Genomic DNA, 144,179 nt, shown 5'->3' with positions numbered 1-144,179 from the left:
CGCGACACAGAGGGAGACAGAGAAAGATGAGTAGATGGATAAATAGATGGATCGATGAATAGGCAAATGGATAGACAGAGGGACAGATGGATTGTCTTAGGCTGCAATGATGGCCGGAGTGGCCAGTCTCTTAGTAATATTGTGCGAAGCTCTCGCACGACTGTCTCACTCACGAAGAAAACATCATTACTTGCCAGCCTGCAGACCCATCACAAGAGCAACAACCTCCAGTGGTGAATTCTACTGAACTGGCAATTTCCAGCTGAGGTTGTAAAAGTTTTGCAGCCGCTGCTGTCGAGGAGACGGTATAAAGCATGCCTTGATGAGCTGTGTTTCTTGGCTGTCGTGTCTGGTTACACACACACACGCGGTTCTTCGTGGTCAGGAAAGACTCAATTGTTCTTCCTTGCAGTAGAGCCAGACGTCTTTGCAACAGAGGTAATCTGTCATCGACTGCTTGACACAGGCACTGATAGAGGGGTTACTGAAGTACTGTTACCATTCCGTATCTCTTTTGTCACTTCTACTGCTTCTCCTCTTCCTTCCCATCCATGCCTTATTCTCTCATCCTTCCCACTGCCCTTCCCACCGTCCTGCCCTGTCCCCGGGCCCGCTACTCCGCCCTTCACCTCTTGACATATAGGCTGACTTCTGCACAATGCAATTACTGTGTGGTAATGGCTGGTGGGTTCAGTCCCTGCTCCTCCACCCTCCTGACTGCCTTCCAGTCTGTCTTCTACTCAGTCTAGCTGCCCTCCTTCCTTCTCTCCTCAATCTACCTGCCATTTTTTTTCATCACAGTCTATCTGTGTTCCAGTTTACCTTCCTACCTTCCAGTTACCTGTGTCTCAGCTTACCTTTCTACCTTACATGCTACCTTCCTTTCTTCCTTGTAGGAAGTAAACATCAGCATGATGAGTTATCTTCAGACACAGTAAACATTAGGTTGATGAGTTATCATCAGACACAGTAAACATCAGCATGATGAGTTATCTTCAGACACAGTAAACATTAGGTTGATGAGTTATCATCAGACACAGTAAACATCAGCTTGATGAGTTATCATCAGACAAAGTAAACATCAGCTTGATGAGTTATCTTCAGACACAGTAAACATCAGCTTGATGAGTTATCATCAGACACAGTAAACATCAGCATGATGAGTTATCATCAGACACAGTAAACATCAGCATGATGAGTTATCTTCAGACACAGTAAACATCAGCATGATGAGTTATCTTCAGACACAGTAAACATCAGCTTGATGAGTTATCATCAGACACAGTTTGACTTACAGAAACCAGAAGACAAAAGTTCAAGTGAAGCTTTTAAAGGAATTACCGCTAGCATGAACAGCAGCCAAACTGCTGTCAACAGCAACAGCAGTAGCAGTAGCAGTAGCAGCAGCAACAGCAGTAGCAGTAGCAACAGCAGTAGCAGTAGCAGCAACAACAGCAGCAACCACGGGATACATACTCGCTGCTGAAACAGCAGAAATGCAACGAAAGCGGGAACAGCAGGAGCTGCACCGGTCTCTGCCCTGCTAACAGCAATACCATAGTGGGAAATACACGATGCGATGTGGCCCAGAGCTCCACAAGCAGCAGTGGTATCGTCAACAGTGTGACGAGAGCCCAACTTATAAGGTCTGGTGTTCGAAATGCTTGCAAGAGTTAATACAGGAATTAACAAAAGTACCCACAGACGGTAGTAAGAGCAACAACAGTTGGAACAAAAGTACCCCACAAACAGTAGAAAGAGCAACAACAGCTGGAACAAAAGTACCCCACAAACAAAGGCAGCCTTGCCCTTACCTGGGCTAGTGGTCTACAAGCCCAGAGGCGATGCTCTGCTCACTCTCACTTATGAACGGCACTTTCTCTCCCTCACTCTCACTGTCTCTCTCTCTCTCTCTCTCTCTCTCTCTGTCTCTCTCTCTCTCTCTCTCTCTCTCTCTCTCTCTCTCTCTCTCTCTCTCTCTCTCTCTCTCTCTCTCTCTCTCTCTCTCTCTCTCTCCCCCCCACATGTATGCAGTGTGTCATGTGTGTTCCAAGCATGTGTGTTCCAAGCATGAATCCGGTGTGTATTCACCTAGGTGTATTCATCTAGTTGTGCTTGCGAGGGTTGAGCTCTGCTCTTTCGGCCCGCCTCTCAACTTTCAATCAACTGTTACTAACTACTAACTATTTTTTTCCACACACACACGCAGGAAGCAACCCATGATAGCTGGATAACTTCCAGGCACTTGTTTACTGCTAGGTAACAGAGGCATCAGGGTGAAAGAAACTTTGCCCCATTTGTTTCTGCCTGGTCCGGGAATCGAACCCTGGCCAGGCTGCTTCCTGTGTGTGTGTGTGTGTGTGTGTGTGTGTGTGTGTGTGTGTGTGTGTGTGTGTGTGTGTGTGTGTGTGGAAAAAAATAGTTAGTAGTTAGTAACAGTTGATTGAGAGTTGAGAGGCGGGCCGATAGAGCAGAGCTCAACCAAATGGGGGGGAATACATTTATACAATTGTTTAATTATCCAGATTATTGTGTATGCTTAATGCATCATGTATGACAGGGAATAAAATGCTGTATAATTGAATACATCAACATTGTATTCGTGTTGTTTGTGTTTGAGAGCAAATGGTAATATTTTCTATGGCCACAACAATCAGGTCAGCCTCAGGGAAGGGAATTATCAGGGGATAACGCCAAGCCGTTACGACTATATAGCACTGGGAAGGGGTCAGGATAAGGATTTGGGATGGGACGGGGAAAAGGAATGGTGCCCCAGAGAGTGCTAACCACCCACACCTCCCTCCCAGGCTGATGAAACAGTGCTGATCGAACAGTGCCGCCCTCGTTACATGCCCGAACTGGCCAATTGGCAGAGGCGCGAGATACATCACCCAGCATGCCCCCCCCCCCCCCCCCTAACTACCTCCTGGCTGATAATTGCCTCGTCTCTTAATCATTAGACAGATATAGTTTCACACCCAGATTAAGACACAGTCAGAGGGGACGGAAACAAGTTTAAGAAGGAGATAGAAATGGCACTTTAGTCGTATCTAAGGGCCATTATCCTAAACAACCAGAGGACCCCACGAACAGAAAACGGGACAGTATGTCAATTTCACGAGCCGCTACCATTTTCTAGTACGACAATTTTTGGCCTTAGGTAAAGTATACGTCAAAATGTAACGTTGTATTACAGGGATGAACTGTCAATGCACAGGAAAGGGGAAACGTAGACGCAGGAATATTGATCCGAAAGTGACAGAAAAACATATATAAGGGAATGATGAAAAATAATATTAAACAGGAGTTAAGAGAGGCAGGAGAATGGAGAACAAACCAAATAAAAACAAAACAGAAATAGAAAGAGACAACAAATGAGAGGGAGAAGAAAGAGTACGAACGTATATGATAACCTAACCTATTCAAAACGACGGTAACGAATGGAAAACAAGGTGAAAACTATTATGCTCTTCGGGAACCGTTGCGAGATAGGGAATCCACTAATTCCTGACTAACAGCAAGAGTCACAATAATTGAGAGCAGACCCAAAATGAAAGCTTGCGTGTGAGCGTACTTTGTAAGATTGTGAGTGCGTCTGAGGTACTCTGAAGACTATTCTGTGTGTGTGTGTGTGTGTGTGTGTGTGTGTGTGTGTGTGTGTGTGTGTGTGTGTGTGTGCGCGCGCGCGCGTGTGTGTGTGTGTGTGTCCCAGAGTATTTGTTGCCTTCTGTAACTTTGTAACTCAAGGGCTGTGTTTATATATTCTAGTATTGGACTTTCTCTTAACACAACAGAAGGCACAATCCCCACACACACAACAACAGCCACCAGCCACACACACACACACACACACACACACACACACACACACACACACACACACACACACACACACGCAACAAAAGCCACCACCCACACACAACAGAAGCCACCACCCACACTCCAAGCGAGCCCTCGATTGCTCTGCCCACGGAGATATTTGTGTACTTTGTCTTGATCGTCTAAATTAAAAGTTGGAACAAGCTGGTCTGAGAACACTATATATGAGAAAATATAATGGTTGAAGCAAGCTTCTAAACCGGGGTTTATATATATAGTATAGCTCTCGAAAGGTAATCTTCACTGCTTCCTTAACGGCCTTCGTGCATCTAACCTTCGGAGTTTTTATTTAAACAGCTGAAGATCCTAGTCACGAGCGTGTAGAATCAATTGCAAGGTTCAAGCTGATGAGGGTTCCCCTGGTGGCGCTCGCTCCTCCCGCTGCGTGGGTCGCGGCTGGGGGCCCCTGGGGCTAGGACTATGGCTGGGATAGGGAGGAGAGGTCTGGCTGGGGAGGGGCTAGGACAGGTGTTCTCACGACGCGGGCTACTGAGGCCACCGGGTTAATTCTGGTTATAAGCCGGCTACTACAAGGGAAAAGGTTAGACGCAAGTACAGGGTGGAGGATCCCGGAGGCTATGGCTACTGGTGGACCTGGAAAGTTATCCTGGAGGCTATGGCTACTTGTGACCCTGGAAAGTTATCCTGGAGGCTATGGCTACTGGTGGACCTGGAAAGTTATCCTCGAGGCTATGGCTACTGGTGGACCTGGAAAGTTATCCTGGAAGTTATAACTTCTGGTGGACCTGGAAAGTTATCCTGGAAGTTATAACTTCTGGCGGACCTGGAAAGTTATCCTGGAAGTTATAACTTCTGGTGGACCTGGAAAGTTATCCTGGCGGCTATGGCTACTGGTGGACCTGGAAAGTTATCCTGGAAGTTATAACTACTGGTGGACCTGGAAAGTTATCCTGGAGGCTATAACTACTGGTGGACCCTGGAACGTTATCCTGGAAGATATAACTACTGATGGACTCTGGAAAGTTATCCTAGAGGCTATAACTACTGGTGGACCCTGGAAAGTTATCCTGGAGGCTATAACTACTGGTGGACCTGGAAAGTTATCCTGGAAACTATAAGTACTGGTGGACCTGGAAAGTTATCCTGGAAGTTATAAATGCTGATAGACAAAAAAGGTAATCCTAGAGACCCTAGTTACTACTGCGAGACCTACCTAGGAAAGAGGCGGAACTAGTGAGGGATTATGGAGGCTATTAACTAAGAACACTTCGAAAAGAATCCATCATCCTTCCCTAAAAAAGACTTCTTGTTAGTCTGTAGTCGGATTTAGGGTTCATTCTGAACGCACACACTGTATACATACATTCTTGACCTCTACGTGATAATGGAGGCAGAGAGGAAGCATACTGTAGTTGAATGACTATAAAGTTAACAGCGTGGTCGCTAACTACCACTATACAATCTAGGTCGCTGGTACAGGCAGTCACCACCTTCACGTAATGACGATCTACAGGGCGTGTTTGCGAGGCCCAGCAAGTACTCCCAAGTTTGGGTCACTCTTGGACTCCTGCTTTGGAATTATAAGGGTTTGTTTTAGGGTCTTTGTAAACAGATCTTCCTCTGGGCCCCCTTGTAAACAGATCTTCCTCTGGGCCCCCTTGTAAACAGATCTTCCTCTGGGCCCCCTTGTAAACAGATCTTCCTCTGGGTCCCCCCTGTAAACACGCTCTGATGTACTAGGTTATCCCAGTGGTACAGTTTTGTTCGTGTTCTGTGTTACCAAAATGTGTTTTTGACTAAATATAGGAAACAGGAGTCACAGACGAGGAGACACAATAACGTGGCTGATGATATGGAGACCAAAGCACAAACTTATTAGTTATGAAGAAACGACGACGTTTCGGTCCATCCTGGACCATAATCAGGTTGTGAGAAACTGTCCATAAGAGAGAAACTGTCCATAAGAGAGAGAAACTGTCCAAGAGAGAGAAACTGTCCAAGAGAGAGAAACTGTCCAAGAGAGAGAAACTGTCCATAAGAGAGAAACTGTCCAAGAGAGAGAAACTGTCCATAAGAGAGACAAACTGTCCAAGGAATGTGTGTTTTCAAGAATACGTCCAGTAAGAATATTATTATTAGTAAGGGATTGTTTAATGTAATTATCTTTATCTGAAGGATTCTATATTATTATTGTTAATATATTTTAAAAATCGTTGTTGTTACAAACATTATTATTATTATTATTCCTGTTATCATTTTAATTATTTGCATTTTAATTATGTTATTATTATTAAAATTTAAGATAACTATCAGAAGAAAGAACTGGTCAGCATAACTATATAACACATGGAAGGTATATGAGGACAGAATTATCAGTAAATTAATTCTCATTGTTTTAATATTCTAATTATTATTTTTATAAAAATGTGTATAATTATTATTATTCGTATATATATGATAATAGTTAGAATGATTAATATTAGTGTTATTCAGTGGACTTTCTCACAGTATTATAATTAATCTTAGAATCATCATTAGAGTGTTTGTTGAAGCTGCAGTCAAAAACGTCTAAATTAAAGGTGTTTCGCAAAGATTATGGCACCTGTAGTGCCGTGTAGGGTGCCAGGCGGCCTCGGTGGACCGCGGCACTATTTCGAAGGATCAATAGAAATTGATCTTCAAAGGCCTAGGTAACCCCCTCGTCTTAGCCAGGTAATTAGAGCTGTTGAGGCCTCTGGAGCTCTATACAACGTCCTTTGTCGAGTCCTTGAATTGGTTCCTGCTCTAAGGGGAAGGAATAATTCGTAATGTAAAATCCAGTATAAATAGGTTTCAAACTTTATTTATCTAACATTTGGGGTTGAATGTCTTTTGTATAGCGCATATACTTGCTAGAACAGGTTCTTAACACTATCTTTGGCTTAGGTAGACTGGAGGGCTTAAGAGTTAATACTTTGTAATTGATTCCATAAGGTGAAGAATGAAGCGCGGTGGTGTTGGATCGCTGTCTGCCGCAGCCGCAGCGGTCGTCTGCCACGAGCACTGGTGCTGCCACTCCTGCAGTAGGCACGGCTATTCTCTGACACTCCTGCGGCAGACACGGCTATCGTCTGACACTCCAGAGGCAGACACGGCTACCGTCTGCTACTCCTGCGGCAGACATGACCAGTGCCACAGACGTCACTCTCAAAAGTGCCACAGACGTCACTCTCACCAGTGCCACAGACGTCATTCTCACCAGTGCCACAGACGTCACTCTAACCAGTGCCCTAGACGTCACTCTCACCAGTACCACAGACGTCACTCTCACCAGTGCCACAGACGTCACTCTCACCAGTGCCACAGACGTCACTCTCACCAGTACCACAGACGTCACTCTCACCAGTGCCACAGACGTCACTCTCACCAGTGCCACAGACGTCACTCTCACCAGTGCCACTACTACTACTGCACGCATCCCGCTCGTCCAACTCCACCACAGCTTCGGGGAGCTTGTTATCCCAGATAGCGTATGACACAGAATGACACAGACGGAGAGTTGTGATCGTGGCACTTGACACTTACACTCAGCGTTGGGCACGACGAGTCAACAGGGTGCCTGGCCGGGCACTCGGCTTTGAATATTTGATTGCTATGGAGATTCTTATTTTTTCAGGTGAGTAGATCTCTGCAATTGCGAAACAATGCATATTAGTTATAATTTTTAACATTTTAATATATATATATATGTCGTACCTAGTAGCCAGAACGCACTTCTCTGCCTACTATTCAAGGCCCGATTTGCCTAATAAGCCAAGTTTTCATGAATTAATTGTTTTTCGACTACCTAACCTACCTAACCTAACCTAACTTTTTCGGGCACCTAACCTAACCTAACCTATTAAGATAGGTTAGGTTAGGTTAGGTAGGGTTGGTTAGGTTCGGTCATATATCTACGTTAATTTTAACTCCAATAAAAAAAAATTGACTTCATACACAATGAAATGGGTAGCTTTATCATTTCATAAGAAAAAAAATAGAGAAAATATATTAATTCATGAAAACTTGGCTTATTAGGCAAATCGGGCCTTCCATAGTAGGCTGAGAAGTGAGTTCTGGCTACTAGGTACGACATATATATATATATATATATATATATATATATATATATATATATATATATATATATAAAATGTATAATATATATTGCAAAGTGTGTGTGAATTATTTCAATATATTTAGCGATTAGTATTTACTGTACTGTTGAAGTCACTCAAAGGTTGAGTTGTCAACTCACCTGACTAGATAATTAAGACGTGGCTGTTCGGCGCCGACACCTGAAGCACGAGCTCGGCCAAGGCACCTAGTGGAGGAGCTCGGCCAGGGCACCTAGTGGAGGAGCTCGGCCAAGGCACCTAGTGGAGGTGCTCGGCCAGGACACCTAGTGGAAGAGCTCGGCCAAGGCACCTAGTGGAGGAGCTCGGCCAGGGCACCTAGTGGAGGAGCTCGGCCAAGGCACCTAGTGGAGGAGCTCGGCCAAGGCACCTAATGGAAGAGCTCGGCCAAGGCACCTAGTGGAGGAGCTCGGCCAAGGCACCTAGTGGAGGAGCTCGGCCAAGGCACCTAGTGGAGGAGCTCGGCCAAGGCACCTAGTGGAGGAGCTCGGCCAAGGCAGCAATATATGTCTGAGCCATCTGTAAGGTCTCGAACTTGGACAGTTTCTGGTCACCACTGAGAGCCGGGATCACTTCGCGTAAACGGTCGAAGGCGTCGTTTAATCCATTCATGCGGCGCCGCTCGCGCGCATTAGCCGCGAGTCGTCGCTTCTTCAGCACGTCCCGACCAACGGACTTCGGCGGCTTCCTTCTGCACTTGGCTTGGCGGCACGCTGACGGCACCGATGATTCTGACGAGGTGCTGACTACTGCCGCGGCGGCGGCGGCCAGTAGCGGGTGGGTAGTGCCAGGGGCGCCCCACGACCATGACGCGGGGCCGCTAACTGTCCAGGAACGAGGTGATCCGACTTCGAGACTCCCACAGCTGCTCATGGGAGAGCAGGACGGACTCGGACGGCCTTCGGAGTATGAGGTGGTGAGTGAGGATGACCATCCGGGCGAGGCTGTGAGGGCCGGCTGGCACTGGGGGCTGGGCGTGGCAGCCGGGCTCAGGTGCCCAGGAGCAGTGAAGGGTGCCGGGTAGTGCGGGTAGGTGCCCGGATGGGCCGCTGGGTACAGCCACTCCGACACTGACATGTTTGTGTTGTAAACTGTTACACACACCTCGGCCCGCCTGCTTATATGTGCTCGGTGTTGGTCACGTGATCGCCGCAGCCAATCAGGGTACTGGTGGGCATGAGGGGGCGGGGCTGGCGGGTGCCCGAGGTCATTCTTGGGCTGATACCCCAATATCCCTCCCTCCCCCCTCTCAACCTTTGCCCACTTCCTATCCTCCCTCCATCTTCCTCTCCACACCTCTCCCTCAGCCCTTCCATACCTCTCCCTCATTCCCTATATACCAACGGCGTTTATCTTTGGTTCTACTACCCCGAATCCGACCTCAGGCCAGACTCGAACTTGAATTGATTTGTGATAACTTGGTCCAACAGGCTGTTACTTGGAGCGGCCCGCAGGCCCACATATCCACCACAGCCTGGTTGGTCCAGCACTTCTTGCAAGAACTTAATTGTTTCAAGGAGGAAGCCACGTTCATTCCAGCAATATTTCTTTCGCTCAAGTATGCTGTTATTTTACTTTGTAAATTTGGGACCTGGCCTTCCAGGTATTATATGATACCTCTCTCGTCTCCTTTCCAGAGAGTACATCCTGAGAGCTTTGAGACGATCCCAATAGTTTAGGTGCTTTATCGCGTCTATGCTGTGTGTGTGTTCTCTGTATTCCCTCTATTTTAGCAATCTCTCCTGCTCTGAAGGGGGAAGTGAGTAGCGAACAATACTCAAGACGGAACGGCACCAGTGATTTGAATAGCATTAACATTAAATTGGGATCCCTGGAGTTGAAGGTTCTCGTAATCCATCTTATCATTTTCCTAGTTGATGCTTGGTTTCCTTAGTTATGTTCACTAAACGTCAGGTCGTCAGACATCATTATTCTCAGATATGTTACATCTTGTTTTCCTTCTGTGAGTGGATATGATTGTGTCTTGAGCCATGTATTTCGCGTAGGTTCTTTCTTTCTAATATTCCTTAGTACCTGGAAATTATTACTGTTGAAGTCATATTATTTTCCGTTGTTCAATTGAAGACTTTGTTAAACCAGCTTGTAGTTTATCAATATCTTCTACTGAAGTAATTTTCATTCTAATTGTTGTAATTTTCATTCTAATTGTTGTAATTATCATTCTAATTGTTGTAATTTTCATTCTAATTGTTGTAATTATCATTCTAATTGTTGTAATTTTCATTCTAATTGTTGTAATTATCATTCTAATTGTTGTATCACCTGCAGTGGATAACACGAAGCTGTGACTTGTATCTGTGTGTGTATTTAATACGAGAATGATAAATATCAGTGTTGCAAGGACTATGCCCTGATGTACACAGCTTTTCACTGCGCTCGGACTTGATTTTAATTGATTATTTATTACTGTTTGTTTTTTGTTTGAAAGGAAATTCTAAATTTACCGGTACACTTTGCCCGTTATTCCTACTGATCTCATTTTATGGGCTATCACTTCATGGTCTCACTTATCAAACACCATTCCAAAGTCAGTGTAAACAACATCTGCATTTTGTTTTCTTCTAATGCTTCCGTGACTTAGTCATATGCGTTGAATAGCAGTTTTACAGACAGAAACTTTCCCCTCTAAATCTATATTGACCTTTGTTGAGAAGTTCACCATAAAACTGGAGATTTGACTCCAAAATCACTCTTTTTCAAAAGTTATATTTATGCGTGTGATGTTAATGCGAGCGGTCTGTAGTTTTTAGCCTAGGCTTCGCTGTCACCCTAGTGCAGGGAAGCTGTATCTGCTGACTTTAAGTGCTTCTGGAATCCCAGATTACATTCACTCCAAACATATACCACTTTCGGGCTATTCGTGCCCATAGATGGCTTAATCAATCTTCATCAATCAATCAATCTTCTCGTATCTCCATATTACACTGATCTTGCTACCGGAACTTTATGTTTCTTTATCAGAGTTGACTTCCAGAAGTCAAGATCTGGATTGAGTGCATGCGCATGCTGTCAATTTATCTTTTAAAGTCCGCTGTTCTTATCCCCTACATATCCCTCACTCATCACCACCACACACCCCTCACTCATCACCTCCACACACCCCTCACTCATCACCACCACATATCCCTCACTCATCACCACCACACACCCCCTTACTCATCACCACCACACACCCCTCACTCATCACCACCACACACCCCCTTACTCATCACCACCACACACCCCTCACTCATCACCTCCACACACCCCTCACTCATCACCACCACATATCCCTCACTCATCACCACCACACACCCCCTTACTCATCACCACCACACACCCCTTACTCATCACCACCACACACCCCTCACTCATCACCACCACACACCCCTCACTCATCACCACCACATATCCCTCACTCATCACCACCACACACCCCCTTACTCATCACCACCACACACCCCTCACTCATCACCACCACATATCCCTCACTCATCACCACCACACACCCCCCTTACTCATCCTCTCCACACCCCTCACACCCCCAACATCCGGCACTTGAAGACAATGAGTCCCGTTGTTCAACATATCATTTGACGTCGATCCTCACTTGTTCATCTCCATGGCCCGGTCATCACATTGGTCCGGTCACCTCATTCGTCCGGTCCCTTTGTTCTTATATACACGTTTTCAGGCGATGTCCAGTGACATCGTGTCTAATGTTATGGGCCTAGCTCATCCCTTCCCGGTCATGTGGGCGGGTCTCTCTCTCTGGGGTCTTAGGAGCGGGTCTCTCTCTGGGGTCTTAGGAGCGGGTCCCTCTCTGGGGTCTTAGGAGCGGGTCTCTCTCTGGGGTCTTATGAGCAGGTCTCTCTCTGGGGTCTTATGAGCAGGTCTCTCTCTGGGGTCTTATAAGCCCCCTCTCTGGGGTCTTATAAGCCCCCTCTCTGGGGTCTTATAAGCCCCCTCTCTGGGGTCTTATAAGCCCCCTCTCTGGGGTCTTATAAGCCCCCTCTCTGGGGTCTTATAAGCCCCCTCTCTGGGGTCTTATAAGCCCCCTCTCTGGGGTCTTATGAGTGGGTCCCTCTCTGGGGTCTTGCGGGCACTCAGCCCCTCTTAGCGAGAGACACTGGCCGTCGCTCCCGCTACTGGCTATTAATTACTTTTTTGGTTCATTATCATGGGAGGGGGGGAGGGAGGGAAGGGTCGCAGGAAGACCATCCCCCCTTCCACCACTATCTCCTTCTCTGTCCTTATTTTCTTCCCTTCCCTCTGTCCCATCTTCCTTCGCCCTTCTTCAGCCCCAAGTTCAATACCCTGCTCCGACAGATTGAACTTCTCCTCGTCTCTCAGCTCCTGTTCAAGCTCCCAGGTTTCCTCCTCCTCCTTCTCGTGAGGCTTGATTCTCCTCTCCCGTCATCTCCAGCAGCCTCTTCTTCCTCCTGCTCCTGCAGACTCTCTCACGCTAATCTTCCCTACCCCCTAATTCCCTACCCCATGTAGCAGATGCTGCTCTGGGGCGTCCAGCTCCCATTTGCCAGCCACGGTGCCTTACGCCAGTGGGAGAGCTGCGTCTCGCGTACGTGAAGTTCAACTTGGTTTCCAGTTACGTGAAGCTGAACTTGGTTTCCAGTTACGTGAAGCTGAACTTGGTTTCCAGTTACGTGAAGCTGAACTTGGTTTCCAGTTACGTGAAGCTGAACTTGGTTTCCAGTTACGTGAAGCTGAACTTGGTTTCCAGTTACGTGAAGCTGAACTTGGTTTCCAGTTACGTGAAGCTGAACTTGGTTTCCAGTTACGTGAAGCTGAACTTGGTTTTCAGTTACGTGAAGCTGAACTTAGCTTCATATACTCTTTTGTTATTCCTAAGTTTAATTATTAAAATTGGTTCCGCCGCCTCGTTAACTAATTTTCAAAGGGGATTTTTATTTTTTACTAATCTTCTCTGTAATGTGTACTTTCATCGCGGGCTCCTGCACGGGGGCTGTGCTTACCAGCTTTCAGTCTCTAAGCTTATAAGTTCTCGCTGCCTGTGCTTGCCAGCCTTCACTGCCTGTGCTTGCCAGCCTTCACTGCCTGTGCTTGCCAGCCTTCACTGCCTGTGCTTGCCAGCCTTCACTGCCTGTGCTTGCCAGCCTTCACTGCCAGTGCTTGCCAGCCTTCACTGCCTCTGCTTGCCAGCCTTCACTGCCTGTGCTTGCCAGCCTTCACTGCCTGTGCTTGCCAGCCTTCACTGCCTCTGCTTGCCAGCCTTCACTGCCTGTGCTTGCCAGCCTTCACTGCCTGTGCTTGCCAGCTAAGCTTATAATAATAAGTATATACGAGCAGAGTTCTCCTCTTTGAACGATACAGTAGATAGCCAGCCGTAATGTCCATATTATCAGTCATATGCTATCTATCAGTTATACCTTTAGCCAAGTCCGTATATATATATATATATATATATATATATATATATATATATATATATATATATATATATATATATATATATATATTTCTTCTTCGAGGATGTGGGTCCCTTTAATTAAACCAGTATTGGTACCCCTATATATATATATATATATATATATATATATATATATATATATATATATATATATATATATATATATATATATATATATATATTATAATTATATATATATATATATATATATATATTATATTTATATTAAGGAATTTCCTTAAGAACTTTTGTATTTAATAATACATCTTCAGATGGGTGAGTTACAAATACAAAGATTTGAACATATATTAGACAGGAGTGAAGTGAAGTGAGGTACAATGATAAAAATATGACTGGGATTGGGTGGGTATAAATAGGAGCTGCATCCTATGGGCCAATAGACCCATATATGGATTTTAATAGCTTAAGATAGAGAATATTGACAATGAATTAGTGAGACAAATGTGTATCAATGATCCTACTCAAATCGCCTTTAAACTGATCTATCAAAAATGAATCTAAATGATATAAACCACTGTTAAATGTTCCAGTTACATGATTTTGTAATCTGTATTAAAGCAGATTTAATTATGTTCCTATTGAAAGTGTTTTTTACAATTCGTTATTGAAGAAGCCATCTCTCAATTAATTTGGTGAGAATTTTCTGACAAATGAACAAACAAAGCATTAGACAATTGGCCAAGTCTTACAGAGTATTTATGTTGCGAAATTCTACATTTCAAATCTTTAGATGTTTGCCCAACATAGAACTTATTACAGTCTTTACAAGGTATTTTATAAATGACACAATTATCACTACGAGGGCTGTTCTTAACTAATAGTTTTCCAACAGTATTTTCGTAATTAAACAATACATGTATATCAAAAAGTTTCAAGGCCTTGTCCATATTTTCAAACCAAGAAAAATATGGAAAACATAATACATTCTTTGGGCGAATTTTCTCTCTGCATATATTATTATAATATGTACGACGTGCTTTGCTACGGCAAACTTCCAAAAAACTCAGAGGATAACAAAGCTTGAGACCAATAGAATCAATATTCTTGAACTCTTCATCTAAGAATTCTGGACTAACAGAATTTGTTAGTCCAGAATTCTTAGTTCTTAGATGTATAATTTGTTTTCCTATTTTCCTGTGAATGTAAATAACTGTATCTTCGTTGTATTCTTGAGTGTTCTGAAGTCTCTAAATATATTGTAGCTTGATTGTCTGTATACTGTTTACAATATCTAGTTACTGCTTTTTTCTAAGAAAAATCAACAGCTTTCATGCAATGTGTTACAAATGTACAAAGTAAACCACACGTAAACAGAATAGTTAACTTGAACACTCAGGAAACCCCCACAAGAAAGGAGAAAAGTTTACATCAACACATAGTAAACCTCCACAAGTTACCAGATTATCATCTATTCTGTGACAAGTGACCACCTCCATATATGAGAATACATTGCATGTCATAAATTATACAATAATTGAGCAATGCGATGTGTTGCTATACAAGAGATATTTACTATACAATATACGTAGGAGCCGTAATGGGGAAGGTTCGAATCTATGTATACAACTTTGTGTATAGTGAACTCTATGCAATACAACATGATTGTATATATTTGTGCTATTTTATTAAAAAAAAACAACCTGTGTGTAGTTCCAAATTATTTCTGGTTATGTTTGTAATTATTATTTTCATATGTATATTTTTTGAGATATATACAAGAGTTGTTACATTCTTGTATAGCCACTAGTACGCGTAGCGTTTCGGGCAGGTCCCTGGAATACGACCCCCGCGAAGAATCGTTGTTACAACCAAGTACACATTTTACTGTTGAGTTAAACAGAGGCTACAGTTAAGGATTTGCGCCCAGGAAATCCTCTCCGGGCCAGGATACGAACCCATGACAAAGCGCTCGCGGAACGCCAGGCGAGTGTCTTACCACTACACCACGGTGACTGGAGATATATTTAAATAACTTGTCTATCAGTTCAAAAATATTAAACTTGAATTCCACACTACCAGCCTACACTACCAACCCAAACTACCAGACCCCCACCAGTAGACCAATCCACCAACCCACACCACCACCAACCCACACCACCACCAACCCACACCACCACCAACCCACACCACCAACCCACACCACCAACCCACACCACCAACCCACACCACCACCAACCCACACCACCAACCCACACCACCAACCCACACCAGTAAATGATTTATCCAATAGACAAGTGGTAATTTGCTGCTCTAACGGATACATAAATATGTCTAATAAATATTTAATCTTTTTCATTAAAATTAATTGGAAGACAGTTAATTTATTAAACAAATATAACAACATTATGCACGAAACTTAAAATGACTTGAACAAATATGCGCGTGTAGAGATAACAATGAAGTCTCTTTTGACTTAAATACTTATAAATTAATTGAATTACACGAAATAGACAGTGAATGTTAGTTGTCTATTCATAGATATAGAATATTAAACATTTATTTTGAAGCAAATTCTAATCAAAAGAATTGGAAGTAATCACATAATTCTCAGGATTTCTGGGGTGAATTCTATAGTATTTTATTTGCATTCTAAATCGTTTAAAACCAAAGAAGATTTTGAGATATTAATTAGTTTATGAAGAAGTGTGTTTCTCCAGCTGGGATAAAATGGTCCTTCGTCTCTAGTCTTGTCAGCTGTTCCCCTGACATGAATTTCTTGAGTGGTCGCTCAAATGCTCCTCTGACATATATATATATATATATGTCGTACCTAGTAGCCAGAACGCACTTCTCAGCCTACTATGCAAGGCCAAATTTGCCTATTAAGCCAAGTTTTCCTGAATTAATATATTTTCTATAATTTTTTTCTTATGAAATGATAAAGCTACCCATTTCATTATGTATGAGGTCAATTTTTTTTTATTGGAGTTAAAATTAACGTAGATATATGACCGGACCTAACCAACCCTACCTAACCTAACCTAACCTATCTTTATAGGTTAGGTTTGGTTAGGTAGCCGAAAAAGTTAGGTTAGGTTAGGTTAGGTAGGTTAGGTAGTCGAAAAACAATTCATGAAAACTTGGCTTATGAGGCAAATTTGGCCTTGCATAGTAGGCTGAGAAGTGCGTTCTGGCTACTAGGTACGACATATATATATATATATATATATATATATATATATATATATATATATATATATATATATATATATATATATATATATCACTACCACCACCATCACTATATATATATATATATATATATATATATATATATATATATATATATATATATATATATATATATATATGTCGTACCTAGTAGCCAGAACGCACTTCTATGCCTACTATGCAAGGCCCGATTTGCCTAATAAGCCAAGTTTTCATGAATTAATGTTTTTTCGACTACCTAACCTACCTAACCTAACCTAACCTAACATTTTCGGCTACCTAACCTAACCTAACGTATAAAGATAGGTTAGGTTAGGTTAGGTAGGGTTGGTTAGGTTCGGTCATATATCTACGTTAATTTTAACCCCAATAAAAAAAGTGACCTGATACATAATGAAATGGGTAGCTTTATCATTTCATAAGAAAAAAATTTGAGAAAATATAATGATTCTGGAAAACTTGGCTTATTAGGCAAATCTGGCCTTGCATAGTAGGCAGAGAAGTGCGTTCTGGCTACTAAGTACGACATATATATATATATGAATTTTTAATTAACAAAGACTTAATAAATAAATTCGTTGCATTCCTGTAATTGCAGCAGAATTACATACTTATGGTAAACTTAAATACAACAAAAATGTCAATATCTCCCCGTCTACGGCACTAGATTTATCGCCCGTGTTGTACTGTAATTATTAACCTCACAAACTTAACCCCAAGAATAGTAGTCTGCTCAACAGCTAATCCACTTGGGAAAAGACGTAAAAATAAAGCCTTTATCCAGGCGTTTTATATTTACCTTAATTCGGGGTGTCACGGTACGCCAGAGGTGTTATAGAACCCCATAGGTGTTATGGAACGCCAGAAGTGGCATAGAATACCATAAATGTCCCGGAACACTAGTAATTTCCAAGTTGTCATAGAATGCAAGAAATTCGTTTTGTTGGTATGGGACCAACATTGGTCCAGACACTTTTATTTTTTATTATTAATATATTAGGTACATCTGCATTTGTGCAGCTACCCTAGACTATTTGATGGGGAGTACAGTGTGTCAAAAAGCTAGCTACGTATTGCTAAATAAATTCCATCACACAAGATGGTTAGTCATACAGAGGCATGTGATCAGTAGTCTGCACTGGCAGACTCTGGGTGCATTATGAGGATATCATCAACACAAGAGTGAATAAGGCAGCAGTGATACTGAAAGTCCCCATCTCGCAGGATGGTTAGTCATACAGGGCCATATGTTCAGTAGCCTGCACTGGCAAATTTTGAGTGCACTATGAGGATATCTTCAAGAACACGAGAGTGAATAAAGTAATTGCAAAGCTCCAGATACCTCATGCCAACTGGTCTGAAAGGTCTAATAACTGGTAATAAGTGCGACTTGTGTGAAAATCCAGGGGGTCGCCACACACGATTTGGCAGTCGGCCGCAGGCGCTCCCCGGCCTGGGTAATCACCGGACACACGGACCTCTTTATTGCGTCCCTTTTGTTCTCTCCTGTACGATAACTTTGACCCTGCTGCCGCAACTCCACAAAAGCGGGATAGTTGCCTTTTCGGCCATATCTTAGATTTGAAGAAGAGCTTCATTTCTGCATTACAATATACGAGTTTCTTATAGAATGAGCGATATAATTGGAAGCCCTAGTTACCAAGCGCTGCCCGAGGATATGTCTGATGGCTTCGTTTAGTGCACCAGAAAGCTGATTGTATAGATAGTCTATTAGAAAGAGAACATAAGAACACATTTCAAAAGGGGGCAGCATCAAAGTAACTTTGAGAAGAGTGTGAGAGGTGGAGAGGAGGTCATGTGAGACAAGACAAGGAGCTGGCGTCTGCCCAAACGATTACTCTGAGGCCAAGGGTCAGCCTGTGAGTGGCTTAACCAGTTCCTCATTGTCTCCTTGGCCACTCTATACTGTCTCCTGGTTAGTGTGTTCACTCTACACTGTCTCCTGGTTAGTGTGGCCACTCTACACTGTCTCCTGGTTAGTGTGGCCACTCTACACTGTCTCCTGGTTAGTGTGGCCACTCTACACTGTCTCCTGGTTAGTGTGGCCACTCTACACTGTCTCCTGGTTAGTGTGGCCACTCTACACTGTCTCCTGGTTAGTGTGTCCACCCTACACTGTCTCCTGGTTAGTGTGGCCACTCTACACTGTCTCCTGGTTAGTGTGTCCACTCTACACTGTCTCCTGGTTAGTGTGGCCACTCTACACTGTCTCCTGGTTAGTGTGGCCACTCTACACTGTCTCCTGGTTAGTGTGTCCACCCTACACTGTCTCCTGGTTAGTGTGGCCGCTCTACACTGTCTCTTGGTTAGTGTGTCCACCCTACACTGTCTCCTAGTTAGTGTGTCCACACTACACTGCCAAAGTAGTTATTGTGACTATATTGAGGAAAAAAATAATTACAGTTATTAATACTTATTGTAAAACAATTATTATTTTTAATGGTTTTGCATTGAATATTATCATCATCAGTATCAAATTAGGCACAAAAAGTGATAAGTTATCAATAATTTGATTGACATTGTGTTCACTCCATTGGACGAGGAGTTAAGACTGACTGTTGTTGTTGTTTAAGATTCGCTGCCTGGAACAAAAGGTTCCAAGCAGCACGGGCTATGGCGAGCCCGTAGATAAAGACTGACTCTCTCCGTGTTAATCATGTGTGTTCGCACTGAGGTTATTATTATATGTGTATAATGAATTATCATGGCTACACTGAAGCCTAGTCATGCAGACTAACTCCTCAGCAAGTCATGGAGACAGACTCATCACTAGGTCAAGCAGACTAACTCATCACTAGGTTAATATTTCATTGTGCATAAATAGCGTGATGATTGATGATTGATTGATGAAGATTAAGCCACCCAAAAGGTGGCACGGGCATGAATAGCCCGTAAGTGGTGGCCCTTTTGAGCCATTACCAGTATTAGTGCGATGCTCTCTCTAGTACTTATATACTCTTAGTTCAGTCGACCTGACGCGAACAAACGAACGTTCTCTGTGGTGTTTCTCTGTGATAGAAAACGGTGCACTGACAACGTCTTGAGAGAGGACTCTTTTATTTATGAAGGAACTGAATGAGTTTCGTACAATGCTATACTTTACAAGAAGTCGGGTCCAACTCTAGGGCCCTGCCTCATAGCGGGTGTTACGAGACCTCTGCTCCTAATTCATTCCGGCCGGGAACATTTGAAACATACACAGTTTCAAATGTAAATATGACAGAGCCCAGTAGGCTCAGGCATCTGTACACCAGATGATTGGTAGTTGAGAGTCGGGACCAAAGAGCCAGAGCTCAACCCCCGCAAGCACAACTAGGTGAATACTTACACAGGGTGATAGTGGGCGAACTTCCCTGCCTCACCGTGACACTACGGGGACCTTCCCTCCCTCACCGTGACAGTACGGGGACCTTCCCTCCCTCCCTCCCTCACCGTGACACTACGGGGACCTTCCCTCCCTCACCGTGACAGTACGGGGACCTTCCCTGTCTCACCGTGACAGTACGGGGACCTTCCCTCCCTCACTGTGACAGTACGGGGACCTTCCCTCCCTCACTGTGACAGTACGGGGACCTTCCCTCCCTCACCGTGACAGTACGGGGACCTTCCCTCCCTCACCGTGACAGTACGGGAACCTTCCCTCCCTCACCGTGACAGTACGGGGACCTTCCCTCCCTCACTGTGACAGTACGGGGACCTTCCCTCCCTCACCGTGACAGTACGAGGACCTTCCCTCCCTCACCGTGACAGTACGGGGACCTTCCCTCCCTCACCGTGACAGTACGAGGACCTTCCCTCCCTCACCGTGACAGTACGGGGACCTTCCCTCCCTCACTGTGACAGTACGGGGACCTTCCCTCCCTCACCGTGACAGTACGGGGACCTTCCCTCCCTCACTGTGACAGTACGGGGACCTTCCCTCCCTCACCGTGACAGTACGGGGACCTTCCCTCCCTCACTGTGACAGTACGGGGACCTTCCCTCCCTCACCGTGACAGTACGGGGACCTTCCCTCCCTCACTGTGACAGTACGGGGACCTTCCCTCCCTCACTGTGACAGTACGGGGACCTTCCCTCCCTCACCGTGACAGTACGGGGACCTTCCCTCCCTCACCGTGACAGTACGGGGACCTTCCCTCCCTCACCGTGACAGTACGAGGACCTTCCCTCCCTCACCGTGACAGTACGGGGACCTTCCCTCCCTCACCGTGACAGTACGAGGACCTTCCCTCCCTCACCGTGACAGTACGGGGACCTTCCCTCCCTCACTGTGACAGTACGGGGACCTTCCCTCCCTCACCGTGACAGTACGGGGACCTTCCCTCCCTCCCTCACCGTGACAGTACGGGGACCTTCCCTCCCTCACCGTGACAGTACGGGAACCTTCCCTCCCTCACCGTGACAGTACGGGGACCTTCCCTCCCTCACTGTGACAGTACGGGGACCTTCCCTCCCTCACCGTGACAGTACGGGGACCTTCCCTCCCTCACCGTGACAGTACGGGGACCTTCCCTCCCTCCCTCACCGTGACAGTACGAGGACCTTCCCTGCCTCACCGTGACAGTACGGGGACCTACCCCCCCCCCTCACCGTGACAGTACGGGGACCTTCCCTCCCTCACCGTGACAGTACGGGGACCTTCCCTCCCTCCCTCACCGTGACAGTACGAGGACCTTCCCTGCCTCACCGTGACAGTACGGGGACCTCCCCCCCCCCCTCACCGTGACAGTACGGGGACCTTCCCTCCCTCAGCGGTCCCCCCAGCCAGGCCATAGAAGGGGTCCTCCTATTTCCATATGAAAGACCGGGTCTCAAAATTATCGGGTGGCCCCCAACCGGTGATTATATGCCCAGCAACCGACCGAGATTAAATTATTTATACGGACCGCCATTCAGGGCCTTTTTTTGTATCAAGTTCTTAAGTCTTTGATACTCGTTTTATTATGGTCATGGGGGTAATTAATGCGGGTCGTGCGTTCGTTTTTTTGTGGCGAGTTAATGAAGAAGTGCGGGGGTAAAGCTGTTATTACGTCTGTCTTATATGGGAGGCGCATGCTTTACTGCGCAGGCCGGTGACCGCGCAATACGCGACTAATGAATTCAGATATTAATTAAGAGAAGAGATGGGGATAAAAAGTAAAACGGTGGAGGTGGCCCGCGTTCGTTCACCGCCCCTCACCCTTAGCGCCCCTGTGGAGGTAACGGCTGTACTGACGCCCCTGTGGAGGTAACGGCTGCCCTCAACGCCTCTGTGAACGCAACGGCTGCCCTCAACACCCCTGTGAACGCAACGGCTGCCCTCAACGCCTCTGTGAACGCAACGGCTGCCCTCAACACCCCTGTGAACGTAACGGCTGCCCTCAACGCCCCTGTGAACGCAACGGCTGCCCTCAACACCCCTGTGAACGCAACGGCTGCCCTCAACGCCTCTGTGAACGCAACGGCTGCCCTCAACGCCTCTGTGGACGCAACGGCTGCCCTCAACACCTCTGTGGACGCAACGGCTGCCCTCAACACCCCTGTGAACGCAACGGCTGCCCTCAACGCCTCTGTGAACGCAACGGCTGCCCTCAACACCCCTGTGAACGTAACGGCTGCCCTCAACGCCCCTGTGAACGCAACGGCTGCCCTCAACACCCCTGTGAACGCAACGGCTGCCCTCAACGCCTCTGTGAACGCAACGGCTGCCCTCAACACCTCTGTGGACGCAACGGCTGCCCTCAACACCCCTGTGAACGCAACGGCTGCCCTCAACGCCCCTGTAGACGCAACGGTTGCCCTCAACACCACTGTGGAAGCAACGGCTGCCCTCAACGCCCCTGTAGACGCAACGGCTGCCCTCAACACCACTGTGGAAGCAACGGCTGCCCTCAACGCCCCTGTGGAAGCAACGGCTGCCCTCAACGCCCCTGTGGACGCAATGGCTGTCCTGACGCCCCTGTGGACGCTTTGGCCGCTCTAAACTCCCCGGTGGACGCTATGGCTGCTCTCGACGCCAGGTACGGGAGGTGGAAGGGGGGACGAATGCCCCCCCTCGACGCCTGTGGTAGGCGAGGACTGCCGGGCTCACCGCCCCACCACCCTTCAGCGCTCCCACAACAATCATGACCAGCTCAGGAAAGGCGCACGGCGCACATTCTCCTAAATTCAATTGTATTGAAAAGCCAATTAGAAGCTCTGCGCACTAAGCTTCCATTCTGCGCTTGTTACTTCTCGACCTCGAAAAGTTAAACAGTTAAAGACACAATTAGCTAACTGTCCAGTCCTTGTCCAGTCCCTTGTCCAGTCCCTTGTCCAGTCACACCCACACTGTGTAAGTCAGCACCACACTGTGTAAGTCAGCACCACGCTGTGTAAGTCAGCACCACGCTGTGTAAGTCAGCACCACACTGTGTAAGTCAGCACCACACTGTGTAAGTCAGAAAAACACACTGTGTAAGTCAGCACCACACTGTGTAAGTCAGCACTACACTGTGTAAGTCAGCACCACGCTGTGTAAGTCAGCACCACACTGTGCAAGTCAGCGCCACACTGTGTAAGTCAGCACCACACTGTGTAAGTCAGCACCACACTGTGTAAGTCAGCACCACACTGTGTAAGTCAGCACCACACTGTGTAAGTCAGCACCACACTGTGTAAGTCAGCACCACACTGTGTAAGTCAGCACCACACTGTGTAAGTCAGCACCACACTGTGTAAGTCAGCACTACACTGTGTAAGTCAGCACCACGCTGTGCAAGTCAGCACCACACTGTGTAAGTCAGCACCACACTGTGTAAGTCAGCACCACACTGTGTAAGTCAGCACCACACTGTGTAAGTCAGCACCACACTGCGTAAGTCAGCACCACACTGCGTAAGTCAGCACCACACTGTGTAAGTCAGTACCACACTGTGTAAGTCAGCACCACACTATGTAAGTCAGCACCACACTGCGTAAGTCAGCACCACACTGCGTAAGTCAGCACCACACTGCGTAAGTCAGCACCACACTGCGTAAGTCAGCACCACACTGTGTAAGTCAGTACCACACTGTGTAAGTCAGCACCACACTATGTAAGTCAGCACCACACTATGTAAGTCAGCACCACACTGTGTAAGTCAGCACCACACTGTGCAAGTCAGCACCACGCTGTGCAAGTCAGCACCACACTGTGCAAGTCAGCACCACACTATGTAAGTCAGCACCACACTGTGTAAGTCAGCACCACACTGTGCAAGTCAGCACCACGCTGTGCAAGTCAGCACCACACTGTGCAAGTCAGCGCCACACTGTGTTAGTCAGCACCACACTGTGTAAGTCAGCACCACACTATGTAAGTCAGCACCACATTGTGTAAGTCAGCACCATAATGTAAACTTGTTGTATTCTCTATATTTCAGCTGCAGTCGAAGTAAATTCCCCTTCACTTTACATAAACAAATTGTAAACAAATTGTATTCGATATAAACTATCTTTATTCGCACTGAAACCCATTCCAGTTAGTATAAACCGACTCCACTCGGTGTGAACTCGCTCCACTTGTTAAGAACTAGCTCCATTATATTTATATAATTGGTTTAATTATTTAATTGTAGCTCCTGTGGTATTTATCTGATGGTTAGTGTGTGGAGTCTGCGTGGGGGAGGGAGGGAGCGGTAGCCTATTGGTGGTGGAGGGTTACCCGAGGCTTCCAGACGGGTTCTTCTGTCAGTGGAGGGGATGTGGACGGTTACCTCAGGCTTCCTGAGTGATTCGTCAGTGGTTCAGGTCATCCTCAGGCTTCCTGAGTGATTCGTCAGTGGTTCAGGTCATCCTCAGGCTTCCTGAGTGATTCGTCAGTGGTGGAGGTTGACCTCCACCACTGAGCCGGTCGGCCGAGCGGACAGCACGCTGGGCTTGTGATCCTGTGGTCCTGGGTTCGATCCCAGGCGCCGGCGAGAACCATTGGGCAGAGTTTCTTTCACCCTATGCCCCTGTTACCTAGCAGTAAAATAGGTACCTAGGTGTTAGTCAGCTGTCACGGGCTGCTTCATGGGGGTAGAGGCCTGGTCGAGGACCGGGCAGCGGGGACACTAAAAAGCCCCGAAATCATCTCAAGATAACCTCAAGATAACCTCAGGCTTCCAGAGGGGGTTTTCCCGTAAGTATACAGTATTAGTTTACCGTCTTGGCCACCGTCAGCTTTGATGAATATGTTCTTCAAGTTTGTTTACCTTTGAGCAATCATATAATTCCTTTTGCCTTGTCAACATTAGGGATTGAAGGGTTACAATTGCTCCACACTCTTTATTACTCTTATTTTAATTGCTATCGTTCGATATCGTTGCGCTTATTTCTCTTTGTTTACGTATATTTATTTCTTATTTCTCCATCGTCCCATTTTCTATCTCTATTTCTACCTTTATGCAACGAAGGATAAATATGAAATAAGGAAATAGTGTCCCCATTTTGAAGCTGTTTCCTATTACCATTATTAAAAATGTTAGCCTCGTAGAGACGGCAGGTTGAAGAGTAAACTTGATCTTGTAGAAGCTGATCCACCGAGGTACAGACGTTCTTATGATTTGCCACTCCGTAAAAGATGCAACTGTTTCGCTTAACGAGAATGGAACCGGTTATGGCAGGTCTTGTGGGGGTGAGGAACCGGTTATGGCGGGCCACAGGTGTGGCCAGGTGCCGAGGGCCACAGGTGTGGCCAGGTGCCGAGGGCCACAGGTGTGGCCAGGTGCCGAGGGCCACAGGTGTGGCCAGGTGCCGAGGGCCACAGGTGTGGCCAGGTGCCGAGGGCCACAGGTGTGGCCAGGTGCCGAGGGCCACAGGTGTGGCCAGGTGCCGAAGGCCACAGGTGAGACAGAGTGACAAACCACCTCGATATTCCCCTCAATCTATCAAGCAGATATTATTTTCCAGCACAACAAACACACCTGTGAATAAACACCTATCATAGTTTAATCCCTCACCTCTCTCACCACCTCTCTCACCTCCCCTCTCACCTCTCTCACCACCTCTCTCACCACCTCCCCTAAGGAGGTAGTAGACTCAGCCAGCATAACAGGAACATCTGCGACTTAGCATCCCCCACTATCTAACCATCATGTATGCAGTGGGACACAATTTCTTGATGTTATCTCTTGTTGGCTTCAGCTTAGGGGTGTGTGTGAGGGGGGGAGCGTGGGTGTGGGCGTGGGAGGGGGGGTGTGGGTGTGGGCGTGGGTGGGGGTGGGGTGTTAATGAGGGGTGTTAGCAAGGCGGCGGGAGTAATGGGGGTGGTTTCCTTAGAGGTGATGAGGTGCTGTGTGATCATTTGGCTCCGTAGTAATGGGTGTTTTGTTTGTCGGCTTCAGTCAGGGGTGGTTGAGGGGAGAATTGGTTGTTCCAGGCGCTGGTACAACCAATTTCAAGTTGTACCGGGGTGATAGTGGCAGTTTGTGGTAGTTGGTGAAGTGAGCTGCTGGTAATGGCTGCTGACAGCTGCTATGATGACTGGTGTAATGAGCTGACAATAATTGGCAGAGGCCGCTACAGGGTAACAAGGACCGGTTGAGGGGGGGGGTGAGGTTGTCAGATTGGAGAGCTCCTCCAGGTCACCTCTAGCACTGATGTACCAGGTCAGGTCAAGATGTACCGGGTTAGGTCAAGATGTACCGGGTTAGGTCAAGATGTACCGGGTCAGGTCAAGATGTACCGGGTCAGGTCAAGATGTACCGGGGTCAGGTCAAAATGTACCGGGTCAGGTCAAGATGTACCGGGGTCAGGTCAAGATGTACCGGGTCAGGTCAAGATGTACCGGGTCAGGTCAAGATGTACCGGGTCAGGTCAAGATGTACCAGGTCAGGTCACGAGGCACCAGGTCAGGTCACGAGGCACCAGGTCAGGTCACGAGGCACCAGGTCAGGTCACGAGGCACCAGGTCAGGTCACGAGGCACAAGGTCAGGCCAAGAAAACATACAACACATAAACCAATGTTCCTCTGACTCAAATAAGCAGGTGAAACCGGAGGAGACTTTGAGACCTCAAATCAACTCAGGAATTCATTAATTCCTTAATCATTGACGCCGTAGAAAACTGTCGTCAATTTTACTAAATGGTAGCTACAAATTATTCTGCGCACATCAATTGTCCTTGCTTCACCCGTCACATCAATGTCGCTTTGTGTACTCAATGTGACTTGGTCTTAAGCACATAAAGAACCTGTTTACATTTTTCTCCTATTAAGAAAAAAACGTTTCTTGGTCTCAGTACTGGAACCTCAATATTACTCTTCAATAAATATAACTCACACCTCTTAGCTCTTCTAAAATCTGTCACAGTCGACAGCTTTTACGTGTTGTGAACGTACCATCAGCATATAAAAACGCTATCTTGGTATTGGCATTAATATTCATGATGGGGCTTTTTTATGACCGGGAGTTGATCGCCCAAAGTCAAACTCATTCGGTATAAAAGGATTTATTACTGTGAATTAATTGCCACATGAAAGGTTAGGTGATTGGATCAGTTTTGGCGCGTGCAACGACCTTGTTAATGTGTTAATTCGTCACCAGCCTAGCCTAGCCCCGCTCCTCCCAGCCTAGCCATCTACAGCCTAACCCTGACCGGCTTAGATAATCTAAGCCAAGCCCAGATAATCCAAACCCAACTCATCCAAGCAAACGCAAGCCCAACACATCCCCAAAAGTTCCGCCCAACTGAGATTAACCCAATTCAGTCCAATTTAGCCCAGCCTAGCCCAGTCTAACTCAGCTACGCCCAGCCCAGATCCGCCCAGATCCACCCAGATCCACCCAGCTCAATTAAGCGAACTCCGACCAGCTCAACCTTGGCGTATATTTTCCAGAAAGAAATCTTATATTGCTTCCTAACTCGTTAATTTTCTACTGTCTACCAGTCAGCAGTTTACCTCTCAATCTACTTGCATATTCATCTATCTACATTTTTGCCTACCAATAACTGGCATGTTCATCTACTTAGACTTTTGTCATCTCGCATGTTCATCTACCTACTCTTATCTACCTTTTCAGAGTAGATATATAATAGAGTATATCTTCATCGTACGGGTAGATAATAATTGGAATATACTCGGCCGGGGAAGACGAAGTAGATGAGTCTATTCTTTATATTAAGTCAGAGATTCGGAAACGGTAGACCATTTAACCGACAGCTAAAAGGTGGGTCCTGGGGACTGGAGTCCAACTTTCGCAAAGATAAGTAGGAAAGTGCAACTAGATAACGTGGACACACACACACACACACACACACACACACACACACACACACACACACACACACACACACACACACACACACACATACACACACACACACACACACACACACACACACACACACACACACACACATACACACACACACACACCTATGTGTGTGTGTACTCACACGAGCTCTGACCAAAGAGCCAGAGCTCAACCCCCACAAGCACAATTAGGTGAGTAGGTGAGGTGAGTACACACACACACACACACACACACACACACACACACACACACACACACACACACACACACACACACACACACACACACATACACATACACACACGCACAGACGAATACAAGCCTACACACACATACATCACTAGGAGGTGATGTGGTGGAGGCTGCATGACTCCACACACAGTTTCAAATGTAGATATGATAGAGCCCAATAGGCTAAGGAATCTGTACACCAGTAGATTGACGGTTGAGAGGCGGGACCAAAGAGCCAAAGCTCAACCCCCGCAAGCACAACTAGGTGAATACACACGCACGCCAAGAAGCTACCACACGCACACAAACGCTTAATGGCTCAGATTTCTGATTATCACAAGCGATCAGAGGCAGCAGCAACTATTATTCTCTGGCCCATAGCGTCTCCTGCGGCTATTGGTATTTGTCCTTATTTGACCAAGGTGAGCTGGTGGGCCTGAGCCCACAGGTGTAATTACTTTGGCCTAGACGAATTTTTAATATATAACTCTTCCGACCACTTTGTAACACTTAATGAGTATGAATAATGGTTGCAGTATTGTCATATATTTAAGGGCTTGAGAATGGTCCAGGACGGACCGATAAGTCGTCGTCCCTTCAACTTCTAGTGTGTGGTGTGGTCAACATATATTTAAGGGGTTTAAGTGTTTTTTTTTATTTCGTACCTTGAGGGGAAACAATGTCTCACGTACAGGTTAAGTCTTAGATGTTTGCCCGGAAGTTGAGGTTTAGTTCACTGTCAAATACAACATAAATCTTCTCTATAATGCTCACGTTCAAGATAAGAAAAAGCCCCTTTTTTGTTCCTTCTTAAGAACATTCTAAAGGGCTAATTTAACTCGTTAAAATAAATACCACTTTTCTGTTGGATATATACGTGCTTGTCACTCTGGTACCGCTTCCAATTTTATTTTTTTGTTTTTTTATCTCTGCATTAAACTAATCATCTGGTATTGGCTGGGTATTTTTCAGTTAGGAAGACGTTTCCAGATGTTCATTCATTGCTAGCCATGGCCCAAAAAAATAACGAAGCACTTTCGAATTTCGAGTTGTCACTATCTTGGTAGCTGCTCAAGTTTAGGACCCATCAATGATGCTTCTTAATGCTAAAAAAAAACGTTACTGTAAGTATTATTTCGACACAAACGCAATAGCTGTCCTGAAATTATGCTTATAATTACTTCTATTATATATTTTTTTCACAAACATGATTGTGTATTAAATATAAATTAGCGGTCACTATCCACACATACTCCCTTGGCACATAGCTGCACAGCATAGCGCAGGGCAAGGCCGCTAGGCATCACATTCATACCACAAAATATACAAAATATATGATATAAAAATTGCTTCAACTCGATCTCTCTCTCTCTACCTTGTCCAAAAAAAACAAGCAATTTGTTGTTGATCAAAATGAAGTGATCATCATAGGTTATACTTAAGTGTTGGTAATTGTGTTTGTGTTGGCAAGTGTGTGTGTGTTTAGGGGAGGAGGGAGGGGGGAGTAGAGGGTAATTGAGTGTACTTACCTTCGGGTCTTTTTCCCTTTGGGTCTGATTAGATTTACTTTAGAGTTAGGTGTTCCAAGTCTGCCTCCATGACTCTCTTCCCTAGTTCACTCTATCATCTGTTTACACTTAGGGTGAAGTTTGTCTTAATATCCCAGTAGCTTTATACACAATATGTCATGTTGTTTTCTAGTTCACTTTCAAATCTTAATCATATCTGTGTACAACATGGTTGATGCAAATAAAAATCTTGTACGTCATGAACATGCCTTCTTCTTTTTTAATCTCCAGTGCTATGAGACCCAACAGGTTCTTACAGCTTACCCCTTGTAGCTCATGTCTTTTAACTCTAGAACCGGTTTGATAGCGAACCTCTCAACTTTCTGCATGTATCCCTTCATGTTCATATATATTTGCTTGAGTGCGTGTTTACGTGGCCTTTTGAGTGCGTGTGTGGGCACGTAATCACGTTTCTTCTAAAAAAAAATCCAGTTTCTGTTTTTACATAGAGACGCCAATACAATACAAAATAATAATTTTCCGAAAAGATGTGTTATATATATTCCAATAATATTGTGCTGACATCATTAATAACTAGCGAGGTTTCCGTAGAGCAAACATTATACAAGCAAACTGATAACGATTAATAGCAGCAAATATTGTGAGGAAATGAATTAATTGCTGGCAAAGTTATGCTCAGTATCAGCATCGTTATGTTGTTTAAGATTCGCTACTCAGAACAATAAGTTCCAGTAGCACGGGCTATGGTGAGCCCGTAATAGCATCGTTAACTCAACACCAGGTGAAGTACTTTGACCAGACCGTCTGTAAGCGTATGATTATTAATTTTAGGCAGAAGTACAGTCTCGCCTCCAATAAGCATTTTTGAGCAAAGGGGAAAACATTTTATCCATTATCATCTCATTCGTCATTAACAAGTCTTTTTTTTATTTAAGGTTTATTTAAGGTATGTTTGTATATTTTTTTTCGCAGGTGTTAGTCAGCTGTCACGGGCTGCTTCCTGGGGGTGGAGACTTGGTCGAGGACCGGGCCGCGGGGACACTAAAAAGTCCCGAAATCATCTCAAGATAACCTCAAGAGATGTCCGTGGAACTGTTATCTCTTGAGGGTCGAATTTCAATAGCCAGAGTCTCAGTGGTTGTTTTTCAAATATTAATTTTAATATTCTATCTAATGACTACATTCTGATCACGTTGTCCAACATCCCATCACGCGTTATCTTGATGAGTATTAAGCAGCTCCCCACTCACTGGTTGTACCATTCCCTACTAGCGCAAGTTAGGTAACGCCTCGTTACTTGGTTCACAGTGAACCTCCACCTCAGTCCCATGCTCAGTTTGTCACTGTCCTTCATACGTTTCAGATCAATGGGCAGTGTTAGTTTCTTATAAATTTTGTAAGGATTAAGCGCGATTTATGTGTTCTCAACTAAGTCACCGTCACTGTTCAGTGTCTCCTGCACTCACACCGGGAGCCACTGCCCGAGTCTTTTCACTCTCAGAGTTGCGTGTTGCGTCACGCACTCCACTGTGTAGTCCAGCACTTGAGTGTTGACCAGACCACACACTGGAAGGTGAAGGGACGACGACGTTTCGGTCCGTCCTGGACCATTCTCAAGTCGACTTTCATCGCCTGGTTGCTTCAGTGTGTGTGCCGGGTCAGATACACTGCCACGAAAATTTGTCCTGGGTAATGAGTGTTATTTCCCGATTGCTTATGCTTTCAATGTAGGAAACGGTCGTCATTCCACTCAAACACTGCTGTGACCCTTGTCTCAAGCAACTTAGGGAAGACGTATTGAAGGTGCTTAAAGACTGCCGACTCCTTACATAGAGCTGTGACACATTGTTTCTTAAGTTGGCAACCTTGAGGTACCCTTAAGGCATCTTCCCAAAGCTGAGGTAATGGGGGGCTTCCAATTAGACTTCCTTTGTGTCAGACTCGTTCAGAGTGAATATCAGGTCATATCTAGCTGGTTCATCATTATTTTTCATTCTTGTAGGTCACCTGACATGTTGGCTTACCCGGTTGATACCTGGTTGATGGGGTTCTGGGAGTTCTTGTACTTCCCAAGCCCGGCCCGAGGCCAGGCTTGACTTGTGAGAGTTTGGTCCACTAGGCTGTTGCTTGTAGCGGCCCGCAGGCCCACATACCCACCACAGCCCGGTTGGTCCGGCACTCTTTGGCTTAGAAGGTTTCTTGTTGTCATGTTCAATAGTTTAGCTCTTGGCGTATCTGTACCCTCGTGTGGTTCTCTGTTCTCCTAGTCTGTCCTTCTATGCTTGAAATTCCCAATGAGTAACAGTCTGGTCCATCCCTGCAGGCGACGGAAGGTGCCCTTTTTATTATATTAATGGTGGCCATGTTGTTTCTATCATCCTCCACCTCCTGTCTGGGTCTTCTGCCATTTGGTGTCGTGTGGGGGGGGGGGGGGTATGTATTACATTAATCTTATCTTTTGTTTCTGCCACTGTCCCTTACCCGGGACAGCCCGGGACAGCTCGGTACAACTAGCATTATGAAGCTGGGTCACTTCTCGTCCTCCCCTCCCTTCCCTTGCTATATTAAACCCTTTGAACCCTACGGAAATATTGCATTTGTTATGTGCGCGTGTGCAATTTTTTTATTAATATACCTGTTTGTGCCTGTTGGGGCGAGGTGGTAGCTCTTGGACCCCGCCTTTTTAACAGTTGGTTATTTAACGAAATGACATACGACTTATGTTTCTCTGTCATATCTACTGTGTATTTCTGTTCCTCACACACACAGACAAACACAAACATATTCGCGGGATGGCGGCCGCAATAGCTGTCTGACTCCCCGGTTCTTACTTTACTGCTAAGTAAACAGAGGCACCAGATGAAAGAAACTCTGCCCGATTGTTTCTGTCTCGTCCGGGACTCGAACTTGGGTCGATGGATTGCAAGTGTGTGTTTATTCACCTAGTTGTGCTTGCGGGGGTTGAGATTCGGCTCTTTGGTCCCGCCTCTCAACTGTCAATCAACTGGTGTACAGGTTCCTGAGCCTGATGTGTGTGTATTTACTATTTGTATTTACCATTTGTCTCTGTAGAATATAACTATTAGCTCTTGGACCCCACCTTTCTAACCAACCAATTTTTACTCTATTATATCTACTACATATATATTTCTCTCTAACACATACACACATCCCCAGGAAGCAGCCTGTTGCAGCTGTCTATCTCCCAGGTACGTATTTACTGCTAGTTGAACAGGATATCAGGGTGAAAGAAACTTTGCCCATTTGTTTCAGCCTCCGCCGGGAATCGAACCCGGGCCATTAGGACTACGACTTCCGAGCGCTATCCACTCAGCCGCGAGGCCCCCCTTGTGTGTGTGTGTGTGTGTGTGTGTGTGTGTGTGTGTGTGTGTGTGTGTGTGTGTGTGTGTGTGTGTGTGTGAGTGTGTGTGTGTTATGAGTGTGTGTGTGTGTGTGAGTGTATGTGTGTTCACTTAGTTGACCTAGTTGTATTCACAGGCTACCAGGTGTGTGCGTGCGTGTGTGTGCTCGTCGGTGGTGGCGTCACACAAGGAACAGACAGAATAAAAGGCTGTCAACCAATGATTGATCTCCCGGGCATGCAGCCTGGCCACCACACACCTTACAGAGGTCTCATTCTTCACTTTGCTAGCGATGAGTTCTCGTATTACCATTATGATGATTAGCCCTAAGTAGCCTAATTTACACAATAACCCCCCGTAATCATCACACAGTCGGCTTTTTCCATGGATGATTAATGGCTGCAGTAGGGATGGCTAATAGGCGCTCGAGTTGGCCACCCATACAGAGAAAAACATAGTCGGAGACTTGCGGTGCTTCTTGCTGGTTCCCGGTCGCTCCCAGAGTAGCTAAGGGGCTCCTCGTCACTTCTCTTCCCTCTTCACGATCTCATAAAAACACACTGTGGGTCTCGGGGTCTGCGTAAGCGCCGACTGGTTAGACAAGGTGTTCCGCTTGACGGCTTCTGTGGCATCGCCTCAAACCTCTGCATCAAACTCAACAGGGTGTTTAAACAAGGGATGGGGAGAGGGGGGGAGGTGGGACTGATCACGCGGTCGGAGCTGTCTCCTTAGTGTCGCACTCTGTTATGGGTGTTGCTCTGACCCACTCATCCGAATGGTCTTCGGAGCTCCGGTTATTAGGTTCTTCTGGCCACTAACCGGACTGAAGTGCCACTCACCAGGCTTGTACAACCACATGGTGATTAATATGGGTAATCAGCTAGTTTTATTCACCTAGTTGTGTTTGCGGGGGTTGAAACTACTGTAAATTACTGAACTCTGTAAATATTATCTGGAACACTGGAACACTTGATGATATATTGGACTTGTACTAAAGATTAACTATGTAATGCATCAGTTATGTAAAATATGTGATGTAGCTATAATTTGAGCTTGTAAAAGTACTTTAATCACCATCTGTGGTTAAGTAGTTAGTAACACAGCAGGTTTTATAGCAGCTATAGAAACTATAGTAGTTTATATTTCTTAACCTGTCAAAGTATGGGAGACATAAATATATATATGATATGTGTATGTGTGTATATATATATATATATATATATATATATATATATATATATATATATATATATATATATAATATAATATATAATATATATATATATATAATATGTGTGTGTGTGTGTGTGTGTGTGCATATATGTTAGCCTGTTAGAATTGTATTTCACTTTTGTAATCACACATTAATCCCATTATGTGTAAAAATGATTCCCCATCACTGTGACTCACCATCCCCAGACTATGTTATAATCATGGTAGGACGGTAACTATTTTAATAACACCGGTTCCCAATATTATTAAATTGAATGTTATGATAATTTTGAAATAATATGTGATTAAGAGTACGATATTATAAATGCTCGTTCTCGTTATCTACGCATAGAGAGATGCGTTATCTCTCGTTATCTACGCACAGAGAGATGCGTTATCTACGACCCAGGGGTCAGGACACAGTACCTGGGGGCTGTAACGGGGGCTTAAACTAGTGGTTCCTAGGATCAGGGGGCACAGACCCCTAGGAGTGGTAGATGAGGCTTATTAAGCAAGTCGTGCAATAGTAGTATCCATGATATATTCCATTCTGCAATGATGCTTTATTTCTTTGCAGTTCCGCTAATAGTTTTTACTGCCTCTCTAGTTATCTCTTCAAGTACTGTTTCCTGAAGGTTTCAAGAGGGTTATGTAGTGTTAAAAAGTATTTTTCTCTTCGAACTTAATTGGAAATGTGGGCCTTATAGTACTTGCACACCTCTTTTATCTCAGCTGTACAACCAGTCTATTTAATCCTTGTACAGTATTTAGTTTTATCACATTGAGCAAGCGATCCCAAGTTGTTGCTCGGTCCTGTTGGTGTTAGGTTCATATCTTCTCTTACTTTTTGGGGGGATAAAGAGCAGATATGAAATTGATGGATCGTTGTTCTCTCTCTCTCTCTCTCTCTCTCTCTCTCTCTCTCTCTCTCTCTCTCTCTCTCTCTCTCTCTCTCTCTCTCTCTCTCTCTCTCTCTCTCTCTCTCTCTCGAGGCCTGGGTTGTACGCTGATGCATTAATTATTCCACAAACAGGTTTATAAATTGGATGGTTCTTCTCTCCTTTGTCCAAGTTGCTATGCCTCCCAATCAATAGCTTTTGTTTAATTCCCCTTAAAATTGTTAGTTTTTGCCCTGGGGGAGAATTGTAATATTGTTTATCCAAATGTGGTTAATGCAGCCCTTCAACTATGTTATTGAACTCTTACCTCTTCTACCTTGAAGATGTTAGATTTGTATAGAAAGACAAGAGATGTTTTTAAAGAAAATGAGACACCAGGAGTTTGCGATCTGACTCTGTGTGTGTGTCTCCCTCTCTCTCTCTCTCTCTCTCTCTCTCTCTCTCTCTCTCTCTCTCTCTCTCTCTCTCTCTCTCTCTCTCTCTCTCTCTCTCTCTCTCTCTCTCTCTCTCCCTCTCTCTCCCTCTCTCTCCCTCCACCCGTCTTCCCTAGCATTCTGCCCCTCCCCCTCCCTCACCCACACAAAAACTACTCAGCAGGAAACCCTGACATGTAAGTTCCAGATTGCGTGAACAGCCGGGACAAGGGCTGGGCACAGGAGCTGGTCTGGACACATTGGCAGTATGTGAGGTGGAACTAAGACCTCCGGAGCCTGCCTCTACCCCTCTCTCTCTCTCTCTCTCTGTCTCTCTCTCTCTTTCTCTCCACCTACCCCCGTTCATGACAGCAACACCCGGGAGGGAGGGAAGTGAGCACGAAACCCAGGGTCATCACTTGGTTATAATGAGCCACCGGGTTATAATGAATATATTCTTTCCTTACCGTTTTGCAGCAATGACTTTCATCATATTTTGCCATTTTTTTGCACTTGTTGAAACATGGGGACACTATCCAAAAACACATTTCAAATCTAGAATTCTCAAAGCGGGACTCAGATGCTGATTTTTTTTTAGGTAAATGGCCCAGCTGGATCAGCTGTCATATTTCTACATCCGTCATCCGTCTTTTATCTAGAATTTGGAAGTGACGTTGCAAAACATTTTTACTATGTCCGCGTGGGTCAACCCGGCGGCTCTCCTCATCTCTGTACAGCTCCTCCTGTTGGCAGGACACCAGATGGGCCGAACCAATCCTTCCTCACTGTCTGGTAGTCCCTACACTGTTCCAACGCTGTCTGGTAGTCCCTACACTGTTCCAACGCTGTCTGGTAGTCTCTACACTGTTCCAACGCTCTCTGGTAGTCCCTACACTGTTCCAACGCTGTCTGGTAGTCCCTACACTGTTCCAACGCTCTCTGGTAGTCCTTAGGGTTTGCATAAGAACCTACTAGTCTGGTGAATGACTAGTTCATATCCTTGAGAAAGACATGTGTCACATGTCTTCTGTCTCCTATAGAGACATGTGTCACATGTCTCCTGTCTCCTATTGAGACATGTGTCACTTCATTTGCAACATGAAACGAGACGCTATGCGTGTTAATGGCTTGGCCAGAATGTAAGAACAATGCTATGTACTCCCACGAACCCAATGTATCTTCTTGTATATAAGTAAATAAATAAATAAATGAAGAGAAGTGCCCATAGTGTCCAAGACGACACCATCCTTCTTCTCTCCGTCAATCATTATTTATTTTAAGGAAATAGAATTCTTTTGTCCGAGATCAAAATATATCTTAATATAAAGACCTGTAGCCAGGGCGGGTGTGGATAAGGTGTCGGGTCGCGGAGGGGACTCGCTAGGAGAGGAGTCGACTAACTCACTCGCTGGGTATCGACTTCTCGGGTTGCCTTGCTTTGCGGGTGCCCACAACCCGGGTGGAGAGGAGTACCCGCGGGTCCTCCACCACCCGTGTTGTCCATTACCGACAGCGACAATTACCGGGGAAAGGCTACTGACTCTGCACTTCACTGACAGTCTTAGATTAGCTATCAAGATTAGATCTGTTTCATGTCTCGTCCCCACGCTCTGTCTCTGTCTCTCTCTGTCTCTCTCTGTCTCTCTCTGTCTCTCTCTCTCTCTCTCTGTCTCTCTCTGTCTCTCTCTCTCTCTCTCTGTCTCTCTCTGTCTCTCTCTGTCTCTCTCTGTCTCTCTCTCTCTCTGTCTCTCTCTGTCTCTCTCTGTCTCTGTCTCTGTCTCTCTCTGTCTCTCTCTGTCTCTGTCTCTCTCTGTCTCTCTCTCTCTCTCTCTCTCTCTCTCTCTCTCTCTCTCTCTCTCTCTCTCTCTCTCTCTCTCTCTCTCTCTCTCTCTCTCTCTCTCTCTCTCTCTCTGTCTCTCTCTCTCTGCCTCTCTCTCTCTCTCTCTCTCTCTCTCTCTCTCTCTCTCTCTCTCTCTCTCTCTCTCTCTCTGTCTGTCTGTCTCTCTCTCTCTCTCTCTCTCTCTCTCTCTCTCTCTCTCTCTCTCTCTCTCTCTCTCTCTCTCTCTCTCTCTCTCTCTCTCTCTCTCTCTCTCTCTCTCTCTCAGACACATACATGTACATACGGCCGAAGGGGGAGGGAACTATCAGGTGGAAAGCGCCAAGCCATTACGACTGTATAGCACTTAGAAGAGATCAGGATATGGATTTGGGATGGGACGGGGGGGAAGGAATGGTGCCCAACCACTTGGACGGTCGGAGATTGAACGCCGATCTGCATGAAGCGAGACCGACGCTCTACCGCCCACTCCAAGTGGTTGGGCATACACACGGCCGAGAGAACAGTGTTCGGGATTCACAGTCCGTGAACTCTGATTCGATTTTCGATCGACGCAGAAACAAATGAGCAGAGTTCCTTTCACCTGATGCCTCTATTCACCAAGCAGGAAATAGGAAACCTAGGAGTTATTCAGCTGTTTCAGGCTGCATCTAGGAATTTGTGTCTGTACTCACGTATTTTTACTCACGTATTTTTACTCACGTATTTTTACTCACGTATTTGTGCCTGCAGGATCGAGTATTGGCTCTTAAACCCCGCCCCCCCCCCTTCTAGCCGTCGATGGCTTAAAGCAGTGACTCTTGTCCTATTGCCCAATCACATCCACTTTTAAAATGATGAATATAGTTTATTTCCACAACCTGCTCCTTTTTTTTGAGGTATATACAAGAGTTGTTACATTCTTGTACAGCCACTAGTACGCGTAGCGTTTCGGGCAGGTCCCTGGAATACGATCCCCTGCCGCGAAGAATCGTTGTTACAACCAAGTACACATTTTACTGTTGCATTAAACAGAGGCTACAGTTAAGGATTTGCGCCAAGTAAATCCTCCCCGGCCAGGATACGAACCCATGACAAAGCGCTCGCGGAACGCCAGGCGAGTGTCTTACCACTACACCACGGAGACTTTATTTGTTGTATTCCCCCACTACTTTCACGCTAAATTAAAACTTTCTAACATCAATATAACTCAGTTCAGTTTCAAGCTTCCACCAATGTCCCTGTGTGCTGCTGATATTCAATGTGAACATCTATGTTGCCATCATGTCAAACCTTCCTAAGTATTTTATATATCTCCATCATGTTTCCCCTTTCCTTTCTCTTAGCGTCACTTCTGAAACTTTTCATTATGTGTGTGTGTGTGTGTTAGAGATAAGTATATATAGTAGATACGATAGAGGGAAAAACTGTTTGGGGTTCAATATATTAGACAACCAATGGTTAGAAATGCGGGATCCAAAAGCTAACAGCTCGATTTTGCAGACACAAATAGTAAATACAAGTAGTAAATACACACACACACACACACACACACACACACACACACACACACACACACACACACACACACACACACACACACACACACACACACAGGATCGGGATCCAAGAGTCAATGCTCGATCCTGCAGACACAACTAGGTGAGTACAACTAGGTGAGTACACACACACACACACACACACACACACACACACACACACACACACTTCGCTGGAAGACAGAAGAGTTAGGGGGGACATGATCACCACATTCAAGATTCTGAAGGGGATTGATAGGGTAGATAAAGACAGTCTATTTAACACAAGGGGAACACGCACAAGGGGACACAGGTGGAAACTGAGTGCCCAAATGAGCCACAGAGATATTAGAAAGAACTTTTTTAGTGTCAGAGTGGTTGACAAATGGAATGCATTAGGAAGTGATGTGGTGGAGGCTGACTCCATACACAGTTTCAAGTGTAGATATGACAGAGCCCGATAGGCTCATGAATCTGTACACCTGTTGATTGACGGTTGAGAGGCGGGACCAAAGAGCCAGAGCTCAACCCCCGCAAACACAACTAGGTGAGTACTAGGTGAGTACACACACACACACACACACACACACAGAGGATCGGGATCCAAGAGTCAGTGCTCGATCCTGCAGACACAACTAGGTGAGTACAACTAGGTGAGTACACACACACACACACACACAGGTGAGAAGGTGGTGGAGGCCAAGACCGTCAGTAGTTTCAAAGCGTTATATGACAAAGAGTGCTGGGAAGACGGGACACCACGAGCGTAGCTCTCATCCTGTAACTACACTAAGGTAATTACACTTAGGTAATTACACACACACACACACACACACACACACACACACACACACACACACACACACACACACACACACACACACACACACACCAGCGCACGCTCACGTTGGTGTGAAGGATTAAAGTGTTAATCACTAATGTAACCAACATAGAACGATAAAGATGAGCAAGTGGCGACAGTCTTGAGGGATGACACCGCCGATGTGACCGCCACTCAGCAGGACCTGCTGATACAATCTCCCTTGCAACCTGTCCTCTTAATACATCGTCACATTCTAGCGTATACAGGCGACGAGTCACAATAACGTGGTTAAAGTATAATGACCAGACCACACACTAGAATGTGAAAGGGACGACGACGTTTCGGTCCGTCCTGGACCATTCTCAAGTCGATCAAGTCACAATCGACTTGAGAATGGTCCAGGACGGACCAAAACGTCGTCGTCCCTTCACATTCTAGTGTGCGATCTGGTCATTCTAACGTATACTCCACATAAGATAAAAAAAATCCTCGTACTGAAAAGTAGCAGCGTCTTGCGAAATTGACGCACTGTCTCATTGTCTGTTTTGGGTTCTCTGGTAGCATAGGAATACGGGCATTTTAGTACGACAGTTTCTTGACGTTCGGGGAGAGACCATAGGAGGACGAGCTGCCCCAGAGGCGTCCGGTAGACAGACTCCAGGTCTGGCCAGCACCCCGACAGGAGCCTCGCTAATATCTCAAACGAGGCGCTCGAGACAATTTGGACGCTTCTCTCCCGGCTTGTCATTGCCAACGCCTTCTTCCTCCCTGGTATGCGATTTTCCGATGCGATAACTGATAAGGGAGATCACAGCGCAAGATGGTGGCACAGGGTGTGGGTCTGGCCCCTGAGGCGCTGTGACGCAGCGCCGGTAAGTAGGGAGTGTAGGAACATTGAAGAGATTGAAGTATGTTGTTCACGGAAATAGGTAAATAAGTGTATTGTAAATATTTCTTGTTTAGCGTGAATGGCTTTATATTAAATGTGAAATGTTGAGTTGTATTGTCTTAGGGTGAGGCGGTGTTGTAAGTAATTCCTCCACCTTCATAAGGCGATGATCAACAGGGTGATGAATTGTGAATACTCGAGTCATCACAAGCGGAGCTAACGTTGATGACTCGTTCATGAGTCGGGTACAGCGGAGGTCGGACTTTTTGCAGGTCGGCGCTCAATCCTCGATGGTCCTAGGTAGATGGGGCACTATTCCTTCCCTATGCTCAGAGAAGGAATAGAGCGTGGCCGTCGCTCTTACGAGGTATCGAAATTATCGGGTCTGACCAGAGAGATTTTCCGCCCAAGATGGCCGCGTGTTCCGCTGGGGTGAGAACAGACGCCTTCATTTGAGATGATTCCCCAGATAAACAAACAAAGATAATAGATAAGAAGATCTTGAGAATCGATTATTCTGTCGTTCATTTAAGAGGCGGATAATGACGCCTTAACTATTGCAATTTAGAGGGTCGTTAGGGCCGGGATAACGACCACCTTGTCGAGATAAGAGTGTCTCTGGCCCCTGGAATATAGACGTGGCGACACGTACAGTAATTTGCTCCAAGTTTATATCTACGGCGGTCGAAAAGTGTGAAGAGGGGTACCCAGGGCCAAAGGGTACGGAGGGCCTGCTGATGAACGAAGAGTGTCAGGTACAAGCCAAGAGACGAAGACTGTCAGGGTCATGCCAAGGGACGAAGACTGTCAGGGTCATGCCAGGGGACGAAGACTGTCAGGGTCATGCCAAGGGACGAAGACTGTCAGGGTCATGCCAGGGGACGAAGACTGTCAGGGTCATGCCAAGGGACGAAGACTGTCAGGGTCATGCCAAGGGACGAAGACTGTCAGGGTCATGCCAAGGGACGAAGACTGTCAGGGTCATGCCAAGGGACGAAGACTGTCAGGGTCATGCCAGGGGACGAAGACTGTCAGGGTCATGCCAAGGGACGAAGACTGTCAGGGTCATACCAGGGGACAAAGACTGTCAGGGTCATGCCAAGGGACGAAGACTGTCAGGGCCATGCCAAGGGACGAAGACTGTCAGGGTCATGCCAAGGGACGAAGACTGTCAGGGTCATGCCAGGGGACGAAGACTGTCAGGGTCATGCCAAGGGACGAAGACTGTCAGGGTCATGCCAAGGGACGAAGACTGTCAGGGTCATGCCAAGGGACGAAGACTGTCAGGGTCATGCCAAGGGACGAAGACTGTCAGGGTCATGCCAAGGGACGAAGACTCCTTGTCATGCCAGGAAGGAAGAGTGTCAGGGTCATGCCAAGGGACGAAGACTGTCAGGGTCATGCCAAGGGACGAAGACTGTCAGGGTCATGCCAAGGAACGAAGACTCATTGTCATGCCAGGAAGGAAGAGTGTCAGGGTCATGCCAGGGACGAAGACTGTCAGGGGTCATGCCAGGGACGTCGAGGGACAGAGGCAGGGGGTCATAACTGCCCCCACCTCCGAGGCTGACGGTCATCACCACTCAACAGAATGACTCGGAAACCGGATCACTTCGTCACCGCATAAAAGTGACATGAAGCAGACTCTTATTTGTCCCTCGGAAGTCTTATTACTGATATGAGAGTGATAACTGTCCATCATGATGACAGGGTGGAGGTCCCTGCACAGGGGTAGAGGTCCCAACACAGGGTGGAGGTCCCAACACAGGGTGGAGGTTCCAGCACAGGGTGGAGGTCCCAGCACAGGGGTGGAGGTCCCAACACAGGGTGGAGGTCCCAACACAGGGTGGAGGTTCCAGCACAGGGTGGAGGTCCCAGCACAGGGTGGAGGTCCCAGACCCGGACGCAGCTGGGTATCCAACCCCCCTCTAGTATCTATGAAATAGAATGTCTATCTGTGTCTATCTGTGTAAGGGTGGAGGTCAGACTCTTGAGGCTACCTTCTCCCAACGTTGAAGGGTGAATGGTCTGGGGTGGGGGACGGTCACAGAGTGGCTGGGGTAGGTCGTATTGGCCCTATTAAGTTGGGGTCGGGCCCAGTAGAACCTCTTTTCCCCCAAGCACTTCGTAATCGGTAAAAGGTGACTAGCTGAGTCGCTAACTATTGGACTAGACAATGACGAAGGTGAATTCAGCATTACATTTTCTTAGATAAAGGTAAAAGGGGGGCAGAGGGAACGAGAGAGCCATGTTAGGGGAGGAGAGGGGAAGAGAGGAGGAAAATGGGAGGGGGGGAATGGGGGAAGAAAAGGGGGGAAGGGAGAGAGAGAGAGAGAAGATAAGGAGAATGGAGAGTGGGGAAGAAATAGACTACTTCGGGCACCGCCGGGACCCCTATTAGTACATTTATAAAGGAGAATGTCTGTCCACCCACAGTTGGAGACCAGGCGCTAGAGGCTAGCCTCGCCCAGGACTCACACATGAAACATTGGGGGGGGGGGTAGGTGGATTGTTATATTATTGTTAACGAAAAATATAAGCAACCTCAGCAGCAGTGCAGATATTTAGAGCAAGTTTTCCTTGTAAATTAAACAATACAAGAATACATAGATTTTCCGTTTGAATTAAGTTGGAGACGTGAGAGATTATAGTCTAAATATTTGATGACACCAGGCGGAGGTGGACGGGTCGAGAGGCTGGTGGCATCTGCCTCTCTGGGGACCCAAAAAAAGGACAGATGCCTCTCTTAAGAGCACCAGCCCACAGACACACACACACACACACACAAACACACACACACACACACACACAAACACACACACACACACACACACACACACACACACACACACACTCTGACAGGTAACCAAAGGTAATACGAACCACGGGAAGGTAGCCCAAGCAGGCGTGTGATTGCGTCATCAAGAACCAAATCTGGGCAGGTGGTATAGAGCCCCGGGAGCGACTCGGGGCTCTGCTAAGTATCTGTGTCCACGACTTACGTCAACTGCTATAATTTTTTTACTTTTTTATTTTTTTGTAGTATCGATCAGATCTCTCTATCATCAGATATAAGAGATACAGCCACCTAATCCTGTCATTGACGGCATTTTTCTACGTCCTGGCTGCCCTTGCTTTATTGAGCTGTAATTCCGAGAGTTATTTCTCGAATATCAATTGAGCAAATGGCTCCAAGCGCCGGAGAAGGACACGGCAAAGTGTAAAAAGTGTGGGAACCATAATATTACAGACGAGAGGTTGCCGGAGCGGGCGGGGCCAGCCAACCTCTCCAGAAGAGAGAGAAAGAGAGAGAGAGAGATTTACCTTCATATTAACCTAAGAATCACGACACATTCGAAAATCTTCGTCAATATGCAGCACTATCTCAGGAAAATCTGGCACTGTGTGTGTGTGTTTGTTTTCCAAGCGCCATGGCGGCCACGAGCCTTATGAAAGACAAGAATCATCAGAAATGTTCGCAAATTCACGCTAAAAACTGGTTAATATATAGTTGATGTGGAAGGCGTATAAGGGCATAAGAGGGAGCATGATTGGAAGCATATTTGATGCCTGTGTTTAAGGGCAGGGTGAGCTGGCAAGAAGGAATTAGATCATGCACGACCTGGCGGATGGTATTAAAGTGTGAAATTGAGAAAAAGGGTTTTCAAATACCAAAGAACGCCCCAGTGGACGCAGAGCACAGATCTTGCTCTATATTATGTATAGCGTGTGGAGACTGGGCCGTGTGGAGACTGGGCCACGTGGAGATTGGGCCATGTGGAGTTAGCTGTGTCAGGATCGAGTTAAATAAATCTGTTGGTTCTTTTATTAACGACAATACGAACATAATTATTGTTTGCTTAGTTAAAATATTATACACCCCATACCCGTCCTGTGAGTGGTAGTGGACCCCATACCCGTCCTGTGAGTGGTAGTGAGCCCCATACCTGTCCTGTGAGTGGTAGTGAGCCCCATACCCGTCCTGTGAGTGGTAGTGAGCCCCATACCCGTCCTGTGAGTGGTAGTGAACCCCATACCCATCCTGTGAGTGGTAGTGAACCCCATACCCGTCCTGTGAGTGGTAAGTGAACCCCATACCCGTCCTGTGAGTGGTAGTGAACCCCATACCCGTCCTGTGAGTGGTAGTGAGCCCCATACCCGTCCTGTGAGTGGTAGTGAACCCCATACCCGTCCTGTGAGTGGTAGTGAACCCCATACCCATCCTGTGAGTGGTAAGTGAACCCCATACCCGTCCTGTGAGTGGTAGTGAACCCCATACCCGTCCTGTGAGTGGTAGTGAACCCCCATACCCATCCTGTGAGTGGTAAGTGAACCCCATACCCGTCCTGTGAGTGGTAGTGAACCCCATACCCGTCCTGTGAGGGGTAGTGAACCCCATACCCGTCCTGTGAGTGGTAGTGAGCCCCATACCCGTCCTGTGAGTGGTAGTGAACCCCATACCCGTCCTGTGAGTGGTAGTGAACCCCATACCCGTCCTGTGAGTGGTAGTGAACCCCATACCCGTCCTGTGAGTGGTAGTGAACCCCCATACCCATCCTGTGAGTGGTAGTGAACCCCATACCCATCCTGTGAGTGGTAAGTGAACCCCATACCCGTCCTGTGAGTGGTAGTGAACCCCATACCCATCCTGTGAGTGGTAGTGAAACCCCATACCCGTCCTGTGAGTGGTAGTGAAACCCCATACCCATCCTGTGAGTGGTAAGTGAACCCCATACCCGTCCTGTGAGTGGTAGTGAACCCACATACCCGTCCTGTGAGTGGTAGTGAACCCCCATACCCCATACCATTGAACATTTGTGACGGAATAATATCTAAACGTTTTAACTTGTTCACATTCAATTACGGTCCGTTAATAATTTTTCACTCTGTATTTTGTATATTGGCGGATAAGTTCAAAAGTTTTCAATTAGATTACCTATTATCAAGTTTTGCGTCACTCGTTAGATAATTTTCAGACTAAGCCCAGGAAATAGGGGTCGTGAGGGGATAGGGGATATTACTGAACAGAGGCGTGGGATTGAGGGATGGAATTATCAGGGAAAGCGCCAAGCTATTACGACTATATAGCACTTGGAAGGGATCAGGATAAGGCTTTGGGATGGGACGGGGGGAAGGAATGGTGCCCAACCATTTGGATGGTCGGGGATTGAACGCCGACCTGCATGAAGCGAGTCCGTCGCTCTACCGTCCAGCCCAAGTGGTTGGGCAAGAGAGAGAGGGAGAGAGAGAGAGAGAGAGAGAGAGGGAGGGAGGGAGAAAGAGACAGAGTAAGATAGATTGCAGGTCAATGTGTAAAAGTGTTTCCTTGTAAGAAAGATAAAGATATCATGTGATGAACACCTCCTGCAAGAGCCTCGACGATGTTTAGCCAAGGGTTGCTAATAGCAATCTTCCGTTTCATTATTCTTTGGCATGATAACTTAAGGAGTAGAACAGCAATTCACAGAGTGATCAATAAGAGTCATTAAGATAGTCGGAGTGTAAACGACCTGACTCTCCCGGTACATATGACATTTACTTCCAAGATGGCTAGTTATGGACCAACAACTAGATAAAGAGAGAGAGAGAGAGAGAGAGAGAGAGAGAGAGAGAGAGAGAGAGAGAGAGAGAGAGAGAGAGAGAGAGAGAGGGAGGGAGGGGTACCACCTCTAGTTGTGTTTGAAGGGACACTCGACGAAGAGAATATATAGCATCCGGGGGAGCCTTGTGGGCACCAATACACTCACATATTGTCTTCTACCACCCCCTATATATAGTTATAATTTGTTATTTTGTTTAAAACTTCATTACACAAAACGAGTTGCAACTTTGGTTACATGCAAGGTGCAAGGTTAGTTGTCACAGGTTGTCGAGTTCCTCCAGCTACTCAGATGATGGGCAGGCGGGTATTCACCTAGATGTGTTTGCGGGGGTTGAGCTTTGCTCTTTCGGCACGCCTCTCAACTGTCAATCAACTGTTTACTAACTACTTTTTTTTCCCACACCACACACACACACACACCAGGAAGCAGCCCGTGAGAGCTGGCTAACTCCCAGGTACCTATTTACTGCTAGGTAACAGGGGCATTCAGGGTGAAAGAAACTTCGTGTGTGTGTGTGGGAGGGGGCGGAGGGGGGTAGAAACAATGGTCCCAGGAGTCCTATGGTACTCCATTTACAACAAATTCCCATTCGGACTTGACTCAGTTATTGCTGCCCATCTTGTTCATCTAAGATATGCTTATCCTAATCCAAGAGGAAGAATTAGAACAGAATAAAAGATACAGTTGGCAATAAAGTAGGAGAGGAAGAAAAAGAAAAAGATGACAGTAAGGATGTGAGGGGGATTAACATTCACGTAATGAGGTCGTAAGGATAAACCTCGCTTGTTTTCTCATTGTTCCCGTACAGTAATACTCAGCAGCAATTGGCTGAGGCAATGTGGATACCAGGAGAATGTCGGCCAATAACAATGTCCTTCCAAAATGATTACGGGACGCCCCCCTTGTCAATCATTGGCTGTCATATGATGGCGACAGACGCTGTTCTGATCCAATGGGCCAATCACAAGTCAGAAGCTACTCTGAATTGGGAGTGGGTTGGACTAACTCATCACAACCATTCTCAAATTGACATGATGTATTACCTCCTGTCAGGTGGGGTCGTGGTTGAAGGGTGGGGGGGGTAATGGAGAATTCAAATAAACAAGGAGACAGACGGAGCCCAGATGGGGCTAAATGCTCTATTAGCAGCGTGACTAATTCTAGGAAGTTGGAGGCGTGTGCCTCATTCATCGCTTCACCAGCAGGCCGGGTACTGCAAGTGGTACGTACCTGGTTGATGGGGTTCTGGGAGTTCTTCTACTCCCCAAGCCCGACCCGAGGCCAGGCTTGACTTGTGAGAGTTTGGTCCACCAGGCTGTTGCTTGGAGCGGTCCGCAGGCCCACATATACCTGGTTGATGGGGTTCTGGGAGTTCTTCTACTGCCCAAGCCCGGCCCGAGGCCAGGCTTGACTTGTGAGAGTTTGGTCCACCAGGCTGTTGCTTGGAGCGGTCCGCAGGCCCACATATACCTGCTTGATGGGGTTCTGGGAGTTCTTCTACTCCCCAAGCCCGGCCCGAGGCCAGGCTTGACTTGTGAGAGTTTGGTCCACCAGGCTGTTGCTTGGAGCGGTCCGCAGGCCCACATATACCTGCTTGATGGGGTTCTGGGAGTTCTTCTACTCCCCAAGCCCGGCCCGAGGCCAGGCTTGACTTGTGAGAGTTTGGTCCACCAGGCTGCTGCTTGGAGCGGTCCGCAGGGCCACATATACCTGGTTGATGGGGTTCTGGGAGTTCTTCTACTCCCCAAGCCCGGCCCGAGGCCAGGCGCGACTTGTGACGAAGGTACTCTGGAGCTTCACACCAAGCTCTCTCTCTCTCGTCCGTGACACACGCAGCCAGATGGTCGTAAATTACCGTGTGTGGGTGAGATGAACACGATGGCGAACATCTGATGGTGCGATTGAGCCATTATATGCTTCCTGATATTCGCCGGTCCCCCGCCCCCCCCTGCGTTAATATCCGACATCTTCACCAATTGCAATATTATTGCTTGAGTTTAGGAGGGTGCCAGTTGGCCGCGCTGCCAGCAACTGTCGGAATGCAAGTTACTATTACCGTTGAAACCTATTACAGGAGCGGAATTAGTTTCATGTCAGAAAAAAATTGATATATTTCCTTCCATATTAAAGTCACATCTGCCTTGTACACAACGCAATGTTATCCCAGCGTCATTATTGGTACTATTAGTCGAGCACGTTATCGAGTCCTCGTGTGTACTGAGACATCTGTCACGCTGGTCCCTCTACGAGCCTTAGGGGCGCCATCTACTGGCGCCCCATGATTGGTGTTTGGCTTCAGCTGGTCCCTCTAGGAGCCTTAGGGGCGCCATCTACTAGCGCCCCATGATTGGTGTTTGGCTTCAGCTGGTCCCTCTAGGAGCCTTAGGGGCGCCATCTACTAGCGACCCATGATTGGTGTTTGGCTTCAGCTGACAAAATCGCGATTTTGGCATATTTGTGTCCACCTAATTCCATTCATTTGTTATTGTACCTCACCTCACTCCACCATTCTCGCCTGCCTATATATGTCCAATACTTACCTGTAAAACTGAACGGGAGACATCTCCCGTCCACGAGGCTAACCATAGCCCGTGCTTCTTGCCCCGCTCCTGTGCCAGGTAAGTTACGGGCTCACCATAGCCCGTGCTTCTTGCCCCGCTCCTGTGCCAGGTAAGTTACGGGCTCACCATAGCCCGTGCTTCTTGCCCCGCTCCTGTGCCAGGTAAGTTACGGGCTCACCATAGCCCGTGCTTCTTGCCCCGCTCCTGTGCCAGGTAAGTTACGGGCTCACCATAGCCCGTGCTACTTGGAACTTGTTCCGAGTAGCTGAATCTATAACAACAACAACTGTAAAACTCCTTCTGAAGATGTATTAATATACGAAAGTACTTAAGGAAATGCCTGTTTCAATTTTCCTCCGTGGTCTGACACTTCTCTAGCTTTCTATCTCTCTTGATTACGGTAATTAATCAACTGTCTACTTTCCAGAGGGACTTACTTACATTCTAAATTACAGTTTACAAAACTTTATCGACTAATCCCAACTCTTATTTCTAAATCAATATTTGCCAAATATTGTTGTGTTTTTTTAATGCTAATAATTTTGTATCCATTGCTTTGGGTTTGAGGACGGAATAAAGAAACAGTAACCCTCGCTTGTTTTGTAAACGCACATTAATGACACTATGTAAAAGACACATCGAACACTTTATGTAGGGCATACGTAAATCTGTGTATCTATGTATTTACGTATGTAGGTTAGCTTAGCATTTTAAAAGCACCGAATCACCTTCTGTGGTTGAGTGTTCAATAAACCCTTGAACTATATGTTTAACACATCTCTAACCCTGTCCATGGAGGACAGAAGAAAATGTATATATGCTGGTTAGCATTGTAAATGTCTGGCCACGTTTGTGGTAGAAAATAATAATAAAAAAAAACTTGGGATTGAACCCCGCCCTTGCATCATTTGGGATCGAACCCTGTCCTTGCAACACTTGGGATGGAACCCCGCCCCTACAACACAGCCAGCCACTTTTAAGACAAGTTCGAGTTGACAAACAGGGACCATTTGGTCACCACTTGGTCCGGGAGACATCTCCCGTCACGCAGGGTGCAGTTGCGCCTCCACAGATCTCCAGTATCATCTTTTGATACTGGTAATGGCTCGAAAGGGCCACCACTTACGGGCTATTCATGCCCGTGCCACCTCTTGGGTGGCTTAATCTTCATCAGTCAATCAATCAATCAATCGACAAACAGGAAGGAGCAAAGAATTCACCAAATGTAACCATTTGTATAATTAGGCGTGTAGTAACGATTGGGAATATTTATAAGAACTAATAACAATAGTAATTATTCTTATTATTCATTATGACTAACGAAGGCAGCGGTGGTCCAGTGGTAATGTGTGAGACTTGGCAATGCCGAGGTCCTGGGTTCGCGACCCACCTCATAACCCAAGTGGATTTTTCTCAATAATATTAATTAAGAATAATGAGGAACTTGAGCAATGCGGGGGGATACGAACCCACGACCTGGGTATATTCCCAGGTCGGGTCTGGGTATTGATCTGGGAGACCTGGGAATAACCTGGGTATATTCCCAGGTCGGGAAATGTAACCCGGAAGAGGGAAGAAGAGGGGAAGTGAGAGAAGAAGAGAGGTGAGGGCAGAAGAGGGGAGGTGAGTGGCGAAGAGAGGAGGTGAGGGAAGAAGAGTGAGGGAGTGTGAGAGAGAGTGAGGGGTGCTGGAGGGAGTGAGGGAGAGGGCAGGTCACCCTGGGAGCAGCAGAAGCAACTCTCACATAATATATCTAACATCTGGTGTAATTGTCACTACCTGATGATTGATGTGCAGGTGTTTCTCACCCTTTCCTCTCACCCCTTCCTCCCTCCCCTTCCTCTTACCCCTTCCTCTCACTCCTCCCTCTCACAAGTTAAGCCTGGCCTGGCCCAGGCTTAACTTTTGAGAGTTTGGTCCAACAGGTTGTTGCTTGGAGCGGCCCGCAGGCCCACATATCCACCACAGCCCAGTTGGTCCGGCACTTCATGAAGAAAATGATCTAGTTTTCTCTTGAAGATGTCCACGGTTGTTCCGGCAATATTTCTTATGCTCGCTGGGAGGACGTTGAACAACTGTGGATCTCTGATGTTTATACAGTGTTCTCTGATTGTTCCTATGGCACCTCTGCTCTTCACTTGTTCTATTCTGCATTTTCTTCCATATCGTTCACTCCAGTACGTTGTTATTTTACTGTGTAGATTTGGTACTTGGCCCTCCAGTACTTTCCAGGTGTATATTATTTGATATCTCTCTCGTCTTCTTTCTAGTGACTACATTTGGAGAGCTTTGAGGCGATCCAAATAATTTAGGTGCTTTATCGCGTCTATGTATGCCGTTTATGTTCTCTGTATTCCCTCTATTTCAGCAATCTCTCCTGCTCTGAAGGGGAAAGTGAGTACTGAGCAGTACTCAAGACGGGACAGCACAAATGATTTGAATAGTACAACCATTGTGATGGGATCCCTGGATTTGAAGGTTCTCGTAATCTATCCTAAAAAATTTCTAGCTGGTTCTGTATTTGCTTAGTTATGCTCCCTAAATGTTAGGTCGTCATGCATCATTATTCCCAGAGCCTTTACATGCTCGTTTTCCCGATATGGTCAGATTTGATTATGTTTTGTAACCTGTATTTTGTTTAAGGTCCTCATTTTTACCGTACCCTTTTTCCTCCCGGGGGTACCTAGAATTTATTACTGTTAAACATCATGTTATTTTTTGCTGCCCAGTCGAAAACTTTATTAATATCTGCTGGTAGTTTTTCAGTGTCTTGAACATAAGTAATTTTCCTGCTGATTTTTATGTCATCTGTAAAAGATGATACGAAGCTGTAACTTGTATTTTTGTCTATACTTCACCAAGATAACCTCAAGATAAGATAAGATCCTCCTTTCTCTGGTGCTCCACACCCCACACCTTCTCCTTTATTTGTATAATACATCAAAGAAAATTATTCACTTTACCTTAGACCGCGCTCAAGCATTTCTGTCTCTCCGGGGCAGGCTAAGTTCTGCCCGCTAAGTTGCGTTTATCTTTAGGCAAAGCCACTTCAGATTAGACGTTTGTTAAGTTGTTTAGAATAGACTTCTCGAAGGGCCTCATTCAACTTGTATCACGGTAATGGACTCCATGTCCTTGTTATTTATAGCTCTTGGGAAAAATGTGTATTGCGTATGTGACTCTTGCAGAAGGTGTGCGCAATGCATGTGACCCTTGCAAGATGTGTGCACAGTACACATGTGTCTCTTGCAAGATGTGTGCACAGTACACATGTGTCTCTTGCAAGATGTGTGCACAGTACACATGTATCTCTTGCAAGATGTGTGCACAGTACAAGTGTCTCTTGCAAGATGTGTGCACAGTACACATGTGTCTCTTGCAAGATGTGTGCACAGTACACATGACACCCTGAGCCTGTGTTGGTGAGGAGCGGGGCGGCCGGTGGTGGAAGAGAAAGGGTGACATCGCCAGGGGGGTAGACGCCCCTTGTCCTCAGCGGTAGGTAGTGTAAATGACACGGAGGTCTTGGCCTGAGGGGAGCCGCATTATATGGTGGACGCCATAAACATTGGTAAGGAGGATGAGAGGCAGCGAGAGCGCAGGTAGCTTGCACCAAGCCTCGCCAACTCTTCACTGGAACAGTTTGCAAGTTTTCAATGATCACTTCCATTCAGTTTGAGGACTGTAATGTATGTTGTCACAGCTGGAAAACAAAGCTGTGGCCTTTAGCTTTATCTTGTATGAGCTTTATAAATTAAGCTCACTAAGTAGTTAAACAAATATTGCGCAATATGTGTTAGGGTAAGAGATGTGATTTTATAATATATTAATTTTTCAGGCTAGGCTACACTTCTGTGTAGCCTAGCTTCTGCTTCCTAGATACACTTCTGTGTATCATTATCACTTCTGTGTTCAACATTGCATGATACTGATAGACTTCAGGTGTAGTCATGAGATTAATGCAGTTCATTCAGGGCGCTAAATCTGCCTGAAGAGCAGTTCGTATTATTGTTTAGGCTCGTGTCTAACACAATCAACTTAGCTCAATGACGTTAACTGAACCCATCACACGCCTCTGTAACCGCTTCTACTACCGCTCACAGGATGGGGACAGCGCGCTGCATAATATATGTTGCATTATCATATTTCCTCCTGAGCGTCCGGTGCACTGCTCCACAGCTCTGCAGGTTAGCCCACACAGTTCCCACTCCTCATCTGTGGTACACACACACACACACACACACACACACACACACACACACACACACACACACACACACACACACACACACACACACACACACACACACACACGCGCACACGCACACACCGCCGACCTCCACACACCGCCATCCATTCCCTTACTCTTTCTGGTGGTCGCTCAACGACTCTAATGCTGTTGGATAAATGAATTTGCCGATAACATCTACAAAATTAGGATATATGCAATAGCGATATTATCAGTTGCGCCATCAGGGCGACCCCTTGTCACCCGGGAGTCAGGCTAGGGTGGGGATGGCCGGTCCCTGAGGGCTAGGGTGGGGATTGGCTAGTCACCGAGGGCTAGGCAGGGCGCCCACCGCCCACATACAGGACCAAATTGGAGAGCGTAGGATTTAACTCGGCTACCACTCCATGCAAGATTAGATTTTTGCCCTTGCTTGCCCTCACATGTAAATAACAAACTAAATGTTTATACATTGTTCGTGATAAGTAAGAACAGTGTTTTGGGGGGGTTAGTAATATACTTCTTAACAAGACAATATATCAGGTATTAGGGATAGAGGGAAGAAAGGGGTTATATATCAGTGGCGATGTGTTGCAGTTGTTGGGGTTGAATTGAAATTGAAATTGAAATAAGTTTATTGATGTAAAATACACACAAAGGGATGAGGTAGCTCAAGCTATTCTCACCCCGTTCAGTACATCGTGTTAATACATACATATACACACATCACAAACAATAAACATATTACCAAACATTTTGAGAGTTGTTGGGGGGTGACCATAGCTGTTGTGACCCTAATTCCTATGGGTCCTTGGTCGGTGCTTCATCAAATTTATTTTAGCCCCATACTGGAAGGGCCTTAATGATTATTTACCCTAAAATGTATTTGTAAGTGATCACTGCATTGGTGATCACCAGTACCTGGCTCGACACACTTCAAGTGGGATCACTTCTTGTCTGCTGAGTTATGGTGACTTTAAGTCATACGACAATCGACTTGAGAATGGTCCAGGACGGACCGAAACGTCATCGTCCCTTTACCTTGTAAAGTTTATCATTGTAAAGTGAAATGGTACACGGGATCGTACAGAGAAAGGGAAAGTCTTGGGCTCTTAATGTCCAAGTGGTTGGGCATCATTCCTTCCCCCCGTACCATTCCAAATTCTTATCTTGATCCATTTCAAGTGCCGTATAGTCGTAATGGCTTGACGCTTTCCCCTTGATAACTCCCTTCCCTTAAAGCTATATTTTGAATTGCAGTATCATCTTGGCACTTATGGCTTCGGCGAGTAGGCGGTTCCATGGGTTTATAACCCTGTGGGTGGAAAAGCATCTCCTGTTTTCAGTCCTTTACTGTGGCTTGTTGAGTTTAATTAAAGCCGTCACTCCTTGTATATGTGACTTCTTAGGGTCAACACTGGCTTAATTTCATAGTCCAACATTCTCAGACTTCCACAGGCGACGGCAGATGCCTTCGTGTATAATATTTACTTATACCCCGCCATAAGACACCTGAACTAGAACGCCTCTAGCTTCTTCAATACACCCTTACTACTTCAATACGCCTCACATTATAGAGCCCAGTAGGCTCAGGAATCTGTACACCAGTTGATTGACGGTTGAGAGGCGGGACCAAAGAGTCAAAGCTCAACCCCCCGCAAGCACAATTAGGTGAGTAAAAAAAAAAACATGCAATCATTTTGGGAGACGATCCTATGTTCCACCAGCTACCATAGCTATCAGTGGGGAATAAACACATATTTTAAAATTAAATACAACACCAATCTCTATCAATGACTATCCAATATGTAGATGCTCTCACTAACTATTCCACACCTCAAGCTTCCAGCCAGATTATTGCTTCAGTCAGTGAGGAAAACGGGAAATTCATGTCGCTAAGTCAAACGACTGCCACCCCACCGGGCCGTCGTTACGGGCCAACAGCAGGTGATGCTAAGTAGCTCTAAGCAAGAGATAAATTGGAATTTTTAATTTAGTTAGTCATGAAACATTCTCTTTTAGTCAAAGAAAACGTACATCTACATTATAATTTGGGGGATACTATTATAGTTGTGTACTTCGGTCCAAGAAATCTATAATATTAGCCGATTTAAATTATAAATACATAATTTGGAATAATTTAATATATAGTAAATCTATATAATCCTTTGTCAAAACAATGTATCAGTGCTTATTATATTATTATAAACTAATTATTATTATAGACTATATGTTTAATACGCATTTGGCTTTGGACGTAATGCAGAAGAAGTTTTGCGTGTCACTCAGACAGTTAGATCAAGCACAGTTGGGTCTGGCAGTTGGCATTTCCTCTTTGTATTTGTAAATGTTATAGAGCACTCATCAGCATAGACTATAGACTCGGTGATGGCGAGTAGTAGATCATTTAAGCTGTCCACGTCACCCTGGAGCAAGGCATTCCATTCAGCTACTTCTAATTCTAAGTGAAGATCTGGTCAGCCCTCGTCCCTAAGCTAGGCTGTGGGAGTTGATGCTTCACACCACTCAGCTTGGGGTAGTTAGAAGTTAGATTGATGGTCTGATGTGTCAGTATAATCCAGGATTCGGGAAAGAACCTGAAAGTATAAATATTATGTTAGTAAAGCATGGTTTAGAGTTCATCAAAATTTTCCCTCTATATGAGGCACCGGCTGAGGTCTCCACAGTTACATGCTGACCATTATTTTGCGAAAGTATGGAGACAAGATTGTCCACTCGGAAGGTGACTGAGTAAATACCGTGTCATTGAGGCCACTTCTATCTTGAGGTTATCTTGAGATGATTAGGTTATCTTGAGATGATTTCGGGGCTTTTAGTGTCCCCGCGGCCCGGTCCTCTACCAGGCCTCCACCCCCAGGAAGCAGCCCGTGACAGCTGACTAACACCCAGGTACCTATTTTACTGATAGGTAACAGGGGCATAGGGTGAAAAAACTCTGCCCATTGTTTCTCTCCGGCGCCCGGGACCGAACCCGGGACCACAGAATCATAAGTCCAGCGTGCTGTCCGCTGGGCCGACCGGCTCCCAATTCAAAGGCCTGCACATTCCGCACAACGGAATGGACATCTCTGGGATTTATGTATAGCATGAAGAACATAATTTCCGCGTGTACGAGGATGACATCAAGAGGAAGGGTGTGTAAAGGTTCATTGAAACCAGCGGGAACTCCTTCCTCTCTGACCCCGCCTGTCACGACGCATCCATGAGGTATAATTAAGGCAATCTTAACAAAGTTCTCAGGATTCTTGTCGTCCAAAAATGTTTCCAGCACAAAAAGCGACGACAGGACGACGAGTGTTCGTGAAACTATGTGTGTGAGCTTGCCAACATTAGTAATGCATCTCCCTGATGTTGGCAGACATTACTCCTAATGTTTGAAAGATGTTTAGGCACCTGTTTATGATGGCTGCCCTCGTAGCTGGTAGACTTGAACTGTATATTAATGCCGTCCTGGATAACGCGCTTTCACAAAGTCACTTGTGTATTGATAGCCAGGTAGCCAATGTGGGGTTGACCAAACCACACGCTAGAAAGTGAAGGGACGACGACATTTCGGCCCGTCCTGGACCATTCTCAAGTCGATTGTCTGGGGGGTTAGATTTACACCATATCTGAGCATTTCATGGCTTTTTCATTAGATAATATCTCTAAACAGTTGATCTTGTCTATACAAATTTATCTGGCTTCGACAGGAGTCTTCCTGATGCCTTCTCCTGTGCCCGTGGCTGACTTGAGATATCAAATACTGTGGTACTGAGAGAGTTGTGAGATATCAAGTTCAGGACAGTTTCTTGAGGTTTGGAACGCTCGAGAGAACGGGCTGTGGGTTCACTGTGTGCCTGTCTGTTTGTCTGTCTGTCTGTCTTTCCCTTTTTGCTCTGTCTCAGTCCTCTCTCTTGGATAACACACACAACACTAACTATAGCCAATGTTAAGACCGAGACATGAACAGTTATCGCACACAGAGATCACATTAACGTGATGCATCAAATGAACAAATCCACAAGGGCCGATTAAGGCAGTGTCTGGGATGCTCCCGGACGCATGTTCGAATCCTCGTCACGGCCTTTGTGGATTTGTTCATGAACCGTTATATTGGACTATGAGATAATCACCTTAGCTACCACCATGACTATGACTCTGTAACCACTATTTTGACAAATCATAAATGTAACCATTGTTTACGGGAAGGACCGTGATTAAGGCCTCTGACTATGGACCATCACTACTCTGCTACTCTCGCGGACACAGTCGCAGGATAGAGGTGACCGGGCCGCCTCACTACCGCTCCTGACTAGCACGACCGCAAGGGAATAGCGAGAGTGAGAAGCGTGACGCAGACTGTCACCACTGTGTCACTAGCGAGAGTGAGAAGCGTGACTCCGTACACTGGCAACTGCCACGTGCGGGAATCTCGCAGTAAGTTCTCAAGGTCCAAGTTCGCACCTTAAAATTCTTAAAAGAAAATCTACAACCGAGGTATTTATCGATTGCTAACTTTATCTGTATTACTATCGCTTTATTATTGATTTAATTTTGACTATATCTATAGTCATTACGCCTGTTTAGCAAGGTAGGGAAGACATCTGATGTCTGTCCTGAGAGCCGGTCGGCCGAGTGGATAGCACGCAGGACTTGTGATCCTGTGGTCCTGGGTTCGATCCCACGCGCCGGCGAGAAACAATGGGCAGAGTTTCTTTCACTCTATGCCCTTGTTACCTAGCAGTAAAATAGGTACCTGGGTGTTAGTCAGCTGTCACGGGCTACTTCCTGGGGGTGGAGGCCTGGTCGAGGACCGGGCCGCGGGGACACTAAAAAGCCCCGAAATCATCTCAAGATAACCTCTCAAGATAACCTCTCAAGATAACCTCTCAAGATAACCTCTCAAGATAACCTCTCAAGATAACCTCTCAAGATAACCTCTCAAGATAACCTCTCAAGATAACCTCTCAAGATAACCTCTCAAGATAACCTCTCAAGATAACCTCTCAAGATAACATCTCAAGATAACCTGTCCTTGTTTATTATGCCTCGCTACGTTTTGCTGCTCATTGATCGACCTGATATTTGTGTCTTGAGATTCCTGTTATCATTCAGTTCATTTTTTTCATATGGTATATTAACATTTTTATTTCGTTTCGATGGGTTATCTTGAGATGATTTCGGGGCTTTAGTGTCCCCGCGGCCCGGTCCTCGACCAGGCCTCCACCCCCAGGAAGCCAGCTGACTAACTCCCAGGTACCTATTTACTGCTAGGTAACAGGGGCATTCAGGGTGAAAGAAACTTTTGCCCATTTGTTTCTGCCTCGTGCGGGAATCGAACCCGCGGCACAGAATTACGAATCCTGCGCGCTATCCACCAGGCTACGAGGCTACGAGGGTTGGTGTTCTTCTTTTAGCGATGCCAGACTCTGGACTTCTCATCGGCTGCAAAGCAACACTGATGCCCAATCTGATCTGGTTTACATTTGTAGACTCTCTTTGAGAATTTGCACATTTTTGTGATTAAAATATAAACGTTTCAGCCTGGCTCTTAACATCTCTTAGGATAAGATTCTAGTTTCCTTCCTGTGGTCTGAAGAGCCAGCATGGCCGCGAGGACACGTGGTAAGGTTTCCTGCCTGGTCTGTGATCACTAGGTCAAGTGATGACCCCGGCAAGTGATGACCCCGGCAAGTGATGACCCCGGCAAGTGATGACCCCGGCAAGTGATGACCCCGGCAAGTGATGACCCCGGCAAGTGATGATCCCGTCAAGTGATGACCCCGGCAAGTGATGACCCCGGCAAGTGATGACCCCGGCAAGTGATGACCCCGTCAAGTGATGACCCCGTCAAGTGATGACCCGGGCAAGTGATGACCCCGGCAAGTGATGACCTCGTCAAGTGGGTTGAAAAGCTTATTTAGTTCGAAGCTGGCTAAGAAATCGTCAGATGTTTGTGTGTGTCTCCAACAAGGATTCAGTGTTGACATTGGTTCTGATGCAAAAGTTTATCTAGACGCTCAGTCAGTTATGTGGTATTGCATACCTTCCCACCGAGGACGATAACATGTACAAGAGAGAACAGTTACCAATGAGCATCAGTTTCTAAGTAGCTGGAAAGGTTCAGTTCCAGACGTCCTCAGTGTCCTGGAAGCACTCAGCAACACTTTGCCACCTTTGTCAGATTGTCTGTCTTTCCTCTATCATGTAGAGTATCTCCTGATTCTTCCAGATATGTTTGGGACAGAGTCGTGAAGGAAGGCCCCGACAGCCGCCACAATATGAGCTTTGCTAGGACTTTGCAAAATCGACTTGGGAATGGTCCAGGACGGACCGAAACGTCGTCGTCCTTTCACCTTCTAGTGTGAAGTCTGGTCAACACAGCTTTGCTAGGTACTACGCGACTGTATCGAAGTCTCCAGTGCTTGCTGTGAACCCCCTGATGTTGGCAGAGGCAGCAGACAAGCTGCTAGTTAGTTTTCTGCTCTTTGGTATTATTATTCTGCTGATACTATTCTGCTTGGGTTCCAAAATGATAGAGGAGCTGGATAAGCGTGACTGTGACCGACATATGACTGAACCGTCCTGGGGTCTGGTTGAGTTTGTCTTGGATAACTCTGAACATTTTGCAGAAATCCTTGAGCTAGGTGGATGGATTTTAGATGTTGATAAATGTTGCCTAATGAGGCTTCCAATGAGTTTTGATTATCTCTGCTCTGTACAGCATGCTCGGTTAGTGGTGGAGGGGGGGAGGGGGAAGGGGTTGTGTGGTGGAGGGGTGGAGGGAGGGGGGGTTGGGGTGCCTCGGACTAGTGCCTGTGTAGGTCACCAGCAGTGTACGGCAGCCTGGCACTCTGTCACGCCTCCCTCATCATGCTGCACTTATGTGACGTTATGCAACCTGCCAGCACCAATGGCTTTGTTGAACACATCAACAACAACAGGTCCAGGTGAAGTTGTTAATACGGAAGTACAGTGTTATGAGGGGATCTCTCTCTCTCTCTCTCTCTCTCTCTCTCTCTCTCTCTCTCTCTCTCTCTCTCTCTCTCTCTCTCTCTCTCTCTCTCTCTCTCTCTCTCTTTCTCTCTCTCTCACTAGTCTTACAGCTGGTGAAAGACATCAGTGGTAAGAAGACTACTCTTCTTAGAAAGTCACTGTTGAACTCCCACAAGGATCACTGCTCGCCCCCTTAAGAAGGCCTACACAGTGAAATACTCCCTGGTAAAGACCAGTTGTAACACCGTACAGGACAAATTACATTTCGGAAGAGGAAATATTGTGAAACAAAAAGGAGTTCTTAAATAGGAAAGTATTGATGAAGGATCTGGAAAGAGCAATACAAAGGGCAATTAGCAGTTCACCTCATCACACGGGAGAGGATAAACGTCTTGGTTCATTATAAGGCGGGCTGGGGTGGTCAGGGAAGGACCTTAAAGGCACTGAACTACAAAATAAGACCCACTCTGAGACCAGAGCGGGTCCAAGGACCAGACCAGAAGCCCAAGGACTCCAAGACCTTGGGTCCGAGACCAGACCAGAGGCCCAAGGACTCCAAGACCTCGGGTCCAAGACCAGACCAGAGGCCCAAGGACTCCAAGACCTCGGGTCCAAGACCTGATCAGAGGCCCAAGGACTCCAAGACCTCGGGTCCAAGACCAGATTAAAGGTCCAAGGCAGCCCATAATGTGTACGCCAATATCTGAGTAGAAGGCGATAATATAATTATTATCGCCTTGGCAAATAATATAATATAATTATTATTGCAAGTAATTGTTATACTTAAATTATAATTGAAAAGACCAAGGCAAAATTCAACTTCCGTACTCAAGAATCCAAGCCGTTCATAAAGAATAAATCTCAATAAACTGCCTTAAAGCAAAGGCAATTTCTAATTATCCCAATAAATACCCGTCAATCAAAAACTATTTCTAGTTTTTTTCCAATAAATAACCTTAATTCGAAAGCTATTTCTAATTATCTCAGTAAATGATCTTAAATCAAATGCTATTCATAAATCCAGAAACTTGCTGGGGACACCAAAGATATACGGCAATGTTCCAGGCGAAGAAAACGGGACTTCAGTAACCAGTTCGTACACTCAGATACAAATGGTCAGAGGACGGCCAATTACTGTCGACTGCAGCAAAGTAAAAGGTTCAACAAATGGAGCCCAATGTTCGTCGGACCCCGAGACTAGAACTCGCCAAACGAACTTAAGAATTTATGACCAAGAACATTATAATCCAGCTTGCACTCAAGGATACTTCCAGGCTCGGAGCTTCTAGGTACAGAGCTTCCAGGCTCGGACCTTCCAGGCTCGGACCTTCCAGGCTCGGAGATCAGAAATATATCACCAAGAATAGCGGGACAGACTGAAGGCCATAGCACTAACGGGAGGCCTTCAAACCAGGCATGAAAGTATAGATATTATTGAAATTTGTGATTTTCTGAACATGACACAAGTTTAAGTCCTGATATATATATATATATATATATATATATATATTTATATATATATATATATATATATATATATATATATATATATATATATATATATATATATATATATATAATATAACATGCACACTCGATGTGCATGTTATATGCTGTGGTACCCAGCTGTGCCCGGGTCTCTTTTCCCTGTCAATCTCACCCCTCCCCTCCCCCCCAGGAAGCAGCCCGGGGGTGGAGGCCTGGTCAAGGACCGGGCCGCGGGGACACTAAAGCCCCGAAATCATCTCAATATAACCTCAAGATAACCTCCCCTCCCCCTCTCTTTTACCTCATCCCGTATTCCAACTCCTTTCCATATCGCTCACTTTTCTAGCCCTCACCCCCACCCCCCTCTAACATTCTCTCTCTCTCTCTCTCTCTCTCTCTGTCTCTCTCTCTCTCTCTCTCTCTCTCTCTCTCTCTCTCTCTCTCTCTCTCTCTCTCTCTCTCTCTCTCTCTCTCTCTCTCTCTCTCTCTCTCTCCTTCTGCCCCCACTTCTTCCTCCTTCCCATTCTTTCTCCATCCCTCCCTTTCCTTCTGCTTCTCTTCCGTTCTCTTTGCCTTAAATTATAAACATTGCCCTAGAAGTTGTGCAAAGCTCAACTGTCGTTTCCATCCCAAATCACCAGGGGGGGGGGGTACTTGTTCCCAAGACCACTTGATGCGAGTACAGCTTCCTTCGGTCACCTCCTCGTTCTGGCCTATAATGACTGAGGTTGTCGGCTATGATTAATTGTTGGGATATCCTCCAATATACCAGATTCAATTGCATCGTATTACCTGGTTCTGTACCAGGCAATACGCAGAACCAGCTATATATACCAGCTATGTGTCGCTATATATACCCACCTATGGGTGGGTATATATAGCGACACTGTATACACTGTAGGGGTGACAGTGAAGCCTAGGTGGCGACCTGTAGCGGGGAGCATGACCAGTGGTGACACTGCAGGGGGGCGGCCATGACAATGGTAGAGTCATGTGGGAACAAAGGACTCGTGTCTCAGCCCAGTGGCGTCACAACTACTACAGGTGACAGTGAGAGTGACGGCCACCAGCACACGCCACTGGTCGCGGGAGGCGGGAAATATACTCGCCTCCCTCGCCGTCCTTAGCGCCGGACTCCTGAAGGAAGAAGTCGTCAGCGCGTCCGCCTGAAGGTCAGTACGTCTCCCGCCCCACCAGCGTCGAAGGAAGAAATTCCTCTCCGTCAGTCACTTGCAATGACAGATGATAATTTTGGGTAAAGCTGCGGTACACTTGAGGTCCTTTCTGACGGCGGTCGCTGAATTATCCCAAGCAGAGGGCGTGGTCAGTGTGCGCGTGTGTGTGTGTGTGTGTGTGTGGGTTTTGTGTGTGTGTGTGTTTTGTGTGTGTATGTGTGTGTGTGTGTTTTGTGTGTGTGTGTGTGTGTGTGTGTGTGTGTGTGTGTGTGTGTGTGTGTGTGTGTTTTGTGTGTGTATGTGTGTGTGTGTGTTTTGTGTGTGTATGTGTGTGTGTGTGTGTGTGTGTGTGTGTGTGTATGTGTGTTTTGTGTGTGTGTGTGTGTGTATATGTGTGTGCGTGTGCGTGTGTGTGTGTGTGTGTGTGTGTGTGTGTGTGTGTGTGCACTAGGGTCTTTGTTACCCCACAAGGGCCTGTGTGACCTCTAAGATACCAGAGAAGGATGTGAAGGGATATGATCACTACATACACAATACTGATGTCATATACAAGAGGGACACAGACAACATTTTGAAATTGAGCAAAAAATAAAGGAATGGGAAATAATTTAAATTTACAAACGCAAATGAGTCCGCCCTGAAAAAATCTTTCGGATTATGTAATTAGTCAATAAGTGACATTCTCTGCAAGCAGCAGGTCTTCAAGTCCCAGCGTTCAGCAGATACAAATACGAATTAAAGACTAGGAATAATAAAGAGGGTCAGGTTATCTTGAGGTTATCTTGAGTTGATTTCGGGGCTTTAGTGTCCCCGCGGCCCGGTCCTTGACCAGGCCTCCACCCCCAGGAAGCAGCCCGTGACAGCTGACTAACACCCAGGTACCTATTTACTGCTAGGTAACAGGGGCATTCAGGGTGAAAGAAACTTTGCCCATTTGTTTCTGCCTCGTGCGGGAATCGAACCCGCGCCACAGAATTACGAGTCCTGCGCGCTATCCACCAGGCTACGAGGTCCTGGGGTCGGCCCAGAGTACCTCCTGATTGATATGGTCACTGACACACTCTCACTCACTCTCACTCACTCTCACTCACTCTCACACAGGCACACAGGGTCACAGTGAGAGGAGAGAGGTCAGAGTGCCTTCCCACCAAACACACACCGAAGCTACGACGTTGGTACAACGTTCGAACAAGTTTTAACACCTAACCAGTTATAACAACCAATATAACAAGTTGTAACAACGTTCTAATACGTCATAAACACGTTAAGTAAAGATGTAACATCTTTATTATACGTTGTAACAAGCGGAAAATAGAGACATTTTCGGTTTGTGTTTCCAGGGTTATGGTCACGAGCGAGGGGCTAAAAGGGTTATAGGACCTGTCTTGTTTCTCATATGATCTGACAGAAGAGGTACACTCGTTCATATACCCTGACCATGTCTGCGGACCATGTGTGCGGACCATGTCTGCGGACCATGTCTGCGGACCATGTCTGCGGACCATGTCTGCGGACCATGTGTGCGGACCATGTCTGCGGACCATGTCTGCGGACCATGTCTGCCGGCCATGTAAAGTTAATGAGGAGCAACGAAATATTTTCGTGTCTCTAAAAGGAGTCGAAGAGCATTTTTATTATTATTATTATTATTATTTTCTACCACAGACGTGGCCACACATTTACAATGCTAACCAGCATATATACATTTTCATCTGTCCTCCATGGACAGGGTTAGAGATCTATTAAACATACAGTTCAGGGATTTATTAAACAATAAACTACAGAAGGTGATTGTGTTTTTAAAAATGCTAAGCTAACCTACATACGTAAATACATAGATACACAGAGTTACGTCTGCCCTACATGAAGTGTTCGATGATTCGAGGAATCGAACCAGTGTTCAGTGTTCGAATAGCGTTGTCAGGAGAGCGGGTGGTAGACCTCTTGCTTGAGGAGCTCGTCATTTTCATATTGGTTCATATTCGGGTTGAGTTATGGTTCAATCACGCTATTGTGAGTGGTTCTCCGCACCCTTAACTCTTCGTCTCTGTCCACTCAGCAGTAATTGGGGGACCTGGTTGTAAATTGATTAGCGGGTCGTGTTCCAGGGGGAAGAAAAACTAGTATTTTAAGGCTTAAAATAAGGTACGAAATGGAAAGGTCAAAGTTTATTAATAAGTCAGAACCCCCTCTGAGCTGGAAGAATGAGAGGGAGACCCGGGTACCGCCGGTTACCCCCACCCCAGTACATGTGTGTGTGTGTGTGTGTGTGTGTGTGTGTGTGTGTGTGTGTGTGTGTGAGTGTGTGTGTATCACGAAAATAAACACGTGATTAAAAGTGTGACAGTGTCAGACCACGGAGGAAAATCGAAACAGGAATTTCCTTAAGTACTTTCGTATATTAATACATCTTCAGAAGGAATGAATACATCTTCACTCCTTCTGAAGATGTATTAATATACGAAAGTACTTAAGGAAATTCCTGTTTCAATTTTCCTCCGTGGTCTGACACTGGCATATATATATATATATATATGTCGTACCTAGTAGCCAGAACGCACTTCTCAGCCTACTATGCATGGCCCGATTTGCCTAATAAGTCAAGTTTTCATGAATTAATTGTTTTTCGACTACCTAACCTACCTAACCTAACCTAACCTAACTTTTTCAGCTACCTAACCTAACCTAACTTATAAAGATAGGTTAGGTTAGGTTAGGTAGGGTTGGTTAGGTTCGGTCATATATCTACGTTAATTTTAACTCCAATAAAAAAAAATTCACCTCATACATAATGAAATGGGTAGCTTTATCATTTCATAAGAAAAAAAATAGAGAAAATATATTAATGCAGGAAAACTTGTCTTATTAGGCAAATCGGGCCTTGCATAGTAGGCTGAGAAGTGCATTCTGGCTACTAGGTACGACATATATATATATATATATATATATATATATATATATATATATATATATATATATATATATATATATATATATATATATATATATATATACACACTCTAGGAGGCGTACCCGGCGCTACCCGGGTCTGTCTCCCCCTCTCTATCTCTACCTATCTTTATTTCTGCCTGTCTCTATATGTACTTCCTATCTCTCCACATCTCTATTTCTTTATCTAGTTATCTTTCTACATAACAATCTCTCTAATCATCTCTTCACCCTCCCACCACCTTTACCTCCTCAAGAAACACTGAGACAAGTGTATTTGTGTCTTAGATGCTTTACTTTTTCTTAGCCCTTCCTTTATCCATTCTCTCGTTTATTTTCAGTAACAACTCCACGATAACTACATGTTAATTCTCGCCTGACTCCATGAAAATGGTTCGGGGGTTGTGGATAATTACTAATATTTCTGAATTCATTTAACTTATGCCTACCTCGACCAGCTTATGTCAGTCCCATACCCCAGATCATTCCCCCTTGCAAATTTGAGTGAGGCTAGCCACCAGCGTCTGGCCTCCATCTATGGTCAGAGAGAAATTCTCTCTCTCTCTCTCTTTTCAGAGGTTACTTAATGCATTTCTAACTCTGAGATGATAAAGATAAACCGCGAGATCTGTTATGAAGATAGTGATCATGAAGATAGTGAGAGATGAAGGTGATGTACATAAGTGGGCCAGGAGAGTATGAGGCTCACGTGAAGGTGAGTGAGGGTGAGAGGGGGGGGGGCGGCACCAATGATCATGAGGAAGTATGTAAGATGGTGTCACCTACCGTTAAGGTATGTTTTAACTCACACGTTCAAGTCACTCTCCCAAAGACATCTTGCATAACAGTGACAGTCATATATATATATATATGTATATATATCTAACTTTATTTGAAAATTTCATTACAGGAAATACATATTATATATATATATATATATATATATATATATATATATATATATATATATATATATATATATATAATATGTATTTCCTGTAATGAAATTTTCAAATAAAGTTAGATATATATACATACATACCAAAAGAATAGGGTAGGAGAAGAAAATATCAAAGTGTTCAGTGAGGATCCACAAGGTCTTCTCTGAGTACTCTTTATTTTCTTCTCCAAGGCTATGGGTTCCTACACGTGTACCAAAGGTGGTACCCCTTCTATGTTAAAATATATATGTATTTATTTATTTATTTATTTATTTATACATACATACATATGCAGAATAATCCCAGAAAAACACGTGATTCGGTTATGCATAAGTATCCACTAGAAAAATGAAACGAGAGTTCCGGAGTTTATCGCGTTTCAGCACATTAACAATTAAATACGGGTTGTTCAACACTATTCATTGTTGAACATGCCAACATTACCTGTCGAACTAGACAGGTAATGATGGTAACTACCATCATTAACTGTCTAGATCGTCTTCGTGCGATTTTGAGTACTGTATTCTGTATTTTTTGCCCGCTGTATTGTTTGTATTTTTGCTCTGTCCTTCCGATGGGATTGCAAGATACGTGGGAGATGGAGTAGATGCTGGTGAGTGTGGGAGATGAAGGAGAAAAGAGATATGTGATACATGCAGGAAATGCTGGAAATTTTGCACATATGAAAGATACAGATGTTGGAGAAACGGGAGATGGGTGAAATGTAGAAGATACGGGAGGCAAAGATGCTGAAGATGCAAGAGATGTAGGACTTGCAGATGCTGGAGAGGCGGGAGATGAGGTGGGAGGAGCCAGATGAGCAGCAGAGATGATGGTATATAAGCCGGAGATGAGAACCTCACAGCATCACTCCCGCCACCCCTCACCGCCATGATTGCTGCCAAGGTAAGGCCACCGCTACCTGCTGTCTCTGCTGGACCACACTACGTCACCTCGTGGCGGGGTAGAAATAGCCTAAGCTACTCTGCCTCTTTGAGATGTATTTTCTTGTCTCAATAAACATACTTGAACTTGCTTAACCCCTGCACTGCGCAAAGCGCCTTTAGGCGCTCTGAGAGTAGTGCTATTTTTTGTAAATAGGCTATATTTTAATGTTTTTTAATGTTTTCATTACTCTGTGTTTTTAAATGAAAATAGTTGAGTTTGGAAACATTTTGACATTAAATTTACCTGAATATTTATAAAAACAACAAGAATATGTCCTTGACAATTGCCCCAAGAAGTTTTTGCCGAAACCAGGTGTGCAGTGCAGGGATTAATCTTCATCAATCAATCAATTAATCACTCAGCGTACCTGTGCTCTCCTCACCAGCTGACCTTCCTACTGACCCTCCTCACTACTGGCCTCGGTGGCACCTCTCTGGGCCTCCACGGTGGCATCTTTCACGCTGGCATCCAACATGGCGGCGCATATGGTGGGATTCCTGGCGGCGGCATCCACCACGGTGGAGTCCATCACGGTGAAATCCACCATGGCGGTGTTATCCACGGCGGCCCAGTCTACCATGACGTCTATCACAACGTGAGTGGTTCCCTGTCACATGGTAATGCCTTAATGACCTGAAGGGCCTCTTGTAATGAGGCATAATAGTTTATCTTTAATGTTATTTTCTTGGGGCTTAGAGACATCGTCAACTGTCTGAAAGTGACAGCTTTTACATTGATGGATTGAAGGTTACCGGATGATATATCACCGGTTATATACACATATTATACATATACATATGACTGTATTCACATACAGTGATGTGTGAAGAGAAAAAGGGGGAATTTTAGACACAAAATTTTATGTGTGACTTTAAGGTTATGGTCCTATTGAACAGCTAAATTGTACTGAAATATTTTATCAGGACTTGTGTACATTCGTGGCTAGTAACTACACATGTACCATTATATAAATGTTCGCTAATTGTTTGCTGTCCGGACTCTATTCCAGACTCCTGTAAGCAGGAGGTTACATATGGGAGCGATAACAGTTCAAAGTCGCTGTACTGTGTGTGTTACATGAGTTTAAAAATACATAAAAAAAGGCATTTGTCAATAAGGTTAGCAATCGTTGCAGGCTCCAGCTCACTATAACTTCGCTTACGGTGTCCAAGACGACTTCTCCGGCACCAACTTCGGTCACAGTGAGTCCCGGGACGGCTACAAGACAGAAGGGAAGTACTTCGTCAATCTTCCCGACGGTCGCATCCAGACGGTCAAGTACTACGCGGACGAGCACGGCTACCACCCGGAGGTCTCCTACGAGGGCGTCGCCCGCTACCACCTCCCTGGACCCGGCTACGGTGGCTACCACTAGACGTCTCGTGGGCCACTAGACGTCTCGTGGGACACTAGACGTCTCGTGGGACACTAGACGTCTCGTGGGACACTAGACGTCTCGTGGGACACTAGACGTCTCGTGGGACACTAGACGTCTCGTGGGACACTAGACGTCTCGTGGGCCACTTAGGCGTCTGTGGTGTTCTGTATACTTATATTACAACATTTAATTTATCGACCTCTCTCGAAAATTGGAGAGCATTCTGCGATCTCATAAAATATTTATGTTTAATTCTGTTCTCCGATAAAGAAAAATTACCGTATTTGATGTTTGTTTAAAAAAAAAAATCCTTCACAAATTAATGTTTTTCTAAGATTTATTGATCGTTAAAGACATGATGCTTACACACACTTATTTAGTAAACACCAAATTAGAAATAAACTTGTGTTCTCAACAAAAAGATACCTGAACACTGCCAAGGACTCTTGGGAATGAGTTGTTGTTGTTGTTGTTAAAGATTCGCTACCTGGAACATAAAGTTCCAAGTAGCACGGGCTATGGTGAGCCCGCAGTGCTTGTGGGGTGTCCCAACAGAAACAGCGCTGAGAAACCCATTGTCACAAATAATGCCATCAATTGTGACCCCAGATCATCTTACACGTTCATCGGGTTCACTTTACTCTTGATGAATGATGATCAAAAGGACCTGGGGAAACATGTATGACACATGAAGACTCCAACGCAACAGATCCTGCCCCCCAACCAATAAAACTTGACTGCAGGAACTTCTGTTCAACGCATTGAACAGAGTGTACGCTGCGTTGTACACTGATAACTCTTTCGGCCGTGTTGATAGATATGATGTACCTGGGTATGAGCTGGTTATCTGCCGATATATTTCGGCGTTGTTCTGTCTGGATATCTCTGGTGGTGGTCTGGTTGTGTGTACAAATGGTGTGATCTTATATGGACCCCTTGTTTTCGTGGGCATTGTCGCGCACTTTAAAAAGAGATGATATCATTCGGTATATATACCATGACCACCAAACTACTGACCACATGACCACCAAACTATTCAAAAGTCATTGGTAGCCGAGGCTATTTCCCCCCAACGACCCGGTAACACTCGGTGGCCATAGATCAGAATTCCTTTTCATTAAATCAATTCACTATAAAGGAGATCTTGAGCCTCAATTGTAAAGTGGCTTTAGTGCCAACGCAGAGCGGCCTATGACAACCCCGTACCCCCCTGTGTCATCTTAAAAACTTGGGTGAAGTTAACCCCAAACATTTCGTTTTCATTTTTACTAGGAAAATGAAGTGAAATTTCCGAATGTTTTCGTTTTACAACACATTATTATGAAGGAATGCAGGAATATCCTGTATTCCTTTGCCCTAGTGGATACTTACGCATAGCCGAATTACGTGTTTTTTGTGATTATATATATATATATATATATATATATATATATATATATATATATATATATATATATATATATATATATATATATATATATATATATATATATAATAAACTTTTCCACGGACCACTAAACGGAAGAGAGTGCTGAAGGACGTTGTTGAGAGAAACGTGACCCCTACCAATACCATTGAACTAGTGCTATAAGAGCGAGAAGACTGCCAGTTACCTACTGAAAACCCCTCGTGTCGTCAAACAAAACCCCCTTGAAAGAGTATGGAGTTCTATGGAGTATGGAGTTGAAGTATGGAATGTCGTCTGTGGCTCCACATGCCCACTTGGAGACTGTCAACCCCCCCCCCCCCCCCCCCCAATGATCTCAATATATAGGCATTTTTTTCCCCACAGTCAGCTATTCTTAGGATTGGAATTTAACTGGCGATTGTAAACTCTAAATATGACTCATCTAGTGGTTCATTAATAAAGCATCTGGAATTGTCTAAGAATTATTAATACCAATATCAGGAGTCACTTGAGGGCACTGGGTAAAATATTTAGTAGATTGATATATCCTGTCTCAATTATTTGGGTCAGTAAACTACTGTTTGATGCTCAGGTGTTGAGCAAGTATTGCTCATGTATTAGGCAAGTATTTCTCAGGTATTGCTCATGTATTAGGCAGGTATTGCTCAGGTATTAGGCAGGGATTCTCCAGGTATTAGGCAGGTATTAGGAAGGTATTGCTCAGGAATTAGACAGGTATTGGCTGAATTATTGCATAAATCACAGAACTGATGGTGTGGATCAGGCTGGCTGTGGTGTCATACTGGGGGCGTGTCCTCCTCCTCCTCCTCTTCATGAAAACAACTCTGATTGATGAGGGTGGTGGTGGCATTTGAAGGTCAGGAAAGAGAAGTACTCGTTTCAGTCAATGAAGCCTCCCATGATTTATTCCGCCACGTGTCGAAAGTCGTCAGGGTTGGCGACCTGTGACTGACATGTTTGTTGCTACCTGTAGGTTGCATAATGTTGCATATGTGAATAAATAGTGTACACTTGCTATGTACACACACTCACTCACACACACACACACACACACACACACACACACACACACACACACACACACACACACACACACACACACACACATTTCTTGGATTGTCGGAAAGCCTTTGACACAGTACCGCATAAGAGGCTGGTACATAAGCTGGAGAGACAGGCAGGTGTAGCTGGTAAGGTGCTCCAGTGGATAAGGGAGTATCTAAGCAATAGGAAGCAGAGAGTTACGGTGAGGGGTGAGACCTCCGATTGGCGTGAAGTCACCAGTGGAGTCCCACAGGGCTCTGTACTCGGTCCTATCTTGTTTCTGATATATGTAAATGATCTCCCGGAGGGTATCGATTCATTTCTCTCAATGTTTGCGGACGATGCTAAAATTATGAGAAGGATTAAAACAGAAGAGGACTGTTTGAGGCTTCAAGAAGACCTAGACAAGCTGAAGGAATGGTCGAACAAATGGTTGTTAGAGTTTAACCCAACCAAATGTAATGTAATGAAGATAGGTGTAGGGAGCAGGAGGCCAGATACAAGGTATCATCTGGGAGAGGAAATTCTTCAGGAGTCAGAGAAGGAAAAAGACTTAGGGGTTGATATCACGCCAGACCTGTCTCCTGCAGCACATATCAAGCGGATAACATCAGCGGCATATGCCAGGCTGGCCAACATACGAACGGCATTCAGAAACTTGTGTAAAGAATCATTCAGAACTTTGTATACCACATATGTCAGGCCAATCCTGGAGTATGCAGCCCCAGCATGGAGTCCATATCTAGTCAAGGATAAGACTAAACTGGAAAAGGTTCAAAGGTTTGCCACCAGACTAGTACCCGAGCTGAGAGGTATGAGCTACGAGGAGAGACTACGGGAATTAAACCTCACTTCGCTGGAAGACAGAAGAGTTAGGGGGGACATGATCACCACATTCAAGATTTTGAAGGGGATTGATAGGGTAGATAAAGACAGTCTATTTAACACAAGGGGAACACGCACAAGGGGACACAGGTGGAAACTGAGTTCCCAAATGAGCCACAGAGATATTAGAAAGAACTTTTTTAGTGTCAGAGTGGTTGACAAATGGAATGCATTAGGGGGTGATGTGGTGGAGGCTGACTCCATACACAGTTTCAAGTGTAGATATGACAGAGCCCGATAGGCTCAGGAATCTGTACACCTGTTGATTGACGGTTGAGAGGCGGTACCAAAGAGCCAGAGCTCAACCCCCGCAAACACAACTAGGTGAGTACAACTAGGTGAGTACAACTAGGTGAGTACACACACACACACACACACATCTCTCTCTCTCTCTATATATATATATATATATATATATATATATATATATATATATATATATATATATATATATATATGTATGTGTGTGTGTGTGTGTGTGTGTATTGCATACATTTTGCGCTCATGATACATATTGTATACATATGTTGTATTCAAGCTGTAAGCATCTCCTGTACTCATCCTGATGGGTTATATACCAACTCATCCTCTTAAAATGATAGTACTTATCGCAACTGTTTTATCAAACGTACAAAAATAGACTGTTGCTGCCAACAATGCTCACTTTTGTACTATACATTTTGCAGAAGGCACGAATCGAATAGAATAAGCAAACTCTAACATTCCAAGGTCTAGTATAGCACATATGATGATGGCGTCCGTCATAATAACGTAATGATAACGTCATAATAACGTAATGATAACGTCCTAATAACGTAATGACCAACAATGTCTTGAAAACAGGTCACCAAACCCCTAAGGAATCCTTAACCTACGGGCAGTGCAAATGTAAACACTTCTTCATTTCATCTACATGGAAGGAAGGTGTGTGTAACTGTGCCCCGTCTAGTCATGTAGAGATCTATGGAAACGAACTTTGCGAACAAACTATCCGAATTGGGAGCACCTGAAGAGAATGTATATGTTAATACCCCCCCACCAAGCACCAGAGAACTGCTAAAAAAGTGCTTTTTTGACACTGTACACTGTGACACTGTATCCGAGACAGATAACACTGTATCCGAGACAGATAACACTGTATCCGAGACAGATAACACTGTATCCGAGACAGATAACACTGTATCCGAGACAGATAACACTGTATCCGAGACAGATAACACTGTATCCGAGACAGATAACACTGTATCCGAGACAGATAACACTGTATCCGAGACAGATAACACTGTATCCGGGACAGATAACACTGTATCCGAGACAGATAACACTGTATCCGAGACAGATAATACTGTATCCGAGACAGATAACACTGTATCCGGGACAGATAACACTGTATCCGAGACAGATAACACTGTATCCGAGACAGATAACACTGTATCCGAGACAGATAACACTGTATCCGAGACAGATAACACTGTATCCGGGACAGATAACACTGTATCCGAGACAGATAACACTGTATCCGAGACAGATAACACTGTATCCGGGACAGATAACACTGTATCCGAGACAGATAACACTGTATCCGAGACAGATAACACTGTATCCGGGACAGATAACACTGTATCCGAGACAGATAACACTGTATCCGAGACAGATAACACTGTATCCGAGACAGATAACACTGTATCCGGGACAGATAACACTGTATCCGGGACAGATAACACTGTATCCGAGACAGATAACACTGTATCCGAGACAGATAACACTGTATCCGAGACAGATAACACTGTATCCGAGACAGATAACACTGTATCCGGGACAGATGTCGACCAACACCTGCGTCAAGGATTGGCAAAACACCAGTGATCCCAATTAAATATAGACAAATAAGTAATCACAGGGAGAACTTTGAAACTAACAATGCTGCTGTACTTTTAAAAGCTCATGGTAAAAAATAAGCATTGAAATGCTTAAAGGAGTCCAGAGCAACTCTATAAACTCCCTCGTGTGTGAACGGCATTAATTTGAGACCATGTTGGGCCTGTCATCACGCTATCTATATTACCTGTTATCTTGGCCTAGTTTGGTTCCCTGTGACTGGTGGTCGTGTCTGTAGCCTGTTATCTTGGCCCAGTCTGGTTCCCTGTGACTGGTGGTCGTGTCTGTAGCCTGTTATCTTGGCCCAGTCTGGTTCCCCTGTGACCGGTGGCCGTGTCTGTAGCCTGTTATCTTGGCCTAGTTTGGTCCCCTGTGACCGGTGGCCGTGTCTGTAGCCTGTTATCTTGGCCTAGTTTGGTTCCCTGTGACTGGTGGTCGTGTCTGTAGCCTATTATCTTGGCCCAGTCTGGTTCCCCTGTGACTGGTGGTCGTGTCTGTAGCTTGTTATCTTGGCCCAGTCTGGTTCCCTGTGACTGGTGATCGTGTCTGTAGCTTGTTATCTTGGCCCAGTCTGGTTCCCTGTGACTGGTGGTCGTGTCTGTAGCCTGTTATCTTAGGCCAGTCTGGTCCCCTGTGACTGGTGATCGTGCCTGTAGCCTGTTATCTTGGCTCAGTCTGGTTCCCCTGTGACTGGTGATCGTGCCTGTAGCATGTTATCTTGGCCCAGTCTGGTTCCCTGTGACTGGTGATCGTGTCTGTAGCCTGTTATCTTGGTCTAGTCAAATTCCCGCGATGAGAGAGCAACAAGCTTATCGTCAGTACTCTTGAGTCGGTTTCCTCAAAGGGTTGTCATCTTTTCAAAGTGCAAATGCATCTTCACACGTAAAGTTCAGCGTAAAATAAAGCAGTAACCAACCACACACACAAATGGGGATATTTATTGGAAACAGTTATGCCAAAATGATGACAGACTTGGTCATTTGTGTCCGATTCTTCAGACACATGAGACGGAGCAGCTAATTGTCCTGTTCAGGTGTTGGTCTCAGCCCTTTACGTTTAGAGTTGGGGGGGGGCGTCTCAAAAACTTCTTTTATTCAGTTTCTTCAGATACTTTTCATCAGAGAGAGAAAACAATTATTACAATTTAAAAGACAAATCAGATGTAACTATACAGGTCTTTTTATTGTTTTCAAACAACTTGATGTACTTTGCATATATATATATATATATATATATATATATATATATATATATATATATATATATATATATATATATATATGTATATATATATATATAAAATATACACTGAAGTCATCACGTGACTATAGTACTCTGAAGACGTATATGAGAACAGGAACACTGAGGAATGACAGGTGACAATCCAGTTTAAATATAATAAAGCACTGAGAAAGCCCTTCAGCCTGGCAGCCTTCAGTGATAATGGCTCAGGTAGTGAGAGTGAGGCGAGGGAAGGACCCGGGGCTCGTGGAATGAAGGTGTGAGAAGGAGAGAGAGAGAACCCATGTATAGCGTTGATATAGTATAGAGTTATATCAACGCTATACATGGTAGAGGGGGTCAGCTGCGATCGTTATAGAGCCTTGGCAGTGATCAGGGATAGGACTTAGCTGTGACTGGGAATAGGACTTAGCTGTAATTGGGATAGGACTTAGCTGTGATCGGGATAGGACCTAGCTGTGATCAAGAATAGGACTTAGCTGTAATTGGGATAGGACTTAGCTGTGATCGGGATAGGACTTAGCTGTGCTCAGGGATAGGACTTAGCTGTGATCGGGATAGGATCTAGTTGTGAACAAGATACGATCTTGATCTTAATTGCGTTGATTAGCTACCCCTGAGACGGGAAGGCTAAGCAAACATTAGCTGACACTGTAGTGGTGGTGTAGATTAGCTGCTGCTCTAATTGTCATTGGTGTAAGGCGTAACCTAACGGTGACTCTGGAAAGGACGTGGTTAATCGGCAATCAAGGAGGAGGTGGCGTAGCCTCACTGTGACCACAGAGGAGTGGGCGTAGCCTAGCTGTAACCTCGCAGGAGGTGGCGTAGCCTAACTGTGACCAAGGAGGAGGGGGCGTAGCCTAACTGTGACCACGGAGGTGGGGGCGTAGCCTAGCTGTGATCGTGGAAGGAGAAGTGTGGGGTCTCTGAGAGATAGATGGCCCTGGAAGGGATCGAATCCCCAGCAGTGACCATGGAGGAGAGTATATAACACAGTGAGAAGCAGCATTCAGCATCACATCTCCACCAACCAACACCATGACCGTAGCGAAGGTAAGACTCGCTCCGTCTCTTGACATGTGCAACCCTCTATACTGATACACAAAAATTGCTCCGTTAATTATTCAACAACTTTCGTTTGCATCATAATTTCTAGAGTGATTGACGAACAGCAACTAATGCGGTTATCAGATTAATAATGCGGTTATCACCTTACTAATGCGGTATTGTTGTGTATATCGACTTCTGTTTTCATTAAGAGTGTTGATATAATCATTTACTTCAAAGTCAAATGTTGTGGAAAGACTTGACTGTGCCGAGAACATGTTTAATAACATTAAGGTTACTGCTATCTACGCTGTAGTGAGTGTTGTATATCTTCCTGGCCTGGTATTGCAACGTGCAATAGTCCTTCATATGGACTCCTGCAACGCGTGTGTCAATATGCTTCCTTATAGAAACCAAAATTAATGGGTCTCTTCAAGCTTCCACTGTTGCAATGGCATGTAAAGTACGTTAATAAATTAGTGAAATAAATATGCAGTGCTCACTACAGGTGCTCACAATTTAACAGATATCAGAAAGAAAAGTTATATAAATCACGGAAATGTTCACCATTCAGTCACAGACAGACGTAAACTGATTTCTCAAATGACACTAATGTCTTCTTTCTGTTCGTCTGATTACTCTCCTGGAACTAGTTCTGTTTGGTTACTCTCTCTGATCGTCTGCCTACTCAGTTTAACTGTCTGCCGGCCCCCCACCCTCTCTCTCTCTCTCTCTCTCTTTCTCTCTCTCTCTCTCTCTCTCTCTCTCTCTCTCTCTCTCTCTCTCTCTCTCTCTCTCTTACACTCCAGCAGTGATAAAGTTCAACTCTTGCACTCCAGGTTGCAGTCCTCATGAGCATGGTGGCTCTTGTCATGAGTGAGACATCCTACCTCCACTCTGCTCCTGTCCACCATGGGACTACAGTCATCCATGAGGGTCCAGTTCATCACTCGTCTTCAGGTTATCATGGTGGCTCTGTTGTTCACGGTGGCTCAGTTATCCATGGTGGGCCAGTTGTTCACGGTGGCTCAGTTGTTCACGGTGGTTCAATTGGCCATGGTGGGTCAGTTGTCCATGGTGGTGCAGTTGTCCATGGTGGCCCAGTTGGCCATGGTGGTGCAGTTCATAAGTCAGTGAGTAAAACATTTCATTTATATCGTTGTATATTATATTTGTAATGAATTTGTTACAGAAACATTAATTTATATATGAAACACCTTTCCTCTAAATAGTAAGGAATAAGCTATTAATTCATGTGTGTAATATGTATATAGATATTACATTTGTACATACATATTACATGTATGCAAGCATTGTCGTATTTAGAACATGACGTTACTTCTCACACCAAAAATATTTGAGTGGTTATATATCTTTTATAATAATTCCAGTTTGAATAACATTTAGTGGCATTTTAGTAGATACGTGTAGTGGAGGAAAGCTTAACACACAATACATATATAATGAGACAATTACGCTGTACATCAGGCCTCGCCACACTACAACTTCGCTTACGGTGTCCACGACGACTACTCCGGCACCAACTTCGGTCACAGTGAGTCCCGGGACGGCTACAAGACAGAAGGGAAGTACTTCGTCAATCTTCCCGACGGTCGCATCCAGACGGTCAAGTACTACGCGGACGAGCACGGCTACCACCCGGAGGTCTCCTACGAGGGCGTCGCCCACTACGACACCAACACCCACCACAAGTCCGGCCCTGTCCACGGGGGAAGCTACCATAAATAGGCTCCCGTGTGTCGAAATAAATGATATGTATATTCTTGACAAGGCGTTATAAACGTTTATCATGGTGTCAAACAATTGTTTCCATTGAAATTGTAAATTCCAATTTAACTTCTCAATTTGTAAATAAAGAAATCCAGATTTTATAGAGTTGTCTTCCTTAAATATTCACTATAAAATGCACACTCTTGCAGAGTTCTCATATATACACTCTTGCATTATTTCTAAATGGGCCATTAGTAAAGGTGTTCAAAATGTTAACAAGTTCTTATGTGCGATGATTGGTATACGTCTCAGGGATTTTATATTGAATTTTATTGAATACTTAAAACAGTAAGGATAAAATCAAAGGAAGGTAAGGCAAGGTAATTATGTTAGAAAGTGCCAAGCCAATTTGGTAACAGGACAAGGCGCTGGGATATGATGCCTAATTACTTGAAATCAAAGTAATGCTGTGTCTGTGTGGGGCCACGTGTTCCTCTCGTGGCGCCACAAAGTGAGGTGTTCGATGAAATATCTATGCCCAAGCTTACCACCAAGTGCTGTCGGGATGTTGGGGAAATAGCCTTGGCTACCAACGTCTTTTTTACAGTTACGGTTGGTCGAGTGGTTAAAGCACCGGGTACGCCGTGGTGCATTTAACTCCTGGCTTCGAATCCCTCTGCATGCATGCACTATAGATAGAAGTCGGCAAAACTCTAAAACTTATGTCAATTATTTCTTCCAATTGACTACAGAAAACAACATGTTAAATAGAAATAACTTCCAGCTCTCCTTCGTTATACCTTGAGGTGCTTCCGGGGCTTAGTGTCCCCGCGGCCCGGTCGTCGACCAGGTCTCCTGTTATGGTAAAAACTAATTTATCAAAACGGAAACCACATATAAAACGCCGTCAAATCACGCAATAAAAGGACAAAAATCCCCATAAAAGATTTGAAAGTAAGTTGACACACCTGACTTTTAAAGAATACGGTAAAGTAGCCGTCACACCTGCAGGAAAAATGACTGGCTGGATAATAACAACATAGTAACACATTTTCAAGAAGGAAACTGCACATAGTTTACTTCCTACTGTAGTTTACATGGGGTAAGGGTAATGATATATATACAGACACCCCCACGTAAGTGGACCATAAACAGATAGCTGTAAGAGGTGGTATGACTTCTACAGCTGGTGAGATACCTATTTACACAACTACACATGGATCACATATCTCATCAATTATGAAGTTATCTAACGTATATCATCTCTAGCTTATAATAATGTTACTAAATTAACTACTTTTAATAAAAGAAGATTCCATTATATTTCATTCAACAACAGATTTACATTAAACAATTTTCAATAAATGTTGTCCAATCAGATAGTCTGAAGCCCTCAAAAGAACAACTGGTCCATTGAAATATTGACTATTGAACACACACAAATCACAATAATGTGATGTATCAAATGAACAAATATGCTCCTGGACGCAGGTTCGAATCCTCGTCACGGCCCTTGTGGATTTGTTCAAAAGACTATCGAAATTCCAACAACTGACCTATGCTATATATGTGTTCTTTATCCTCTAGTCAATGTGTTCCCAGGTTCGACCCTCAAATAAATTATGGCAACTTTTGCAGTATATTTTATAAACAATACCATTATAGATGCTAGAGCTCTTTGAATACGATATTTTTTTTATATCAACGATATAAACAAATAACAAAAATTTGAAAAAATTCCGGTGATATTAATTTATTTAATAATTTAGGAATTACAAATTTTCATGAAAAGGTAGAATTAGTGTCGCCTTCATTTTGTATTCTCCTTTCTTGTTGAAACTGAAGAAACCATTTAATATTCCAAAAAAGTTTTGGAATATTGTAGGGGTGAAAGCTATATGATATATAGCACCGCTTTCATATATTGCTCTGGACATGACATGACGTATCATTGAGTCTCTTTAAGAACATTGTCAAGTGAAAATCGACGATAAAACCAGTGCCATGTAATGTCACCGTAAATATATCAAGAACATGAAAACGGTAGCCTACTCCCTGTCTGGAACCCGTCGGTGCGGGACCGGGACGTCCACCTCCTGGGGCTCGTGCGGCCTCCAGGCTCTACTTCAGGAGGCTGGGGTCGTTCATACCCTGGGGGTGGTTCTTCTCCGGCCCCGACCACGGCGGTCTCCGGGTTTGGAGTCCCTGTGCCTTCTTTCGCCAACCTCGAGGTCAACTCCGGAGCTCACAGTTCCTGCAACAGCGCTGGAACCAATCGTATTGGCGTTTGCCTTTCTATTGGAGAGTTTCGGCGCCGTGGGGAGAGGGGGAACCTGCTGCATAGGTAACAGCTTCTCCTCCATATCAACCTACACTGGCTTTGCGCCCTGGAGAGGCCACTCCAGACCGACAACCAGAGCGCAGCTCCATAGTCTCCTGAGAGTGATAGATGCCTACTTCTCCCTGTGAAGACCGGCCAACAGTCCAGTTTATATCGTTAACAACTGGCCAACCGTCCAACCGATTGCAGCTTAACCAGGAAGGCTGTAGTCTGTATGCAGTTTTTAGTGCTGGGATTTCAATGTAATACATTTGATAGCATTTATTTCTTAATCTGAATGTATAATTTTCTGTTGATTATCTTCCGCTTTGACGGTTCATCGTTAGTGATCATCGTTGGAAAGGTTGTTAGAGACACAGTGTTACTTTGATTTCAAGTAATTGGGCAGCATATCCCGGCTCCTTGTCCTGTTACCAAATTAGCTTGGCACTTTCTCGTGATAATTACCTTGCCTTACCGTCCTTTGAATTCATCCTTCCTGTATGAAGCATTCAATAAAATTCAATATAAAATCCTTGAGATTTACACCAATCATCGCACATAAGAACTTGTTAACATTTTGAATACCTTTACTAATGGCGTATTAAGAAATAATGCAAGAGTGTATATATCAGAACTCTCTGCATGAGTGTATATTTAATTAAAACAATTCGTTAAATCTGCGCTTCTTTATTTACAAATTGGGAAGTTAAATTTTAATTTACAAATTCAATGGGAAACAATTTTTTTACACCATGATAAATATTTTTAACGCCTTGTCAAGAATATACATATCATTTATTTCGACACACGGGAGCCTATTTATGGTAGCTTCCCCCGTGGACAGGGCCGGACTTGTGGTGGGTGTTGGTGTCGTAGTGGGCGACGCCCTCGTAGGAGACCTCCGGGTGGTAGCCGTGCTCGTCCGCGTAGTACTTGACCGTCTGGATGCGACCGTCGGGAAGATTGACGAAGTACTTCCCTTCTGTCTTGTAGCCGTCCCGGGACTCACTGTGACCGAAGTTGGTGCCGGAGTAGTCGTCGTGGACACCGTAAGCGAAGTTGTAGTGTGGCGAGGCCTGATGTACAGCGTAATTGTCTCATTATATATGTATTGTGTGTTAAGCTTTCCTCCACTACACGTATCTACTAAAATGCCACTAAATGTTATTCAAATTGGAATTATTATAAAAAATATATAACCACTCAAATATTTTTGATGTGAGAAGTAACGTCATGTTCTAAATACGACAATGCTTGCATACATATATCTATATACATATTACACACATGAATTAATAGCTTATTCCTTACTATTTAGAGGAAAGGTATTTCATATATAAATTAATGTTTCTGTAACAAATTCGTTACAAATATAATTGACGACGATATAAATGAAATGTTTTACTCACTGACTTATGAACCGCACCACCATGGCCAACTGGGCCACCATGGACAACTGCACCACCATGGCCAACTGACCCACCGTGAACAACTGAGCCACCGTGAACAACTGAGCCACCGTGAACAACTGGCCCACCGTGAATAACTGAGCCACCGTGAACAACAGAGCCACCATGATAACCTGAAGACGAGTGATGGACTGGACCCTCATGGATGACTGTAGTCCCATGGTGGACAGGAGCAGAGTGGAGGTAGGATGTCTCACTCATGACAAGAGCCACCATGCTCATGAGGACTGCAACCTGGAGTGCAAGAGTAGAATTTAATCACAGGAAGATATACAACACTCACTACAGCGTGGATAGCAGTAATCTTGATGTTATTAAACATGTTCTCGGCACAGTCAAGTCTTTCCACAACATTTGACTTTGAAGTAAATGATTATATCAACACTCTTCATGAAAACAAAAGTTGATATACACAACAATACCGCATTAATAAGCTGATAACCACATTAGTTGCTGTTCGTCAATCACTCTAGAAATTATGATGCAAACGAAAGTTGTTGAATAATTAACGGAGCAATTTTTGTGTATCAGTATAGAGGGTTGCACATGTCAAGAGACGGAGCGAGTCTTACCTTCGCTACGGTCATGGTGTTGGTTGGTGGAGATGTGATGCTGAATGCTGCTTCTCACTGTGTTATATACTCTCCTCCATGGTCACTGCTGGGGATTCGATCCCTTCCAGGGCCATCTATCTCTCAGAGACCCCATACTTCTCCTTCCACGATCACAGCTAGGCTACGCCCCCTCCTCCTTGGTCACAGTGAGGCTACGCCACCTCCTCCGAGGTTACAGCTAGGCTACGCTCTCTCCTCCGAGGTTTCAGCTAGGCTACGCCCTCTCCTCCTTGGTTACAGCTAAGCTACGCTCATTTTATAATTTTCCATTAAAATATCTTGAAGTCCCACGTATTGTTGTTGTTTATTTTAAGTCTATGACTACTCTCGTCCCGGATGTGCCCCGGCAAAGCCTTACAACTATATAGTCGTTGCCTGTCGGCGGAAAACATATGTCTAGCGGCAGATAAACACATTGTTAGGTACATGGGTGAGGCCCTGGAGCAGCCCGTCATCCTAAGGTTTCCCAACCTCAAGAAAACTGTCAATTTAAAGTGTTCTCTCGTAACCTACCAGAGGAGAAAAAAGCGGGACAGTACGTTACTTTCGCGAGCTGCTCCCATTTTCTAGCACGACAATTTTTGGCCTTATGTAACACATACTAGCGAAATGCGACGTTCTTTGGAAGAGGACAGGTTGAGGGTGGAAGAGGACAGGTTGAGGGTGGAAGAGGACAGGTTGAGGGTGGAAGAGGATAGGTTGCCTGGAGACCCCCAGAAAGGTCACCACTAGATCCCACCCCACACAGAAAACCTCCTGGAACACTGTCGACATCCAGTGACCACAGACGACAAAGGTGTCTTGCGTCCTGTGAACTATGGATTGATAAATTAAGTCGCGGCTAAACGCCATAACTGCGATGGTCCTTCCTAAACTCGAATCCAACCGGGCAAAAACGTTTTCCAGTGTCCTTTTTTTGGCGTTTTGCTTTTTCCAGCACCCAAGAGTCCCACCACGCTCCCGGGACACATCAAAAAGCCACATGCAAAACTTGCACTCCTGCAGCATCTCTTGGCCAACCCGGCACCTGACACTCTCCGCATTAAGATCCAACTGGAAATCGCGAATCTTATTAATTTTCTTGTGATCCCAGGCGTTAAATGCGTCAGGTGTTGTGAATGCACTGAGGAAATAAAGTGTGGAAGCCACCTTTCAAAATTTAAAGGACAGATTCGAAAAAAGATTGAATATCAGAATAGTTAGATAATAACGCAACAGGTATAACAAGGCTAGTAAGCGGGGCTGAAAGATCTAGCCCTCACTTTCCCGTAGCCACTGATCGGCAAGCATCAAGCTGGACTGTCGAAGAGGAATGCATGACGTCAATATCAGGACCCAATGGTCAACACGAGTCACGTTGTCCGGCGGCACCCGAGCAGAGCGGGTGACCAGACGTCTGCACATCGTCAGGGTTGAGCCAGGAGTCCCCGAGCTTCCAGATGCTTTGTTCACGTAAGAGTGACTTGTCAGTTTAGATTAGTTTGCCCTTCTTCGTTTTCTTTTATTTTTTTTTCTTCCCGTTGCATAACTGTAATCGTTTCTAGCCGTCCTTGTCGTCTCACTGCAGTCTTGGCTCTCCTGCAGGACGGTCACACACTACCGTCGTCCATATTTGTATACGTTGAGTTCTCCTTTTGCTTATTTTATTTAACTCATTGTTTCCCAGTCGTGGATAGGTTAATGAGACCCCCCTCCCCTCTTTGTTTATGAGGCAATCCACAACAATTACCTAACTCTTGGGTATCTACCTGCTGCTAGGTGAATAGAGGCATTTGGTGAAATGAAATGTTGTCCAATCGGTTTTGTCCTTCGGAAATTGAAAATAGAACTTTCGGTTGTGACCCTACAGCGCTTTTTTTTGTGCATGGATATTCTTGTGCGGTTCTTAAGCCTTTGGCTGGCCCACGAAGTGTTATTCTTGGACGGAATTTGAGTATTTATGACTCGTATGTTGGCTTTAGTAAGATTATGTCCAATGTGTTTAACAACTGCGCTGTTAAATCTCTAATAATTTACTTTCTTCACTACGTTAATGTTCCAGTGATCTGTTTCTCCACAATGCTGATATTTCCTCTTTTCTGCAACCTGCAAGCCAATTTCCATTACACATGAGTATCCCAGACTGGTGCAGGGGAAGTACCCGACAGGACTGACCATTGTTTGTGTGTGTCCAAGGATGGAGTTGAGATGCTTAAGGCTTGTCTCACCCAACCTTCACACATGAAACATGTCGGGTATGGGAGTGTCATAGGCCTGTTGGGGGTCGGCCTCGGTGTAACATTTTAAGAAATATCGACATCCAACCCGACCCCTACAATCACGTGATTGTGTTCCTTCTGTTCTCACTGTCCCTATCCTCTCTGTTCTCTCCCTTCCTCCTTCCCGCTCTCTCCCTCCCTCCATCCTGTTAGTGCTAAAAAGTATATATAGCTCGTTCCTTCTCGTATATCAGCCCATCCTCCTAAAATGAAAGTACTTATAGTAACGATGTGGTCAGAATTACCAGTATGTAGTGATGGACCGCCAGAAAGTTGACTTTTGTGTTATTTGGACAAACTGAAAACTTTCTGGGCCTATTACACGCTATCGTCGGCCTAATATAGTAAATATATGTGTTGTACTAGACCTGGGAATACTTAAATTTAGCTTTTAGCTCAATTTTTTCGATCTCTATGAAATTAATAGCACAAGAATCTACTTATATTCTGGTCTATCAGGTGATATTGGTACTTTCACGCAAATGGTTACTATAAGTACTGTTATATCAGGAGGATGGGGCGTGTATGTGTACCGAGAGTGTACTTTCCTCCTGACTGTGTTCAGGGCTACAGTGTAATCCATGTGTGTGTTGAGGGCTGAAGTGTAATCCTTGTGTGTTCAGGGCTGAAATGTAATCCTTGTGTGTTCAGGGATAAAGGTGTAATCCTTGTGTGTTCAGAAGAACTCCAGGGTTGCAATCTTTATACCATGTCGTGCTCTAGTCGCTAGAACCGTGTGCGTGGGGGACACCAACCACATACATTCGAGCCCTCATCACTGCTACTATGGATTTTTTTCCTCATTGGTGCAGTCACGTTAGTGTGCTTGCTCTCTGTGTGTGTGTACTAAAGTAGTACCTACTGTTTGGCCAGTAAGCTGTTTTATTGGCCAAATTGCGAAACCAATTTCGTCTGTGGAAGTTGTTACTGCTGTTATCTGTGGCTGAGAAGGGTGTTGGAGCCGAGCACAGAGACTAAGAGACAGCACCAGGCGCCGTGTTAGTCCGACGGGTTTTAACACTACAGTCAGTCATCACACGATTTCAGTCCACGTTGTACCGGGGATGAAAGGCGGCGGTTTTCTGCTGTTTATAGTCTGCTGGCGGGAACTGGATCACCCAACAAGGAATATTCTGAACATTCTGGTGAGGGTTAAGGTTTTCCCAATGTGTCGGACAGGTAAGAAACCCCCACATAAATATGTGAGTGTGCATATTCAGGCAATTCTGCACGCACGTACGATCACTCTTGCACCCAATGACTCACTGGTATTTTTAGCGAGCATCTATTTCTGGGTATTAGATGTTGATTCGAAGGACACTCGCTGAATGCTTAGAAAAGATGAATTTAGATTTACATTTTTTATTCAGGTAAAGGTACATACATTGAGTTCCATACATAATGTTGGATTTAAAGATATAGTACATACAATACCTAAAGCCACTAGTACGTATAGGGTTTGGGTTTTTGGTGTCTCCAAACATGAACATGGATTCATCAAAGGGTTATCCTGAGAAAGAGTTGGGCAGACTGCATCTTCTTTGACTGGCGGGAACACTTTAGCAATGTACCTCACAAGAGACTGCTATTGAAACTACATAAGAGACTCGAAGAGCGCTTGAGGTCATCATTCAGGAAGGAGGTCAAGGGTCAGGGGTAAGGGGAAGGTGTGAGAATAAAGAGAAGTGATGATTGGTGTTCCTCAAGGGTCGGAACTAGGGGTCCATCCTGTTTATAATATACGTAAAGGACATAATAGAGAAATTAGGTGTATTAATATAATTTTTTTTGCTGATGAGAAGCAATGAGAAGAATCTGACAGAAGAAGACAGTGAAACATTGCTGAACCATCTACACTGCCTCAGAAGGTGCTATTAAAAATTGCTGGTATACTTAATCCAGCCACAAGAAAAGTTATGAGGATAGGATTAGAAATAAATAGACCCCAGGGTCACAATATATTAAAATGAAGGCAACTTCTCACTTTACAAAAAGGGAGACTTGGGATTAGACATAACACCTTCACTGTAAATATATTGCTCTTGAAATAGCGCTTTCTCTGTAACTGACATTGTAACTATAAGGTGTGAAGGATAGATGAAATTGTTTATGTAATAATCTAATATGAGGTCTGATAAAAATCTTTTGTGCCTTCTGTAATGCTTTTTGCGCTACCGCTCACAGGATGGGTATGGGGTGCACAATAAACTAGCCGCCTCCGACGGTAACAATCAAAACCTTCTCTAACACCAGAGGCTCACCTCAGAAGAAGAAGAAGTCCTTATCACACGCCAAAATTGCCAACCTCCTCTAAGTAGGACACACACGAATCACATTAATGTGTTATATATCAATGAGACAATCCAAAATCGTGATATATATATATCAATGATGGGTTTAGGTTCTGTTGGCGATTATTTGTATAACAAGTACGTGGGCGAAGCATTTACAGCGTTGTGGTTCGAACAGAGGTCGTCAGCGAAGCACTGTTCGAGAAATGATCGAACGACATCAGTTGTGTGTAAAACCGTTTTGTCATTCATAAATATTATTATATATATTGTGGATTAATGCACAATTAGATCTCTGTAAGGTTATATAATATTTTAGTTACGCTGATTTAGGGAGTGTATACAATATATGCTGAAAATGACTGAAGCACGTTTCCAGTCAGAGCTCCGAACACGCTCAAGTTAGTTTTGTTATGAAAAACGTTAATTTAAAGTGTCCTCTTATAACCTCTGCGCGTACGCCGGACGACTCAAACAGAAAACGGAACAGAACGTCACTTTTGTGAGTCGATTTCATTTCAAATTACGTCCAAATTTGGCCATAGTGCGCATACGAGCCATAAGTGACGTTATTTTTAAGAGGACGGGTTGAGTTATGAGTCAATTACTGACTTACATAGATATTAATAAGTCAGTATTTGACTTGCACATTGTGAATCAGACGACTTTTCTCGATGATGAACTGATAAATTCACCCTAAACTAATTAGAGATGTCACCACTGTATTTGATTTAATCATCACTATAACGGCTATCCATTAATATTATTTCAGTATAATAATTTATGGTTATTCACTAATCATTATTAGTCACCATAATTAATTATCCACTTTAATTATCTATTTATTCGTTATAATGAGCTAGTATGCTTATTCATTTAAGGATTATCAATTACTTAATCACTTATGATTATTATGATTATTTAATAAATAATTAATTATTACCCGTTAACACACCAGTTCGCAGAAAAGCAAATGAATTGGGAAATATTTACCCAGGGTCCTTCTTTAAAATGTCCAAAATAACACACAAAAAAGACAATCGCTTCATGCTCAACAAGTCAGAAAGTAGGAAAGAAATCAGAAGATGACCGTGCAGCCACAGGACAATGAATTCATGGAATCACCTGCCTCGCAAAGTTGCAAATGCCAAGACATTATTATATATCAAAATCCAAATGGAAAAATTACGCAATAATAATGGAAAGACCTTTAATAAGTCGCTAGTCATGTCCCCGTCGTAGCCACTAGAGACGGTGACCCTCGGGCAAATTCAGGTATACACTTGAAAAAACCTGTGTAAATCAAACGTATAGAAAAAAAATATACACGCATGCTTATAGACACAAAATACACCCACATACAAAATCACACACACACACACATATAGAAGACGGGACACCACGAGCGTAGCTCTCATCCTGTAACTACACTTAGGTAATTACACACACACACACACACACACGCACACACACACACACACACACACACACACATACACACATACACACACACACACACACACACACACACACACACACACACACACACACATACACATACACACACACAATTTGTCAGTTGATTGACAATGTAGAGGTGGAGACCAAAGAGCCAAATCTCAACCTCCGCAAGTACAACTAGGTGAGTCAAACTAGGTGAGTACAATCCAAACTATATATATTTACATGCAACTTCCGACCAATAAACACCACAGTGCTGCATAAGGTCGACTTTGCTTATAGTTTAATTTCTATCCAAATTATACATAGATTCCCCATGTTGGGAATAGTTAGCTTGTATCTAACCACATTGAGGTCCCTTTCAGTTCAGTTCATTCTCGACTCACAATCGGAAATTCTGGGTTCGAATCCCGTGTGGGACAGAAAGGACGCGTTTCCTATCACCTAATGCATCTGTTCACCTGGTAGTAAATGAGTATCTATTGTAAGGTTACATCCTGGGAAGGGTCTGAAGTCGAACTCGAGGGGGGAGGGGGTGGGGAGCTTGATATAAGCTTAACATGTATATGTATACTGGCGGCCTGTCCCCCGACACAATGAATTATTATTATTATTATTATTATTATTATTATTATTATTAATATTATTATTATTATTATTATTTTTGTGGATTAATGAACCGAAAGATGAATCGATAGTCGCAGACGGAAGTGAGTTGAAGAGGTTCGTTCGGGAACAGGAAATTCGTCATTACACACTTCCGAACTGAAGCTCGTAATATTGCAGAGCGAGAAGTACACTCCTCTACTCTGGGTATACCGAGAGTTTACTGCGGTCCTGGGCTATGTCTAGGACTAAGGTAAACTTTCAGGTTGGTCAGTATGAGGTATTGTGGTGACCTTTAAGCCTCTCCGGGTTGACAGGTTTTTTGTCAGACCAACACCAAACGTTCCTGACTAGTGGGAGGAACGTTTCCGCTGTGATTACTGGGTTATTTTGCTGCCGCGAGGCGCGACTGGCTGCACCCTCCGGTGTTGTACTTATTTATTTATTTATTTATATACAAGAAGGTACATTGGGATTGTGAGGATACATAGCATGGTAATTACATTCTTGTAAAGCCACTAGTACGCGCAGCGTTTCAGGCAGTACTGGTACTGGTAGGATCAAGAACACTCTTACATTATTGTACAGCCGCTGGGACGCATAGCGTTTCGGGCATAGCGATACAGCCACTAGCATAGCATAGTGTTTCATAGCGAAACGCTATGGATGTTGATAATGCCTCCCTGATTAACCTGTCCATATATCCTGCGTCGTTTTCTCCCCCCCCCTCTCTCTCTCTCTCTCTCTCTCTCTCTCTCTCTCTCGAGGGAGAGGGAGGAGCATAGACTGTATGAAGGGGAGTACAGTATGTGTCAAGAACAAGTTACATGATGCTAAAAATCCCCATCCCACAGGATGGTAAGTCATACAAGGCCATGTGACCGGTAGTCTGCACTGGCAAACTCTAGATGCGTTATGAAGATATCAAGAACACAAGAGTGACGTAGCAGTGATACTACAAGCAAGTGGAGAATTGCTTAAAATCTCTACGGAAAACAATTCCGTGATTTATGACTTCGTGAATAAATTACGAGTCGATATTTTATAGAGAGGAGCACTAAGGGTCGACCCGGACTGGCCAATACGACTCGTGTATCAGTCTGAGAAGGTGAGTTAGACGAGCTCTAAGCGTGTTGTCTCCCAATTCGGACGGAGAGCAGCCCGTCCTCATAAACAAAGACCCAAAGACCGTTCCATGCACCCGCCCAACCCCCCCTGTTTACGAATGATAACCGGTTTACACACGACTCATAACTGATGACGTCCGCGACACTTCCGCTTTGCTGGCGACGTTTGTTTGAACCCCAACGCTGTCAATGCTTCACCCACGTGCTACAAATACTCGTCAACAAAACCTAAACGCCTAACGTAAGCTAACCAATGCCTAAATATGCACAATATACTAATATATATATAGCAATGTAAATTTATATTTGAGACAATTCTTATTTTGAATGAACAGCATGTTAAAATTGATGAATGTGTCCTTGGGGTTGACCGCTGGATGTAATGGGCGTGGTCTGAAGATGGGATGTAAAGAGACATTATCATTTGCATATCTATATTATAAGATAGAATAACTGTTTCTGTCTATTCAAAGCTGGAGGACAGACGCCTGGGGATAGCCTCACTCAAATTTGCAGGGGGAATGACCTGGGGTACGGAACGGACATAGGGTGGTCGGGGGTCGCCAGAATTAATGAGGGAACAGCATGCCAGGGGACGCCTAGAGTTGTTTTATTGTTTCTTAATAAATTTAATGGAATGATCTGCTACCTACAACTGTCACTTTTAAAGATAATTAAAAGTTGTAAAGTTATAAACCGCTGTTTATCTTACCTAAGTTATCTTGTAGTGAAAAATAAATAACTGGCATGATTTCTTGTTAACATTTACAACTTCATATTAAGAACTTATTTTTATCACATAATACATTGATTTTCTTAATTTTAGTTATTCATAAAGAGTTGCTCTACGCCTATCCAAGCTTGTATTAACTAACTTTAATTCAGATCCTGATGTTTCAGATCACTGCATTTATAATAAACCATATTCTTGATAAATATCCGGATTATTGGTGTATACGATGAGTTTACTTTAATCCTGGACTATATTTTGGACTAAAATACACTTCAGAGGATTGTCAGTAAAATTGTTTTGGCCTGAATAACCCTCCCGCGATTGAGGGAGGACCCAAACAAAAATGCAAGACTTGACTGCGTCGCGAGCCTGTATATAAGGCAGTGGAGAGCGTCACGTCTCCACTCCATTCTACTCGAGGACACAGAGCGCTGTGGGTACCACCAGTCCTGCCCAGCACGCTGTCACCTCTCCTGACTACTCCAGTGACTTGAGGTAAAACATCTCTCTCTCTCATTCGACTTGAAAATGGTCCCAGGACGGACCGAAACGTCGTCAGTCCCTTCACTTTCTAGCATGTGGTTTGGTCAACATCTCTCTCTCTCTCTCTCTCTCTCTCTCCCCTGTCGTGTGTTTACTTCTCAGTGGTTATGGTAAAGTGAGGTGAGGTTAGGTTAGTTCTTTATGTCATGTTGTACTAGTTGGGTTATAGTTGATTCTGACGCTCGAATTCTTGATCAAGTCTGACTTTGAAGTTATGTATGTATGTATGTATGTATGTATGTATGTATGTATGTATGTTTGTGGTGGTTTAGTCAGATGCATTTCGGGTTAGGACAACTCTTTGTTTTAACCATTGTTTTATACGTTCTATTATTATGTCATTTATTACATGTGCTTGTAATTTGAATGTCTCACAGAAGAACCTGTCCTCTTACCAGTTACGTCGGAATTTAGCCGTTTGCCCGTATGGCCGAAAACTGACGTAATTTGAAAATAAACAAAAAATTCAAAATAAATTGGGAAATTTTTTTCCGAAACAGTAAGTTAAGAGTCCTCTGGTAGGTTAAGAGGGCAGGAAAATCTCCTAAAGCTTCAAAACATCATGAAAAACGTTAATTGAAAGTTTGCTCACTTAACCAAACAGACTAAGTTCAAGGACCCCAGACAGAAAACGGGAAAAGCATTACCCTCGTGAGCCGATTTAATTTCAAATTACGTCAGTTTTTTTTTTTTTTTTTGCCATAGCGCGAAATGCGACGTTATTTTGAGAGGACGGGTTGGCGTTAGCGAAGTCCATGTGCGTTACTTCTACCGTGAGTCCTTTGTCTGAATAGCTGGTTACTTTTTCGAAAAATCTGAGCGGGACTGTTATGCAGGATACATTTGTAACAAAACTCTATTGCGTTGATTTTATTCCATTGTTCACAGTGAGATTGTGAATGATTCCTTCCTTTTCGGATTCTCTCCATAAGCTTTGTAAATATGCGAGGTCAGGCTTATTAGATAGTAATTTTCTCCCTCACGTTCGCATGTCACCCCACGTCCTAACTACGGGCTCACCATAGCCCGTGCTACTTTGAACTTTTTGTTCCAAGTAGCGAATCTTTAACAACAACAACAACCCGCGTCCTCATTACATTAGTGTTGTAATGTTGTAATAAGACTTAGTGTTTTCTCCTGACGCGTCTGCTGGGTCGTTGAGAGCCGCCGCCTCCCTGGCTCCCAGCCAGGATGTTCTTCCTGACATTAGCTAACCTCTGACATTCACCCGACGTTAGCAGCGTGAACACTTAGCTTTTGTCGGTGCTTTCATCAGAGCCTCAGGCGTGGCCAGGTGGCAATCACCCCCGTGACTCAGTCGTTGGCCACGTTACAACCGCCTCTGTGATTCCCTCGGTGCTTTCATCATATTAAAACGAAGGCTCAATTGAAGATGTGTGCACCACTCGATCGGTCAGGTTAAAGCCGCCACTGGATGGGTGACTGTGAACTGCCTTAACCTTGGTGTTGGGAATAGAACCAAGCAACTGCGGGAGGGTTATTGAGTCCACCACAATAGCTTATTATTACTCAGTGCCAAGCTATTTTACAGAGAAAATAAGTAGATACTTAATGTACAAAAAGAGTTGAGTGTTACATCAGTTCTGTCCAGCATAAAGACCTACACACTACTGAGGTTCTCTACATGGTAAGTGAACAGCTGCACCTCTCATCCTCTTTGTGTTTCAAAACTTACATAACTACCATTCATTGATAGGACGGCTCATTAATATAACTTTTAAAGCTTAAATAACTATTAATCACCTGCCCTGCATAAGAAATAATCCTACCACAAAGCATTCCCGCAATATTTGTTAGTCATTTGAATATATGATCCGCACTGTCTCTTTGAATGTCAAATTCAAAGGCAGCAACGCTGCCTCCACCCTTTCCCTCTGTGAAATAATTGATTTATGTGAGCGGCTCGCCAGCAGCCAAGAGATGGTTAAATCACTGTGTCTACAGGATACCTGTTGAAGACACGAGAGGCTGTAGAGGATGCGGTCGTGGACACTACTGACGGTGATGAGTCTGATGATGATGGTGGTGCTGCAGCAGCCGTGCCAGGCTCAGGTCTCCCCGGAGCTCATCAATCTCATCATCAACAAACTGGGCGGGTGAGTTGATTAGTGGCCCGTCAGGTAATTATGCAAATGAACAAATCCACAAGGGCCGTGACGAGGATTCGAATCTGCGTCTGGGAGCATCCCAGACACTGCCTTAATCGACTGAGCTACGACAGGGTAAAAGGGTTGAAACCGAGGTTATACTGAACTTACTGCGGACCTTGTGGATTTGTTCATTTTGATGCATCACGTTAGTGTGATCTCTGTGTGTAAAGTATTATGCACTTTGTTAAATTCACGATGAGCAAAATAAATATTTTTGAACTTTTTTAATGAATTATTAAAAATATGCTGAAAATTTGCGCAAACTTAAAAAAATTCTTCGTTATAATTTAGCTAAATCGATTATTTTACTTATAGTAAAATTAGTTTTGGCTCAAGTACTTGAAGACATATTCTTCAATATTGGTAAGCCTTGGCCAGGATTCATCAAGCATTTACGCAACTATTTAGAAACCTATACATCTTTCCTCAATCATGGCGGATTTGTTTACTCAATAAACAATATTTAACTCCGAAGCACTGTGAGGTTGTTTATGACAATAATAACCTTGAATTGAGAAGTTACGAAGCCTCACAAATTATTTAATAAATGTAAACAAAGCCGCCAAGAGTCTCTGTTGTCTCATTTGCATTTTGTTATCGTTTTTTTCATTAAAAAGACAGTTTATAAAAGTTATTTTGTCCCAGGTTATGGAAAGATGGAGAGGTGGAATTCATGGGCCGCGCCTGCAACTACAGCTACAGTCCCAAAATCAGCGGTTGGCGTCTCTACTACAAAGGAAAAATGTGGTGTCCGGGTTGGGCGCCCTTCTCTGGCGACTGTGAGTATCTTAGTAGGGTGTGGTTTGACGTGTATGTCTGTGTGTGTAGCTAATTGTATACCATGGTCTGTGGTCTCGCGTGTATGTCCATGTATAGCTAATTGTATCCCATGGTCTGTGGTCTCGCGTGTATGTCTGTGTGTAGCTAATTGTATCCCATGGTCTGTGGTCTCGCGTGTATGTCCATGTATAGCTAATTGTATCCCATGGTCTGTGGTCTCGCGTGTATATCTGTGTGTAGCTAATTGTATCCCATGGTCTGTGGTCTCGCGTGTATGTCTGTGTGTAGCTAATTGTATCCCATGGTCTGTGGTCTCGCGTGTATGTCCATGTATAGCTAATTGTATCCCATGGTCTGTGGTCTCGCGTGTATGTCCATGTATAGCTAATTGTATCCCATGGTCTGTGGTCTCGCGTGTATGTCCATGTATAGCTAATTGTATCCCATGGTCTGTGGTCTCGCGTGTATGTCCATGTATAGCTAATTGTATCCCATGGTCTGTGGTCTCGCGTGTATGTCCATGTATAGCTAATTGTATCCCATGGTCACGTGTATACATGTGAACCTGTATATTGTTACGGAGTGGGGCGGGAGGAGAAGAACTACATTACTGAAAGGGATGCGGATGATACGGTCACTGCGCTTTCTTTGTTACGTTCTTCAAGACTACGAGAATATCCTTTTCTCTCTTCCCTATACCCCTCTACCCTCGTACCGAAGTCGGCGCTTCGGTACGAGGCTCAGCCCATCCTCCGAATAGACAGTACGTTTTAATCCTAAATGCAATGGCTCACGACTGACTGGTCGTGGATTTCATTCCCTGGCAGGGCGCCATGTTTTGGCACGTCACCTTTTCCCTAATGGTTCTATTCACCTTGCGATAAATAGGTAAGTTGAATCAATATTTATTAATTTGACTAAACAATCGGTTTCCAAATTGTATAATGAGTTGTGTCGAACCTTAATTGTCATTACCAATGGCCATTCTTAAGAGGAAAGGAAAGATGGAGTCATTCACAGTTGAGCTACACATAAGAGGCATAATTGGCCGACCCCTCACAGTGTTCAAGAGAGAACTTGACAAACACATCCAAAGGAATACCTGATCAACCAGGCTGTGACTCATATGTCAGGCTGTGAGCAACCGCGTCCACCAGCCTGGTTGACCAGTCCAGCAACGAGGAGAAGGCCTGGTCGACGACCGGGCCGCGGGGTCGCTGAGCCCCGGAATCACCTCAAGGTAACCTCAAGGTAAGGTAGGAATGGAAGGGGCCCTCGGCTACAGTTCTTGTCTCTAATGTTTCCCATCTTACCCAGTGGGTAAAATGGACAGTGGGAAGCCCTTTCTCACAGTGGAGAGAGGACTGCCATGCGCTCGCGTCAAAGGAGAAGGAATTGATTGATGAAGATTAAGCCGCCCAAAAAGTGGCACGGGCATGAATAGCCCGTAAGTGGTGGCCCTATTAAGCCATTACCAGTATCAAGAGCTGATACTGGAGATCTGAGGAGGTGCGACTGCACCCTGCATGACGGGAGATGTCTCCCGTGGAGAAGGAATTCTTTCTCGCGCTCTTATTAGGGAGAGGAAGAAGCATAACTGGCTACGAACGTTCTGTCACACGGGCTCACCATAGCCCGTGCTACTTGGAACTTTATGTTCCAGGTAGCGAATCTTTAACATCAACGTTCTGTCATCCTAGCGATTATCATGGGAGAAAGAATATATATGCAAGTCACTTGCTAATATCAGGAGAGAGAGACGTTGCTAATATCAATTACTAAGGAACGGATTATAACAAATTTGGTGTGACTGATAGACCACATGTTATATACCGTTAACAATATGGGAGGATTCATTAATCTCGTATGATTCTTCCTTTACAGCCCAAACTAAGAGTAGAGCAGGAGCCATCGAGCACGCCACCAGGGACTTCGTCAGGAAAGCCATCGAGAACAAGCTTATTACCGCTGAAGAAGCTGCAGCTTGGCTCAAGCAATAGGAGTCTCTCCTAGTCCGGAGGGTTTTAAAAGTAGTGGCCTTTCGATAATTTTAAGTGGTCTAAAAATTTATATTTTAATAAACAGAGACCAGCCAGTGTTCCTACAGGCAATCACCCCTTGACTGTCTTAAGCTGTCGTAAAAAAAAAACCACCATTACAGAACAAATCCACAAGGGCCGTGACGAGGATTCGAACCTACGTCCGAGAGAATCCCAGACGCTGCCTTAATCGACTGAGCTATTACCATTACGGGTTTCTGCTCACAGCATTTTTATCGAATCTTTGCAAGCATTATTTGAGTGAGAATAACGCTAGGCTTCAGAGAAGCTCCACACAGTATCAGGATGTGCAATAAACTAAGGCAATTATAGTTAGGAAGGCAGAAGCAACATGGTATACACGCCCCCAAGTCTCACTGTAAAACAAGCATATTCTCCAGTGTTAATTAAATTTTATTTTAAATGTATTTACATTTTATTCCTCCTTTGCCTTAATAAGATGCGTACCAACAAATGTGCATACTTTATGAACGAGTATGTAAATGCTTTTATCCACGTTATAAATACTAAGAAAGTTATCGGGAAAACGTCAAGCAAGTATGACTACCACATGGAAAGTATATGAGGCCAAGGAGCTGGGATATGAAGCCTAGGAGCTGGGATATAAGGACAAGGAGCTGGGATATGACAAGGAGCTGGGATATAAGGACAAGGAGCTGGGATATAAGGACAAGGAGCTGGGATATAAGGACAAGGAGCTGGGATATAAGGACAAGGAGCTGGGATATAAGGACAAGGAGCTGGAATGAGGACAAGGAGCTGAAAGTGCTGACACTCTTCGGTGTTCTATGCTAACTGCAATCTGAAAGCCACACCATGAGGACCACAGGTAAGGGCCACCTTACCTGTGGTAAGGGGGCCCTTAAGGCCACACCATGAATACCACGTACACCTGAAGGCCACGCTCTTAGGGCCACACCTGGGAGCATTAACCAGCCACCACCGTCAGCACAGATGTTCAGAACAACATTTAACATTCTCACGGGCATCTGTTAGATATTAAAGAGACCACCTGTACGCCCCTTACTCAATTCAGTTCAGTTTAGTAACCATATTCAATAATGTCTATTTAGTATTTAAAGTTCTCTTAGGTTACATGAGTTTTCAGTAAGTTATTTACTTACAAGAAAGTCATAATATCAACATGAGTAACTGACGATGAGAATACGGTCTAAAGGACTTATATAAACTAATCATTCAATGTCTTTATTAAAAAAAAAATTCACGAACTCAGGCGATGAGTCACAATAACGTGGCTAAAGTATGTTGACCATACCACACACTAGAAGTCGTCCCTTCACCTTCTAGTGTGTGGTCTGGTCAACTCACGAACTCTGCATTTTCAATCAACAAATTCTAGGACTAAATCACTCCCAACACAATTGATGTAGCATTGGTCTCACTTCAATAGGTCTCAAAATGCCTGTCAGTAAGTCATCTGTTTGTGACAATAGTTCCTTCAAAATTCCAATTATCCAGCTGAGGGGGGGGGGGGAGGTTTTCCCTGCTTTCTCTGCTGACTTGTTGCTTTATTCTGTCCTATATACCTGCTGCACCATTATATAAATATCACTCAATTTTAAGTTGTATTACCTAACAATTAAGTTTATATTCCTGGAAAAGATGGGAGTGGCTAGTGACTAAACAGGAATTTTCTCAAATATAAATTAATATTGTAATATATTAGCATATTGTACATATATAGGCATAGGTTAGGTTAGGTGTTTAGGGTCTGTTGGCGATTATTTGTATTTGTAGTACGTGGGTGAAGCATTTACAGCGTTGTGGTTCGAACAAAATTTGTCAGTGAAGCACTTGTTCCGGAAGTGTTCGAACGTCAGCAGTTGTGAGTCGTGTGTAAACCGTTTTTCATTCATAAACAGGGGGTTTGGCGGGTGCATGGAATCACTTTTGGGTCTTTGATTGGAGGACGGGCTGGTTTACACACGACTCACAACTGTTGACGTCTGAACACTTCCGGAACAAGTGCTTCACTGACGACTTGTGTTCGAACCACAACGCTGTAAATGCTTCACCCACGTACTACAAATACAAATAATCGCCAACAGAACCTAAACACCTAACCTAACCTATGCCTATATATGTACAATATGCTAATATATTATAATGTTAATTTATATTTGAGAAAATTCATGTTTTGAATGAACAGCATGTACAACTTTATGAATTCCATTCAGCGGTCTGTGGGGTCGACCGCTGGATGGAATGGACTTGAGTCGAGGACGGGTTGCGGGCTGCACACACTTATCAGTGAACCTCCGTCTCTGCTGTTGTTGTTATAGATTTAGGCACTCGGAATAAGTTCCAAGTAGCACGGGCTATGGTGAGCCCGTAGCTTACTTGGCACAGGAGCGGCGCAAGTAGCACGGGCTATGGTGAGCCCGTAGTGGACTTATCTGGCACAGGAGCGGTGCTGTGTGAGGTCTGTCTCTGTGTATTGTTTGTATATATCTGGCCGCGTGTATGATCAGGGAGAAAGAGAGCTGTTAGCCCGGTTATGGACGTTATTATGAACATAACCAAGTGTTCTTAGTCTATACTAATTAGGAATATTGAATTGCATTGAAATAATGGTAAATTAGTACCATTAACTCTATAATAGAAATGATCTGCAGTAGAGTTAATTACTACTACTGAGGCGTGAGGCAGACTGTTGAACACGAGGGGCCAGATTCACGAAGCAGTTACGCAAGCACTTACAAACCTGTACATCTTTTCTCTATCTTTGGCGGCTTTGTTTACAATTATTAAACAGTTAATGAGCTCCGAAGCACCAGAAGGCTGTTTATAACAATAACAACAGTTGATTGACAAGTTTTCATGCTTGTAAACTGTTTAATAAATGTAACCAAAACCGTCAATGATTGAGAAAAGATGTACACGTTCGTAAGTACTTGCGTAACTGCTTTGTGAATCTGGCCCCAGGGCTGCTCTGTTCTGCGGAGAGCGCTGTATTTATGATGTAAAATCTTCTCTATGAAGTGTTCTAGAGAGTTGAATTTGATTGTTTTAGTAATTCAGACGGTGCAGTAAATTATATCAATCGATTCATTAATCGGAAATAAAATTGGAGTAACAGAATTAATATTTGAAATCAATCAAATTAAATAATAAATACTGAACCATTGAGATTCATTTAATTTTGTAAGCTAACACCTCCCCTCCCCCCTCCTGAGAGAGAGAACTCTGAGAGAGAACTCTATCAACATCAGAGGACCGAGACTGTTCAACACGCTTCCACTACACATAAGGGACATAACTGGCAAACCCCTCACAGTGTTCAAGAGAGAACTGGATAAGCACCTCCAAAGGATACCTGATCAACCAGGCTGTGACTCATACGTCAGGCTGCGAGCAGCCGCGTCTAACAGCCTGGTTGATCAGTCCAGCAACCAGGAGGCCTGGTCGACGACCGGGCCGCGGGGACACTAAGCCCCGGAAGCACCTCAAGGTAGCCTCCTTCCCTCTCCACTGTGGGATTTGTAAACAAGATCCTTCCCCGTATACAGTCCGCTTATTTCTCGAACAAATTTATCCAATTTCAACCCATCCTCAAGTTTGTATAGTAAACCTGGGCTCTATGTTCGAGTCTCTGAGAACCCAGGTGAATGGAATGTTTATTTCCAGGGAAGTGTGGATGACACTTTATATAGTAGTTTTTGTAACTATATAGACCATCGTGCATTCAGGATAGTCAGGTCGTCTGACTATGGATAGTTAGATAGTAGAATTTGGCATTATTCACTTTGATTTCGAAAAAAATAGAAGCTAAAATACCAAACTTCAATATTCCTAGGCCAGGTATAGCACATATGTACTGTATTAGGCCTCAACTTGCGTGTATTAAGCCTAAGAAGGTTTGGTTAAGTCTTCTTTACAACATCAGTACAAAACTTTTCAATTTGAACAAATTCAGTAGTACCGATTATTGCCTTTTACGTCAGTAAATGTAGGATGGTCCTCGGCGTTACTTTAAGTGCTACCTGAACAGGAGGATGGGCTAAATTATATATATAGCATCCCACACTAAGAACCTGTATATTAAAGACCCATAACCAATGCTTATTCCTATTCCTAATTAGTCCCTTACACCTATACTTCTTCATAAAAGTTACCTTACATCTAGTGCCTATATACTAGGTCTCACATTGATCATTTTATCACGGATGTTGATCTAACTGTTCACGTGTGCAGCTATAAGACTATCTTGAGGTTATCTTGAGATGATTTCGGGGCTTTAGTGTCCCCGCGGCCCGGTCCTCGACCAGGCCTCCACACCCAGGAAGCAGCCCGTGACAGCTGACTAACTCCCAGGTACCTATTTACTGCTAGGTAACAGGGGCATTCAAGGTGAAAGAAACTTTGCCAATTTGTTTCTGCCTCGTGCGGGAATCGAACCCGCGCCACAGAATTACGAGTCCTGCGCGCTATCCACCAGGCTACGAGGTCCCTATCTTGGGGCCTCGTATATTTATATATATATATCTATATCTATATATATCTATATCTATCTATATATATCTATCTATATATATCTATCGGTGATGGTAAACAACCTGTCCGGGCATCTTACTGTCACAGCCATCTTCGCTATACCTCACTCACAAGATGCTGCTGCTGCAACTGAGAACAGAAACCTCCCTACAACACATTTTAAATTAGGAGGAGACCACCATTGCTGACCTGGATAGGTTTAAGTACTTGCTTAATGGAAAACTTCATAATAATCAGTGTTCCAAATGATGCAATTGCTTGCGCTAGTCTTCAGTGTAATTTGCATTAGAGGAGTCTCAATGATTGTTTACATATCAGTGGTAGTTAGGGCCGGGGGAGGAGAGTATCCCTCGTAAACAAATTAACGAAGTGGTATACCAGGTTGGACGATGTTAGGGAATCCCACAATAGGTCTTTATAATAATAATAATAATGATATTTAGAAGATTACATACATAGATGCAGAATTACATTCTGATTGATTTATAGATAGAGCTAGTACATACAATACCTAAAGCCACTAGTACGCATAGCGTTCCGGGCAAAATAGCGTTTCTTGTAACATATCCTAGTGACATCTGCTGGCTAACCCAGAGAGGGCTGGTTATCCCAGACCTGACCTAGCACTAGGGCTCAGTATCATCAAGCCATAAAGACCATTATGAAAGAGCAAGATAATAGTGATAAAAAGTTGCTGATAATCTTTCAAGAAAAAAGTGTTAGGATTTTTTAGATAAAAATATAAAAAAAAAACAGTTCACGCAAAAGGGGTAAGTGGGTCAGGGATGATTCATCTGGGCCCCATAATATATGTAATGTATTCAAAGAGAAATATTCAGTGTTTAATAACTTATCTTAAACTTGCCTTAAACATGGAATACCGAAACTGTATGTCGATCTGTGCGTCTTGCAGACTTTCTCTCCCACGGTACATCGCCATCTGTAACAGAACCCATCTGTACTTGTTTCCCGTCCAAACAACTAGCGAACATCTATATCCTCTGATAATTATAGAGTTATTGACATGAACACCATTAATAACCTCCCGTGAATGATGCTCATTAAGCTCAACACCCCCAAAAAACCTTGAAAGACTGGGCCGTGAGTCTTTATAAAATGCAGGGCAGAGCCACACATCATCCACAACTGGCTAGAGTTCTGTGTATAGCAGTCCTGCCCATACCAGCACGCTCCCATATTCTTCTGACTACTTCGTGGCAGGTATAACTTGGTTAGTCCCATATTTTTCTAATATGGATTATATTAGTTGTAATCTATATATTAGAATATTGTGATCATACAAAGAGGGGTGAGCTCTTTTCCCTACCCGAATTTGATAGATCATGCCCTTTTCTGACGTTAGTACAAGATCTATAATGTTGTTACCTCCAGAGGGCTGTGTTACGTAGTGTGTGTGTGTGTGTGTGTGTGTGTGTGTGTGTGTAAGAAAGGTGTCCTGTACCAGGCCTGGAAATTGTTCTCCCGCTTGTGATGTTTGATTTACTCAACCTGTTGCCTCGTGGTTAAAGTCCTCCATTATAGGGGGTTTAGGTGTCTGCTGACGCATTGATCACATTATGCAGATCATCAACTTTCTCTGCTGTTGCTGTTTCAGCCCTGTAGCCTACTCCCACATTCAGTTTACTACCATCTTGAGCTAGTATGTTGCACCATACCGATTCTGATATTCCCATGGTGTTCACTCATTGTTGGTTGCGTTCAAGTCTTCTTTTTTACATACAGCATTACACGACCTGTTCTTGTTATTCTGTCCTTGCTGAATATCCTGGAAGATGGAATTCACCTTTAATTATGGCCTCTCGCCCCATGTTTCGCTGAGGGCTAGAGGACCTCAGGATTCTCATCCTCCATGCGTGCACTAAAATAATCAAATTTATTTATTAGGCTTCTGGCATTTGTGTAGAAGCCATTTAAGTTACTGACGTTGTACCTAGGGGGCCAAGAGATTGCTTCTGCATTCTGCACATTATTACTCCGTAAATTTGTCATTCGGGTTTTGTGCCAATTTGTCGTCTGAAATACGCAGATAGCATCAGATTCTCCAACGCATCTAAATCCTTTTGTTGAACCCTGCCTGCATTCGCTATGTTCCCCCCGGATTTCCAGAGTATCTCATTATCCTCAGGGTTTTCCCAGTTGGCCATGGGAAACGTACCTATATGATTTATTTTTATTGATTGTGGAATGTCCACAAATTTTTTCAATACCTACTGGCTTTCCTGTAATTATATTCTATTGGATAATTATTTTATTCACCTTTTGACCTTCCTACAGCTCTTTTATTATTTTATCATTATTTTGTCTTTATTCTCATAGATTTTTAACTCTGTTCCCATCCAGTGGTACCTCATTATTCTCATCTAATGTTGCCGCGTTATTCTCCTTGGTAGTCCCAAGTTTAATCAGTTCGTCATTGCATGTAATGCAGTAAAAGTGAAAAAGGCTTTTGCCTTCAATTTTTTCTTTGTTATAGGTATCGCATAAGGCGTCTGAGATCTTCAGACAATTACTGTGGTGCATCAGTTTGCAACCATTACATCTAATTGATAATTTCTTTCAGAGTCCTACGAAAAAATTACAAGTCGTATGACTGCTAATCTTAGAAAGGAAGCAGGCAGATCTGAAGTAACTTACTAACATCCCTTCTACTCTTAAGTTGTCCTATATACTTAACGGAATGACAAGTGTAGATTTATTTCTTGTTATTGTTAATATGTTCTGCTGGCAAATTTAATAGGCTAGTCAATGTTTACTTTTAAGATTAGTCAGTTTGGTCTCCCCCGGCTCACCCCTGGCTAGTGGTGAAGGGGGGGGGTTGATGTTTATACTTATTTTGATCTTATTGCGTTCGTTGCATTAATTGTATTGCAATTTGCATATGCAATATACAGTACTAGTGTGCTTAAAGCATGACACAAGTGTCTATAATTAATCACGCTAGAATGCAAATTTAAATAGGCGATTTGATTTATGGCTTTCCTAGTCTCTAATAGCCTCATATAATAAGAATATTCTCGAATGGTGAGTTAATCGTAATTTCCAAGTCGGTTTTTTTTCAGGGATATTCCTGCGCGGGGCCCTAAGTCTCTGGCTGGCCCCACTAAATGTTACTTGTTTCTGTTTTACTTGGGCGGAGTATGAGTATTTATGACTCGTATGGTCGCTTCAGTAAGATTTTGCCATGTGTGTTTAACAACTTCTTCCGCTTTGTTGAATCTAAATTGAAATCTTAATGGGTTGGTAACTGTGCACTGTGTTAGATAATGTTCCAGTAGTCTGTCGTGTTACTTATAATGGTCTAAGAGAAACGAAGACGAGGTAATAATTACTATCAGTTGAAACTGTACCTAGGCTTTTATGCATTTGTTGACCAAACCACACACTAGAAAGTGAAGGGACGACGACGTTGCGGTCCGTCCTGAACCATTCTCAAGTCGATCTTTTATGCATTTATCTGGTGACTCGGATACTTTTGATATCGTTCGCCTTATGCGTTTTTGTTCTCGTATTGGCATCCTTGGTGATATTTAGCGCCCTCTGATTATTCTGCGCATTTGATGGTGCTACATAGCCTTCCCGGTTTGGTGCCTTCTTTTGATAATTACTTACTTATGCATTTATCACTGTGTCTACAGGATACCTGTTGAAGACACGAGAGGCTGTAGAGGATGAGGGCGTGGACACTACTGACGGTGGTGAGCCTGGTGGTGGTGGTGGTGCTGCAGCAGCCGTGCCAGGCACAGATTCAGGTCACCCCGGAGCTCATCGCGGGCATCATCAAAAAACTGGTCAGGTGAGTTGACCAAGTGATCCGTCAGGCGAAGTTTTATACACTTTGTTAAAGTCACTGTAAGTAATGTAAATCTTGATCAACTTTGTTTTAATGAATTATTAGCGATATGTTAACAATTTTCACCAACTTTTATTTTAAAATATAACTAAAATTTTATTTATGGTAAAACTTGTTTTGGCTCAAGCACTTGAAGATATATTCTTCAATATTAGTAGACCTGGGCAAGGATTCATTAAGCATTTACGAGACAAAATACTAAGGGAACTGATCAAAGGCCACAAGGCGATGAAGGAATCCTCTTGAATCGATGAAGGTTCCTCCTGTAGGAGGAACAATATTTTGATGAAAGAAGTTATAGACCTTAAAAAAATTAGATGTTACACATATGTACAGGCCCGGGGTCAATCAGGAGTCTCTGATGGGGGGGAAGGGTTAATCAGACTCTTGAGAGGAACTCGGTGAATGCAGACAGACTTCCGGATAGAGATGCAGGTGCTCAAGAGAGGGACGCAGAAACCATGGATAGGCATAGACGAGGAAAAACGACCTCATTACCTTGCGAAAGAAGAAGAAGAAGAAAACAAATGACAAGGAACCCATTGAGGCAATGTTAGATAGTTAGGCAATGTTAGGCAAGGTGGAAGACTTTCAAATGTAATTTTTAATTCATTCTACTTGAGTGTAAAAGTACATTCAAATGTACTTTTTACAGTACATTTGTATGTAAACGTACATTCAAATGTACTTTTACCTGAATAAACATTTGATTTTTTAAATTTTGAATTTGACTTAAGTACTGTACATCAGATAAGTACTGCATATTGGGAGGTTGGGTAGGCCGGAAGCAAATATGTTTAGAATAACCATTGCAAATTTTTAGCACAGAAGGAAGATACTAAACCGTGCCCATAATTTCAAAGATCTCGACTAAGTATATATATCTTCAGACCTCACTGTAAAACAGCAAAAAAAACAAGGTGCTAAGAGGCCAACTGAAGGAGTTAAGAAACAAAGATCCAAAATCTTTCTACGCCTATATAAGGAGAAAACCAAAACAGTGGATTCAGTTGGACCCTTAATAGATCAAACTAAGTTATAATGGATGATAAAAGGGCAGCAAACACACTACATTATTATTTTACATCAGTGTTTACACCCGAAAGGTTGGATGATTTTCCCCATCACCCACATAAATGTTTGAAGGAGGTGAGGAGAATGAATTTAGGGATATACACATAACATGCAAAATAATTAGAAAGAACATTGACAAACTAAGTCTCCAAAGCCCCAGGTGTAGATGGAATCCAGTCCAGAGTCTTGAAGAAACTGGCAGAACTATGCCTGTTGCTGAAATTACTTTTCACAAAATCCCTGGACCAAGGGGTAGTCCCTTTAGATTGGAAATATGCAAATGTTACCCCTATTTTCAAGAAAGGCAGGAAGAGCTCAGCAGGAAATTACTAACCGATCAGCTTAACATCACACATCTGTAAGCTCATAGAGAAAATCCTCTGGGAGGGGAAATAATTCACCATACTTCAATGAAAAACCTTGTACAATCGACACAACATGAATTTCTTAAAAACAGATCCTGCCTTACAATTTTGCTCACATTTTTGGACAAGGTAACCAGCTACTTAGACAAAGGCTTTCCGGTGAATGTAATGTACAGTTCATAGATTTTTCTAAAGCTTTTGATAAGATACCACATGGAAGACTGGCATGAAAATTACAGGCCCTTGGAATAAATGGTAAATGTGGACGAATGTAGTCTACATAAGTTTGCAGGTGAAGCTTGGCGAGCAATGGTGTGCCGGCGAGTCGGCGAGTCGAGTGCACGCTGAATATATATGGTGCGACGGAGAGGATGGAACGACTTAGTAATTTATCTAGCTAAATATATAATAATATAGTTCACAACAGCTGTTTATTGCGATAATAACCTCGAGTTGGGAAGTTTCGAAGCTCGTAAATTGTTTAATAAATGTAAACAAAGCCGCCATTATTTTGTTCTCTCATTTGCATTTATTAGTTTTGTTTTTTTTATGTAAAAAGTTACAAAAGTTATTTTGTCCCAGCTTATGGAAAAATGGAGAGTTGGAATTCATGGGCCACACCTGCAAGTACAGCTACAAACCCAGAATCAGCAGTTGGCGCCTATACTACATAGGAAAGATGTGGTGTCCGGGTTGGGCCTCCTTCTCTGGCGAGTGTGAGTATCTTAGTAGGGTGTGGTTTGACGTGAATGTCTATGTATAGCTGAATGTATCCCATGGTCTCATGTATAGCTATGTACATATTTACCTGAATTTACCTGATGGCCACTACCATTCTAGTAGTGAACAGGAAGCCGGTGGCTTGTCAAAGGTAACCCCCATTTGCCTTGATGAATTTGTCTAGCTAGATTTAAACAAAAAAAATAAGAGTTTGGACATTTACGGCTTCGGCGGGAAGGCGGTTCCATAGGTTTCCTAATGGATATCTTGTTTTCAGGAGATATATTTTTTTATTTAATTCATTGTGTCGGGGGACAGGAAGCCAGAGTGCATTCGGATTGGATTGATGTCCATAGGGAATGGAAAGGATGGGGGAGGTAGAGGGATGGGGAGATGAAATTCAGGAAGAGGATGCGGGTGTAGAGAGAGAGGAGGTTTGAAAGTTCGGTGGCCTGTCCACCATGGGTTGACATTTTTGTATGTGTTGTTTGTTTGCGTATGTGTTGTTGGGTTGTCAGTACATTGGCTGGGGGGGCTAGTGTTTGTGACCTTGTTGGTGTCCTAAAGCACTAGAGCCGATGGAGTTGGCTGAAGGAGGCTAATCTTAGAAACATCAGGGTAGTTACACTTCTGCCGCCACGACAAATGGTTTTTTGGTTTTATATTTTTTTGTAGGTGTTTTATTTATTTATATATTTTTTTTTTTTTTTTTATTATTATTTTTTTTTATTTATTTATTTATTTTTTTTTTTTTTTTTTTTAATTTTATTATTTTTTTCTTTCTCTTTCTTTCTTTATTCTTCATTTGGTGTAGATTGGGTCCGGGATGGGCCACTCATCTGGATCGTCTGGCAGACCGCTTAGTATCTGAGGGCTTGGGAAGGCCTCATCATGGATATGTCTGATCACTTTTTGTTGGAGAGTGATTCTTCTGGTTCTGTGTGGTGGTTCGTGGATCTCGAAGTCGCTGGTGGTGTTTTCTGCTACGAAGGGATCTTCTGGGTCTGGGACATACATGTTCTTCATACGGTACAGCTGTCTTCTGGCCAGGTAGCTGAGCCTAATGTTCATTGGCTTCATGTTGAGCGTCTCATGGATCAGGTCAGTTCTTACCCTGTCCCTCAGAGTCAGGCCCTCTGCAAAGCGAAGTGCTTTGTTTTGTACTCGTTGAATCTTCAACATGTTGGTTCATACACGTTTTCATACGTCATAAACCGTCTGAGCCTGCAGTATCTGCTTTGAATCCTGTAACATCTACTACCCCTGCACTTTGGTCATGCAGTAGCACCAGCATTTCCTACACCTCTTAATCATTACCAACCGCGACTTCGCACCAGAAGAAAAACGCTTTGAGACACTGGAAAGGAATAGGAAATATAAGGAAGAATATAAGAGGGAGGAATCTGAGTGACCCACGCCTTGGTACGTCGAAGCAGAGTCCTCAATGCTGCGACCTTACAGTCCTCAACCCGATGCTCATCGACCCTGAGTACTAGAAGTGCCCAGACCATACCAGCGTCAACAGAATGATGAACGAGAAGTCAAGCATAGAATGCGACAAAGACGCAGGAGACGATTTTTTTTCCTAACTCCTAACAGAAGCGCCGCCCACCAACACCGAAGCTGATCACATCGACTGCTGCAGCAGAGTTCAATCCAAGGTGGACAGGCCACCGAACTTATTATTCTCCTCGTTCTCCATCCTTATCCTTTATTTCATTAATTTCAACTCCTAATCCTTCTTCAGTCCCATCCTTACCAAACTCTTTAGTCATACCAAAAAAAATGTTATGTCACGCTTTCTATTATCTCTATTGTCACGCACTCTTTCTAGGAGAATGCAAGTAACTGGCTAGTATCAGAGGAGAGACTGTTACATTTTAGGATTAAGGGACGGATTATAAAATAAAGTTCGTGTGACTAATGGAATGCATGAAGTATACCGTCAACAATATGGAAAGATTCATTAATCTCGATTGATTTTTTCCTTTACAGCCAAAACTAAGAGTAGAACAGGATCCATCGAGCAAGCCACCAAGGACTTCGTCCGGAAAGCCGTAGCGAACAATCTTATTACTGCTGAAGCTGCTGGAGATTGGCTCAATTAACAGTGTGGAGTTTAGTAGAGTTTACAATTAATAGTAATTCATAAAGAGTTTAAGACAAGGAACTCGGCATTCATACCATAAGAATTGATCGTATGAAATATGATCCTCTATATGATCCAACATTCATGCGTTTATAAACTGAGACCAGCCAATGTTCCTACAAGCAAGCACACCTTGACTATCGTATGCTATCGTAAAAGAACAACTTTACAGATTTCTGGTAACAGCATAATTTTGGTGAGTAACGCAACCTTAAGAGAAGCTCCATTCAGTATATTATGATGCACAATAAATTGAGGTCAATTATAGTTAGCAAAGTAGAAGCAATTAACATGCAGTACAGACTCCAGTTTTCACTGTAAAACAAACAGTATTCTCCAGTGTTAATTAAATTTGATTAAAAATGTATTTGCAATATTTGATTCCTCCTCCTGCCTTAAGATGTATGCCAACAAAAGCGCATACTTTATGTACGAATTTGTATACATTTTTATCTGCCTTATATTCCATTCGTCTACGTTATAATATTTACCTAACTTATAAATGCTAAGGAATTTACCGGAAAAAAAAGCGTAAAGCCTGTATCATCAGAACATGGAAGGTAAATGAGGCTGGAATATGAGGCCGAGGAGCTGGTATAAAAGAACAAGGAGCTATGATATAAAAGAACAAGGAGCTATGATATAAAAGAACAAGGAGCTATGATATAAGGAAGAGGAGCTGGGGCTGGGAGGGGGGCGGTGCCCAGTCACATGAATCGTCGGGGGATCGAACGCTTTAAGACAAATTAGTGAGCACTCTACACTGGAAGACAAATGGGTATTTTACATTTGTTTAGTTCACACAGGAAGATAAATGAGGGAATGCTTTACCCAAGAAGACTAATGAAAGAATATCCATTAAGTCTTTAACGAATTATTATGAAAAGTCTACCTCCTCAGGACTCATGAGTTTACACAATTAAAAATAAATTAGATTATCGAATTAGTCGATCATTAGTTTTTGTTAAAAAATGTATATTTTTTGAATTGCTCTCTGAGCAAGTCAAAATACATATGCGATATGAGACTTCCTGCCTGGCTGGCGCGTCGTCCGGGGTGTCTCCAGTTATCATAACACTGTTTCGTAAGTACGTTCAAGTAACTGAATTCTTTTTAATTCTAAATAATGTTCATAAAAATAAGTAATTTTCGCTGTCTCAAACGTCTAGTATATACACGAATTCGTGTTTCTTTATTCGTTGTACAGTGAAGAACTAACTGGTAGCACAGCCACAAGCTGTAGAATACAGCAAATAATAATCAGTTATTATTGAGTAACATCAGTAATGTGGCAGTGTTCCACTTGATACATTCCGGTTTCCGGCTTGGTGCCTTTTTTTGAATAATTACTTACTTGATACATCCAGCATCCGATTGACTAGTAATTATTCATAGAGTTTTGTTAACAACATTTTTATTAAAATAAACATCAACATTTTTTGGGAGTTGTGGATTTTTGAGTACTGTAGTTACGTCTAGACAAGGTGAGGCTAGTTATTTTCTTGACGTTGATTTGGTAAATTGGTATTGTAGAGACCGGAAGTGAATGAAGCACGTCTCGAATCAAAAGTTATGCTTCGAAAAGTTATTTTACAAAAAATTATGAAAATACAAACAAACTCGATAATTTGTTTGTTATAATGGTAAACACGACGGCCCTTGTCCTGCATTATATTCATGAGCATGCATTACATTATATTCATGAGCTACATGTATGATAATTGTGCTTATCCTTATCCGTTTTAAGGGGGGTAGAAATAGCCTCGCCTACTCTATCACTTTGAGATTTTCTTTCTGGTCTCAATAAACATACTTGAACTGTGCTTTTAAGTGTAGAAGTTTTTTCTAACATTGGTGGGTCCATAAATAAAACTGAATAATGCGTGTTGTTGGAGTCGCCACTCCAGCCAGCCTGGCCTGACAACGGGTTGAATACGAATAATTGCCGACAGAACCTATAACCACCAAGCCTAACTACTAGGGAAGTGAACTGCTGGCTGTCGTGGAGGGTGGAAGTGTTCACTGCTCTCTCCGGCAGTTGGTGGTTGTTTGCCAGTTTTGGCCGTTTGGGGGCGTGTCTCTCTGCTCGCCTGTGCTGACGTGGAGTTCACGATGGGGGGGGGTCCCCCTCTCCCCTGTACTGAGGGCTTAGTCTGTGGGCCTCGAATTTTCTGGCCGGGCTGGGTACCCAGAGATAGCGCTGGTGTGTGAGTTGCTTCATATCCCTGTGATAAACATTTATGGAGTCGTGCTGGTGACGGCATGTCGAGCGATAGTGAAGTTCACGGAGGAATTGGCGTATCGAGACTTTCTCTGTCGATACGAGGGACGGACATTACCCCTGCCGGATGGTGCGAGCACTGATATGGTGTCTGCGGTTCCTGCTTCGGGTGCGTCGCCTGCCCCGGATGACTCTGGTTCTTCGTGGGGGGTGGTTCCCCCTGCTGAGGTTCGCGGTGAGCGGGGTGGCCTGGTGATGCTGTTGAAAAAAGGCTGCTCGCTCTGGGGGTTCTGTAGCCCCTTCCTCGGTCCCCGTTTCATCGGCTGCGGTCTCTACGCCTCTTCCGTCTCCGGCCATCTCTTCAGTGTCTCCTGCGGTCTCGGTGGAAGCGTTACCATCTCGTCGATTGTCCCCGGCTCCTGTGCGTACGGTGACGCGGCCGTCTCTGCAGCCCTCGTAAACTTCATCGGTGTCTTCTGCTACCTCGAAGGACGTGATTTGCGCTCCCCAGCCTCGTTATGCTACTTGCGTCGGTGAGCTTAAGGAGTGGCCATTTCCGCCTGATCTGGAGGTTCCCGAGTTTATGAAGGGGCCCACGGCGGCAGGGGGATCGTCCCCCTACCGACAGGGAATATTTGATTTGGGAGGCCTACAAGTGAAGGTATCCTTGGGCTTTGGAGACGTTTGGGCCTGTCTCTGAGAAATGTATTCCCCACTCATGATTCCTTTGTGTATTGTGGGTTTCCATTTGTGTGCATGGTTGTGGGGTGAGTGAGTGGGTGGGGCGGGTTTGTTTCCCGGTTCCTGCGTGCTCCGGTTTGTGGTTGTGGGTTTATTTGTGTGGCTTGTGTGTGTGTGTTCGGTTCCTGTGCGGTCCGGGGTTTGGTTAGTGTGTGTGTGGTTGTGGACGTCATGTTCTTGTGTTATGATTTGTGGTTCTATTTTATTATTATTATTATTATTATTATTATTATTATTATCATCGTTTAGTGTTGGTGCCTCTCCGTGTGTGTTTGCGGTGCTGGTAGCCTTGTTCTGTATATTAAATGTTTTGGTGTGTTATTTCTGTATTGTATTCCGCTGTGTTTAACTTATTTGTTGTATTTTGTTTGTAATTATTGTTGTTTTGTGGTCGGCCCTTCCGGCCTGCGTTTTTGTGTTTAGTACACTTGTTCCTTTATGTTTTTGCACGTTTGTGCTTTGTCATTTTGTTCTGTTCTATGTTGTATTTGTTTACTTTTATTGTACTATAAGCATGCTTGCATGTAAAAATAAAAAAAAATAAAAATATTCATGAGCATGAATTACATTGTTCATGAGCTACATGTATGATAATTGAGCTTATCCTTATCCGTTTTAAGGCGAGTAGAAATAGCCTAAGCTACTCTATCCCTTTGAAATGTATATCTTTCTTGTCTCGATAAACATACTTGAACTTGAATTGTGCTTTTAAGTGTAGAAGTTTTTTTTTAACATGGGTAGATCCAGAAATAAAACTGAATAATGCGTGTTTTTGGGGGAGTTGTCACTCCAGCCAGCCTGGCCTGAGAACGTGTTGAATACGAATAATTGCCGACAGAACCTATTGCCACCAAGCCTAACTACTCGGTATATTCTAGTATGTAATAATATTAACTTATATATGATAAAATACAAATTTTGAAATCGCAGTACGTAAATAAAATTGATGAGTCTCGGTGGTGAACCGCTAGTTGGACAAGCCTAGCCAAAAGTTCCAATTGCTGTTCAGTGTTTGGCAGGGAAGGCAAAGAGGTATATTCTACCATGTTGTACCATATCACCTCACCCACGAGTATAATGTGAGTATAAGTTTGGACGAATTTGCGTGTTTACAAGTTAGTTGTGTGTGTAAACTAAAGTCTTTGAAAATGTAATCGGCTATTACGAAACGCGTTCAGGCGTCGCGTCAGACTAGAAATAAAAATGAATTTTGGAGACTTGATTTTTAATTACCATCGACAGTGAAAAGAAACATAAGATATATTGAGAAAATTCGTTAGAATTATTAATCTTACCTTTTCGGCCATATTTAACATATAATATATATATATATATATAATCAGATTCTTTATTCAGATAAAGGTGCATACATAATGATAGATTTAAAGATAGAGATACTACATACAATACCTAAAGTCACTAGTACGCATAGCGTTTCGGGCAAGGTGAGGGGGGGGGGGAACACTTGGATTAAAACTTAATAGTAATTGAGCTTAAGGTATAAATTGCGTTGAAAAAATATTAAAAATAAAAAAGGGGGGGGACAAGGCAGAGAATAGCAATTATACAAGTTGGTCTTGTATAATTATACAAGCAATTATACAAGTTATTGTAATCAAACAGCATTGATTACAATAATAAGACATGGGTTGACATTTAGGGGGTAAGGTAGGTTACATGGAGTTCATTAGGTAGTTTTTATCTTAAACTGGTTGAGAGAGGTACAGTCTTTGGCATGAATAGCCCCCTAATGTCTTAGAGTAGTTCATGAAATGTTTGATAAAAATCTTGAAGGAGCGGTTGTTTGCGGCCAACAAGTTGATGGGGTTGATCAGGTGTGGATGGGCCCATACAACTGTAATTTGGTGTTGTGAAAACATTGTGGTCGGTTTCTCCTGCAGACAGTTTATGCCTGGTTGGTTGATACCTGGTTGATGGGGTTCTGGGAGTTCTTCTACTCCCCAAGCCCGGCCCGAGGCCAGGCTTGACTTGTGAGAGTTTGGTCCACTAGGCTGTTGCTTGGAGCGGCCTTGGAGTATGCCGTTGTTGTAATATTTGAGGTGTTGGAATAAAGACTGAGAAAAAATGTCAAGTCTGTAAAGAATGGCACGGTGACTCTTTGGGAATCTTGACTCTTTTTCAAAGTATTTGTACTAAAGAACCATGTCGGTCGTACGCCTGCCAGGCGGTACAAAGATATAAATTGTGAAGCTAAGCCACAAAAAGTTTAGATAACACCGCTCCTGTGCCAGGTAAGTCTACTACGGGCTCACCATAGCCCGTGCTACTTGGAACTTGTTTTGAGTAGCTGAATCTATAACAATCACAAAGTTTAATATAGCTAGGCGACTACCTTTATGACTGATGGAGATTAGATGGTTCAGGAAAGGGCTGTGTATTCGGCAGAGTGGTTTCACATCTGGGCCGCTAAAAGGGAACTTGAAGTTTCAAAAGGATCATCAGTTTTTTATTTAGTTCATTTATTATGCACCCCATACCCATCTTGTGGGCGGTATTGGAAAGGGTTACAGAAGCGCGTAATGGGCTCGGGGACTGAACCCCACAATAAGCTACGCAAGTTACAATCACACTGTGTATTTTAGCATTTCGGTGTTTAGCTACCACATAGGAGTGATTTAGATAACTGCACTTGAAGCAAATGTGGTCATGGTGGATATGATTTCATATGACAAATCATAGACTATTGAGTAGTCTATGATTTAGACTACTCAATAGTCTTTTTGAGTAGACTATTGATCCTACTTTGGAACATTCCCCTCCCACACCACCTGTTTTACAACCCTGTGGGTGGAAAAACCTGCAGCTGCTCCTGTTTTCAGTCCCACATTGTGGCTTGTTGAGCTTAAAACCATTGCTCCTTGTTTGTGTTACATCTGACCTTTTTTAAAAAATTGTCTGGATCCACCAAATTTTTCAATATTAACAAAAAATAACTAATTTGCCGAGATGTGCCTAATGTCTGGTTTGCAGTATTGTTGACCGTGTGGCCCTCAACCATTCCTGGTTTGAAAGTTGACTTAGTTCAACTCCAGGCAATAAAAGGCATTCCTGAACATTCTCCAAAATGGCTATATCTTTCTGAAGATGATGTCTCCATGCTTGGATATGTAGCAAGTATATTTACTATATAATATACTTGCCTCACACACTCATTAGCTTGTGTAGATAATGATATAGGTTATGTAAGATAAAAAAACCAATCACATTTCCCAAATGTACAACTAAGCAGTTAATACTTCTTATTAACTTGATAGAGGATGGTCATGTAACAACTGATTTCTACCATTGTAACGGTTGCTATTTGTAACCCTAAGACTGTAATACTGTAATTGTATTTTTAACCCCATAAAAACTGGAAAGAGTTCGCCCTCACAAATGCTCAACCCAGTTGAGCATTTGTGATAACCCACTTTCACGGGAAAGTGTGAGAGATGACCAAGGTGTTAAAGATATCTCTCCAGTCTATTACAGTGTGGATAGTTAATAAGGTTACTTGTTTAACAAATGCAGCCACCACTCCTCCCAGTTACTTTTAAAACTTAGGCTAATTAACTCTGTAGGAGATTATTCAACTAGCACCAGTAACTTTGGGAACTTAACCTTTTTTATATATTGATGAACAAATCCACAAGGGCCGTGACGAGGATTCGAACCTACGTCCGAGAGCATCCCAGACGCTGCCTTAATCGACTGGCTATGACATGGTAAAAAAAAAAAAAAAAAAAAAAAAAAAAAAAAGAGTTGAAACCAGAAGTTCTACTGAACTTATTTGGATCCTGCAGCCTCTCCGAGATACAAACCAGGGTTTTACACAACTCCCCCCATGCACTCGAGCTATGTCAATATACACAACTCCCCCACTCGAGCATGGGGGAAGTTGTGTGGTGCAACACAGCCCATTATGTTCAGTCAATTGGTTGTAGACCCAGGAAAGGGTGCATTTGTTAATTTAGGGGCGACGACGATTGTGGGACTAGGAAGGGGTAGAGCTTGAGGGCAAGGTGCCTTTAGGGGTGGAGCCTAGACTTCACCTTCAAGGATGTAAGAGCCAAAGATTTTAGAGTGTCAACTGGGAGTGCAAAGAGGGGGCGAGTGATCTAACACAAAGCGACAACATCGGCTGAGGAGAGCAGTGGAAAAGTAATGTCTGCGAGATTATTCTTCTTCTTGTTGATAGTAGGTGCAGTTTGCATGAAGGGTTTGTCCTCCCGATGACTGCACCAGTACTGATGTTGTTGGACGCGTTTATGTTGAAGATGATCGGAGCTACCAAGGTGCTTGTTGCTTTGTGCTGTAGATAGAGGAACGGTGATTAAAACAGAGGTGTGTGTTAGAGGGAGACTTGCCGCACCGTAGGGCGGTGTGTTGTGTTTATGGCGTCAGCTGATCCTTAAACACAACACACCGCCCTACGGTGCGGCAAGTCTCATTCACAGCACAACGGGTAGTCCATCAGTAATTATAAGGTGTTTTCCAGATTCCTTTATAAATTGTTAGCAAAGATTTATAGGTCAATAACAAATACATATTGTAGATTATGATTTCAAATTTATCACACTAATTTGTGAAAGGCAGAATAAGGAATACTACAAATGACCAAAATAACATAAATTTCAAGATATTTATGATTATAAAGCACTGTACATAGGGTTGGACATAATGTATATACATGTTTTTATATATTATCTGTTTTACAGTTTTTCCCAGTAAACATCTGCACCTTATGACAGCCTCTGACAATGTTGATATTATGGCTTGCATTGTTACTGTATTCAAAGTATATTAGCCTTGATTAGGACTGACGAAGAGCACTTAAGACTTTAATTAGTTTCTAAACCAAATTTCAGCATATCATTTTATAAGAATTAAAACTGCAAGTCTCTCTAAATTGTTAAGGAATATTCTTAGCTAAGGAAATCTTAACACAGAGTGCCAATCAAAAATACTGGCATCTTTTCTTGTGTTACTATTAAAAATAATCAGTCTGACATTGCTAATATAGTATTAAAATGGCGAAAATGACTATAGGCTGTATGTAGACCACGGGACGAGTTCCTGAATCCATTATTTATGAATCTCGAAAGCTTTTATCCGCTGTTTTGATTTATAATATACTGATTAAAGTAAATCAGTATATTACATATTACATTAAATTATAATATTACTGATTAAAAGTAACTAACGGGATGTAAAACATTGGAGCGCAAACTAGCACAGCACGAGAAATTTAAATTGAAATATGTTTATTGAGGTAAAATACACACAAAGGGATGAGGTAGCTCAAGCTATGCTCACCCCGTTCAGTACATCGTGATAATACATACATAGACACACATCACAAGCAATAAACGTATTACCGAACATTCTGAGAGATAAACATATACATTAACTAGCACAGCACGAGGATAATGGTCGTTAAGCACTGTGACGTCACCAATAACGCTGTGTTGGGCAAGAAGGTCAGGAGCGGCCGGCGGCTGCCACAGTGTCGGGCTGACAGCCAGCAGACGTAGTTCCTTAGGCGGTGTCCCGCTTCTTACATCATTTGCAGCTACACCGGTCATCAAGTAAGGTTACCGTGGACTTTATTGCTCAATGTATTAACTCATATAAGGTGCAGGTGTCGGTATTTAATTATGGTGTGACCTGGTTGTTGGCGTAGCGTAATGTGGGCTCTGTTATCTGTGATGCCTTCAGAGGGATGGTGATATTTGGGTGGCGTATGATAGAATTGGTAAAGTTATTTACATGGAAACCTAGTTGACGTATCCTAACAATAGTATTAATAATTAGCTTCGTTTAAGATTTAGCCGTACAGCATAAAGTGGCAGGTCCACAATTTTTTTTTTTTTTTTTTTTTTTTTTTAAATCTGCATTAGAACGGGCAAAATCAATATCTGGGCAGTACGTAAGGTATTTAAGTACGTGGCCCGTTTAAAATGCAATAATTATTAGTGTAATGAGTAAAGGATACAACTTCCTGCAGAATTTGGGGGATTTGTAGCTCAATTTTAGCCAGCTGTCATATTACTTAAATTTTTAAATGGCTAGTAGGTACTAAAAGGCACTAAATGTACAGCTTATTCCTGTGGCGTAGCGTTGGTGGCAGTTTATGGGTATCTTCTGTGGCTTAATGGTCTAAGGGTGTTTTCACAGCCCCCGCCCCCCTCCCCAAGGCTCGCAGAACTAGGCCGTTTCGATGAATCTTGATGCTTTTAAAACTTAATGGTATTAAAGCCACTTTTTTTTTTTTTTTTACTTTGCAGAAATCCACACTCGCCTGTTATGTAATTCACGGAAGCAATTATTTCTGAATTACTTTGGTTAAGACCGGGTATTTGGTAAGTTATGCAGGTTTGAATTTCTTCAGTCTTGATATCTGTAGTGTCCATTGCAGCGGGTAAACAAATTTTCAGGTACAGTAGTTCTAATAGTTTGTCGTTAGGTAGAAATTGAAATTTTATTTGGTATTGTATTAAATCTTCCTTCCACCCCACCCCCACTACTTGGGCAATTTTCCTAGTTCATGTGGTTTCTTCAGTAGTGCGAAAGTTGTATTGTAAACCTTTCAGTAAAGTTAATGTATTCAGTGGGGCCGGAATTAGTAAACGTAGAAATCTGCTTGTCTGGGATCACATTGTTTTCCCAGATAGTCAATTTTGTAAGTAATTAAGTGTTGGCATGTCGCTAATTTACGGGCTACTAGTGGACATGCCACGTCTTGTGGGGTCGTAATGATAATCAGTCATGGTATCGGTAGTCACTAGAATGCGTGGTAATATTGTTTGGAATGGCAACTTAAACGCTATTAGGACGAATGTATTAAACAAATTAAGAATTTAAATTTATTAAATAAGGTTTAGTACTTAAGTTTGTACCCTGGTGTTGCCCTATATATCAAAGATTACAAAGAAAAGAGTTAATGTTATACAGAAATTATAATTTGTTAAACAAATAACTTTAGACTTTTTCATAAATTTATTTGATACTTTATAAAACATTAATGGTATAAATAACTTAATGTTTTTGTTTTTCAAGGGTCTGGCGCGACAATCGCCACGAGTCTTCTTGAGAAACTTAAAGTGAACGGAGGACTAGTCAGGCGCACAAGGCACGGAACTAGTTCTGACGTGACGTAGTTGCAAGTCTCGATAGAGGTGGTTGGACGGTGTTGAACACAGGGCGCCTGACAACGTTGCAGGAATATCTGAAAGAAAAGGCAAGTTGTTAAAACTTTCAGGTAATATTTATAATTTGGCAGGAAACTGTTGGAAAGGATATTCTGCAGAATTATAGAAAAAGCATCTGTGGGACATTAGAAACGGTTAGTATTAACTAGTTTACTTGTCCTAGTTATGAGACTTTGGTTTAGGAGGCAGTAAAAATGCCAGTTAAAATGGAAATTAATGGAATAGGCTACCATAATTAGTAGGGAAATATCGATAGATGCGCTTTGAAGCAGCATGATTCAAAGATAGTGTAAAGGATGAATGGTAGTGTTCATGACGTTGTAATTGGGAGGACCTAATAGTGATCGGTGAAAATAGTTTAGGGCATTATGAATAGTTAGCAGGGGGGTGGGGGTGACGAACTGTGGAAGGTGTTGCTTCTACACCACTAGAATTTGCCACTAGAAATATTGAACGTAGAGTTTGCAAGAATACTGCAGTTTCTTACTGGTTAGTGTAAATGTTAGGAAGAATGAAGGAATGTACATATTCTTCAGTTGACTATAACGGTAAGTGTTTAGCAGTTATAATGTCATATGGTATAAATTGGTATTCGATGAAGTATGGTTGACGGGCCATTTTGTTAGTGAAAACGTGTAAAAGTAATATAAAGGGAGGAAACGTGACTACTAACGATAACTTTCAGAACATCGTAGATTTGTGGTAGAATGGTGGTTAGAGAATAGTTTGTAGTAGGAAATAGTTTGGCGTGTAGTTACTCTAGCTTGTTGGAGGGGCAAGAAGTAAAGTGAATATTGAAATTAATGCAAACATTTTAACTTTACAGACGCAGTATAGAAAATGGATGAAGACGGGTGGCTGTAGCAGTAAGAAGGCCGGTGAAGCGGACTGCAAAATTGGGGAGCAAGATGCAAAATAAATAAGTTGTAAATCTGTAGGTTGTGTACTTTGAAACTGTTCTTAGAAAAATAGAATCGGTTCCCTCTGTTATGTTTAATATCTGGTGTATGGCGTTATGACTATTGTTCGGCTGGTTTTCTGTAGGTATCAATGTGGTTCCGATAAATGTTGTTCGTATTGGAATAAATATCCCTTAATTATAGACGTTAATGTTTACAGCTGTTTGTATTCTTTAACGGCTGGCTATGCACAGTTTGTCTAAAATGCCATGTTTATTGTTGTAACATTGTCTAGGCCCAGTGTCTGTGACAGTGGCTAGAATTTAAAATGTTTGTTAATAAAGTGTTCATATTGGATAAGAAGTGTGTGAATGTCCCAAATGGCTTTAGTCCTCTTGATGTAAAAGTTTAACCACGAAGTGTTAGTGTCAATGTTAAAATGGTTGTTCCTAAGGGTTTAAAGTGGGGTCGACTGATCACCTTGTTCCTAAAGAGCATTTTGGTGAAACAGGCTGTACATTGAATGACGCAAATTGGTTTATAGGGAATATTTTTGTCGACCGTAATCCTCACCTAGGTGGTGGTAAATACTTGGTATTCGGCAAAAATCGACCAACTTTCGCCGCTAGCGGCCAAAAACCGTGCGATTTTCGCACCTGGCTGGCAAAAATTGCGCGATTTGCGTCGCTACCGGCCAAAAATCGCGCGGTTTTCACCGCTAGCGGCCAAAAACCACGCGATTTTCGCCGCTACCGGCCAAAAATCGTGCGAATTTCGCCGCTAGCAGACAAAACTCGCGTGATTTTCGCCGCTAGCGGCCCAAATCTCGCGAATTTTGCCCCCTAACGGCATAATTTCGCCGCTAGCGGCAAAAATCATGCGAATTTCGCCACTAGCGGCCAAAAATCGTGCGAATTTCGCCACTAGCGGCCAAAAAACCCGCGATTTTCGCAGCTGGCGGGCAAAAATCGCGTGATTTTCGCCGCTACCGGGCAAAAATCGGGCGATTTTCTCCGCTAGTGGCAAAAAACCGCGCGATTTTCGCCGGTAGCGGCCAAAAATCGGGCGATTTTTGCCCGCTAGCGGCGAAGATCGCCTGATTTTTGCCTGCTACCGGCGAAAATCGCGCGGTTTTGGCCGCTAGCAGCGAAAATCGCGCGGTTTTTGGATACTAGGAGCAAAAATCGCGCGGTTTTTGGCCGCTAGCGGCAAAAATCGACAGATTTTCGCCGCTAGCGGCCAAAAAAGGGTATTTTTGCCACTAGCGGCCCAAAATCGGGAGATTTTTGCCGGTAGCAAGCAATAATCGGGCGAATTTCGCCGCTAGCTGCAAAAAATCGCGGGATTTTCGCAGGTAGCGGCCAAAAATTGCGCGTTTTTCGCCGCTAGCGTCCAAACATCGGGCGATTTTCGCCACTACCGGGGTAAAAATCTGGATTTTTGCCGCTAGCGGCGAAAATCGCCCGATTTTTGGACGCTAGCGGCGAAAATCGCGCATTTTTTGGCCTTTACCTGCGAAAATCGCGCGATTTTTGGCCGCTAGTGGCGAAAATCGGTCGATTTTCGCCGCTAGCGGCCAAAATCGCGCGATTTTCGCCGCTACTGGGCAAAATCGCGCGATTTTCGCCGCTACTGGCCAAAATCGCGCGATTTTCGCCGCTACTGGCCAAAATCGCGCAATTTTTGCCGCTAGAGGCCAAAAACTGCGCGATTTTCGCAACTAGCGGCCAAAAATCGCCTGATTTCTGCCCTCCAGCGGCGAAATTCGCTCGATTTTTTCCCGCTACCGGCGAAAATCGCGCGTTTTTTGGCCTGTAGCGGCGAAAATCGCACGGTTTTTGGCCGCTAGCAGCAAAAACCGCGCGATTTTCGCCGTTAGCGGCCAAAAATCTGGCGATTTTTGCTGCTAGCGGCGAAAATCGCCCGATTTTTGCCCTCCAGCGGCGAAATTCACCCAATTTTTGGCCGCTACCGACGAAAATCGCGCGATTTTTGGCCGCTAGCGGCGAAAATCGCACGGTTTTTGGCCGCTAGCAGCGAAAATCGCGCGGTTTTTGGCCGCTGGCTACCAAAAATCGCGGGATTTTCGCAGGTAGCGGCCAAAAATTGCGTTTTTCGCCGCTAGCGTCCAAAAATCGGGCGATTCTCGCCAGTACCGGGGCAAAAATCTGGCGATTTTTGCCGCTAGCGGCGAAAATCGCCCGATTTTTGGACGCTAGCGGCGAAAATCGCAAGATTTTTGGCGCAGATTTTTGACCTAACTAACCTAACCTTTGTAGCCCAAAATTGGGCTACTTTCGCTAATTTGTAGCCCAAAACTGGGCTACTTTCGCTACTTTGTAGCCCAAAACTGGGCTACTTTCGCTAGTTTGTAGCCCAAAATTGGGCTACTTTCGCTACTTTGTAGCCCAAAATTGAGCTACTTTTGCTATTTTTTTGCCCAAAATTGGGCTACTTTCGCTACTTTGTAGCCCAAAATTGGGCTACTTTCGCTACTTTGTAGCCCAAAATTGAGCTACTTTAGCTAAAATTGCGCAAAAATTTCGAAAAATTGGGCTACTTTCGCTACTTTTTCCCAAAATTTCGCTACTTTTTAGCCCAAAATTGGGCTACTTTCGCTACTTTTAGCCCAAAATTTCGCTACTTTTTAGCCCAAAATTGGGCTACTTTCGCTACTTTTTGCCCAAAATTTCGCTACTTTTTAGCCCAAAATTGGGCTACTTTCGCTACTTTTTAGCCCAAAATTTCGCTGTTTTTGCTACTTTTTAGCCCAAAATTGGGCTACTTTCGCTACTTTTTGCCCAAAATTTCACTACTTTTGCTACTTTTTAGCCCAAAATTGGGCTACTTTCGCTACTTTTTCCCAAAATTTCGCTACTTTTTAGCCCAAAATTGGGCTACTTTCGCTACTTTTAGCCCAAAATTTCGCTGTTTTTGCTACTTTTTAGCCCAAAATTGGGCTACTTTCGCTACTTTTTTCTCAATTTCGCTACTTTTGCCACTTTTTAGCCCAAAATTGGGCTACTTTCGCTACTTTTTAAACCAAAAATTCGCTACTTTTGCTACTTTTTAGCCCAAAATTGGGCTACTTTCGCTACTTTTTAGCCCAAAATTTTGCTACTTTTTAGCCTAAAATTGGGCTACTTTCGCTACTTTTTGCCCAAAATTTCGCTACTTTTGCTACTTTTTAGCCCAAAATTGGGCTACTTTTGCTACTTTTTGCCCAAAATTTCGCTACTTTTTAGCCCAAAATTGGGCTACTTTCGCTACTTTTTGCCCAAAATTTCGCTACTTTTTCTACTTTTTAGCCCAAAATTGGGCTACTTTCGCTACTTTTTAGCCCAAAATTTCGCTACTTTTGCTACTTTTTAGCCCAAAATTGGGCTACTTTCGCTACTTTTTCCCAAAATTTCGCTACTTTTTAGCCCAAAATTGGGCTACTTTTAGCCCAAAATTTCGCTACTTTTTAGCCCAAAATTGGGCTACTTTTAGCCGAAAATTTCGCTACTTTTTAGCCCAAAATTGGGCTACTTTCGCTACTTTTTGCCCAAAATTTCGCTACTTTTGCTACTTTTTAGCCCAAAATTGGGCTACTGTCGCTACTTTTTCCCAAAATTTCGCTACTTTTTAGCCCAAAATTGGGCTACTTTCGCTACTTTTAGCCCAAAATTTCGCTACTTTTGCTACTTTTTAGCCCAAAATTGGGCTACTTTTGCTACTTTTTTTCTCAAAATTTCGCTACTTTTGCTACTTTTTAGCCCAAAATTGGGCTACTTTCGCTACTTTTTAGCCCAAAATTTCGCTACTTTTTAGCCCAAAATTGGGCTACTTTCGCTACTTTTTGCTCAAAATTTCGCTACTTTTTAGCCCAAAATTTCGCTACTTTTTAGCCCAAAATTGGGCTACTTTCGCTTCTTTTTGCCCAAAATTTGGCTACTTTCGCTACTTTTTCCCAAAATTTTGCTACTTTTTAGCCCAAAATTGGGCTACTTTTAGCCCAAAATTTCGCTACTTTTTAGCCCAAAATTGGGCTACTTTTAGCCCAAAATTTAGCTACTTTTTAGCCCAAAATTGGGCTACTTTCGCTACTTTTTGCCCAAAATTTCGCTACTTTTTAGCCCAAAATTGGGCTACTTTTCAGCCCAAAATTTCGCTGTTTTCGCTACTTTTTAGCCCAAAATTGGGCTACTTTCGCTACTTTTTCCCCAAAATTTCGCTACTTTTGCTACTTTTTAGCTCAAAATTGGGCTACTTTTGCTACTTTTAGCCCAAAATTTCGCTACTTTTGCTACTTTTTAGCCCAAAATTGGGCTACTTTTGCTACTTTTTAGCCCAAAATTTCGCTACTTTTTAGCCCAAAATTGGGTTATTTTCGCTACTTTTTGCCCAAAATTTCGCTACTTTTGCTACTTTTTAGCCCAAAATTGGGCTACTTTCGCTACTTTTTAGCCCAAAATTGGGCTACTTTCGCTACTTTTTCCCAAAATTTCGCTACTTTTTAGCCCGAAATTGGGCTACTTTCGCTACTTTTAGCCGAAAATTTCGCTACTTTTTAGCCCAAAATTGGGCTACTTTCGCTACTTTTTGCCCAAAATTTCGCTACTTTTTAGCCCAAAATTGGGCTACTTTCGCTACTTTTTAGCCCAAAATTTCGGTATTTTCGCTACTTTTTAGCCCAAAATTGGGCTACTTTCGCTACTTTTTGCCAAAAATTTCGCTACTTTTGCTACTTTTTAGCCCAAAATTGGGCTACTTTCGCTACTTTTTCCCAAAATTTCGTGTTTTTTTTAGCCCAAAATTGGGCTACTTTCGCTACTTTTAGCCCAAAATTTCGCTACTTTTTAGCCCAAAATTGTGCTACTTTTCAGCCCAAAATTTCGCTGTTTTCGCTACTTTTTAGCCCAAAATTGGGCTACTTTCGCTACTTTTTGCCCAAAATTTCGCTACTTTTGCTACTTTTTAGCCCAAAATTGGGCTACTTTCGCTACTTTTTCCCAAAATTTCGCTACTTTTTACCCCAAAATTGGGCTACTTTCGCTACTTTTAGCCCAAAATTTCGCTACTTTTGCTACTTTATAGCCCAAAATTGGGCTACTTTCGCTACTTTTTTTCTCAAAATTTCGCTACTTTTGCTACTTTTTAGCCCAAAATTGGGCTACTTTCGCTACTTTTTAGCCCAAAAATTCGCTACTTTTGCTACTTTTTAGCCCAAAATTGGGCTACTTTCGCTACTTTTTGCCCAAAATTTCGCTACTTTTGCTACTTTTTAGCCCAAAATTGGGCTACTTTTTCCCAAAATTTCGCTACTTTTTAGCCTAAAATTGGGCTACTTTTAGCCCAAAATTTCGCTACTTTTTAGCCCAAAATTGGGCTACTTTTAGCCCAAAATTTCGCTACTTTTTAGCCCAAAATTGGGCTACTTTCGCTATTTTTTGCGCAAAACTTCGCTACTTTTTAGCCCATAATTGGGCTACTTTTCAGCCCAAAATTTCGCTGTTTTCGCTACTTTTTAGCCCAAAATTGGGCTACTTTCGCTACTTTTTGCCCAAAATTTCGCTACTTTTTAGCCCAAAAATTGGGCTACTTTCGCTACTTTTTCCCAAAATTTCGCTACTTTTTAGCCCAAAATTGGGCTACTTTTGCTACTTTTAGCCCAAAATTTCGCTTCTTTTGCTACTTTTTAGCCCAAAATTGGGCTACTTTCGCTACTTTTTTTCTCAAAATTTCGCTACTTTTGCTACTTTTTAGCCCAAAATTGGGCTACTTTCGCTACTTTTTGCCCAAAATTTCGCTACTTTTGCTACTTTTTAGCCCAAAATTGGGCTACTTTCGCTACTTTTTCCCAAAATTTCGTGTTTTTTTAGCCCAAAATTGGGCTACTTTCGCTACTTTTAGCCCAAAATTTCGCTACTTTTTAGCCCAAAATTGGGCTACTTTTCAGCCCAAAATTTCGCTGTTTTCGCTACTTTTTAGCCCAAAATTGGGCTACTTTCGCTACTTTTTGCCCAAAATTTCGCTACTTTTGCTACTTTTTAGCCCAAAATTGGGCTACTTTCGCTACTTTTTCCCAAAATTTCGCTACTTTTTAGCCCAAAATTGGGCTACTTTTGCTACTTTTAGCCCAAAATTTCGCTACTTTTGCTACTTTTTAGCCCAAAATTGGGCTACTTTCGCTACTTTTTAGCCCAAAATTTCGCTACTTTTGCTACTTTTTAGCCCAAAATTGGGCTACTTTCGCTACTTTTTCCCAAAATTTCATGTTTTTTTAGCCCAAAATTGGGCTACTTTCGCTACTTTTAGCCCAAAATTTCGCTACTTTTTAGCCCAAAATTGGGCTACTTTCGCTACTTTTAGCCCAAAATTTCGCTACTTTTGCTACTTTTTAGCCCAAAATTGGGCTACTTTCGCTACTTTTTTTCTCAAAATTTCGCTACTTTTGCTACTTTTTAGCCCAAAATTGGGCTACTTTCGCTACGTTTTAGCCCAAAATTTCGCTACTTTTGCTACTTTTAAGCCCAAAATTGGGCTACTTTCGCTACTTTTTGCCCAAAATTTCGCTACTTTTTAGCCCAAAATTGGGCTACTTTCGCTACTTTTCGCCCAAAATTTCGCTACTTTTTAGCCCAAAATTGGGCTACTTTTCAGCCCAAAATTTCGCTGTTTTCGCTACTTTTTAGCCCAAAATTGGGCTACTTTCGCTACTTTTTGCCCAAAATTTCGCTACTTTTGCTACTTTTTAGCCCAAAATTGGGCTACTTTCGCTACTTTTTCCCAAAATTTCGCTACTTTTTAGCCCAAAATTGGGCTACTTTTGCTACTTTTAGCCCAAAATTTCGCTACTTTTGCTACTTTTTAGCCCAAAATTGGGCTACTTTCGCTACTTTTTAGCCCAAAATTTCGCTACTTTTGCTACTTTTTAGCCCAAAATTGGGCTATTTTCGCTACTTTTTGCCCAAAATTTCGCTACTTTTTAGCCCAAAATTGGGCTACTTTCGCTACTTTTTGCCCAAAATTTCGCTACTTTTGCTACTTTTTAGCCCAAAATTTGGCTACTTTCGCTACTTTTTCCCAAAATTTCGCTACTTTTTAGCCCAAAATTGGGCTACTTTTAGCCCAAAATTTCGCTACTTTTTAGCCCAAAATTGGGCTACTTTCGCTACTTTTTGCCCAAAATTTCGCTACTTTTTAGCCCAAAATTGGGCTACTTTTCAGCCCAAAATTTCGCTGTTTTCGCTACTTTTTAGCCCAAAATTGGGCTACTTTCGCTACTTTTTGCCCAAAATTTCGCTACTTTTGCTACTTTTTAGCCCAAAATTGGGCTACTTTCGCTACTTTTTCCCAAAATTTCGCTACTTTTTAGCCCAAAATTGGGCTACTTTTGCTACTTTTAGCCCAAAATTTCGCTACTTTTGCTACTTTTTAGCCCAAAATTGGGCTACTTTCGCTACTTTTTAGCCCAAAATTTCGCTACTTTTGCTACTTTTTAGCCCAAAATTGGTCTACTTTCGCTACTTTTTGCCCAAAATTTCGCTACTTTTGCTACTTTTTAGCCCAAAATTGGGCTACTTTCGCTACTTTTTCCCAAAATTTCGCTACTTTTTAGCCCAAAATTGGGCTACTTTCGCTACTTTTTGCCCAAAATTTCGCTACTTTTTAGCCCAAAATTGGGCTACTTTCGCTACTTTTTCCCAAAATTTCGCTACTTTTTAGCCCGAAATTGGGCTACTTTCGCTACTTTTAGCCCAAAATTTCGCTACTTTATAGCCCAAAATTGGGCTACTTTCGCTACTTTTTGCCCAAAATTTCGCTACTTTTTAGCCCAAAATTGGGCTACTTTCGCTACTTTTTAGCCCAAAATTTCGGTGTTTTCGCTACTTTTTAGCCCAAAATTGGGCTACTTTCGCTACTTTTTGCCAAAAATTTCGCTACTTTTGCTACTTTTTAGCCCAAAATTGGGCTACTTTCGCTACTTTTTCCCAAAATTTCGTGTTTTTTTAGCCCAAAATTGGGCTACTTCCGCTACTTTTAGCCCAAAATTTCGCTACTTTTTAGCCCAAAATTGGGCTACTTTTCAGCCCAAAATTTCGCTGTTTTCGCTACTTTTTAGCCCAAAATTGGGCTACTTTCGCTACTTTTTGCCCAAAATTTCGCTACTTTTGCTACTTTTTAGCCCAAAATTGGGCTACTTTCGCTACTTTTTCCCAAAATTTCGCTACTTTTTAGCCCAAAATTGGGCTACTTTCGCTACTTTTAGCCCAAAATTTCGCTACTTTTGCTACTTTTTAGGCCAAAATTGGGCTACTTTCGCTACTTTTTCCCAAAATTTCGCTACTTTTTAGCCCAAAATTGGGCTACTTTTGCTACTTTTAGCCCAAAATTTCGCTACTTTTTAGCCCAAAATTGGGCTACTTTCGCTATTTTTTTCTCAAAATTTCGCTACTTTTGCTACTTTTTAGCCCAAAATTGGGCTACTTTCGCTACTTTTCAGCCCAAAATTTCGCTGTTTTCGCTACTTTTTAGCCCAAAATTGGGCTACTTTCGCTACTTTTTGCCCAAAATTTCGCTACTTTTGCTACTTTTTAGCCCAAAATTGGGCTACTTTCGCTACTTTTTCCCAAAATTTCGCAACTTTTTAGCCCAAAATTGGGCTATTTTCGCTACTTTTTCCCAAAATTTCGCTACTTTTTAGCCCGAAATTGGGCTACTTTCGCTACTTTTAGCCCAAAATTTCGCTACTTTTTAGCCCAAAATTTCGGTGTTTTCGCTACTTTTTAGCCCAAAATTGGGCTACTTTCGCTACTTTTTGCCCAAAATTTCGCTACTTTTGCTACTTTTTAGCCCAAAATTGGGCTACTTTCGCTACTTTTTCCCAAAATTTCGCTACTTTTTAGCCCGAAATTGGGCTACTTTCGCTACTTTTAGCCCAAAATTTCGCTACTTTTTAGCCCAAAATTGGGCTACTTTCGCTACTTTTTGCCCAAAATTTCGCTACTTTTTAGCCCAAAATTGGGCTACTTTCGCTACTTTTTGCCCAAAATTTCGCTACTTTTTAGCCCAAAATTGGGCTACTTTCGCTACTTTTTAGCCCAAAATTTCGGTGTTTTCGCTACTTTTTAGCCCAAAATTGGGCTACTTTCGCTACTTTTTTCTCAAAATTTCGCTCCTTTTGCAATTTTTTGCCCAAAATTGGGCTACTTTCGCTACTTTTTAGCCCAAAATTTCGCTACTTTTGCTACTTTTTAGCCCAAAATTGGGCTACTTTCGCTACTTTTTAGCCCAAAATTTCGCTACTTTTTAGCCCAAAATTGGGCTACTTTCGCTACTTTTTGCCCAAAATTTCGCTACTTTTTAGCCCAAAATTGGGTTACTTTCGCTACTTTTTGCCCAAAATTTCGCTACTTTTGCTACTTTTTAGCCCAAAATTGGGCTACTTTCGCTACTTTTTCCCAAAATTTCGCTACTTTTCTAGCCCAAAATTGGGCTACTTTCGCTACTTTTTGCCCAAAATTTCTCTACTTTTTAGCCCAAAATTGGGCTACTTTTGCTACTTTTTAGCCCAAAATTTCGCTACTTTCGCTACTTTTTGCCCCAAATTGGACTACTTTCGCTACTTCTTAGCCCAAAATTGGGCTACTTTCGCTACTTTTTGCCCAAAATTGGGCTACTTTTGCTACTTTTTAGCCCAAAATTTCGCTACTTTCGCTACTTTTTAGCCCAAAATTGGGCTACTTTCGCTACTTTTTGCCCAAAATTTCGCTACTTTTGCTACTTTTTAGCCCAATTTCGCTACTTTTGCTACTTTTTAGCCCAATTTTGGGGTAAAACTTTTAAAAAAAAAAATTGGGCTACTTTTTAGCCCAATTTTGGGCTCAAAAGTAGCAAAAGTATCGAAATTTTGGGCAAAAAGTAGCGAAAGTAGCCCAATTTTGGGCTAAAAAGTAGCGAAAGTAGCGAAATTTTGGACTGAAAAGTAGCGAAAGTAGCCCAATTTTGGGCAAAAAGTAGCCCAATTTTGGGCAAAAAGTAGCCCAATTTTGGGCTAAGAAGTAGCGAAAGTAGCCCAATTTGGGGGAAAGAGTAGCGAAAGTAGCCCAATTATGGGCTAAACGGTAGCGAAAGTAGCGAAATTTTGGGCTAAAAAGTAGTGAAATTTTGGGCTAAAAGTAGCGAAATTTTGGGCTAAAAAGTAGTGAAATTTTGGGCTAAAAGTAGCGAAATTTTGGGTTAAAAAGTAGCAAAAGTAGCCCAATTTTGGGCAAAAAGTAGCGAAAGTAGCCCAATTTTGCGCTAAATAGTAGAAAAAGTAGCGAAATTTTGGGCAAAAAGTAGCGAAAGTAGCCCAATTTTGGGCTAAAAGTAGCGAAAACAGCGAAATTTTGGGCTAAAAAGTAGCGAAATTTTGGGCAAAAAGTAGCCCAATTTTGGGCAAAAAGTAGCGAAAGTAGCCCAATTTTGGGCAAAAAGTAGCCCAATTTTGGGCTAAAAAGTAGCGAAATTTTGGGCTAAAAGTAGCGAAAGTAGCCCAATTTTGGGCTAAAAAGTAGCAAAAGTAGCGAAATTTTGGGAAAAAGTAGCGAAAGTAGCCCAATTTCGCAAGTTTAGCCCAAAAATGGGCTACTTTCGCTACTTTTTGCCCAAAATTTCGCTACTTTTGCTACTTTTTAGCCCAAAATTGGGCTACTTTCGCTACTTTTCTCAAAATTTCGCTACTTTTTAGCCCAAAATTTCGCTACTTTCAGCCCAAAATTTCGCTACTTTCGCTACTTTTTAGCCCAAAATTGGGCTACTTTCGCTTTTCTCAAAATTTCGCTACTTTTTAGCCCAAAATTGGGCTACTTTCGGTACTTTTTAGCCCAAAATTTCGCTACTTTTGCTACTTTTTAGCCCAAAATTGGGCTACTTTCGCAACTTTTAGCCCAAAATTTCGCTACTTATTAGCCCAAATTTTCGCTACTTTTTAGCCCCAAATTGAGCTACTTTCGCTACTTTATAGCCCAAAATTGGGCTACTTTCGCTACTTTTTGCCCAAAAATTCGCTACTTTTGTTACTTTTTTGCCATTTTTGCAGCTGGCAGGAAAAACCGCGCGATTTTCGCCTCTAGCGGCCAAAAACCATGCGATTTTCGCAGCTGGCGGGCAAAACTCGCGATTTTCGCCGCTACCGGCCAAAAATAGAGCAATTTTCGCCGCTTGCGGCCAAAAACCGTGCGATTTTCGCCGGTAGCGGCCAAAAATCGGGCGATTTTTGCGGCTAACGGCCGAAAACCGCGCTATTTTCAACGCTAGCGGCCAGAAACCATGCGATTTTTGCAGCTGGCGGGCAAAAATCGCGCGAATTTCGCCGCTACCTGCCAAAAATCGACCGATTTTCGCCGCTAGCGGCCAAAAAAGGGGCTATTTTCGCCGCTAGCGGCCAAGAATGGGGCGATTTTCGCCGCTAGCGGCCAAGAATGGGGCGATTTTCGCCGCTAGCGTCCAAATATCGTGCAAATTTCGCCGCTAGCGGCCAAAAATCGTGCGAATTTCGCTGCTAGCGGCCAAAAATCGCGCGATTTTCGCCGCTAGCGGCCAAAAATCGCGCGATTTTCGCCGCTAGCGGCCAGAAACTATGCGATTTTTGCAGCTGGCTGGCAAAAATAGCGCGATTTTCGCCGCTACCGGCCAAAAACCATGCGATTTTCGCAGCTGGCGGGCAAAAATCGCGATTTTCGCCGCTACCGGCAAAAAATTGCGAGATTTTCGCCGCTAGCGGCCAAAAACCGTGCGATTTTCGCCGCTAGCGACCAAAAATAGGGCGGTTTTTGCGGATACCGGCCGAAAACCGGACTATTTTCGATGCTAGCGGCCAGAAACCATGCGATTTTTGCAGCTGGCGGGCAAAAATCGCGCGAATTTCGCCGCTACCTGCCAAAAATCGACCGATTTTCGCCGCTAGCGGCCAAAAAAGGGGCTATTTTCGCCGCTAGCGGCCAAAAATGGGGCGATTTTCGCCGCTAGCGGCCAAAAATCGTGCAAATTGTGTTGCGACGCAAAATTTTTGTAAATTGCGCGTTATCTTTGTCGCATGGAGTGAAAGGTCTTCGTATTACTCTTCACTTGCTGCTATGAAAACCTTTATTTACATTGAGGACACACTCAGGCTGACTTCACGACAATGTGCCATCCGTTCAACCCCTTCAACGTTCTACACACATTTGTCCTGTACACTTCCCCCAATTTTGTTTTATTCTTTTCAAGATGCACATACGTAGTAAATTAAACATTTCACCGATGCCACTACCATTATCAAACCCCTACTATACCACACACCAAGGGACACTAGTAAAGAGAGACCAACATTAAAAGCACCAACAACAAAGAAACAGACGAATACGATGAATTTTTAACCAAGGAAACAGCAATAAATATGGTTAGAAAACTTATATACAACTGACCTAAGAAAAATGTAACTGCGTTAGAAAAACGCATCGTTAAAACACTAAGGTTCATGTTCATATTTATCATATTCCACAAGGTTGGATCTATTGATAATAAGTATTTAACACCACCTAGATGAGGATTACAATTTACAAATATTCCCTATAAACCAATTGCCTTCATTCAGTACAGCCTGTTTCACCAAAATGCTCTTAAGGTAATGTAATTATCAAAAGAAGGCACCAAACCGGGCCAAAATGCTCTTAAGGAACAAGGTGATCAGTCAACAACTTAAAACCCTCAGGAACAACCCTTCTAACAACATTAACCACGAAGTGTTACTGTGTCAAACTTACATCAAGAGGACTAAAGCCATTTGGGACATGTAGTTCATACACTTCATATTCAATAAGAACTTTATTAACAAACCTTCAAATTCTAGCCACTGTCACAGACACTGGGCCTAGACAATGTTACAACAATAAACATGGCATTTTAGACAAACTGTGCATAGCCAGCCGTTAAAGAATACACAAACCGCTGTAAACATTAACGTCTATAATTAAGAGATTTATTCCAATACGAACAACATTTATCGGAACCACATTGATACCTACAGAAAACCAGCCGAACAATAGTCATAACACCATACACCAGATATTAAACATAACAGAGGGAACAGGTTCTATAGTTCTAAGAACAGTTTCAAAGTACACAATACACAGATTTACAACTTTCCTTTATTTTGCATCTTGCTTCCCAATTTTGCAGTCCGCTTCACCGGCCTTCTTACTGCTACAGCCACCCGTCTTCATCCATTTTCTGTGCTGCGTCTGTAAAGTTAAAATGTTTATCAATTTCAATATTCACGTTTCTCTACTTGTCCTTCCAACACACTAGCTAGAGTAACTACACACCAAACTATTTCCTACTACAAACTATTCTCTAACCACCATTCTACCACAAATCTACGATGTTGTAAAAGTTATCGTTAGTAGTCCCGTTTCTCCCTTTATATTACTTTTACACGTTTTCACTAACAAAATGGCCCGTCAACCATACTTCATCGAATACCAATTTATACCATTTGACATTAAAACTGCTAAACACTTACCGTTATAGTCAACTGAAGAATATGTACATTCCTTCATTCTTCCTAACATTTACACTAACCAGTAAGAAACTGCAGTATTCTTGCAAACTCTACGTTCAATATTTCTAGTGGCAAATTCTAGTGTGTAGAAGCAACACCTTCCACAGTTCGTCACCCCCACCCCCCTGCTAACTATTCATAATGCCCTAAACTATTTTCACCGATCACTATTAGGTCCTCCCAATTACAACGTCATGAACACTACCATTCATCCTTTACACTATCTTTGCATCATGCTGCTTCAAAGCGCATCTATCGATATTTCCCTACTAATTATGGTAGCCTATTCCATTAATTTCTATTTTAACTGGCATTTTTACTGCCTCCTAAACCAAAGTCTCATAACTAGGACAAGTAAACTAGTTAATACTAACCGTTTCTAATGTCCCACAGATGCTCTTTCTATAATTCTGCAGAATATCCTTTCCAACAGTTTCCTGCTAAATTATAAATATTAACTGAAAGTTTTAACAACTTGCCTTTTCTTTCAGATATTCCTGCAACGTTGTCAGGCGCCCCGTGTTCAACACCGTCCAACCACCTCTTATCGAGACTTGCAACTACGTCACGTCAGAACTAGTTCCGTGCCTTGTGCGCCTGACTAGTCCTCCGTTCACAAAGTTATTTCTCAAGAAGACTGTTGGCCAATGTCACGCCAGACCCTAGAAAAAAAACTAAGTTACTTATACCATTACAATGTTTTATAAAGTATCAAATAAATTTATGAAAAGGTCTTAAGGTTATTTTTGTTCAACAAATTATAATTTCTCTGTACAACATTGTATACCCTCGTGTCTTTGTAATCTGATATATAGGGCAACACCAGGGTACAAACTTTAGTACTAAACCTTTTGCAATATATTTAAATTCTTAATTTATTTGATACATTCGTCCTAATAGCTTTTAAGTTGCCATTCCAAACAATATCACCACGCATTCTAGTGACTACCGATACCATGACATTAACATAACCCCACAAGACGTGGCATGTCCACTAGTAGCCCGTAAATTAGCGACATGCCAACACTTACAAAATTGACTGTCTGGGAAAACAATGTGATCCCAGACACGCAGATTTCTACATTTACCAATTACGGCCCCACAATATGTATTAACTTTACCGAAAGCTTTACAATACAACTTTCGCACTACTGGAGAAACCACATGAACTAGGAAAATTGCCCAAGTAGTGGGGGTGGGGTGGAAGGAAGATTTAATACAATACCAAAATAAAATTTCAATTTCTACCTAACGACAAACTATTAGAACTACTGTACCTGAAAATTTGTTTACCCGCTGCAATGGACACTACAGATATCAAGACTGAAGAAATTCAAACCTGCATAACTTACCAAATACCCGGTCCAAACCTTACCAAAGTAATTCAGATGAAATTGGTTCCGCGAATTACATTACAGAAATCCACACCCACCTGTTAAATAAAAAAAAAAGTGGGTTTAATACCATTAAGTTTTAAAAGCGTCAAGATTCATCGAAGCAGCCTAGTTCTGCGAGCCTTGGGGGGTGGGGGGGGGCTGTGAAAACACCCTCAGACCATTAAGCCACAGTAGATACCCATAAACTGCCACTAACTACTACCAACGCCACAGGAATAAGCTGTACATTTAGTGCCTTACAGTACCTACAAGCCATTTAAATAATATGACAGCTGGCTCTAAAACCTTGAGCTACAAATCCCAAAATTCTGCAGTAATTTTTATCCTTTACACCCTCATCCTTTACTCATTACTCTATTGCATTTTAAACAGGCCAACATAAATACCTTACGTACTGCCCAGATATTTAGACTCTTTGCCCGTTCTAATGCAGATTTAAACAAAATTGTGGACCAGCCACTTAATGCTGTACGGCTAAATCTAGAACAAGGCTAATTATTAATACTATTGTTAGGATACGTCAACTATGTTTCCATGTAAATAACTTCACCAATTCTACCATACGCCACCCAAATATCACCATCCCTCTGAAGGCATCACAGATAACAGAGCCCACATTACGCTACGCCAACAACCAGGTCACACCATAATTAAATATCGACACCTTATATGAGTTAATACATTGAGCAATAAAGTCCATGGTAACCTTACCTGATGACCGGTATAGCTGCAAATGATGTAAGAAGCGGGACACCTCCCAAGGAACTACGTCTGCTGGCTGTCAGCCCGACACTGTGGCAGCCGCCGGCCGCTCCTGACCTTCTTGCCCAACACAGCGTTATTGGTGACGTCACAGTGCTTAACGACCATATCCTCGTGCTGTGCTAGTTAATGTATATGTTTATCTCTCAGAATGTTCACTAATACGTTTATTGCTTGTGATGTGTGTCTATGTATGTATTAACACGATGTACTGAACGGGGTGAGAATAGCTTGAGCTACCTCATCCCTTTGTGTGTATTTTACCCGAATAAACTTATTTCAATTTCAATTTCTCGTGCTGTGCTAGTTTGCGCTCCAATGTTTTACATTCCGTTAGTTACTTTTAATCAGTAATATTATAATTTAATATAATAAGTAATAAGCAATATACTGATTTACTTTAATCAGTATATTATAAATCAAAACAGGGGATAAAAGCTTTCAAGATTCATAAATAATGGATTCAGGAACTCGTCCCGTGGTCTACATACAGCCTATAGTAATTTTCGCCATTTTAATACTATATTAGCAATGTCAGACTGATTATTTTTAATAGAAACACAAGAAAAGATGCCAGTATTTTTGATTGGCACTGTGTGTTAAGATTTCCTTAGCTAAGAATATTCCTTAACAATTTAGAGAGACTTGCCGTTTTAATTCTTTATAAAATATGCTGAAATATGGTTTAGAAACTAATTAAAGTCTTAAGTGCTCTTCGTCAGTCCTAATCAAGGCTAATATACTTTGAATACAGTAACAATGCAAGCCATAATATCAACATTGTCAGAGGCTGTCATAAGGTGCAGATGTTTACTGGGAAAAACTGTAAAACAGATAATATATAAAAACATGTATATACATTATGTCCAAACCTATGTACAGTGCTTTATAATCATAAATATCTTGAAATTTATGTTATTTTGGTCATTTGTAGTATTCTCTTATTCTGCCTTTCACAAATTAGTGTGATAAATTTGAAATCATAATCTACAATATGTATTTGTTATTGACCTATAAATCTTTGCTAACAATTTATAAAGGAATCTGGAAAACACCTGTGAATGAGACTTGCCGCACCGTAGGGCGGTGTGTTGTGTTTAAGGATCAGCTGACGCCATAAACACAACACACCGCCCTACGGTGCGGCAAGTCTCCCTCTAACACACACCTCTGTTTTAATCACCGTTCCTCTATCTACAGCACAAAGCAACAAGCACCTTGGTAGCTCCGATCATCTTCAATATAAACGCGTCCAACAACATCAGTACTGGTGCAGTCATCGGGAGGACAAACCCTTCATGCACACTGCACCTACTATCAACAAGAAGAAGAATCTCGCAGACATTACCTTTCCACTGCTCTCCTCAGCCGATGTCGCTTTGTGTTAGATCACTCACCCCCTCTTTACACTCCCAGTTGACACTCTAAAATCTTTGGCTCTTGCATCCTTGAAGGTGAAGTCTAGGCTCCACCCCTAAAGGCACCTTGCCCTCAAGCTCTACCCCTTCCTAGCCCCACAATCGTCGTCACCCCTAAATTAACAAATGCACCACTTCCTGGGTCTACAACCAATTTACTGAACATAATGGGCTGTGTTGCACCACACAACTCCCCCATGCTCGAGATTGACATCGCTCGAGTGCATGGGGGGAGTTGTGTAAAACCCTGGTTTGTGTCTCGGAGAGGCTGCAGGATCCAAGTAAGTTCAGTAGAATGTCTGGTTTCAACTCTTTTTTTTTTACCATGTCGTAGCTCAGTTGATTAAGGCAGCGTCTGGGATGCTCTCGGACATAGGTTCGAATCCTCGTCACGGCCCTTGTGGATTTGTTCATCATAATAATAATTCATGCCTGTGCCACATCTTAGGTTGCTTTATCAATCAATCAATCATCCAGACACACTTCAAGATGTTACACGACCAAAGACCACATTCGCTTCACCTATGGGCTGATCATGCCTGTGCCATCTCTTGTGGTGGCTTAATCTTCAACAATAACAATCAATTGTCATCAGTTTAACTCCTCTTGACTATTGTGGCTTGAGAGATACCACGCATCTTCAACATTCACCCACAACAATATAACACTCAAGAGTCCAGTTCCTACCCTCACAAGACTCTTCAGCCTCGACACAGAGCAGACAGCCAGACCCCAGCCAAGTGTAAACCTAGACCATTGAGATAGTGAATGCTTCCCTACCTTATAATTTTTTCCATGAGCTTGCAAAATGTCGTGTCAAGCTGATCGGCTTATGTGTGGTGCTTCTATAATTCACTCTAAATGTAAAATAGGCCTAATAATAAAAGTAAGATACAGTATATTGCTGAAGAAGGATATTAAAATTCGTATCTGTGACGCAATCCAATATATTTTATTCTACTGGAATAAATTTCCAATAGCAAAATTCATTAACATTCCTAAAATGACCTCAAATATTCAATAAAAAAATAAGAAAGAATTATACAATGTAACAGAAACAGAAACTTGACAAGTTTACTACCGGACTTGACGTCTGTATAAAAATAAAATCACAAGAACAGTAGTATCAACGGACTCTGACCTAGATGCTGGTTCTTATGGAATCTAAATTAATATACAGTAATATATATATAAATTTACAGTCTGATATTCAGGTTAATCTGATATCCCTTCTTTATATTAATACTTTAGTCTTTGTTAATGTACTTTTTACAAAATAGAAAATGTATTATGTTAATTGTGTACTTTGTCAGAAATGTGAATCCCACACATCCAATTAGTTCTGAAAAATGCATAGTCAAACATAAGTGCAGCTCGTGCTTATATGAAAGAAGCTTACTGAGCAATTATATGCAGGTCACAATTAAATTAACATGTTATTACTGTGTGTCTGAGGTACTATGTAGAGAAGCACATTCTTTTGTAATTATAATACTGTGAATGGGCCATCTCTTAATGATAATACTTTGAACCCTTATCATTTACTAGGAAGATTCAGTACTACAATGATTTCTATTTGGGCTAACACTTTACCCAAGACTTTAATTACCTTTAAAGATTAAGGTAATACTGTACATAAATTCAGAATTAATGATTTTCAAAATATCACAGAAATCAACCTAATATCTGATTCCAGACTTTTGGATTGTTGGTCACATTTTAGAGAGACTAGGAAAAAGTTGCAGGAGTAGCAAACAAGAAAAATGTTTGGGAGAAGAATCCTTTGTAAGACTTACTACCGTCTTCAATCAGTTAATAGAGAATAAAATTTATAACATGATCAACAGCTATGTACATGGTGTGGATTTTTAAGAGGGTTTTTAAATCTTAGGAGTAATATACAGTGCTTTATGTACACAAACTTTCCTGATACTTGGCTCCTTACACATCCTCCGACCAGAGGTTATGAGCACCTTTTTCTGGCAAGGTATCAAAATCCGCTGTCTGCCGAGCACAACCTAAGAAACAGGTCGTTTTGATTAATTCTGTTGTAGGCTAAAAACCACTACTTATAAAAGAAAACCTGAATTTTTTTTTTTTTGAAGAAAGTCTTTTTGTAAATCAACATTTCCTGATCTTTGGTCAGCAAGAGCACAGCACTTTTTAAATCCACTTTGGGTTTTTTTCCACTACACTACAGATGAAGAAGAAAATAAGTTGCCAGAAAAATAGACTGCCAAAGAAAGCATGGACTGGCTAATTGCTTTATCTCATCATCCTGGCAATACCATCTGGTTTATTAAAAAATCTTACCTATTGGTTCTATTTCCCATCTCGGAAACTAAGTACAGTACTGTGTACCATGATCATCTTGTTGCAGGTTTACCAATTCTTGTGTAAATTGTCACTAAATCACTAATTTTCTTCAAATGGTAAGAGGAAAATTAGAACGTCGCCTAATTCTACCATTAATTATATTGTTGCTGTTTTGAATTTACATTTAGTAAAATTTAAAATAAATTCTATCCTTAGCAATGAATGAGGAGATCAAATCCAACATTTTACACAAGTCTTATTCTGTATACAAATATTAATTGTAGGGCTCAACAATTCATTGAATAACAGTTAACTATAGTGTGCCGTGACGAACGTATAACAAAATACGCATAATGGTAATTATAATATACGAACCTGAGAGTGCACATCATTAGTTCAGTGAAGTTATGTATCTACTGCTTGGGATGACAAACTCTCAATTAAGTTAGAATTTGTTGTACTTAACATATATACTGCTGCTCTTAATACTGTACATAATTCTGGCTAATACTGTACTGCATTTTGACATTTGCACTTATAAATAGTCTGCAAAACTTTATATAAATTACCATATACTGTACTGCATATAGTATTATGTACTATATCTTGGTTTGCATTTGTCATCAAATCTATTAACCAGTCTTCATCCCATCTCTTCACTACACGAAGATGTGCTAAAAGAAACTGATGTATTTGTGCTGTATACTGGCAGCTTACACCAGTGAGCCACGAACACATTTTATTTTATTTATTTAAGTTTGAAAAATGCCAAAGAAGATCAGTCTATAAATGTGTAACAAATTTTACCAAATGGCACAGTATTTCTTAATATATGAGTACCAAAATATATTTATTGAAAGATCCTGCCAGTCACCATTATATACTGTTTGCTCATCTCAAAAATTACACAGCCTCTCAAAGGTAAACATTACTATTCCCAACTAGCCAATGTTAGAAATTTAAGATTGTTTTGTAATCGTACTTGGTAATAAAGTATGATGATTAAAAAGGTGATTTAGGGTGAGCTCAAGAGGTACAGGCTATTTTGATTATAAACCTACAAGCAATAAGGGAAAGATTCATCCAAAATTTCATAAATCCTACAAGCAACAATAGACCGAATCATTCAAAATTTTATATAACTAAACAATATAACAGAAAAAATGCCAATGTGGATAACAAGAACCAAGAAAGTTAATGCAAAGAAGTTTATACCAGAATAGTAAATATGAAACAACTAAACCTGTCACAAAATTTCTAAAGATCTAAACATGCAAATACGTGTAATTGTATTGTAATTACTATGAATATATTGTAGTTTTCAAAAAAACTTCAAATAAATTTGTAAACGTAGATGATTTTTGTCTCCGTACAGACTAAAAACGGTAACTTTATGCAAGACTCGTGTGCAGTCAGTTTAATCTTATTACAGCATACTTTTATTGGGATCTAGTGGGTCTTATTGAGTTTTTATATGATTGTGCAGAGCCTATGTTATTTTATTGTTTTATATCATTTATATCAGATACTAAATATACAATCACTCAGAATGATTGTGCACATATGGAAAAATGTTTAATGTCTACACAATGAAACATTTGTGAGTGGTAATAAGAAATGCAGCCAGAATTGAATCTTAAAGCTGCAGCAAGTATGAATAGAATGAGCTTGTGAAAACTCCATTTTGATTATAAGTAAGTATATCTTATAAGTATATCTTCAACCTTATAAGTAAGGTTGAAGATATGAAACTAATAATCATCATTGATTTATTAGATAGCTATTGTAAGCCATCAAACCAGTGCAACAATAAATGTTAATATTCTTGGTCATCAACCTTAGTGCAAGTAGAAGAAACCACTAGTAGTATACACTCTCATACAAGTGCAAAGGCTTATTCCAGCTATGATGAGAGGAAAACTTCACAATATCATACTCCATCTAGTCTTTAGGATTGGAATGGAATCTAAGACATAGCCTGAAAGATCCAAACTGGTGGAGGATAGTTCCTGTGAGAGAATAGCCTATGTTAAATTCCATGTAGAGATGTAAATGACAGTAATAAGATACCCCATTATTATATTAACCAGCCCTCTCTGTTTTTTTTATCTCTAAATTTTTAACACGACTGCAAGAAATGCTGACATTGCAGATCATGTGCCCGAGGAAAATAGCTTGATTTTTAAGCATAAATTTAGTAATAAGAGAGCAAATGCACCATTGGACTGCTTAGGGAGTGGGATATGGTAGTACAGAAACTGTTATTTATAAATGAAGCTGCTGATGTAGTCAGTTATATTAAATTTGACCTAAAGGTGCAAATGATTCACGGTATATCATGTTCACTTTTAGTGATATTCCAGCCTTTAATAACATAACTTTATATAAAATGATAAATATATCTTGTTTAGGAAGGGTAAGAAAGATTTATAAAAAGAAGGCACCAAGCCAGAGGGAAACTATGTAGCACCATCAAAGGAGCAGGATACTGTATACAAAAGGTGCTAAAAATCACTAAGGATGCCAATATTAAAAGTTAAACAGCTGACACTATTTCTTCACAGAAAAGTTATATAAAAAAGGACCCTCAATATGGAGTACTTTTAAAAAGTTTTACTTTGATTTGATATTAAAATAGTCATTATTATCTAAAAGAATCACTGATGGACATTTATAAATTTGCAGCTGTAATATAATGAAACTTGCACTGTATGAAGCATAACAATATGCATAGAGATATGTGCTAAAGGAATCTTTTTATAGGACTTTTTATAGGATCTCAAGATAGATCTCAAGATAGGACTGGAAATAAACATTATTATTTTAGTAATTTTATGAATACAGTACTGTACTGTATAAAAATTTACTTAAAAACATTTCTAAGAAACTTCATTCTGTGCAAATGAAAACTTTCAGAGTTTGGTAGATTCAAAATCACTATAAAGATTCATGCTTCCAATAGAGAGAAGCAAGTATGAAGATTGTTTTCTGATCTTGCCTTCTAACAGGAAATTTTTTAATTTATAAAAAGGGCTAATTAAAATTTAAAACTCAGTGGCTAGAAAATAGGTTACAGCATATATGGGAACTGAATAATTAGCAAAAAAGCCAATAAGCCTGGAAGACTAACACCATCTGTGGCACAGAACAGTCAAATATTTACAATCATTCGGGATAAGTCCATATGGGAATGTCTGATCTTTGAGAGAAAATTTAAACGAGAAAAAGAAGATAGACAAATGATGCCAAGTCTCAGAGATGTTTTGCTTTCAAGAAGCCAAAAAAGAAAAAAATGGAAGACAGAACCTTGTGGTGCTGAAAGACAGAATCCAGTCAAAAACTGAGAACTCTGTAGGAATAGAAGTGTAAAATCACATTAGACTCATCATATGGAAGTGTCACCATTTAAAAGTGTCTCTCTGCTCTGAAAATTTGTAGCAAATCAAATTGCTGCTAACATATTCTACCTGCACAGGGATACATAATTTCATAAGAATATTATCACATTATTCTTAACTGGTCTTAGTCTACATATTCCATCTAGCAAAGTGATGCCATCAATCTCTCAAATCTTGTACAAGATTCTGTGGTGAAGGAAATAAACTTATTCTTCAACCAATTTTATATTAGTTTTTAAAAATATTAACTTATGCAAGTCATTAATCATCAAAAGAAGGCACCAAGCCAGGAAGACTATCTAGCACCGTCTGTGTCACAGGATGTGCCAAAAATTTTAAATAACATTCAGGATTCCAATAAGAGCGCAAATATGCATAAGATGAGCGATGTCAACGGCAGCAGATTTACCAAGGATTCTACCAAGGGACATGTGACTCGAGAGAGAGAATGGAAAAGCATGACTTAAACTCATCCTTAAAATCAGGACACTCTACAAGGAGGTGCATGACTGCAAGTGAGACAATGCAGTTTGCATAATAATGAGCAGAGCCATGTGGATAAGTTGCCTTTTAATGGTATGCTGTTTATGTTCGGTAATAACAGACCACTGATCTAGCTAACATCGCAGATTAGGTAGAAATCCGATAAGGAATCACTTTATGGGAGACAGGATAGGAATGAATGGCCTCCTTAGCAGTGGTTTATACCCAGAATACACCTGAAGCGAGTTCTGAGATTTCTACTCCCCAAGCCCAGCCTGGTACCAGGCTTTTTTTGTGATAACTTATTCTGAAAGGCTATGACTTGGAATGGCCTACAGGTCCACATATCTCTTACAGCCCAATTGGTCTGGCACTTCCTGCAGGAACATGCCTATTTAAAAAGTTCACTTGAGATAACACCAAAATTTGACTGAAATCTGCTAATGACACGGCCAGTATTGGATTTTCACCACCACATGATGGGAAGGATTAAAGAGACTC

General features: G+C 42.9%; 7 protein-coding genes and 2 long non-coding RNA genes across 15 annotated transcripts; 6 read left to right on the top strand and 3 right to left on the bottom strand.

The window, feature by feature from the left end:
* Window positions 1–7,253: 7,253 nt before the first annotated feature.
* LOC123764912 (basic helix-loop-helix transcription factor amos-like) lies at window positions 7,254–9,205 on the bottom strand. Its single transcript, XM_045753108.2, has 2 exons — window positions 8,117–9,205; window positions 7,254–7,507 (listed from the first exon to the last, which is right to left on the bottom strand). Exon 1 carries the CDS (start codon window positions 9,069–9,071, stop codon window positions 8,469–8,471), a length of 603 nt encoding a protein of 200 aa, XP_045609064.1. The 5' UTR covers window positions 9,072–9,205; the 3' UTR covers window positions 7,254–7,507; window positions 8,117–8,468.
* A 2,486-nt stretch (window positions 9,206–11,691) lies between these two features.
* LOC138351092 (streptococcal hemagglutinin-like) lies at window positions 11,692–22,618 on the top strand. Its single transcript, XM_069302719.1, has 3 exons — window positions 11,692–11,747; window positions 12,501–12,852; window positions 21,842–22,618. Exons 1-3 carry the CDS (start codon window positions 11,692–11,694, stop codon window positions 22,616–22,618), a joined length of 1,185 nt encoding a protein of 394 aa, XP_069158820.1.
* A 43,655-nt stretch (window positions 22,619–66,273) lies between these two features.
* On the top strand, window positions 66,274–69,151 carry LOC123764680 (pro-resilin-like). Its single transcript, XM_069302718.1, has 3 exons — window positions 66,274–66,324; window positions 67,884–68,093; window positions 68,634–69,151. Exons 1-3 carry the CDS (start codon window positions 66,274–66,276, stop codon window positions 68,871–68,873), a joined length of 501 nt encoding a protein of 166 aa, XP_069158819.1. The 3' UTR covers window positions 68,874–69,151.
* A 4,046-nt stretch (window positions 69,152–73,197) lies between these two features.
* On the top strand, window positions 73,198–74,100 carry LOC138351090 (uncharacterized). The gene has a single exon (XM_069302717.1). The coding sequence runs from the start codon at window positions 73,198–73,200 to the stop codon at window positions 74,098–74,100; it is 903 nt and encodes a 300-aa protein (XP_069158818.1).
* A 2,184-nt stretch (window positions 74,101–76,284) lies between these two features.
* LOC123764911 (cuticle protein 8-like) lies at window positions 76,285–78,293 on the top strand. The gene is made up of 3 exons (XM_045753107.2): window positions 76,285–76,407; window positions 77,241–77,534; window positions 77,890–78,293. The coding sequence occupies exons 1-3, from the start codon at window positions 76,393–76,395 to the stop codon at window positions 78,148–78,150; spliced, it is 570 nt and encodes a 189-aa protein (XP_045609063.2). The 5' UTR covers window positions 76,285–76,392; the 3' UTR covers window positions 78,151–78,293.
* A 2,833-nt stretch (window positions 78,294–81,126) lies between these two features.
* LOC123764910 (cuticle protein 8-like) lies at window positions 81,127–84,149 on the bottom strand. The gene is made up of 3 exons (XM_045753106.2): window positions 82,497–84,149; window positions 81,865–82,158; window positions 81,127–81,531 (listed from the first exon to the last, which is right to left on the bottom strand). Exons 1-3 carry the CDS (start codon window positions 82,509–82,511, stop codon window positions 81,271–81,273), a joined length of 570 nt encoding a protein of 189 aa, XP_045609062.2. The 5' UTR covers window positions 82,512–84,149; the 3' UTR covers window positions 81,127–81,270.
* A 7,206-nt stretch (window positions 84,150–91,355) lies between these two features.
* On the top strand, window positions 91,356–109,629 carry LOC123764805 (anti-lipopolysaccharide factor). 6 transcript variants are annotated; one of them, XM_045752976.2, is made up of 4 exons: window positions 91,356–91,509; window positions 93,523–93,674; window positions 94,374–94,507; window positions 96,393–96,975. In XM_045752976.2, the coding sequence occupies exons 2-4, from the start codon at window positions 93,556–93,558 to the stop codon at window positions 96,506–96,508; spliced, it is 369 nt and encodes a 122-aa protein (XP_045608932.1). In that variant the 5' UTR covers window positions 91,356–91,509; window positions 93,523–93,555; the 3' UTR covers window positions 96,509–96,975. The 6 variants fall into 6 exon arrangements, with proteins under 6 accessions (XP_045608932.1, XP_069158744.1, XP_045608931.1 ...); XM_069302643.1 differs by lacking the exons at window positions 93,523–93,674; window positions 94,374–94,507; window positions 96,393–96,975 and adding exons at window positions 104,740–104,897; window positions 106,976–107,109; window positions 109,109–109,629 and having other exon boundaries at window positions 91,405–91,509; XM_045752975.2 differs by lacking the exon at window positions 91,356–91,509 and adding an exon at window positions 92,816–93,205.
* An 8,028-nt stretch (window positions 109,630–117,657) lies between these two features.
* Window positions 117,658–120,697, top strand: LOC138351060 (uncharacterized). 2 transcript variants are annotated; one of them, XR_011222353.1, is made up of 4 exons: window positions 117,674–117,812; window positions 118,512–118,586; window positions 119,284–119,464; window positions 120,262–120,697. It is a non-coding gene; the product is annotated as an uncharacterized lncRNA (long non-coding RNA). The 2 variants fall into 2 exon arrangements; XR_011222354.1 differs by lacking the exon at window positions 118,512–118,586 and having other exon boundaries at window positions 117,658–117,812.
* A 12,456-nt stretch (window positions 120,698–133,153) lies between these two features.
* LOC123764804 (uncharacterized) lies at window positions 133,154–136,167 on the bottom strand. The gene is made up of 3 exons (XR_011222352.1): window positions 136,013–136,167; window positions 134,384–134,566; window positions 133,154–133,584 (listed from the first exon to the last, which is right to left on the bottom strand). It is a non-coding gene; the product is annotated as an uncharacterized lncRNA (long non-coding RNA).
* Between the last annotated feature and the right edge of the window lie 8,012 nt (window positions 136,168–144,179).

This window comes from Procambarus clarkii, chromosome 48 (assembly GCF_040958095.1).
Source record: "Procambarus clarkii isolate CNS0578487 chromosome 48, FALCON_Pclarkii_2.0, whole genome shotgun sequence".
NCBI classification, from domain to species: Eukaryota; Metazoa; Arthropoda; class Malacostraca; order Decapoda; family Cambaridae; genus Procambarus; species Procambarus clarkii.
Note: the sequence above shows the minus strand (reverse complement) of the source record. Positions and strands in the feature narration are given on the sequence as shown.

Excerpts from the sequence above, each read along its gene's own strand:
- LOC123764911 (XM_045753107.2), top strand. Across the intron at positions 77,535-77,889 it reads GTGGTGCAGTTCATAAGTCA|GCCTCGCCACACTACAACTT; the intron begins GTGAGTAAAACA and ends GCTGTACATCAG.
- LOC123764912 (XM_045753108.2), bottom strand. The coding sequence starts at position 9,071 with ATGTCAGTGTCGGAGTGGCTGTACCCAGCGGCCCATCCGGGCACCTAC.
- LOC138351092 (XM_069302719.1), top strand. The coding sequence starts at position 11,692 with ATGTCCAGTGACATCGTGTCTAATGTTATGGGCCTAGCTCATCCCTTC. Across the intron at positions 11,748-12,500 it reads GCTCATCCCTTCCCGGTCAT|ATGCTGCTCTGGGGCGTCCA; the intron begins GTGGGCGGGTCT and ends CCCATGTAGCAG. Across the intron at positions 12,853-21,841 it reads TTAGCTTCATATACTCTTTT|CGCCCCTGTGGAGGTAACGG; the intron begins GTTATTCCTAAG and ends CCTCACCCTTAG.
- LOC123764910 (XM_045753106.2), bottom strand. Across the intron at positions 81,532-81,864 it reads GTGGTGCGGTTCATAAGTCA|GCCTCGCCACACTACAACTT; the intron begins GTGAGTAAAACA and ends GCTGTACATCAG.
- LOC123764680 (XM_069302718.1), top strand. The coding sequence starts at position 66,274 with ATGAAGGTGATGTACATAAGTGGGCCAGGAGAGTATGAGGCTCACGTG. Across the intron at positions 66,325-67,883 it reads AGTATGAGGCTCACGTGAAG|CTGACCTTCCTACTGACCCT; the intron begins GTGAGTGAGGGT and ends TCTCCTCACCAG. Across the intron at positions 68,094-68,633 it reads ACCATGACGTCTATCACAAC|GCTCCAGCTCACTATAACTT; the intron begins GTGAGTGGTTCC and ends CAATCGTTGCAG.
- LOC123764805 (XM_069302643.1), top strand. The coding sequence starts at position 104,773 with ATGAGGGCGTGGACACTACTGACGGTGGTGAGCCTGGTGGTGGTGGTG. Across the intron at positions 104,898-106,975 it reads ATCATCAAAAAACTGGTCAG|CTTATGGAAAAATGGAGAGT; the intron begins GTGAGTTGACCA and ends ATTTTGTCCCAG. Across the intron at positions 107,110-109,108 it reads GGCCTCCTTCTCTGGCGAGT|CCAAAACTAAGAGTAGAACA; the intron begins GTGAGTATCTTA and ends TTTCCTTTACAG.
- LOC138351090 (XM_069302717.1), top strand. The coding sequence starts at position 73,198 with ATGGAAACGAACTTTGCGAACAAACTATCCGAATTGGGAGCACCTGAA.